Consider the following 111936-nt stretch of genomic DNA (forward strand, 5'->3'; position numbering starts at 1 on the left):
TTGCCCCACTGTCTGTGGGCGGGGGCGGGGGGAGACAGTTTGCCCCACTGTCTGTGGGCGGGGGCGGGGGAGACAGTTTGCCCCACTGTCTGTGTTGAAGTGTTGATTCCGAATTCCAGTCACACATTCAGTTATCGGAGCCTGCCGGCAACGGTTTCAGGAGATTACCAAGTCAGGGCCTGGGGCCTGGGCCCAGTCAACTGACCCAGGGCAGCCAGTGACCCTTGCACCCCAGCCCAGCCCAGCCCACACTGTCCCCCCCTCCGGACCCAGCCTGCTTCTACGTGACGCCGTCCCACAGGCCGCTGAGCAGCTCCGTCACTGTCCAATTGCAACCTCCCCAGCGATCGGTCCCTCAACCCAATCAAGGGCCCATCCCCATCTACAGACTTCCCCAGATACGCTCCGCCCAAGAAACCAGCCATTCTGTGGTGGACCACTTGAAATCTTCTCCCGGTTGAGAACCCCCTGACATAGGAAACACGGCAGCCAATTTACGCACAGCAAGGTCCCACAAAGAGCAATGTAATAATCTGTTTTTACTGATGTTGGTTAAGGGATAAATATTGGCCCAGGACGCCAGGGAGAGCTCCCCTGCTCTTCTTCGAAACAGTAGCTGTGGGACCTTTTACGTCCACCTGAAAGAACAGATGGGGCCTCGGTTTAACGTCTCATCCGAAAGACGGCCCCTCCGACGCAGCAGCGCTCCCTCAGTACTGCCCCTCCGACTGTGCGGCGCTCCCTCAGTACATCTCCTCCGACAGTGCGGCGCTCCCTCAGTACTGCTCCTCCGACAGTGCGGCGCTCCCTCAGTACCGCCCCTCTGACAGTGCAGCGCTCCCTCAGTACTGCCCCTCCGACAGTGCGGCGCTCCCTCAGTACTGCTCCTCCGACAGTGCGGCGCTCCCTCAGTACTGCTCCTCCAACAGTGCGGCGCTCCCTCAGTACTGCCCCTCCGACAGTGCAGCGCTCCCTCAGTACCGCCCCTCTGACAGTGCAGCGCTCCCTCAGTACTGCCCCTCCGACAGTTCGGCACTCCCTCAGTACTGCCCCTCCGACAGTGCAGCGCTCCCTCAGTACTGACCCTCCGACAGTGCAGCGCTCCCTCAGTACTGCCCCTCCGACAGTGCAGCGCTCCCTCAGTACTGCCCCTCCGACAGTGCAGCCGTCCCCCAGTACTGCCCCACCGACAGTGCCGCACTCCCTCAGTATTGTTCCTGCAACAGTGCTGCACTCCCTCAGTACTGCCCCTCCGACAGTGCAGCGCTCCCTCAGTACTGCCCCTCCGACAGTGTGGCGCTCCCTCAGTACTGCCCCTCCGACAGCGCAGCGCTCCCTCAGTACTGACCCTCCGACAGTGCAGCGCTCCCTCAGTACTGACCCTCCGACAGTGCTGCACTCCCTCAGTACTGCCCCTCCGACAGTGCAGCGCTCCCTCAGTACTGACCCTCCGACAGTGCAGCGCTCCCTCAGTACTGCCCCTCCGACAGTGCAGCGGTCCCTCAGTACTGCCCCTCCGACAGTGCGGCGCTCCCTCAGTACTGCCCCTCCAACTGTATGGCGCTCCCTCAGTACTGGCACTGGGAGCGTCATCCTAGATTTTTGTGATCAAGTCTCTGGAGTGGGTCTCGAACCCATGACCTTCTGACTCAGAGGCAAGAGCGCTGCCCACTGAGTGACGGCTGGCATCCTGCACAGGTACGGTAGCCTGGTGGTTATGGTACGGGTTGCAGCATCCCAGCGGTTAGGAGTTCAAATTCCACCATGGTCTCAATCAACTAGAAACACTTACCAGCTACTCACCAATCAGCTCCTTCCCTTGTGCTGACGTCACTTTTTAATTCTGACGTCACTCTTTCCAATTCTGCCTTTGTTGAGTTGCTCCCGCTCAGGTCCGCTGCCTCCGCTCTCGGGCCTTCCTCTGCCGCGCTGTGTATTTGCTCCACCTCCGCGCTCGCTCCCGCTCAGGTCCCTGCTGCCCTGTGATGTCACTCCTTGATTTTTCTGTTTGAAGGCTTTGTCTCGCGGCTCTGCTCCCGCTCCTCTCGCCCCTCCTCTCGCGTTCTTTATAGCGCCACTGAGCCCGCTCCTCTCACCGCTGCTCCCACTCGGCTCGCCCCTCCTCTCGCGCTCTTTAAAGCGCCGCTGCTCCCTGACCTGCTGAGTGTTTCCAGCATTTTTTGTTTTTATTTCAGATTTCTAGCATCCACAGTATTTTGCTATTGTATTAGTGTTTGGTTCACTGTCACTTCTCGTCTAGGAATACCCACCTTGAAGAAGTTCTGCTCTTCTCTCCGACGGGACTTCCGTTTGTCTCTTCAACCTTATTCAGGCGGTTAAGAAGGCAAATGGTATGTTGGCCTTCATAGCAAGAGGATTCGAGTACAGGAACAAGGATGTCTTGCTGCAGTTGTACAGGGCCTTGGTGAGACCACACCTTGAGTATTGTGTGCAGTTTTGGTCGCCTTATCTGAGGAAGGATGTTCTTGCCATGGAGGGAGTGCAGCGAAGATTCACCAGACTGATGACTGGGATGGCAGGAATGACGTATGAGGAGAGATTGGGTCGATTGGGCTTATATTCGCTAGAGTTTAGAAGAATGAGAGGGGATCTCATTGAAACTTATAAAATTCTAACAGGACTAGACAGACTAGATGCAGGAAGGCTGTTCCCGATGGTGGGGGAGTCCAGAACCAGAGGTCACAGTCTAAGGATAAGGGGTAAGCCATTTAGGACTGAGATGAGGAGGAATTTCTTCACCCAGAGAGTGGTGAACCTGTGGAATTCTCTACCACAGAAGACAGTGGAGGCCAATTCATTAAATATATTCAAGAAGGAGTTGTATATATTTCTTAAGGCTAAGGGGATCAAGGGATATGGAGAGAAAGCAGGGACAGGGTACTGAATTTGGATGATCAGCCATGATCTCATTAAATGGCGGAGCAGGCTCGAGGGGCCGAATGGCCTACTCCTGCTCCTATCTTCTATGTTCATCCTCATTGCTTTCTGTTTCCCTTCTAGTGTTTGATCAGGTAACTGCCAAGACTCGTTTTCACAGCCACATCTCTTTCCTCAGCAACTGTCTCCGGTTCCGACTTATTCCGTGTGGATTCCAACTGACATTCCACCCTTCGTGTTTCGGATCCACCCAGGATTACAGATATCTCCAAGATATCCAGCGTTCCTCGAACCACTGCTCTCACCGCAGCCTGAGATCCACGCTCAACGCCATGCGCCGCCACATGAACACTCTCGACCTCTCTCTTCAGCAGCACCGACTCACTCTATCTCAAAGCTGTCCTGCTCCGCAGTTCAATTTCATCCTTCGCCTCATCTGACGCTTCAACAAAAAACTTTTTTTCTTCCTTTCAGATGTCAAGGATCGCAAGTTACAACAACTCTTGGACACCAACGCCCCGCCGGAACCTTCTTCCCCTTCACTTTCCTCTGACCCCATCCCTTCTTCCAATCTCACCCCCTGCCGTGTTTTCACTATCCCCTCTGACCTTCCCCTCCCTGACCCCAAATGACTGTATTGGTGCCATTTCCTGCTTTCACCCAGAACGAGAAAATTTCATTCACTTTGCTTCCAATTTCCACCCTTCCCTCACCTTCACATGGTCCATCTCCGACTCTTCCCTTCCCTTCCTCGACTTCTCCGTCTCCATTTCTGGGGATAGACTATCGACAAACATCCGCTACAAGCCCACTGACTCCCACAGCTACCTGGACTACACTTCCTCCCACCCCGCTCCCTGTAAGGACTATTCCATTCTCCCAGTTTTTCCGTCTCCGCCGCATCTGCACTGACGATGCCACCTTCCATACCAGTGCTTCCGATAGGTCTTCCTTTTTCCTCAACTGAGGATTCCCCTTCACCGTGGTTGACATGGCCCTTGACCATGTCCATTCCGTTTCCCGCACTTCTACTCTCATCCCTTCCCCTCCCTCCCGGAACCATGATAGGGTTCCCCTTGTCCTCACCTTTCACCTCACCAGCCTCCACATTCAACGGATCATCCTCCGCCATTTCTGCCACCTCCAGCGTGATCCCACCACCAAGCACATCTTCCCCTCACCTCCCCTTTCAGCATTCCGAAGGGACCACTCCCTCCGCGACACTCATTGGAGTTTAGAAGAATGAGAGGAGTTCTTATTGAAACATATAAGATTCTGAAGGGGCTTGACAGGATAGAGTGGATGTTTCCCCTCGTGGGGGAATCTAGAATTAGGGGTCATAATTTCAGAATAAGGGGGCACCTATTTAAAATGGAAATGAGGAGGAATTTCTTCTCTCAGAGGGTCGTGAACCTTTGGAATTCTCTTCCCCAGAGAGATGTGGGGGCTGGGTCATTGAATATATTTAAGGTGGAGATAGACAGATTTTTGAACGATAAGGGAGTCAAGGGTTATGGGGAGCGGGCAGGGAAGTGGAGTTGAGGCCAAGATCAGATCAGCCACGATCTTATTGAATGGCGGAGCAGGCTCGAGGGGCCAAATGACCGACTCCTGCTCCTACGTCTTATGTTCTTATGTTCTTCTTATGACCCCTTGGTCCACTGCTCTATCACCCCCAACACCCTGTCCCCTTCCCATAGTTCCTTCCCATGCAGGTGCAGGAGATGCAACACATGCCCTTTTATCCTCCTCCCTTCCCACTGTCCAGGGTCCCAAATACTCCTTCCAGGTGAAACAGCGATTTACTTGTACTTCTTGCAATCTAGTATACTGTATTCGCTGCTCACGATGCGGTCTCTACATTGGGGAAACCAAACGCAGATTGGGTGATCGCTTTGCGGAACACCTCCGTTCAGTCCGTAAGCGTGACCCCGAGCTTCCGGTCGCCTGTCACTTTAATTCTCCGCTCCACTCCCACTCTGACCTCTCCATCCTCAGCCTCTTGCACTGTCAATGGGAATCAGGGGGAAAACGCTCCACTGGCTGGAGTCATACCTAGCACAAAGGAAGATAGTTGTGGTGGTTGAAGGTCAATCATCACAGCCCCAGGACATCACTGCAGGAGTTCCTCAGGGCAGTGTCCTAGGCCCAACCATCTTCAGCTGCTTCATCAATGACCTTTCCTCCAACATAAGGTCAGAAATGGGGATGTTCGCTGATGACTGCAGTGTTCAGTGCCGTTCACAACTCCTCAGATAATGAAGCAGTCCATGCCCGCATGCAACAAGACCTGGACGACGTTCAGGCTTGGACTGATAAGTGGCATGTAACATTCGCGCCACAAAAGTGGCAGGCAATGACTATCTCCAACAAGCGAGAGTAATATACTGTATTCACTGCTCACGATGCGGTCTCCTCTACATTGGGGAGACCAAACGCAGATTGGGTGACCACTTTGCGGAACACCTCCGTTCAGTCCGTAAGCGTGACCCTGAGCTTCCGGTCGCCTGTCACTTTAATTCTCCGCTCCACTCCCACTCTGATTTCTCTGTCCTCGGCCTCTTACATTGTTCCAATGAAGCTCAACGTAAGCTCGAGGAACAGCACCTCATCTTTCGATTAGGCACTTTACAGCCTTCTCCCGGACTCAACATCGAGTTCAACAATTTCAGACTATAACCTCGGCCCTATGTTTTCTCTCTCACACATGGCAGCTGTTGATGATTCTGCCATTGCCATTTACACTTCATCTAGAGCCAGCTTTTGTTTCTTAACTTGTCCCATTACCATCTCCTTTTGCCTTGCACCATCATCCCTTTTGTCTTTTAATCTCTCCTGCCTTCCAGCCTATCACAGGCCTTCCCTTTGTTCTTTCCTCCCCTCCTCCCTGTTCCTGCCCCAGGCTTGCTTAAAAATCTGTTACTTTTCCAACTTTGTCCCGTTCTGACGAAGGCTCATCGACCTGAAACGATAAACTCTGTTTCTCTCTCCACCTGCTGAGTGTTTCCAGCATTTTCCGCTGTTGTGCAATATATCCAAGTTTGCTGATGATACAAAGCTGGGTGGGAATGTAAGTTGTGAGGAGGGTGCAAGGAGGCTTCAAGGGGATATAGACAGGCTAAGTGAGTGGGCAACAACCTGGCAAATGGAATATAATGTGGAGAAATGTGAAGTTATCCACTTTGGTAGGAAAAACAGAAAAGCAGAGTATTTTTTAAATGGTGAGAGATTGGGAAATGTTGGTGTTCAGAGGGACCTGGGTGTCCTTGTACACGAATCACTGAAAGTTAACATGCAGGTACAGCAAGCAATTAGGAAAGCAAATGGTACATTGGCCTTTATTACAAGAGGATTTGAGTATCAGAGTAAAGACGTCTTACTGCGATTCTATAGGGCCCTGATGAGACCACACCTGGAGTATTGTGTACAGTTTTGGTCTCCTTACCTAAGGAAGGATATACTAGCTATAGAGGGAGTGCAACAAAGGTTCACCAGATTGGTTCCTGGGATGGGGGGATTGTCCTATGAGGACAGATTGAGTAGACTAGGCCTATATTCTCTAGAGTTTAGAAGAAAGAGAGGTGATCTCATTGAAACATACAAAATTATTACAGGGTAGATGCAGGGAGGATGTTTCCCCTGGCTGGAGAGTCTAGAACCAGGGGTCACAGTCTCAGAATAAGGGGTCGGCCATTTAGGACTGAGATGAGGAGAAATTTCTTCACTCAGAGGGTGGTGAATCTTTGGAATTCTCTACCCCAGAGGGCTGTGGAGGCTCAGTCGTTGAGTATATTCAAGACAGAGATCCATAATTTTTTTAATATTAAAGGAATCAAGGAATATTGGGATAGTGCAGGAAAGTGGAGATGAGGTAGAAGATCAGCCGTGATCTTATTGAATGGCGGAGCAGGCTCGAAGGGCCGAATCCTGCTCCTATTTCTTATGCTGTAATTTCTCCATCACGCTTTGGATAACAAAGTTACAGCTAAGTTTCCTTCCCACCGCACCATCACCACCGACCCCCCCGCCACCCCCCACCCTGCCAATTTTATTTTAGCAGGCTGTGGGCCCCTCCCTGGTCCGTTGTGTTTCACGTTTTAATGCGTAGTTGACGGGAGCACCAAGAACATAAGGAATGAGAAAAGCCATTTGGCCCATCAAGCCCACCCTTCTCCCCAACCATTGCATGGCTGCCTCAGTCATGGACTCTTTCTACTTCGCAAGGTGGTAGTTCATCCAGTTAGAATGGCCCTAATGACCCACGCAATGCAGTGTCTGATTGTCTCCACCACTCTATCGGGAGGTCCATTCCATATATTGATCCCCCCGTGAATCAGATCAGGGTTTTGATGGAGTAAATAAGGAAAAACTTTGCAGTGGCCGGATGGTCGACAACCAGAGGACGCAGATTTACGGTAATTGGCAAAAGAGCCAGGGTGGGGATGGGGGGAAATGAGGAAAATAATTTTTACGCAACAAGTTGTGATCTGGGATGCCCTGCCTGAAAGGGCGGTGGGAGCAGATTCAATGGTAACTTTCAAAAGAGAATTGGACAAATACTTAGAATCTTACAGTAGAGGAGGCCATTCGGCCCATTGTGCCTGCGCCAGCTCTGTGAAAGAGCTCTCCAATTAGTCCCACTCCCCCTGCTCTTTCCCCACAGCCCTGCAAATTAGTCCTCTTGAAGTTAATGTCCCATTGCCTTTTGGAAGTTACTATAGAATCTGATTCCACCACCCTACCAGGTAGTGCGTTCCAGACCTTACCAACCCTCTGTGAAGAAATTTCTCCTCATTTCCCCTCTAGCTCCTTCGGCAATTATTTTTAAATCTGTGACCTCTGGTTACCGACCCACTTGCCAGAGGAAACAGTTTCTCTACTTGCTCTACCAAAACTCCTCATAATTTTTAAAACCTCTATTAAATCTCCCCTTAACCATCTCTGCTCTAAGGAGAACAATCCCGGCTTCTCCAGAGTCTCCACATAACTGAAGTCCCTCATCCTCCTGGTAAACCACCTCTGCACCCTCTCCGAGGCATTGCCATCCTTCCTAAAGTGGTGTCTAGAAATGTACACAATACTCCAGCTGAGGCCTAACCAGAGATTTGTAAAGGTTTAGCATGACTTCCTTGTTTTTGTAGTCAATGCCCATATTTACAAGGCCAAATATCCCATACACTTACTTAACTGCCTTATAGTGTCAGCTGTGGCTCAGTTGGTAGCGCTCTCGCCTCTGAGGCAGAAGGTTGTGTACAAAACTCCAGGCTGACACTCCCAGTGCAGCACCGAGGGAGTGCTGCACTGTCAGAGGTGCCGTCTTTCGGATGAGATGTTAAACCGAGGCCCCGTCTGCTCTCTTGGGTGGACGTAAAAGGTCCCACGGCACTATTTCAAAGCTGAGCAGGGGGAGTTCTCACCGGTGTCCTGGGGCCAATATTTATCCCTCAACCAACATCGCTAAAACAGATTATCTGGTCATTATCACATTGCTGTTTGTGGGAGCTTGCTGTGCGCAAATTGGCTGCTGCGTTTCCTACATTAAAGCAGTGACTACACTTCAAAAAAAGTGCTTCATTGGGACGTCCTGAGATCGTGAAAGGCGCTATAGAAATGTAAGTCTTTCTTTATCTATAGGCTGGCTCAGGGATGCAGGGCTTGATGGCATCCATGTCTTTAACATGAAACTTCAGTTAGAACCTGAAATGGTTAAATATTTAGTTACTTTAACATACTTAAACTTTCTTTAAGTAGTTAGCTATTTCAGCTTAGGTTTTTATTTTTGGTGTGGAAGGATAATGGCTGCATAGAAACATAGAAGATAGGAGCAGGAGTAGGCCATTCGGCCCCTCGAGCCTGCTCCGCCATTTAATGAGATCATGGCTGATCATCCAATTTCAGTACCCTGTCCCTGCTTTCTCCCCATATCCCTTGATCCCTTTAGCCTTAAGAAATATATCTAACTCCTTCTTGAATATATTTAATGAATTGACCTCAACTGCCTTCTGTGGTAGAGAATTCCACAGGTTCACCACTCTCTGGGTGAAGAAATTCCTCCTCATCTCAGTCCTAAATGGCTTACCCCTTATCCTTAGACTGTGACCCCTGGTTCTGGACTCCCCCGCCATCGGGAACATCCTCCCTGCATCTAGTCTGTCTAGTCCTGTTAGAATTTTATAAGTTTCAATGAGATTGAAAATTCGGCCTTCTGAATTTTTTTTGGAATGGGCTTGTCAGATCCTTCTGGTGTCATGATTGATGTCATGTGTTTAGCATAGGGAGTAAACTTGCAAGTGTACGGGGGAAAGAGCGGGGGGGGGGGGAGTGGGACTAATTGGAGAGCTCTTTCAAAAGAGCTGGCACAGGTACGATGGGCCGAATAGCCTCCTCCCGTGCTTTATCATTTTATGATTCCACCAACATCTCCATAATCCTCACTATCCTGTGGGTACAGACGGTACAACATTACATTCCTACGTTACAAGGGTGACTACGCTTCAAAAAAGCCCTTCATTGGCTGTGAAGCGCTTTGGGGCATCCTGAGCCGTGAAAGGTGCTGGAGAAATGAAAGTTCTTTCTTTTTTGCAAGTGGGTAAAGACGAGTGGTGGAATATGCGAGGCCCCAGGGGTCAGAAACAGCAGGAAACAAACCGTACACCAGGCTAAGTTTGAAAGCGCAACAAATCATCGGCCGCGCCTCGTTTAATTTCCCTACAAAAAAGTACAAAAAACAGTAAAAGACACTAAATACATGGGACATAAACAAGTTTGTAGAACACTATGAGCTCACCGCTGGCAGTCAAGAGGTTGCCTCCCCGAGTGCAATATTGGCTAAGTACGAGATTCCCATCAAGAGCCTCCGACTCCAGCCAATAGCAATTCCTCTTCCAAAAACAGAATTGGGCACGGGAGGCAGGCAAAATAAAAACTATGAAATGAAAGACCAAAAGTCAAGAATCTGGCTTCAAATGTAATGGACTTAAAAACACTCACAACACAAATAAAAACAGAACCCAGCCAGAGAGACTTGAGCACACTTTCTCATGTCCCAATGGAAACCATTTCACCCACACAATAACCCTCACAATAACTAGAACTAATACAGCAAACATCTACACCCATTTATCTAAAATAATTTTTTTTAAAACAGAGAGAGTAAAACACAAGCTAATCTTTGGTTCATGTTCCTTACAAAGCGAGGTGAAATCAATGAGCATTAAATGAAATCTCAGCTCTGAAGACCAGAGCTTTGCACCAATGAGCCATTTTGCCACCGGCTGCCCGCGACCCTTGTACTGGCACTGTGCCTGTGGCGTCTTTCGACTCCAAACCTCCCGCCAGTTGTGGCACTGCCTCCCTGCTCAGAAACAGGAGAGAGCTTTGGATGAATGGTATGCTGGCCTTCATAGTGAGAGGATTCGAGTACAGGAACAAGGATGTCTTGCTGCAGTTGTACAGGGCCTTGGTGAGGCCACATCTTGAGTATTGTGTGCAGTTTTGGTCGCCTTATCTGAGGAAGGATGTTTTTGCCATGGAGGGGGTGCAGTGAAGATTCACCAGACTGATACCTGGGATGGCAGGAATGACGTATGAAGAGAGATTGGGTCAATTAGGCTTATATTCACTAGAGTTTAGAAGAATGAGAGGGGATCTCATTGAAACTTATAAAATTCTAACAGGACTAGACAGACTAGATGCAGGAAGGATGTTCCCGATGGCGGGGGAGTGTCCAGAACCAGGGGTCACAGTCTAAGGATAAGGGGTAAGCCATTTAGGACTGAGATGAGGAGGAATTTCTTCACTCAGAGAGTGGTGAACTTGTGGAATTCTCTATCACAGAAGACAGTTGAGGCCAATTCATTAAATATATTCAAGAAGGAGTTAGATATATTTCTTAAGGCTAAGGGGATCAAGAGAGATGGGGAGAAAGCAGGGACAGGGTACTGAATTTGGATGATCAGCCATGATCTCATTGAATGGCGGAGCGGGCTCGGGGGCCGAATGGCCTATTCCTGCTCCTATCTTCTATGTTTCTATGATGATCCGCCAGAGCAGGAACGGACTTGGAATTGGCTTCCCGTGCCAAAAGAAAAATATAATTCCACCGTCAACCCATTGACCGTAGAGAGTTTCCTGACCTCCCTAATGCTGATAGGTGGGGAGGGGAGGGGGGGGGGGGGGCGCGGGAGTTGGGGTGGAACCTTGGGTTGCCAACTCTCTGGAGTTTAGAAGAATGAGAGGTGATCTCATATAAGGGCTGATATAACATAAGATTCTGAGAGGGCTTGACAGGGTAGATGCAGGGAGGATGTTTCCCCCTGGCTGGAGAGTCTAGAACCAGGGGTCACAGTCTCAGGATAAGGGGTCGGCCATTCAGGATTGAGGTGAGGAGAAATTTCTTCACTCGGAGGGTGGTGAATCTTTGGAATTCTCTGCCCCAGAGGGCTGTGGAGGCTCAGTCATTGAGTATATTCAAGGCTGAGATCGATAGATTCTTGGATATTAAGGGAATCAAGGGATATGGGGATCGGGCGGGAAAGTGGAGTTGAGGTCGATGATCAGCCATGATCTGATTGAATGGCGGAGTAGGCTCGAGGGGCCGAATGGCCGACTCCTGCTCCTGATTCTTATGTTCTTAACCCACCAAGATTGCCCTGGAGTCTCCAGGAATTGAAGAATAATCTCCAGGGCACAGCTGCGAGCAAAAGAATCATTGAGGCATTAAGAAAAATTGTGTGCACTTTTCCAATTTCTTTGAACACTATTGGAGATTGCGGGGGGGGCAAGGTCTTTGAGTCAAGAATCATCCAATTGGGTACCGAAGAGTCTTTATTTTCCAATTGGCCGAGGAAGGCGGTGCGCTGCGAGGGGAGGATAGACGTGTCGGGCATTTGGAAAGACATTTAATTCACATCAAGTCTGTTAAACTGAGCTGTGCAATTTGTGTGTGGTTGTTTTTTTCTTTCGTTTTGCAGATATTTAATAAATCGACCTCTATTGTACAGGACAACATCTATAGGGTTACTGTAACCTCGATGGCGGGAGAATGTGGGCGGGTCATTTGGAAACGGGGAGTGGGGGGGTGGGTCCGAAATAACAACAGAAAATGCTGGAAAAACTCAGCAGGCCAGGCAACATCCGTGGAGAGAAAATAGAGTCAACGTTTCAGGTCAAAACCCTTCTTCAGGACTGAAAAAGCACAGGAAATGAAACAGATTAAAAGGCCAGTTTGGGGGCCGGGAGAGAACATAAGAGAAGTGAAGAGACATTACGAGGTATTCAAAACGAGACGAGATGGTGATAGGACTAGTGGAGACAAAAGACGGCTCTAGATTAGGTGTGAAATGCGCTGGCAGAATGAGAGACAGCTGCCATGTGGGAGAGAAAAAAAAGGGGAGGAAGGGCCAAAACAAAGGTGTGGATAAAAAATAAGTAAAAATGTAATAGGGGCCGAGGTAATGATCTGAAATTGTTGAACTCGATATTGAATCCAGAAGGCTGTAAAGTGCCTAATCGGAAGATGAAGTGGTGGGGCGGGTCATTTGGAAGCGGGGAGGGGGGGGTCATTTGGAAGCGGGGAGGGTCATTTGGAAGCAGGGAGTGGGGGTGTCATTTGGAAGCGGGGAGAGTGGGGGGGGTCATTTGGAAGCGGGGAAAGTGGGGGGGGGGTCATTTGGAAGCAGGGAGTGGGGGGGTCATTTGGAAGCGGGGAGAGTGGGGGGGGGGTCATTTGGAAGCAGGGAGTGGGGGGGTCATTTGGAAGCGGGGAGAGTGGGGGGGCGGGGTCATGGAATGAAACCTCCAGGAGTAAATACACAGAGTTGGTAACCCGAGGAGATCCCCACCCCCCCCCCACCCTCTCTGCTAGATCGATGGAGACAGTCGGCAGAAACCAACATCACTGGACAAGGAGAGAGAATCGAGAGTTAAGGGGTGATCGAATCGAGATATTTAAGCGATTCGATAGGGTAGATACAGGAAAACTATTCCCTCTGGTGCCAGGACAAGGGAGGCATAGCCTTTAAAATTAGAGCCAGGTCATTAAGGATTGAAATCAGGAAGTATTTCTTCACACAAAGGTTTGTGGAAATCTGGAACTCTCTCCCTCTAAAAGGCTGTGGATGCCGGGGGTCAATTGGAACTTTCAAGACTGAGATCGAAGGGTTTGACCCGAAACCTTGACTCTGTTTCTCTCTCCTCGATGCTGCCTGGCCTGCTGAGTGTTTCCAGCACCTTCTGTTGTTATTTCGAGAGATTTTTTGGTTGGGTGAGGGTATCGAGGGATAGGGAGCAAAGGCGGGTAAATGGCGTTGAGGTGCAGATCAGCCAGGAGCTGATTGAACGACGGCGGAACAGGCTCGAGGGGCTGAACGGCCTCCTCCTGGTCCTATGAATCACGGGAGATTTGAAGCGTTGAGCTGAAATGATACGACACTCCTGGCCTGGCCAGCATCCCCGCCCCCCCCACCCCAATGAGGATCCTGCTCCCCGGAGCGCGAATGTGTTTATTACAACAGGAGCACAATTATCCAGCGGCATACTGGAGCGTGGCGTGGATTTGAACCAGGTTTGGGAAGGGAGGGAGGGAGTCACGCTGTGTGGTTGCTGCTGGATTGTGAGAGAGACACAACAACAGTGCACAATTCAGGCCAGGTTCTGACACTTAAGTATTTGCAACTGTTCCGTATGAGAGGGAGTCTCCAGAAAAAAAACTAGCTGAAAAACACACACACACTCACACGTAAGAGTTGGAGGCACAGAACACTGCCTACTCCTCACGCCCACACGCTGCAACAAGACTCCCAGCTGGAACCCAGTGAGGATCTGACGGCGGTCTCGCTGAACACTGTTGGCCATTCTTTTGGAAATGAGAGTAGCTTTTTTTTGCTCTCCCCGGGGGAGAGAGAGGGTCAGGAGGATGTTGAAAGCAGGAAATGTTTTGGGAACAGACACGTGTGTAGTGTGGATTTAACCCTGAGCCACGCTAAATGGGATCCAAACTTTTTAAAGAGGAGTGCAACCAGATAGAAGGGTCTTCTCCCCAGGAGTTGCCCACCCGCCCCGAATGGACAGAAGCCTTGTTGAGGTAAATCTTCCTTCGTTCCCCCTAACCCTCACAGATAAAACAAAAAGTTGGTCGAAAACTCTGTTCCCTCAGCCGTGTTGCACAGCGAGGGATGTTCAACGAATATTGGCGCCTGACATGAATCAGTCATTCATGAAAGAAAGACTTATGAAATAATACTGAGCGGCCTACGGGTGGCGCTGTCCAGGGAGAATATAAATACTCGGGCACGGGCCCAGCTTGCGCAGGACATTCTTAACAGGAACTAGTGAAGGACACAACTAGACCTCCATGTTGTAAAACAGTTGATTAAAGCTTTGTTTAATGCTTAGACCAAGTGCCTAGTATTTTTCTTACGTCACCGCCCAAGCAATGTTCCCCATAATTTTTTGGGGGGCCGCGTGGCCCCTTTAACGGGCCATGCGGCCCAGTCAAAAGTCCATGCACGCAGCAGTTATTTCAAGTTAAAAGCCGGCTCACCAGCTGCGCGGGACCCCCGGAGCGCTGCCCCGCCGCGCAGCTCAAAGGGAACATTGCGCCCAAGTTAACTCCTCGATCCCAAATGGTCACCCAATTAATCTCAGTCTCTCCTCGCTCTCTCTCTCTCTCTCTCTCTCTCCCTCCTTCCAGCACCCGCAAAGAGTGCCGAGGCCCCAACCCCTTCCGGCTGACGTCACTCTTCCTCGCGGAGCGGAGTGTAACTCGCTCTCAAGCTTTGCCCGCCCGAGTTCTAGGCTTCCCTGCACACTGCCCTCGGCAAGGAGCAAGTCTGCGTCTCCCTCCCGCTAGACCCTACTGAACACCGGCTCATTCACACACAGCTGCCGCCCATCGCGTGGGGCGTGAGGCCAGCCTGAGATGTATTTGCGTTGGGGCACTTAATGTGCATGTTAGCAAACCAGCTGGAGTGTTGCGGCCAATTCTGGGCACCGCACTTTAGGAAGGAGGTCAGCGCTCTGGGGAGGGTGCAGAGATTTACCAGAATGGTATCAAGGATGAGGGACTTCAGTTACGTGGAGAGACTGGAGAAGCTGGGATTGTTCTCCTTAGAGCAGAGAAGGTTAAGGGGAGATTTAATAGAGGTGTTCAAAATCATGAAGAGTTTTGATAGAGTAAATAAGGAGAAACTCTTTCCAGTGGCAGGAGGGTCGGTAACCAGAGGACACAGATTTAAGGTAATCGGCAAAAGAACCAGAGGGGAGATGAGGAGAATTGTTTTTACGCAGCCAGTTGCTGTGATCTGGAATGCGCTGCCTGAAGGGGCGGTGGAAGCAGATTCAATAGTAACTTTCAAAAGGGAATTGGACAAATACTTAAATGGGAAAAATTTGCAGGGCTCTGGGGAAAGAGCAGGGGGGAGAGTGGATCTAATTGGAGAGCTCTTTCAAAGAGCCGGCACAGGCACGATGGGCCGAATGGCCTCCTTCTGTGCGGTGAGATTCTATGATTCTAAGTGGTTAACATACGTTAAAAGGCTAATAACTGACAAAGAAGATTCACATGAACGTGCTAGGCCGCTTATCCTTAAACGGTAAGTGTAGTGCTTATGTTACTGGGCTAGCAATCCAGAGAATGCGAGTTCAAATCCCACCATGGCAGGTTGTAGACCTTGAAGTCAGTCAGAAAAATAAATAAATAAAGCAGGAAATAAAATACTATCAGCAAAAGTGACTATGATTGTCATAAAATCCCAACTTCTGCCTTGGGGACGGCAGTGTAATGCTTATGTTACTGGACTAGTAATCCACAGAACGTGATTTCAAATCCCGCCGTGAGAATTTTTCAATTCATTTTTTAATTAATCTGGAAATAAAAATCTGGTGTCGGGAGAAGTGACCGTGAAGCTGTCGGATTGTCATAAAAACCCAATGGGTTCACGAATGTGCCTTTAGGGAAGGAAACCTGCCGTCCTTACCCGGTCTGGGGGGACTCCAGTCCTCACACACCAATTGCTTTTTAATGTGATTGAGGCATCAGGCCAGTGGCTGGATTAGTTCAGGGAGCCCCAGGGTCCCCTAAAGAACAGAACAGCCCCGATGTTTAGTAGAAGGGAGCTTGGCTCCCCCGCCCTTGGCTACTTTTTGAGGACATCGGGATACCTCTCCCCCGTTAATGGAATGGCCGTCCCAGACTACAATGTAAACAAGGACCTCCTCGACACTCAAAAGACCGGAGAAGACATGATATGAAGCACAGCGTGGAACCCGGAGAGAGAGAGAGGGAGACAGAGAGAGAGAGAGAGAGAGAGAGGGAGACAGAGCGAGAAAGAGAGAGCGAGAAACTGAGGAGGGTCTACAGCAGAACCTGGATCTGTTACAGTCGTTCTGTCAGACCTGGGCCCTAACAATAAACCCCCAAAAAACCAAAGTTCTGGTGTTCCGGCAAAGATCCAGACATCAGGGGCACAGAACAAATTTCACACTAGGAACAACTAAAATTGAACAAACTACAAATACTTAGGCTTAAAAATCAGTTCTACGGGAAATTTTCATCTGGCTGCGAATGAACTGAAAGAGAAAGCAAGAAGGGCTTTCTATGCCATTAAAAAGTCAATCCAAATAGAAATCCCAATTGGCATTTGGCTCAAAATTTTTAAATCAGTAATTGAACCAATTGCACTTTATGGCAGTGAGGCTAACACAACAAGAATTTGTAAAATGGGACAAATACCCAATTGAGATCCTACATGCAGAATTCTGTAAAAGTATCCTCCATACTCAGAGGAAAACCGCAAACAATGCATGCAGGGCAGAACTAGGCCAATATCCACTACTAATTAATATCCAAAAAAGAGCCATCAAATTTTGGAAACACCTAAAAATGAGCAACCCCCACTGCTATCATTACGAAGCCCTGAAATGCCAAGAGAGGATCATAAAGAAGAGTCCCCTCAGTCAACTAGTCCTGGGACTCAGTGAAGTAACTACTAACACTACTAATAATAACCAGCTCCAGGACAGTGACATCGTAGCACAGAGAATTCGACCCAACACAATTGTCACTAAACAAAAGGAAAAATATCTGACCTATTGGACAGAAACAACAAAAACTCAAAACAAACTCGATTGCTACTTGGCCCTAAACAGACAATACACCATGGCCGAATACCTGACCACGGTAAAAGATAGCAAATTAAGAAAAACCGTGACTATGTACAGACTTAGTGAGCATAGCCTCGCCATCGAAAAAGGCAGACACAAACAGACCTGTCTACCAAGAGAGGACAGGATATGCTCTCGCTGCAGTCAGGGAGTGGTGGAGACAGAGATGCACTTCCTCACAGCTTGTGGAAACTATCAGGACATAAGGGGGAATTTCTACCCAAAATTCATAAAAATATGCCCTGAATTCAAAAATTTGAATGAAGACCAAAAACTCCCATACCTATTAGGGGAACAGAGAAATTGCGTAACCTTAGCAGCAAACTATGTTACAGCTTTCCATAAGCAGAGGGACAACCACTAAACCTAAGAAAAGATTCTATGCAAATTATATGAGTGTATATTTATACACTCAGGGATATATCTGTTTATACACTGTATGGATAGATCTGCGTTTATGTGTTCAACCATAAATGTTTTTTCGGTGCTTTGGCAACATAAGATGTACCTTGTCATGCCAATAAAGCAATTTGAATTGAATTGAATTGAATTGAGAGAGAGAGAGGAGATGGAGGGAGAAGCCAAGGCCCATCTGTCCTTCACAACCAGCTGGATCACCGGCCTTGGAGTCTCTGGGTGGGACGACCTCAAGCAGTTGACCTCAACAGACTAGATGCAGGAAGGCTGTTGCCGATGGCGGGGGAGTCCAGAACCAGGGGTCACAGTCTAAGGATAATGGGTAGGCCATTTAGGACAGAGATGAGGAGGAATTTCTTCACCCAGAGAGTGGTGAACCTGTGGAATTCTCTACCACAGAAGGCAGTAGAGGCCAATTCATTAAATATATTCCAGAAGGAGTTAGATATATTTCTTGAGGCTAAAGGGATCAAGGGATATGGGGAGAAAGCAGGGACAGGGTACTGAATTTGGATGATCAGCCATGATCTCATTAAATGGCGGAACAGGCTCGAGGGGCCGAATGGCCTACTCCTGCTCCTATCTTCTATGTTTGCAATGCTCAGGGCCCTGCTCCGAGGAGGATGGCGTGGCCAGAAGCAGGTGCCTTTGTAGCTCTCTTGAAAATAAACAGCGCCACACACACACAAAAAAAAAATTCAAGCTCGCTTTAGCGGTTTCACCAATGTCAGAGGTTAGGCCTGTGTTACCTGCATAGATAATTCAGATGAATAAGGTTTTTTTTTTGTATTTTATTTTACCAAGAGATTCGATGAAGGCTTTTCGGGGACGGAAGGGAAAAAGCGAGAGTAAACATGCACACAACCCCCAAGAAATAAAGCGTAATCATCCGGCAGCATGGCAACTGGGTGGTGGGGTGGTGTGGGGGCGGGCAGGGGGAACCCGGAGGTAGTGTTTTGGGTGCGGGGGGAAGAACCAGTAGGCCCAAACCAAATTGAGTGAAACGGTCAGGAATGAAGCACAACAACTCATCGAAAGTACCAACAAAATAATTAAAATCATCAAACTCGCAGAAGAAAAAAAAAATCATTTGATCGTCGCTCTCTCTCGCAATGTACAAAGTTCTGGAATGTTCTAAGGCTGTAAACAATTGTAATTAAACAAACAATTCGTAATCAAAAGTCCTAGCGCTACACAATTTTTTATATATATATAAAAAACCCAGAAAAGAAAAAGCAAAGCTTTTGTCAATAAAGATAGTGACCCCTGAGACCAAGAACATGGAATGAATGATCAGTTGAAAGAGAAACCAATACAACACAATGCTAATCTGCCGAGCCAGTTCTGTTGGTTTCTACCCGGTTGTATTGCAGCAGGAGATCACCCACCCCCCCCAACCCTTTCCCCAATCTACAGATAGAGGGGGGGTCCCCCCTTTAAAAGCCGAACACTAGCTCCGTGCTAAAAGAGAGGCAAGATTGGTACCAGGTTCCAGAGGGGCCCCCAAGAGTCATTGGACCTGACTTAGCAGGTTGCGTGTGGAATGTTCCAGAATACAAAAAAAAAAGCACCAAAATGTACAAGCCAACAACTATCGCCAGGTTAGTTTTAACTGCTCATCATTTGTCAAGTTGGTCCATCCCTCCGACCCCCACCCTAACCCACCGCTGCCCTACCCCCCCCCTCGCCACCCTCCCAACTCAGCTTTTCCCAGTGGTTTTTAAAAAAAAACTGGCAACATTAATGCCGAGGAAGTGAAAATCAATTGCAAGTCTTTCCAGTCGCGGTCCCTTTATTGCTTCAAGCGTCGACTCCTTCCGATCCTCACGGTCGAAGAGCCGGTCCCATCGGAATCACGCCCTCAGACCTGCAAGGGAAAGGAAGAAATGGTTACCCAGGAGGGGCGGACATAGATTGAGTGAATTACCCAATGAGACGTTGGAAGGAACATAGGAACAGGAGGAGGCCATTCAGCCCCTCGAGCCTGTTACACAGAAACAGGAGGAGGCCATTCAGCCCCTCGGGCCTGTTACACAGGAACAGGAGGAGACCATTCAGCCCCTCGAGACTGTTACACAGAAACAGGAGGAGGCCATTCAGCCCCTCGAGCCTGTTACACAGGAACAGGAGGAGGCCATTCAATCCCTCGAGCCTGTTACACAGGAACAGGAGGAGGCCATTCAGCCCCTTGGGCCTGTTACACAGGAACAGGAGGAGGCCATTCAGCCCCTCGAGCCTGTTACATAGGAACAGGAGGAGGACGATTCAGTCCCTAGAGCCTGTTACATAGGAACAGGAGGAGGCCATTCAGCCCCTCGAGCCTGTTACATAGGAACAGGAGGAGGCCCATTCAGTCCCTAGAGCCTGTTACATAGGAACAGGAGGAGGCCATTCAGCCCCTCGAGCCTGTTACATAGGAACAGGAGGAGGACGATTCAGCCCCTCGAGCCTGTTACACAGGAACAGGAGGAGGCCATTCAGCCCCTCGAGCCTGTTACATAGGAACAGGAGGAGGCCCATTCAGTCCCTAGAGCCTGTTACATAGGAACAGGAGGAGGCCATTCAGCTCCTCGAGCCTGTTACACAGGAACAGGAGAAGGCCATTCAGCCCCTCGAGCCTCTTACACAGGAACAGGAGGAGGCCATTCAGCCCCTCGAGCCTCTTACACAGGAACAGGAGGAGGCCATTCAGCCCCTCGAGCCTGTTGCACAGGAACAGGAGGAGGCCATTCAGCCCCTCGAGCCTGTTACACAGGAACAGGAGGAGGCCGTTCAGCCCCTCGAGACTGTTACACAGGAACAGGAGGAGGCCATTCAGCCCCTCCAGCTTGTTCCGCCATTCAATGAGATCACGGCTGATCTGTACCATAACTCCATCCACCCACCTTGGAGACATTGAGCATCCTTACCTCATTTTGCAAGTACCTCAGGAGATTCTGCCTATTTTCTCTACCTCCTATGTTATCCTGACAACGGGCCTCTGTTGCTCTTTAAAAAATTCATCCAGGGGATGTGGGCATTGCTGGCAAGGCGGCATTTATTGCCCATCTCTAGTTACCCTGAGATGGTGGTGGTGAGCCGCCTTCTTGAACCGCTGGCAGCGACTTGATACAAACTGAGTGACTCGCTCGGTCACTTCAGAGGACAGTTAAAGAAAGTCTTGCATTTCTATAGCGCCTTTCACGACCACCGGACGTCCCAAAGCGCTTTACAGCCAATGAAGTACTTTTGAAGTGTAGTCACTGTTGTAATGTGGGAAACGCGGCAGCCAATTTGCGCACAGCAAGCTCCCACAAACAGCAATGTGACAATGACCAGATCATCTGTTTTTAGTGATGTTGCAGAAGGTCGTGGGTTCCAGTCCCACACCTGGGACCTGAGCACAAAAGCTAGGCTGACACTCCCAGTGCCAGCGCTGAGGGAGTGCGGCACTGTCGGAGGCGCCGTCTTTCGGATGAGACGTTAAACTGAGGCCCCGTCTGCCCTCTCAGGAGGACGTAAAAGATCCCGTGGTACAATTTCGAAGAAGAGCAGGGGAGTTATCCCCGGTGTCCTGGCCAATATTTATCCCTCAACTGACCTCACTTGAATGGCCTACTCCTGCTCCTATCTTCTATGTTTCTATAGGGACAGGGTACTGAGTTTGGATGATCAGCCATGATCTCATTAAATGGTAAACAGATTATCTGATCATCATCACATTGCTGTTTGTGGGAGCTTGCTGTGCGCAAATTGGTTGCCGCGTTTCCTACATTACAACAGTGACTCCACTTCAAAAAAAGCATTTCATTGGCTGTAAAGCGTTTGGGACGTCCTGTGGTTGTGAAAGGCGCTATAGAAATGCAAGTCTTTCTTCTTACTGCATCAGTAAACCATTTCCATTTCACTTACTGCCCTTCCGTGTGCCCTCTGAGGCAGAAGGGCAACGTTAGTGTCAATTAGTGCCAGGACTAGGGCAGTTTTGTGCTGATGGAACATTCCCAGCAGAAACTAGGAACCTTGGAAACGGCTGGACAAAAACAGACCGAGGTCCATCTAGTTCGCCTTCTACCTTCCTGGTCGTCTCATGATACACTACTGGGAGATGTGGACTCATCACAGCGATCAATCACCATCAATGAGTCTACAACAGAGCCAGACATGAGGCGAGAAAACCCCCCAGCGGTGGAGAGCTTTGGGAACCACAGTCACCTGTTCCTCCCGAGTTCCAATGGGCTGGATATTTACTGGGGCGGGTTATGTAGTGGGGGTGGGGGGTTTCGGAAGGGGATCCCGGAAGTCTGTGTTTCCCCCGGGTTTTAACTCCGCAGCGTGCGCCTTTCATCAGGGACAGGTTCCCTGCCCCGAAGTCAGCCCGATTGACGAGCTTGGCTTCCAGTCGGGCGGGGAACGCTCCAGAGGAGGCCGCAGGACCAGGTGGGTCCGAGCCTCGACCCCGGTGTGGGGTTTATATGGGGGATGGGGGGGGGGGTGCGGTCTGATGGTGGGGCAGCTCGGGGGGCTGGGAGGAGCAGGAGTGCTGCGAAGGGACTTGCCTTCTCTCCTCGCCTCGCTGCAGTTGCTGGGTGACCCCTGCGGGCCACACTGAAACCTCCTGGGAGCGGGTTGGCTGCCCGCCCCCCCTCAGTAAAACCCGGAAGTCGGCGGGTTGGAGCCGGCTTCCCGACTTGCTCAGAATTTTTGCCCATTTAACCCCCCACCCGCTCACCCATGTTAAAATTCCTCCCAACGTTTCCAGATTAGTTTTGAATTTTCCCCTCTTCAAGCACAGACCGTGTCCTCTGGTTCTACTTGGCTGGACAAGGTGAGACATCGTGTCATGGTCTACTCTATCTAGTCCCATGAGAATCCTAAAAACAGCAATTATATCACCACTCAACCGTCTCTTTTCCAGTGAGAACCTGCCCAATTTACATCATCCCTATTTAGAGAGAGTCTGGCCAATTTACAGCCAGCAATTAGGAGATTTACAATCCAGACTTGTTTTCTGCCCCTTGGTATTTCAATCATTAATAGGAGTTGTATACAGACCCCCAAACAGTAGTGGTGAGGTTGGGGATGGCATTAAACAGGAAATTAGAGATGCGTGCAATAAGGGCACAGCAGTTATCATGTGTGACTTTACTCTACATATAGATTGGGCTAACCAAATTAGTAACAATACTGTGGAGGAGGAATTCCTAGAGTGTATACGGGATGGTTTCCTGGACCAATATGTCGAGGAACCAACTAGAGATCAGGCCATCTTAGACTGCGCATTATGTAATGAGAAAGGATTAATTAGCAATCTTGTTGTGCGAGGACCCTTGGGGCGGAGCGATCATAATATGATATAATTCTTCATTAAGATGGAGAGTGACGTAGTTGGCTCAGAGACTAGGGTCCTGAATTTAAATAAAGGAAACTACAATGGTATGAGGCGCGCGTTGGGTAAGATGGATGAGGGAACGTTACTTAAAAGGTTGACGGTGGATAGGCAATGGCAAACATTTAAAAATCACATGGATGAACTGCAGAATTTGTTCATCCCTGTCTGGCATAAAAATAAAACAGGAAAGGTGGCTCAACCGTGGCGAACAAGGGAAATTAGGGATAGCATAAGATCCAAGGAGAGGACATATAAATTGGCCAGAAAAAGCAGCAAACCTGAAGATTGGGAGCAGTTTAGGATTCAACAAAGGAGGACAAAGGGATTAATTAAGAGGGGGAAATTAGAGTATGAGAGTAAGCAAGCAGGGAACATAAAAACTGACTGTAAAAGCTTCTATAGATATGTGAAGAGAAAAAGATTGGTGAAGTCAAGCGTAGGTCCCTTGCCGTCAGAATCGAGGGAATTTATAATGGGGAACAAAGAAATGGCTGACCAATTAAATACATACTTTGGTTCTGTCTTCATAAAGGAGGGCACAAATAACCTCCCAGAGAGGTCGGGGAACATAGGGTCTAATGAGAGGGAGGAACTGAATGAAATCAGTATTTGTAGGGAAACGGTGTTAGGGAAATTGACGGGATAGAAGGCCAATAAATCCCCAGGGCCTGATCATCTACATTCCAGGGTACTTAAGGAAGAGGCCCTAGAAATAGTAGATGCATTGCTGGTCATCTTCCAAAATTCTATAGACTCTGGAACAGTTCCCATGGATTGGAGGGTAGCTAATGTAACCCCACTATTTAAAAAAGGTGGTAGAGAGAAAACGGGGAATTATAGGCCGGTAAGCCTGACATTGGTAGCGGGGAAAATGCTAGAGTCAATTATAAAAGATGTAATAGCAGAGCACTTGGAAAACAGTGACAGGATCGGACAAAGTCAGCATGGATTTACAAAAGGTAAATCATGCTCGACAAATCTACTAGAATTTTTTGAGGATGTACTGTAACTGGTAGAATTGATAAGGGAGAACCAGTGGATGTGGTTTATTTGGACTTTCAGAAGGCTTTCGACAAGGTCCCGCATAAGAGATTAGCATGCAAAATTAAAGCACATGGGATTGGGGGTAAGGTATTGACTTGGATAGAGAACTGGTTGGCAGACAGGAAGCAAAGAGTTGGAATAAACGGATCTTTTTCCGAGTGGCAGGCAGTGACTAGTGGGGTACCACAGGGATCGGTGCTAGGACCCCAGCTATTCACAATATATATTAATGATTTAGACGAGGGAACTAGATGTAATATCTCCAAGTTTGCAGACAACACAAAGCTGGGTGGGCGAGTGTGCTGTGAGGAGGATGCCGAGAAACTCCAGTATGATTTGGACAGGTTGGGTGAGTGGGCAAATGCATGGCAGAGGCAGTATAGTGTGGATAAATGTGAGGTTATCCACTTTGGTGGCAAAAACAGGAAGACAGATTATTATCTGAACGGCAATAGATTGGGAGAAGGGGAAGTGCAACGAGACCTGGGTGTCCTTGTGCACCAGTCGCTGAAGGTAAGCATGCAGGTGCAGCAGGCGGTTAAGAAGGCAAATGGTATGTTGGCCTTCATGGCAAGAGGATTCGAGTACAGGAGCAAGGATGTCTTGCTGCAGTTGTACAAGGCCTTGGTGAGACCACACTTTGAGTATTGTGTGCAGTTTTGGTCGCCTTATCTGAGGAAGGATGTTCTTGCCATGGAGGGAGTGCAGCGTAGATTCACCAGACTGATACCTGGGATGGCAGGAATGACGTATGAAGAGAGATTGGGTTGATTAGGTTTATATTCGCTAGAGTTTAGAAGAATGAGAGGGGATCTCATTGAAACATAAAATTCTAACAGGACTAGACAGACTAGATGCAGGAAGGGTGTTCCTGATGGCGGGGGAGTCCAGAACCAGAGGTCACAGTCTAAGGATAAGGGGTAAGCCATTTAGGACTGAGATGAGGAGGAATTTCTTCACCCAGAGAGTGGTGAACCTGTGGAATTCTCTGCCACACAAGGCAGTTGAGGCCAACTCATTAAATATATTCAAGAAGGAGTTAAATATATTTCTTGAGGCTAAAGAGATCAAGGGATATGGGGAGAAAGCAGGGACAGGGTACTGAATTTGGATGATCAGCCATGATCTCATTGAATGGCGGAGCAGGCTCGAGGGGCCGAATGGCCTACTCCTGCTCCTATCTTCTATGTTTCTATGTTTCCAACAAAAATCAATCAATCTCAATTTCTATAGCGCCTTTCAGGACCTCAGCGCTTTACAGCCAATGAAGTACTTTTTTTGAAGTGTAGTCACTGTTGTAATGTGGGAAATGCGGCAGCCAATTTTCGTACAGCAAGATCCCACCAACAACAATGCGATAATGACCTACATAATCTGTATTTTTAGTGTTGTTGGTTGAGGGATAAATATTGGCCCCAGGACACCCGGGGAGAACCCCCCTGCTCTTCTTTCGAAATAACCTGAGAGGGCAGACGTTTAAGGTCTTGTCCGAAAGGCATACGGCACCTCCGACAGTGCAGCGCTCCCTCAGTGCTGCCCCTCCGACAGTGCAGCGCTCCCTCAGTACTGCCCCTCCGACAGTGCAGCGCTCCTTCAGTACTGCCACTCCGACAGTGCAGCGCTCCCTCAGTACTGCCACTCCGACAGTGCAGCGCTCCCTCAGTACTGATCCTCCGACAGTGCAGCGCTCCCTCAGTACTGCCCCTCCGACAGTGCAGCACTCCCTCAGTACTGCCCCTTTGACAGTGCGGCGCTCCCTCAGTACTGCCCCTCCGACAGTGCAGCACTCCCTCAGTACTGCCCCTTTGACAGTGCGGCGCTCCCTCAGTACTGTCCCTCTGACAGTGCAGCACTCCCTCAGTACTGTCCCTCTGACAGTGCAGCGCTCCCTCAGTACTGCACTGGGAGTGTCAGCCTGGATTATGCGCTCAAGTTTCTGGAGTGGGCACTCGAACCCACCACAGCTGACACCAATAACTGATTTAACAACTGATGATCTAATTTTACCTGCTTTCTCGGAACAGGCGCCTTCCTTCTCCTGAGCAAAGTTCAGCCGGTTCTGTTCGACGGCCGTGCCGTTGGACTCGGGGCTGCTGCTGCGGGGAAGGTGGGGGACCTCTCCGGACGCCCGGTAAGCCATGTTCAGCTGCTCCTGGGCGAGCTTCAGGTGCCGGTGGACCACGTCAGACATCTCGAAGTCCCCCGGCCCCAGGCCGTTGAGGTTGTCGCGGTACGCCATGTTCCCGTTGCTCAGCTTGGGCTTCTCCTTGCGCAGCACGGTGTGGTAGCCCGGAGGGGCGTAGGCGCTGCACTTGGGTCGGCGCGAGGCCAGCCGCCTGCCCTGCAAGCCGTCCCTGATGCCGCCGCAGCCCAGGTGAAAGAGCTCGCAGATGTTGAGCAACAAGCAGAGGCCGCTGACCACGTACATGACCAGCAGGAAGATGGTCTTCTCGGTGGGGCGGGACACAAAGCAGTCGATCTTGTACGGGCACGGGTGCTTTTCGCAGAGGAAGCCGGGGAGGACTTTAAACCCGTACAGGAAGTACTGGCCGGCCAGGAAGCCGATCTCAAAGAGCGTTCTCATCAGGAGCTGGAGGACGTACATCTTCATGAGGCCGTCTTCTTTGATGCGCCTCCTCCCGTCGTGCTGCTTCTTCTCGGGAGTTTTCTTGTCAGCCTTGGGCTCCGGCTCGTGCTCAATCTCCTCGCAGACCATGGGGTCCTCTTCATTGTCGCCGTCCGCCTCCTCGTAGTCCCGGGCGGCTCCCCGGTGAACGATGGGCATCTTCTTCTTGGGCTTCACCTGACCACCCTCCGTCCGCGCTATCCGGTGCATGGCAAAGCCCAGGTACATGACGGACGGCACCGAGATCATGATGATTTGGAAGACCCAGAAGCGCACGTGGGACAGGGGCGCGAAGGAGTCGTAGCACACGTTCTCGCAGCCGGGCTGCAGCGTGTTGCACACGAATTTGCTCTGTTCATCGTGGTAGATGGACTCGCCGCCCACTGCCGTCAGCACGATGCGAAAGACGATGAGGACCGTCAGCCAGATCTTGCCGACGAACGTCGAGTGATTGTGGATCTCCTCGAGGAGCCGTGTCAGGAAGCTCCAGCTCATCTTGGCAGAGCGAGCCCGCCAACAGAAACACGCTGGAAGGAACCAAGAAGAAAACAAAGATGAAACATCCCACTGCTGAACCCAGCTTCTGCACATCACATAAACATGGAAGAGGAGGAGACCATTCAGCCCCTTGAACCTGGTCCACCATTCCAAGAGATTACGGCTGTCCAAGATCTTAACTCCATCCACCCGCCTTGGCTCCATATCCTTTCATACCCTTGGCTAGCAACAATCTATCAGATGTCAGATTTAGAATTATTAATTGAGCTTTTTGTGGGTGAGAGTTCCACACGTCTACCACCCTTTGCGTGATGAAGTGTTTCCTAACTTCTCTCTGGAATGGCCTGGCTCGGATTTTACGGTTATGTCTTAGATTCCCCCCACCAGTGGAAAATATTTCTCTCTATCCACCCTCTCAATTCCTTTCAAAATCCTAATAAAACCTCAATCAAATCACCCTTTAACCTTCTATATTCCAGGGAATACAAGCCTAGTTTATGTAAAATAACAACAGAAAATGCTGGAATAACTCAGCAGGCCAGGCAACATCCGTTGAGAGAAAATAGAGTCAACGTTTCGGGTCAAACCCTTTGTCAAGACTGAAGAAGCACAGAAAATGAAATAGATTAAGAGGCCAGGCTGGGAGAGAACAAAAGAGAAGTGAAGAGACATTAAGAGATATTCAAAACGAGACGAGATGGTGATAGGACTAGTGGAGACAAAAGACGGCTCTAGATTAGGTGTGAAATGCGCCGGCAGAATGGGAGACAGCTGCCATGTGGGAGAGAGAAAAAAAAAGAAAAGGGGGGGAAAGGGCCAAAACAAAGGGGTGGATAAAAAATATAAGTAAAAATGTAATAGGGGCCGAGGTTATGATCTGAAATTGTTGAACTCGATATTGAGTCCGGAAGGCTGCAAAGTGCCTAATCGGAAGATGAGGTGCTGTTCCTCGAGTTTACGGTGAGCTTCCGTGGAACAATGCAAGAGGCCGAGGGCGGTGAGGTCCGAGTGGGAATGGGGCGGTGAATTAAAATGACAGGCGACCGGAAGCTCGGGGTCACCCTTACGGACTGAGTAATCTCTCCTCATAATCTAACCCTTGGAGCCCCGGTAACACTCTGGAGAATCTGCACTGCGCTCCTTTCAAGGCCAATATATCCTTCCTGAGTGAGTTCTATCGAAGGGTCATCGACCTGAAACGTTAACTCTGTTTCTTGCACCACAGATGCTGCCTGACCCGCTGAGTATTTCCAGCATTTTCTATTTTTCTGCCCTTTCTAAGGCGCGGTGTCCGGAACGGTACACAGTGCTCCAGTTATGGCCTAACCAGGGCTTTGTATAGCTGTAGCAAAACTTCCTCCCCTTAATATTCTAGCCCTCCAGATATAAAGGCTAACGTTCCACTGGTCTTTTAGGTAAAAGAAAGGTCTTGCACTTGTTTGCTTTTTGACGGCCTTATTAACTTTTAATGGTTTGTGTATCAGTACCACCGGATCCCTCTGCTCCTCTACTCCATTTAGACACTTATTTTACAAGCAGTATGCAGCCTTTTATGGGATGTGGGCGTCGCTGGCAAGGCCGGCATTTATTGCCCATCCCTAGTTGCCCTTGAGAAGGTCCACAGAGAACCTGTGGAATTCTCTACAGAAGGCAGTTGAGGCCAATTCATTAAATATATTCAAGAAGGAGTTAGATATATTTCTTAAGGCTAAAGGGATCAAGGGATATGGGGAGAAGGCAGGGACAGGGTACTGAATTTGGATGATCAGCCATGATCTCATTGAATGGCGGAGCAGGCTCGAGGGGCCGAATGGCCTACTCCTGCTCCTGTCTTCTATGTTTCTAAGGTGGTGGTGAGCTGCCTTCTTGAACCGCTGCAGTCCGTCTGGTGAAGGTTCTCCCACAGTGCTGTTAGGGAGGGAATTCCAGGATTTTGACCCAGCGACGATGAAGGATTGGCAATATATTTCCAAGTCAGGATGGTGTGTGACTTGGAGGGGAACTTGGAGGTGGTGGTGTTCCCATGCGCCTGCTGCCCTTGTCCTTCTAGGTGGAAGGGGTCACGGGTTTGGGAGATGCTGCCAAAGAAGGCTTGGCGAGTTGCTGCAGTGCATCTTGTAGATGGTACACACTGCAGCCACGGTACGCCGGTGGTGGAGGGAGTGAATGTTTAAGGTGGTGGATGGGGTGCCAATCAAGCGGGCTGCTTTGTCCTGGATGGTGTCGAGCTTCTTGAGTGTAATTTGCCAATTACACGCCCATTCTGGCAAATTTATTAGCCAAAATTGGGAGTCAGTCCACTTATTTATGAAGATGAACCAGAGCCCAGACCCAAGGCGCCAGGTGCTTTAACAGAACATTTTAATAGGAGTGCTGGCATGTCTCAACAGCAACGGGCAAAGCCACGACAAGTTGGAAGAAGCAAACACGGGTTGGGTTGTACCAGTCAACAGCTGCTCTGGGAAGATGCTAGGTTGTAGAATCTTACTCGCAGCGCAGCAGGAGGCCGTTCGGCCCATCGTGCCTGTACTGGCTCTTTGAAAGAGCTATCCAATTAGCCCCACTCCCCAGATCTTTTCCCCATAACCCTGTCCAATTGCCTTTTGACATTTCCTGTGGAATCTGATTCCGCCGCCCTTTCAGGTCGTGCGTTCCAGATCTTAACAACCCTCTGAAGAAATTTCTCCTTATTTCCCCTCTGGTTCTTTTACCAATTAGTTTTAAATCTGTGACCTCTGGTTACCAACCCACTTGCCAGAGGAAAGTTTCTCCTTATTTACTCTATCAAAGCCCCTCATAATTTTGAACACCTCTATCAAATCTCCTCTTAACCTTCTCTGCTCTAAGGAGAACAACCCCAGCTTCTCCAGTCTCTCCACATAACTGAACTCCCTCATTCCTGGTACCATCCTGGTAAAAACCCCTCTGTACTCCCTCCAGGGTCTGGACATCCTTCCTAAAGTGTGGTGCCCTGAATTGGATGCAATACTCCAGCCGAGGGCTAACCAGTGATTTGTAAAGTTTCAGCATAATTGCCTCGGTTTTTCTACTCAATGCCCCTCTTTTTTTTGGAAAGGTGAGATAAGGATAATCGTGACCATTTATAAAATAGTTGTTCTCGGGATCTGAGCAAGGCCGGCATTTATTGTCCTCGTTGCGATGAGAAGATGGTGGTTGGGCCTTCTTCTTGAACCACTGGTTTTGGTACAACTGTCTTGCTCGGCCACTTCAGAGGGCAGTTAGGGGTCAACCACGTTGATTTTTAAAAATTCATTCACAGGATGTTGCCTATCCCCAGCCCGAGCTCTTAATCTATTTCATTCCCTGTGCCTCTTTAGTCTTGATAAATGGTTTTGACCCGAAACGTTGACTCTAATTTCTCTCCACGGATGTTGCCTGGCCTGCTGAGTTTTTCCAGCATTTTCTATTGCCCATCCCTAATTGCCCCTCGAGAAGGTGGTGGTGAGCTGCCTTCTTGAACCGCTGCAGTCCATGTGGTGAAGGTACTCCCACAGTGACTTTGTCATTGCTGCAACTGAATGGCTTGTTAGGCCATTTCAGAGTCAACCACATTGCTGTGGGTCTGGAGTCACATATCGGCCAGACCGGGTAAGGATGGCAGATTTCCTTCCCTAAAGGACATGAGGGAACCAGATGGGTTTTTACGACAATCCGATAGTTTCATTGTCATCATTACTGACACTAGTTTTTTATTTAAATTCCAGATTTATTTAACTGAATTTAAATGGGATTTGAATTCACGTCTCCAGATCATTAGTCCAGGCCTCTGGATTACAAGTCCAGTAACATAACCACTATGCTACTGGTCCCCTGTGGGACTGGAGTTACAAGTTGACCAGACCGGGTAAGGACGGCAGGTTTCCTTCCCTAAAGGGTCATTACCAAACCAGTTGGCCCTGGTGGGAGTTCCCAGGATTATTAGTCCATCTTCTGGATAACTTAACCACTACACTAACGTACCCGCACTTGCCCCGCGATGGTGGACCTTCTCCTTGAACGGCGGCAGTCCTTGTGTTGGTGTTGGGCAAGGGAATTTCAGGATCGGCCGAATGGCCTCCTTTTGTGTCATAAATTTCTATGATTCTATGATTTTGACCCTATGACGATGAATGAATGAATGGAAGGATATGTTCATCTCCGAGTGGAGTGTGACTTGGAGGTGATGGCGGTCCGACGACATTCTGTTCTTGTCCTGAAGTAACCGTGGTTGAGTTACTGCAGTGCATCCTATAGACAGCACACGCTGCAGCAATAGTGTGCTGGTGATGGGGGAGACCGGCCGGGGGGGGGGTTAATGACTCCAGTGGCAGGGGGCCTCAATCAAGCAAACGAATTTGCCCCGGACCATGTCCGAGTCTTTTTGAGTGTGGTTGTGGTTGTGGCTGCACTGAACCAGGTGAGCAGTAAGCATTCCGTCACACTCCTGACTTCTGAAGATGGTGGAGGGGCTTTGAGGGATCAGGAGGTGAGCAGAGCTACCCAGTCTCTGCCCTGCTCTTTTGGACAATGTTGTTGCGTCTGGGCGTCTGGTCTGGTTGAGCTTCTGGTCAATGGTGTCAGCCGTGGCTCAGTGGGCAGCACCCTCGCCTCTGAGTCAGAAGGTTGTGGGTTCAAGCCCTACTCCAGAGACTTGAGCACAAAATTCTAAGCTGACACTCCCAGTGCAGTACTGAGGGAGTGCTGCACTGTCGCAGGCGCCGTCTTTCGGATGTTCAACCGAGGCTCCATCTGCTCTCTCAGGTGGACATAAAAGATCCCGCAGCACTGTATCAAAGAAAGGGGGAGTTATCCCCGGTGTCCTGGCCAATATTTATCCCTCCAAAACAGGTGATCTGGTCATTATCACATTGCTGTTTGTGGGAGCTTGCTGTGCATAAATTGTCTGCCGTGTTTCCCACATTACAACAGTGACTACGCTTCAAAAAAACAAGTACTGCATTGTCTGTGAAGCGCTTTGGGACGTCCCGAGGTTGTGAAAGGTGCTGTAGAGATTCAAGGCTTTCTAATGGTGACCCCCCCCACCCCAAGAAGTTGATGGTGGGGGACACGGTCATGGTGATGCCATTGGGAGATGGAGGGTTGGCATTTCCCTTGTATGAACTGGTCATTGCCTGGCACGAATGTTACCTGCCACTTGTCAGCCAAAGCCTAAATATTACCGAGGTCCTGCTGTTGGGGGTGCATGGACCATCAGTTGGAATGGTGCTGAACCAGTGGGGAAAATCGCCCCACTCCCAACCTGGTAACGGAAGGAAGGTCATTTACACAGCAGCTGAAGATGGTTGGACCCAGGATACTGCCGAGGAACTTGGCCAGGACACCGGGGAGAACTCCCCTGCTCTCTTTCGAAATAGTGGCTGTGGAATCTTTTACGTCGCCCGAGGAGGCAGGCGGGGCCTCGGTTTAACATCTCATCTGAAAGACGGCACCTACGGCAGTGCAGCACTCCCTCAGTACTGCCCCTCCAACAGTGCAGCGCTCCCTCAGTACTGCCCTTCCGGTAGTGCAGCACTCCCTCAGTACTGCACTGGGAGTGTCGGCTTGGATTATGTGCTCAAGTCTCTGGAGTGAGACTTGAACCCACAACCTTCTGACTCAGAGGTGAGAGTGACACCCACTGAGCCACTGGCTGACACCATCATGAAGTGGCTGAGTGCACAGAACACTGCAAAGTCTTTGGGCCCAGATAACATCCCGGCTGTAGTGCCGTTGAAGACCTGTGCACCAATCGTTGCTAACCAGAGACTTACATTACACTTCGAATCATACATTAGTACAGCACAGGAGGCCATTCGGCCCATCGAGTCTGTGCCGGCTCTTTCGAAGCGCAATCCAGTTAGTCCCACTCCCCCGCTCTTTCCCCATATCCCTGCTATTTTTTCTCCTTCAAGTATTTATCCAATTCCCTTTTGAAGGCTACTATTGAATCTGCCTCCACCGCCCCATCAGGCAGTGCATCCCAAATCCTAACCACTCGATGCGTAAAAATGTATCCCTCATGTCGCCCCTGGTTCTTTTGCCAATCACCTTGATTCTGTGCCCTCTGGTTATCGACCCTTCAGCCATTGGAAACAGTTTCTCTTTATTTACTCTATCTATACCCTTCTTGATTTTGACCACCTCTAGCAAATCTCCTCTTAGCCTTCTCTGCTCTAAGGAGAACAATCCCAGCTTCTCCAGTCTCTCCACGTAACTGAAGCCCCTCATCCCTGGGACCATTCTAGTAAATCTCCTCCGCACCCTCTCCAAGGCCTTGACATCCTTCCTAAAGTGTGGGGCCCAGAATTGAACACAATACTCCAGCTGGGGCCGAACCAGTGATTTATATGAAAGGAAAATACTGCGGATGCTGGAAATCTGAAATAAAAACAGAAAATGCTGGAAACGCTCAGCAGGTCAGGCAACATCTGTGGAGAGAGAAACAGAGTTAACGTTTCAGGTCGATGACCTTTCGTCAGAACTGGAAAAAGCTGGAGATGGAACAGGTTTTTAAGCAAGTGTGGGGCAGGGAAAGGGAGGAAAGAACAAAAGGGTCTGTGATAGGATGGAAGGGGAGAGATTAAGAGACATTAAGAGAGATTAAGAGATGGTGCAAGGCAAAAGGAGATGGAATGGTAATTGTCCCATTACCATCTCCTTTTGCCTTGCACCATCTCTTAATCTCTCTTAATTTCTCTTAATCTCTCCCCTTCCATCCTATCACAGACTTTCCCTTTTGTTCTTTCCCCCCTCTCCCTTTCCCTGTCCCTGTCCCTGCACTTGCTAAAAACCTGTTCCATCTCCAGCTTTTTCCAGTTCTGACGAAGGGCCATCGACCTGAAACGTTAACTCTGTTTCTCTCTCCACAGATGCTGCCTGACCTGCTGAGTATTTCCAGCATTTTCAGTGTTTTATATGGGTGTACTTGGGAGAAAACAGGAGATAAACAAGCTGAACATTTCTTGTGTTGGCACCAGGTACTAACCTACAGGTATGCTCACAATGCAGGGCGGTAGGAGGTTGGTTGAGGTGATGTACACAAGTTGGCAATGGGTTGGGAGACATCTACGACAGTGATGAGCTGAGAGGTTGATTAGCAAGGCCAGTGAAGAGCATTATCTCATTGAAACATATAAAATTCTTACAGGGCTTGGCAGGGTAGATGCAGGGAGGATGTTTCCCCTGGCTGGGGAGTCTAGAACCAGGGATCACAGTCTCAGAATAAGGGGTCGGCTATTTAGGACTGAGATGAGGAGAAATTTCTTCACTCAGAGGGTGGTGAATCTTTGGAATTCTCTACCGCAGAGGGCTGTGGAGGCTCAGTCGTTGAGTATATTCAAGACAGAGAGCGATAGATTTTTGAATATTAAGGGAATCAAGGAATATGGGGATAGTGCAGGAAAGTGGAGTTGAGGTCGAAGATCAGCCATGATCTTAATGAATGGCAGACTCCTGCTCCTAATTCTTTTGTTCTTAAAAGTTCGCAGGGTATTTTTTCTCTGAACTCCAACATTCACTGACCCCTTACTCCATCTGACTGGAAACCTGTCTTCACTGCTACACCTTGGATGAGTTTATACCCCATTTACTCTAGTGGCAAAAGATTTTGATGGGCGTTTTGGTAAGGATAGATTTCCTTCCGATTTGCTCCCTCCCAGTGATATTTTTCCACTTACTCCTTCAGTGAGGCATCCACTCTTGCTGCATTCCAGCTGCACAGCGATCAGCCTCGCCTCTGGTGCACGGGAAAGCCCAATGAGTACTGGCAGGGTATTCGACTGTGGTGGGCCTCGCACCCAAGTCCGACCCTATCCTCATCAAACATGGGCCAACTTCTCAGACTCAACCTCGGAGTCAGAAGATTGTGGGTTCAAGTCCCACTCCAGAGACTTGAGCACATAATCCAGCCCGACACTCCCAGTGCAGTACTGAGGGAGTGCAGCACTGTCGGGAGTTGCCGTCTTTTGGATGAGACGTTAAACCGAGGGCCCGTCTGCCCCCTCAGGTGGACGTGAAATATCCCACGGCACTATTTCGAAGAAGAGCAGGGGAGTTTTCCCCGGTGTCCTGGTTCCATAACCCTTAATACCCTTACCCAACAAAAATCTATCGATCTCAGTCTTGACATTTTTAATTGACCCCAGCCTCAAAAGCTTCATGAATAGAGGTATAGAGTACAAAAGCGTGGAAATTAAATGAACCTTTATAAAACATTGGTTCGGCCTCAACTGGAGTATTGTGTCCAATTCTGGGCACCACACTTTAGGAAGGATGTGAAGGCCTTAGAGAGGGCGCAGAAAAGATTTACAAGAATGATTCCAGGGATGAGGGACTTCAGTTACGTGGATAGACTGGAGAAGCTGGGGTTGTTCTCCTTGGAGCAGAGAAGGTTGAGAGGAGATTTAATAGAGGTGTTCAAAATCATGAAGGGTTTTACGCAGCGAGTGGTTCTGATCTGGAATGCACGGCCTGATAGGGTGGTGGAGGCAGATTCAATCGTGGCTTTCAAATGGGAGTTGGATAAGTATCTGAAGGAAAAAAAATTGCTGGGCTACGGGGAAAGGGCGGGGAGTGGGACCAGCTGAAGTGCTCTTGCAGAGAGCCGGCACGGGCTTGACAGGCCGAATGGCCTTGTCTGTGCTGTAACCATTCTATGATTCTATGGGGACGAGAGTTCCAGATTTCCACTACCCTTTGTGTGAAGAAGTGCTTCCTGACACCGCCCCTGAACGGCCTGGCTCTAATTCTAATTTGCCCCCTTGTTACAGACTCTCCCGCCAGAGCAAATAAGTTTCTCTTTATTACCCTTTCAAATCCTGACAGTGATGGTGGAGCAACATCCCAGTGCACTTTCTGAGCTTGTCTGCGAGGAGGATATTTGGATGAGGGAGAGGGGTACGGAACTGTACCTTAACCAGCGTCAATGGCCCCCGGCCAGAGTCATTACCTTTCGGGGTGTGGGGAGGAAGAAATAGAATCCATAAATTTCAAACTAGGTTTGAAAACAAGGTTATGCAAGATAAGCCTTGTTAAAAATATCCAATCAGCTTCAGTAGATCTGCAAACTAGTTGGTGGGAAGCTGAACCGACAAGACAGCTGAGATAATTAAGAGTTGCAACACAGGGCTTTGAAAGTTGGACAAGTTTTATTTTTGAACTTTAAGCGAGCTGCTTAACACTAAAACCTAATAACCAGTGGAGGTTCAAAGAGACTTGGGGGGTCCAGGTACATTCATCATTAAAATGTCATGAACAGGTACAGAAAATAATTTAAAAGGCTAATGGAATGCTGATCTTTATATCTAGAGGACTAGAATACAAGGGTATGGGCAATAAATGCTGGCCTTGCCAGTGATGCCCAGATCCCATAAGAGAATTTTTTTTTAATATAAGGGGGGTAGAAATTATGCTGCAGCTGTACAAAGCCCTGGTTAGACCACACCTGGAGTACTGTGAGCAGTTGGAAGGATATATTGGCCTTGGAGGGAGTGCAGCGCAGGTTTACCAGAATGATACCTGGACTCCAAGGGTTAAATTACGAGGAACGATTACACAAATTAGGGTTGTGTTCCCTGGAATTTAGAAGGTTAAGGGGTGATTTGCTTGAAGTTTTCAGGATATTAAGGGAACTGATAGGGGAGATAGAGAGAAACTATTTCCGCTGGTTGGGGAGTCTAGGACTAGGGGGCAGAGTCTAAAAATTAGAGCCAGACCTTTCAGAAGTGAAGTTAGGAAACATTTCTACACACAAAGGGTGGTAGAGGTTTGGAACTCTCTTTTGCAAATGACAATTGATGCTAGATCAATTGCTAATTTAAATCTGAGATTGACTCAGAGACTCAGTGACATTCCTGAATTTAAATAAAGGAAACTACGATGGTATGAGGCACGAGTTGGGTAGGATTGATTGGGGAATGTCACTTAAAGGGTTGACGGTGGATAGGCAATGGCAAACATTCAAAGACCGCATGGATGAACTACAGAATTTGTTCATCCCAGTTTGGCAAAAAATAAAACAAAAAAGGTGACTCAACCGTGGCTAACAAGGGAAATTAGGGATAGCATAAGATCCAAGGAGAGGACATACAGATTGGCCAGAAAAACCAGTAAACCTGAGGATTGGGAGCAGTTTAGGATTCAACAAAGGAGGACAAAGGGATTAATTAAGAAGGGGAAAATAGAGTATCAGAGTAAGCTTGCAGAGAACATAAAAACTGACTGTAAAAGCTTTTATAGATATGTGAAGAGAAAAGGATTGGTGAAGTCCAGCGTAGGTCCCTTGCAGTCAGAATCAGGGGAATTTATAATGGGGAACAAAGAAATGGCAGACCAATTAAATACATATTTTAGTTTTGTCTTCACAAAGGAGGACACAAATACCCTCCCAGAGATGTTGGGGAACATAGGGTCTGATGAAAGGGAGGAACTGAAAGAAATCAATATTTGTAGGGAAATGGTGTTAGGGAAATTGATGGGATTGAAGGCCGATAAATCCCCAGGGCCTGATAATCTACATCCTAGGGTACTTAAGGAAGTGGTCCTAGAAATAGTAGATGCATTGCTGATCATCTTCCAACATTCGATGGAATCTGGAACAGTGCCCATGGATTGGAGGGTAGCTAATGTTACCCCACTATTCAAAAAAGGTGGTAGAGAGAAAACGGGGAATTATAGACCGGTAAGCCTGACATCGGTAGTGGGGAAAATGCTAGAGTCCATTATAAAAGATGTAATAGCAGAGCACTTGGAAAACAGTGACAGGATCGGACAAAGTCAACATGGATTTACAAAAGGTAAATCGTGCTTGACTTATCCACTGGAATTTTTTGAGGATGTAACTGGTAAAATGGATAATGGAGAACCAGTGGATGTGGTGTATTTGGAATTTCTAAAGGCTTTCGATAAGGTCCCGCATAAGAGATTAGCGTGTAAAGTTAAGGCACATGGGATTGGGGGCAAGGCATTGACTTGGATAGAGAACTGGTTGGCAGACAGAAAGCAAAGAGTTGGAATAAACGGGTCTTTTTCCAAGTGGCAGGCAGTGACTAGTGGGGTACCGCAGGGATCGGTCCTTGGACCCCAGCTATTCATAATATATATTAATGATCTAGACAAGGGAACTAGATGTAATATCTCCAAGTTTGCAGATAACACAAAGCTGGGTGGGCATGTATGCTGTGAGGAGGATGCTGAGAAACTCCAGGATGATTTGGACAGGTTGGGTGATTGGGCAGAAGCATGGCAGATGCAATATAACATGGATAAATACGAGGTTATCCACTTTGGTGTCAAAAACAGGAAGGCAGATTATTATCTGAATGGCAATAGATTGGGAGAAGGGGAAGTGCAACGAGACCTGGGTGTCCTTGTGCACCAGTCGCTGAAGGTAAGCATGCAGGTGCAGCAGGCGGTTAAGAAGGCAAATGGTATGTTGGCCTTCGTAGCGAGAGGGTTTGAGTACAGGAACAAGGATGTCTTGCTGCAGTTGTACAGGGCCTTGGTGAGACCACACCTGGAGTATTGTGTGCAGTTTTGGTCGCCTTATCTGAGGAAGGATGTTCTTGCCATGGAGGGAGTTCAGCGAAGATTCACCAGGCTGATACCTGGGATGGCAGGAATGACGTATGAGGAGAGATTGGGTTGGTTGGGCTTATACTCACTGGAGTTTAGAAGAATGAGAGGGGATCTCATTGAAACTTATAAAATCCTGACAGGACTGGACAGACTAGATGCAGGATGTTCCCGATGGTCGGGGAGTCCAGAACCAGGGGTCACAGTCTAAGGATAAGGGATAAGCCATTTAGGACCGAAATGAGGAGGGATTTCTTCACCCAGTGGAACCTGTGGAATTCTCTACCACAGAAGGCAGTAGAGGCCAATTCATTAAATATATTCAAGAAGGAGTTGGATATATTTCTTAAGGCTAAAGGAATCAAGGGATATGGGGAGATGGCAGGGACAGGGTACTGAATTTGGATGATCAGCCATGATCACATTGAATGGGGGAGCAGGCTCGAGGGGCCGAATGGCCTACTCCTGCTCCTATTTTCTATGTTTTCTAAGATAGCTTTCTGTTAACCAGAGGTATTAAGGGATATGGGCAACGCAGATATATGGAGTTAGATCGCAGATCAGCCATGATCTCATTAAATGGTGGAACAGACTCAAGGGGCTGAATGGCCCCTCCTGTTCCTAAGAACTTGCACCATACTATTACAAGATGTGCAATTATATTCAGCCTTTGATTAACACTTCCTTCCTTCAAAAAGCAGGATTTTACAACCCAAAGATCCAGCAATTTCACAAAGCCCATCCCTCTGGTACATTAACTCTCCATCGAAGCCCATCCCTCTGGTACATTAACTCCCCCATCGAAGCCCATCCCTCTAGTACATTAACTCCCCCATCGAAGCCCATCCCTCTGGTACATTAACTCCCCCATCGAAGCCCATCCCTCTGGTACATTAACTCTCCATCGAAGCCCATCCCTCTGGTACATTAACTCTCCATCGAAGCCCATCCCTCTGGTACATTAACTCTCCATCGAAGCCCATCCCTCTGGTACATTAACTCTCCATCGAAGCCCATCCCTCTGGTACATTAACTCTCCCATCGAAGCCCATCCCTCTGGTACATTAACTCTCCCATCGAAGCTCATCCCTCTGGTACATTAACTCCCCCATCGAAGCCCATCCCTCTGGTACATTAACTCTCCCATCGAAGCCCATCCCTCTGGTACATTAACTCCCCCATCGAAGCCCATCCCTCTAGTACATTAACTCTCCCATCAAAGCCCATCCCTCTGGTACATTAACTCTCCCATCGAAGCCCATCCCTCTGGTACATTAACTCCCCCATCGAAGCCCATCCCTCTGGTACATTAGCTCTCCATCGAAGCCCATCCTCTGGTACATTAACGCTCCCATCGAAGCCCGTCCCTCTAGTACATTAACTCCCCCATCGAAGCCCATCCCTCTGGTACATTAACTCTCCCATCGAAGCCCATCCCTCTGGTACATTAACTCCCCCATCGAAGCCCATCCCTCTAGTACATTAACTCCCCCATCGAAGCCCATCCCTCTGGTACATTAACTCTCCATCGAAGCCCATCCCTCTGGTACATTAACTCTCCCATCGAAGCCCATCCCTCTAGTACATTAACTCTCCCATCGAAGCCCATCCCTCTAGTACATTAACTCCCCCATCGAAGCCCATCCCTCTAGTACATTAACTCTCCCATCGAAGCCCATCCCTCTAGTACATTAACTCCCCCATCGAAGCCCATCCCTCTAGTACATTAACTCTCCCATCGAAGCCCATCCCTCTAGTACATTAACTCTCCATCGAAGCCCATCCTCTAGTACATTAACTCTCCCATCGAAGCCCATCCCTCTAGTACATTAACTCTCCATCGAAGCCCATCCCTCTGGTACATTAACTCTCCCATCGAAGCCCATCCCTCTAGTACATTAACTCTCCCATCGAAGGCCATCCCTCTGGTACATTAACTCTCCCATCGAAGCCCATCCCTCTGGTACATTAACTCTCCATCGAAGCCCATCCCTCTGGTACATTAACTTTCCCATCGAAGCCCATCCCTCTGGTACATTAACTCTCCCATCGAAGCCCATCCCTCTGGTACATTAACTCTCCCATCGAAGCCCATCCCTCTGGTACATTAACTCTCCATCGAAGCCCATCCCTCTGGTACATTAACTCTCCATCGAAGCCCATCCCTCTGGTGCATTAACTCTCCATCGAAGCCCATCCCTCTAGTACATTAACTCTCCCATCGAAGCCCATCCCTCTGGTACATTAACTCTCCCATCGAAGCCCATCCCTCTGGTACATTAACTCTCCATCGAAGCCCATCCCTCTGGTACATTAACTCTCCCATCGAAGCCCATCCCTCTGGTACATTAACTCTCCATCGAAGCCCATCCCTCTGGTACATTAACTCCCCCATCGAAGCCCATCCCTCTGGTACATTAACTCTCCATCGAAGCCCATCCCTCTGGTACATTAACTCTCCCATCGAAGCCCATCCCTGTAGTACATTAACTCTCCCATCGAAGCCCATCCCTCTAGTACATTAACTCTCCATCGAAGCCCATCCCTCTGGTACATTAACTCCCCCATCGAAGCCCATCCCTCTGGTACATTAACTCTCCCATCGAAGCCCATCCCTCTGGTACATTAACTCTCCATCGAAGCCCATCCCTCTAGTACATTAACTCTCCCATCGAAGCCCATCCCTCTGGTACATTAACTCTCCCATCGAAGCCCATCCCTCTGGTACATTAACTCTCCATCGAAGCCCATCCCTCTGGTACATTAACTCTCCATCGAAGCCCATCCCTCTGGTACATTAACTCTCCATCGAAGGCCATCCCTCTAGTACATTAACTCTCCATTGAAGGCCATCCCTCTAGTACATTAACTCTCCCATCGAAGCCCATCCCTCTGGTACATTAACTCTCCATCGAAGCCCATCCCTCTGGTACATTAACTCTCCATCGAAGCCCATCCCTCTGGTACATTAACTCCCCCATCAAAGCCCATCCCTCCAGTACATTAACTCTCCCATCGAAGCCCATCCCTCTGGTACATTAACTCTCCCATCGAAGTCCATCCCTCTGGTACATTAACTCTCCCATCAAAGCCCATCCTGTTGTGTATGTAATATGTATGTTACTTTAAACCTATGGCCAGGGCGGCACTACTTTGTAGGGCGTAGTGATACCATAGTACCACTCCTGGCTATAGGGGTATAAATAGTACTGTGGGTACTGATCTCCCCTCAGTTCCCGCCTGTTGGTATTAAGTAAAGACCTACGTTGAATCTTCCAAGCTGTCTCTTCATTATTGGATTAAGTATAGACACATACTTTACACTGGCGACGAGTAAGGTTCGAACTCACAAGTACACGGTGCAACAAAGGAACGGTAGCAGTACGGAGAGAGAAGGAGAGAGGCTTCTTACCAGCCAGCCTGCAGAGTCCAGCGTCGACCGAAGGAGGCCGCCCAGCACTTCGGGTTCGGGAGGAGCGGCAGCAACGGAGCGAGAGAGGGTTCCAGCGGAGGCTGCAGCAGCTGAGAGAAGAGGCTGAACGGGCGCTCCAGCCATGGGGCAAAAGTCCACCCAGGGCCAGGTAAACTGAAATCCTTCCCGGGGAACGGGAGCTGCAAGGGCCAGAACGGGCAGGCGATCTGGGGAACAAACGGAGCCACGAGGACTAGCAAGCCGCGAGAGGGGAAGGTCGTTGTTAATAGCGGCGGTGGCAATAACGGGAGCTGCAAGGGCCAAAAATAACGAAGCTGGAGAGAGGTCGTTAGCAGCAGCAGGAGAAATGGCGGGGAAAAACGCCATCTAGTGGACAAAAGGGGAAAAGTTTTTTCTCTTCAGTTTAAAATAAATTTTTAAAACGCCATCTAGTGGACAAAGGTGGGAAAAGCTCTTCAGCAGTTTAAAATGTCTAAAGAAGGTTGGTTGTCAGAATTTGTTGAGGACACAGAAAAGTGGGATGCCTATGTCGAAAGGCATGAACTTTATTGCATAGTAAACAAGGTGAAAGATGACGAAAAGGCAGCAACCTTATTAAATTTTATGGGGGCAAAAACATATGGTCTGCTGAGGAATCTTCTTACTCCAGAAAAGCCAGCAGACAAAACGTATGCCCAAATTGTTGATACGTTAAGGGAACATTTAAACCCTAAGCCACCATTTATAGCGGAATGGTACCGCTTCTACAGACGCGACCAAAGGAATGATGAGTCGCAGGCAGCCTATTTGGCTGAGCTCAGAAGGTTGTCCAAACATTGCCAGTTTGGAGCCTTTTTGGCGGACGCGATCAGAGACAGATTTGTCTGTGGCATGTTAAATGAGAGTACACGAAAACGGTTGCTAGCCAAGAAACAGCTCAGCCTAGATCAGGCGATTGAAATAGCATCGTCCCATGAAGCAGCAGCACAGGGTGCTGCTCAAATGCGACAAACCACAACCTGCTATGACACCCATGAGGTGACATTTCACAAAGGTAAATGCTACCGTTGTGGCAAAACCACCCACGACCAAAGTAATTGTTGGTTTCGTGATAAAATATGCCGGCAGTGTGGGAAAAAGGGGCATATAGCGAAAGTTTGTCGGTCGGGTACGAAACCCAATAGTGGGGGCAGTCCGAGCAGTACCAAGGCAAGGACAAAAATACATAAGATGTCTGACAGTAGCTCAGACGAGTCACAGGAAGGCACAAAAGCAGAGCCTAAAGGTCTGGGATGTCTCAAGTTATATGGTGTAGACAAAATGGAGGACCACAGCACAATGTGGGTTAAAATGAAGGTAGCAGGCATTGAAGTTAATATGGAGCTGGACACGGGTTCAGCCCTATCAGTAATTAATGAACAAGATTATAACAGGCTGTTCAAACGCATTCCCTTAAAGGATACGGAAATTAAATTAAAAACATATACGGGACAAAAAGTTTACCCGAAGGGAAAAATGCAAGTAACAGTTAAATACAACGGCAGAAAAGTGCCAGGACTTTATTTATACGTCCTACCAAACGGTGGACCACCACTTTTGGGTAGGGAATGGATAAGAAAAATCCATTTCGACTGGAAGTCGATACACGAGTTAAAACTAGAGACCACCAAGGATGATACAACCATTACAAGCAGGCTGTCGAAAATATTGGCAAAAACGCCAGAGGTGTTCCAACAAGGGCTGGGGACCTTAAAGGACATTAGAGCAAAAATAACTATTGCTCAAGACGCAAACCCCAAGTTTTGTAAGGCCAGACCGGTGCCTTACGCCATTTGGCCAGCAGAACTGGATGCCTTAGAGAGTGCAGGTGTCCTTACAAAGATTGAGTGGAGCGAGTGGGCCACGCCCATCGTCCCAGTTATAAAGAAATCTGCAAATAACACACCGGGGGAACCAAAGAAGGTTCGCATTTGCGGGGATTTTAAGATAACTATTAACCCAGTCCTGCACACGGTACAGTATCCGCTGCCGCGGATAGAGGACATATTCGCATCGTTAGCTGGGGGTAGACACTTTACGAAGATTGACCTTTGTCAAGCTTATTTACAGATGGAGGTAGAACAGGACTCGAAAAAGCTCCTAACGATTAACACACACAAGGGATTGTACCAGTACAATCGCCTGGTATTTGGTGTGGCGTCCGCCCCGGCAATATGGCAGAGGACCATGGAACAGGTCTTACAGGGCATTCCAGGAACGCAATGCTACCTGGATGACATCCTGGTGACAGGACAAATGGATAACGACCACCTCGCGAACCTGGAGCGAGTACTTCTGCGGTTACAACAATACGGACTCAGGGCGAACAAGCAGAAATGTGAGTTTTTCCAGGAACGTATCTCATACTGTGGTCACATTATAGACAAGGAAGGCCTGCATAAGTCCCCGGAAAAGATCGAGACAGTAGTGAAGGCCCCGCCCCCTGAGAATGTATCTCAGTTACGATCATTCTTAGGCCTTATAAACTATTACCATAAGTTCCTCCCGAACTTATCGTCCATTTTACATCCACTAAATTCATTGCTGCAAAGGGGAGTCTCCTGGAATTGGGACGAAGCGTGTGAGGCTGCTTTTAAAAAGGGTAAACAACTCATTACATCAAAGGAAGTGCTCGCACACTTTGACCCAAAAATGCCAATGAGGTTGGCATGTGACGCCTCCCCGTATGGTATAGGGGCAGTGTTGTCACACAAATTTCCCAATGGGACGGAGAGGCCAATAGCATTTGCCTCAAGGTCGTTAACTACAGCCGAAAGAAACTATGCGCAAATCGACAGGGGGGCCCTCAGTCTGGTGTGGGGTGTAAAAAAATTCCACCACTACCTACATGGGCAACGTTTCACACTACTGACGGATCATCAACCGTTGGTGTCGATATTTAATACAACAAAAGGGGTGCCCCTGATGACGGCCCAAAGGCTAGAGATGGTCACTGTTCTTAGGCGCACACCAGTACCTTATCGAATATAAGGGTACCAAACAGCATGGCAATGCGGATGGCCTGTCGAGATCGAAGAGATAGTACAGGACCCCGTGGAAATATATCATACGGCTGTTATGGAACACTTGCCCATCACCAGCCAATGTATCGAGCGGGAAACACAGAACGACCCGACATTGGCAAGGGTTTACGAATTGACCGTGAAAGGCTGGCCGGCGCAGGGTGACGCATCATTGCCGGCGTTTTCGGCAAGGAAGGACCAGTTGTCCGTCTGCCGGGGCACATTGATGTGCAGAGCCAGGGTGGTGGTCCCTCAAAAATTACAACATAAAGTGTTGCGGGACTTACACGAAGGTCATCTGGGGGGTGTCAAAATGAAAAGCTTCGCCAGAGCCTACGTCTGGTGGCCCGGCATTGACAGGGACATCGAGGAAGTAGCAAAAGCGTGCCAAGGGTGCCAGATGGTACAGAACATACCACCCCAAGCCCCACTACATCCGTGGGAGTGGCCCTCAATGCCGTGGCAAAGGATCCACGTGGACTTCGCTGGGCCCTTCCTGGATGCGATGTTCCTTATTGTAGTGGACGCCCACTCAAAATGGCCGGAGGTCATAAAGATGTCATCAACGACAGCCGAAAAGACGGTCGCAGTCTTAAGGACCATTTTTGCCCGAAACGGGGTGCCCGAGCAAGTCTGTTCGGACAATGGGCCACAATTTGTGGCAGAAGAATTTCAAGCATTCCTAAAAAGGAATGGAGTGCGACATTATACGTCCGCACCATATCATCCGTCTACAAATGGGCTGGCAGAGCGCTTTGTACAGACTTTTAAAAAGGCCATCAAGGCGATGGGGGAGGAAAGGTTGCCACTACAACACAAGGTGGACAATTTCCTATTCGCGTACCGTAATGCTGCACATACGGTGACCAACCAGGCCCCCGCCGTCATGTTCTTTAATAGAAGGTTAAGGTCTCGCCTTGAATTGCTCAGACCAAACATCCGGAGAGATGTGGAAAACCGAGTATTTCATAGGGCTCCAGACAGGCAGACACGGAGCTTCGAGGTGGGGCAGCAAGTGTTGGCCCGTGATTATAGAAATGAAAAGTGGCGGTCTGGTACGATAAAGGCCCGCCAGGGACCTTTGATGTACACAGTGGATACAGGGGACGGCATAATCAGACGACATGCTGATCAACTTGTGGAGTCCAGAAACCCAACTGATTCACTACCTCAAACGTCTCAGCACATTGCTACAGCGGAATCACGGCCCAGCTCGTCGTTACAGAGGTCTCAGGATTGCGAGGAGTTCAGCACTCCAGTGATCTCCATGGCACAGGATGTGCCATCAGACACCGACGACTCCAGCGATGAAGTGGTGACGGAAGTACCGCCGCCTACACCGAGACCGACTAGGGAAAGACGTTATCCTAGTCGAGACAGGAGGCCTCCTCAGAGACTGAATCTATAACATGTTTCTTTTTATATATATATATATATAGGTAGACAACTCTGATGTAAATATGTTATGTATATTGTGTTACCAAATGTTATTAGCCCTAGTTATGGTGCATCTGTTGACTTAATTGCACGGGTACGTTTTAATTAAAAGGGGAGGAATGTTGTGTATGTAATATGCATGTTACTTTAAACCTATGGCCAGGGCGGCACTACTTTGTAGGGCGTAGTGATACCATAGTACCACTCCTGGCCATAGGGGTATAAATAGTACTGTGGGTACTGATCTCCCCTCAGTTCCCGCCTGTTGGTATTAAGTAAAGACCTACGTTGAATCTTCCAAGCTGTCTCTTCATTATTGGATTAAGTATAGACACATACTTTACACATCCCTCTGGTGCATTAACTCTCCCATCGAAGCCCATCCCTCTGGTACATTAACTCTCCCATCGAAGCCCATCCCTCTGGTACATTAACTCTCCATCGAAGCCCATCCTCTGGTACATTAAATCTCCATCGAAGCCCATCCCTCTGGTACATTAACTCCCCCATCAGGGCACCTCAATATCTTGACCTCTTTTCCATGCTTTGGAGATTATACCAAACATTTCTCAATCTAAGTGAAGATGTTTTATCTCATCTCTGTTCTAACTCTATCTTCTAGCCAACAAGTTAATTATGGGTTGCAATGGAAGGAGGGAGAGAGAGAGAGAGAGAGAGAGAGAGGCTGTTGCAAAATTTCCTAAATCCAACTCAAAGCAGTGTCACAGAAAAAGTGTTAAAAATTGGGAGTCTTCAACATTTCCAAAGGTACAGCACAGAAACAGGCCATTCAGCCCAACTGGTCCGTGCTGGTGTTTATGCTCCACACGAGCCGCCTCCCACCCCTCTTCCTCTCACCCTCATCAACATCTCCTTCGATTCCTTTCTCCCTCATGTGTTTATCCAGCTTCTCCTTAAATGCATCTCTGCTCTTCGCCTCAACCACTCCCTGTGGTAGCGAGTTCCACATTAAAGACCGACAGTAGTTTAACATTTTGAGATTATGTCGTGAATTCATGGCCACTCAGTTCACCAAAGTGAATGAGGTCTTTCCAGACCATACACTATCCCAAAAGGGTCGCCCTTTTAGAACTGAGATGAGGAGGAACTTCTTCTCTCAGAGGGTTGTAAATCTGTGTAATTTTCTGCCCCAGAGAGCCATGGAGGCTGGGTCATTAAATACATTTAAAGTGGAGATAGACAGATTTTTGCAAGATAGGGGAGCGGGCTGGGAAGTGGCTTTGAGCCCAAGATCAGCCATGATCTTATTGAATGGCGGAGCAGGCTCGAGGAGCCAAGTGGCCTATTCCTGCTCCTAATTCATATGTTCTTATTCGCACCACTCTCTGGGTAAAGAAGTTTCTCCTGAATTCCCTATTGGATTTATTAGTGACTATCTTATATTGATGGCCCCTAGTTCTGGTCTCCCCCACAAATGGAAACATCTTCTCTACATCCACCCTATCGAACCTGTTAATTAATTCTTTGAAAGACCTCCATCGGGTCACCAATTTAATCCCAGTGGGAATCTGCTGATTGCATACGTGTGGTGTTGGGAAAAATGCCGCAAAGGGGGCCCTGAACTTTGGTAGTAAACAGTCCTGGGTGTCAGCTGCACTCCAAGGCTTCAGTCCCACGGCGGACTGGCTCCCCTCCAATAAACAAACCGCTCTAGCACAAAGAGAAGGGCTCGGACAGGAGCAAGGCGGTCACCCAGCTTACCTTAAAATGTGAACAATAAAAAGGCCTCTTGGTCCAAACTCTTCAAAAAAAAAAAAACAGCTCCTTTTTGCACGAGAGAGAGAAAACAAAAAACAACATTTAAAATATTGCAAAGACCAGCTGCTGCCGGGACACTCAGCAAGACTGAGCAAACCGAGCAGACGCCCAACTATTTAAAAATTATGCCCCTCCCCTCGAGCAACCTTTCCTTAAGCAAAATCGAGAAAAAAAAAATCCATTTCAAAAACAATAAAGTCACTCACGTGGCAGGTCTGCGATAATCCTTTGGCCCAACATTTCACAAACTTGTCTGTGCATGCACTGAAAAAGCTTCCATTTCAACACCTCCTGGGCTCCGCTGCTGACTAACATTTGAGGGCCCTATGCTGCTTAATATCGCTTCCCACTTCCGAGTTTGCAGTGTCAGTCGGGGCTCAGTGGTAGCATGCTCGTCTGCGAGCCAGAAGAACTTGCATTGCTAGAGCCCCTTTCACAAGAACACAAGAAATAGGAGCAGGAGTTGGTCGCACGGCCCCTCAAGCCTGCTCCGCCATTCGGCCCCTCGAGCCTGCTCCGCCATTCAATAAGATCATGGCTGATCATCAACCTCATCTCCACTTTCCCGCCCGATCTCCATATCCCTTGATTCCCCTAGAGTCCAAAAATCTATCGATCTCTGTCTTGAATATTCTCATCGACTGAGCGTCCACAGATCTCTGGGGTAGAGAATTCCAAAGATTCTCCACACTCTCAAGGTGAAGAAATTCCTCCTCATCTCAGTCCTAAATGGCCGAGCCCTTATTCTGAGACTATGAACCCTAGTTCTGGACTCTCCAGTCAGGGGAAACCGCCTCCCAGCATCTACCCTGTCAAGCCCTCTAAGAATTTTCACAACCTCAGGATATCCCAAAGAGCTTTACAGCTAATTAAGTACTTTTCTTTTGAAGTGTAGTCACTTGTAATGTAGGAAACGTGGCAGCCAATTTGCACACAGCAAGGTCCCACAGACAGCAATGTGATAAATGACCAGATATTCCCTTCAAAATGATGTTGGTTGAGGGATAAATATTGGTCCAGGACACCGGGGAGAACTTCCCTTGTTCTTCTTTGAAATAATGGCGAGGGATCTTTTACGTCCACCTGAGAGAGCAGACGGGGCCTCGGTTTAATGTCTCATCCGAAAGACGGCACCTCCGACAGTGCGGCACTCCTGCAATACTGGTGCTGGGAGTGTCGGCCTAGATTATGTGCTCAAATCTCTGGAGTGGGACTTGAACCCACAGCCATCGGACTGAGAGGCGAGAGCGCTCCCCTACTGAGCCAAGGCTGGTAGCTCAGGTAGGTATTACGCAATCAAGTGTACACGTTGTAGGACTTGGTAGGTTGGCTGGTCAGAGGCACATGGGAGCCAACCCGTGCCGACCGTGCGGCCAAACACCGCCTCACTCGTTACCGTGCAGTCAACCAAAGCCTTTGCGCTAGCCTGGAGGAACACCAGCGTCGGGAGCTCAGTGTCCATCTCATTCCATTGCCTCCCTTCGACTTTCACTTGGCCTCCACATTCAGGGATTCTTTGCCCAAGATGGTTTGAGAGTGACGGGATAGACAGATTGCACATTACTCTACCCCACCCCACCCGAGTTTTGCTTCATCCTCTGCCCCGTTTTTCCAGCCAATATCCTTCCCCTCTGACATGAATCAGTCATTCATGAAAGAAAGACTTATGAAATAATACTGAGCGGCCTACGGGTGGCGCTGTCCAGGGAGAGTATAAATACTCGGGCACGGGCCCAGCTTGCGCAGGACATTCTTAACAGGAACTAGTGAAGGACACAACTAGACCTCCATGTTGTAAAACAGTTGGTTAAAGCTTTGTTTAATGCCTAGTAGTTTTCTTACGTCACCCTCTTCTCCTGAAAGTAGGAACGGGTCACCTTCCGGTCCCTGGGCCAAGTGCTGGCCTTGAAGGCAAATGTTGCAAGGCTATTTGGCCACTGGGTGCATCACAGCTGAACCTTGCACACTCCCAGAAGCAGCTGCTCGAAGGCAACCAGGAGCAAGAACCCTGGTCAATTCTTCCTTCCTTGACCCAAGTTCGGACACGGAGGCTAATTGTAGCACCACCCACCCCGCACCCCCCCACAATGCAATCACTGATTAGCCACAGGCATGGCTACAGTGACACTGTTTTAGTCGCATGCACTCATTTTAGTAAAATACGCCTTGCATACAATACAGGTAAATGTACCTCACACATTTAGAGAAGCAAAGGGATCTGGGGAGGGGGCGGCAGGGTCCAGATGCACAAATCACTAAAAGTAGCGACACAGCTAAACAAGGCCATAAACAAGCAAACCAAGCACTGGGGGTTCATTTCTAAAGGGATCGAATTGAAAAGCAGGGAAGTTATGTTAAACTTGTATCGAACCTTGGTTAGACCACACTTGGAGTTACTGTGCACAGTTCTGGTCTCCATATTATAAAAAGGATATAGAGGCACTGGAGAAGGTGCAAAAAAGATTGACAAGGATGATACCAGAACTGAAGGTTATAACTATCAGGAAAGACTGAACAGGCTGGGGCTCTTTTCTCTAGAAAAGAGAAGACTGAGGGGAGACCTGATCGAGGTCTATAAGATTAGGAAAGGGTTTGATAGGATAGACGTAGAGAAGATGTTTCCAATTGTGGGCGAGACCAAAACTAGAGGCCATAAATATAAGATAGTCACTAATAAATCCAATAGGGAATTCAGGAGAAACTTCTTTACCCAGAGAGTGGTGAGAATGTGGAACTCGCTACCACAGGGAGTGGTTGAGGCGAATAGCAGAGATGCATTTAAGGGGAAGCTAGATAAGCATGAAGTGGGGCTTTAGAGCTCTATGATTAAAGGGTTAAGAATAAGTCTTTTTGCAGAAATAAGCTGTCTTAAGTTGCTGAACTGACAGTTGAGATAATGCTAAGAATGACATGTTGATTTCGCAGTAGTGTTAGAATGATTAACTGCGGCAAGCTGTGTAACTTGGAGATAATTGCAACTAGTCTATTGAACCACAAGAAGCCTAGAGGGGCAGTTAAGCAGAGCAATGACTCAGGAGTCGTCTTCTTAGAAGAATGTACAATGTTGGTGAAACCCCACCTGGCATAAGCACAATGTCATAGCTGCAGCAGCAGCTTGCGGTGATAACGGTCATATGCTTTTCCGGTAATGAAGGCGGTATCTTGATGTCACGCGTTGGTAGGCGGCGTTAATGTAAGCTCTGCTTTATTTTAATATAACCAATCAGTAAATGTGCACCGGGGCGAAACCCAATCAAATTGCTAAGATGGATCGTGCACGAGGCTAATCACGTACCTATATATTTTGTATAAAAGACTGCTTAAAACTTTGTATCATCGGAGAGAAGCTTGGCTAGACCGATAGCAGGTTGTCTCCCCACCGGAGTGATTAAAGACTGCTTGAATCTTCAAATGCAGACCTGGTGTTGAGTGTTTATTTCAAATACTCCACTTCAAGCACGAGGGAGAAGGGAATAAAAGCTTATGTTGATGGGGTGAGATGAAGAGGGGTGGGAGGAGGCTGGTGTGGAGCATAAACACCGGCACGGACCGGTTGGGCCGAATGGCCTGTTTCTGTGCTGTAAATTCTATGTAAATAATGAACAAATATCTATCACCATTCAGTAACCAAGGCAGCAAAGCAGACACAACGATCAAAAACCAAGAGTACACTCTAGATTTCCTCTTACCATGTTACCAACAAACACACAAAGAGGTTAAAGTTCGCACGCACGTGGCGTGCGTATACGGGTATTGAGATCACATGACCAACGACAGGGCTGTTGCTCACGCTCTAATTTACTGATCAGTAATGCAATTTGCCACATCTAGATTCCCAATTCGCCACACGTGGCTAGTGGCTCATGCATTGGGGTAACACGGACATAGACTATCTGTAGCAGTGATGGGACCTCAGTTGTTCCATGATAGAGTTCACTAAAGACCATGCAGGAAAATATTGCAACAAAGGCACGGGGCTTAAACCGGAGAGAAATGCGGGATATCAAAAGTGAACTGCAAGGTTGTTGCCAACTAAAAGCTTAATTTGGGCCAAGGACAGAACATTTGGCCAAAGACAACAACAATGTGCATTTATATAGCGCCTTTAACATAGTAAAACATCCCAAAGCACTTCACAGGAGCGATTATCAGACAAAATTTGACACCGAGCCACATAAGGAGATATTAGGTCAGTTGACCAAAAGCTTGGTGAAAGAGGTTGGTTTTAAGGAGCGTCTTAAAAGAGGAGAGAGAGGCGGAGAGGTTTAGGGAGGGAATTCCAGAGCTTAGGGCCCAGGCAGCTGAAGGCACGGCCGCCAGTGGTGGAGCGATGGAAATCGAGGAGTTGGAGGCGTGCAGATATTGTGGAGGGTTGTGGGGCTGGAGGAGGCTGCAGAGAGATAGGGAAGGGTGAGGCCATGGAGGGATTTGAAAACAAGGATGAGAATTTTAAATTTGAGGTGTTGCCGGACCGGGAGCCAATGTAGGTCAGCGAGCACAGGGGGTGATGGGTGAACTGGACTCGGTGCAAGTTAGGACATAGGGCGGCAGAGTTTGGGATGAGCTGAAGTTTACGGAGGGCGGAAGGGGAGAGGCCGACCTGGAGAGCGTTGGAATAGTCGAATCCAGAAGACGACAACAAATTCAAAGCATGGAGCGATGAAGAATCCATCCTCAGATTAAACACATCCCTGTACCCCCAACATTAATGTCTTGGTTTAAAGATTTCCCCTTTCGCCCCATATCCTGACACCGCTAAATCTCTTTCCCGTGGAGCTGAGGTGCGCCTATCTAAACTGTCACGCACAAAGCTTTGACTTCTCGTCAGAAAGATGATAAGTGGTCTGCTTCCGTCAATATATAAACACCCAGGTTAACACATGTCTGAAATGAGTAATGTTGTATCCAACCCAAGGCTGTTGAAAGGTGAAGCCATTACCCAACATGGCAAAAGGCCCTCTTGACCAGGGTGTAGTGTCAGTAAGAAAGAACTTGCATTTCTACAGCACCTTTCACAATCTCAGGACGTCCCAAAGCACTTTACAGCCAATGAAGTGCTTTTGCAGTGTAGTCACTGTTGTAATGTAGATAACGCGGCAGCCAATTTGCCCCGTCTGCCCTCTCGGTTGGATGTAAAAGATCCCATGGCACTATTTGGAAGAAAAGCAGTGGAGTTCTCCCCAGTGTCCTGGGCCAATATTTATCCCTCAAACAGATGATCTGGTCATTATCACATTGGTGTTTGTGGGAGCTTGCTGTGCGCAAATTGGCTGTCGTGTTTTCCTACATTACAACAGTGACTACACTTCAAAAAAGTACTTCATTGGCTGCTAGGCGCTTTGGGACATTTCAAGGTTGTGAAAGGCACGATATGAATGGGAGTTCTTTCTCTCAGCAAAGGCAAACGTGGTCCCCATCATCATCTGAAGTCCAGGATCATTGGAGAGCGATGAGGACCGGGGGTGGCCCTGGGTGACCTTTCCCTCTCCTAGATTTGGGGAGACGACTAGACCAGGTGCAATGAACCCCCTGTCGCCCCCTGGGACATCAGCTTAAAGAAAAATGTTGGGGAGATCTGAAATAAGAATGCTTAGCCAGGTCAGTCAGCAGGTGGGGACAGAGAGACAGCAGGCAGGTCAGTGTTTCACGGACTAGCCTCTTCTACAGAACTGGGAGAAGCTGAACAAGAACTTGAATCCAAAAGCAAAATACTGCGGGTGCTGGAAATCTGAAATAAAAACACAAAATGCAGGAAATACTCAGCAGGTCAGGCAGCATCTGTGGAGAGAGAAACAGAGTTAACGTTTCGGGTCGATGACCTTTCGTCAGAACTGGAAAAAGCTGGAGATGGAACAGGTTTTTAAGCAAGTGTAGGGGCAGGGAAAGGAGGGAGGGGAGGAAAGAACAAAAGGGAAGGTCTGTGATAGGCTGGAAGGCAGGAGAGATTAAATGACGAAAGGGATGTTGGTGCAAGGCAAAAAGGAGATGGTAATGGGACAAGTTAAGAAACAAAAGCTGGCTCTAGATGAAGTGTGAATGGCGACGGCAGAATGATCGACAGCTGCCTTGTGGGAGAGAGAGAGAAATAAATAAATGGGAAAAAATGATAGGGGCCGAGGTTATGGTCTGAAATTGTTGGACTCGATGTTGAGCCCAGAAGGCTGTAAAGTGCCTAATCGAAAGATGAGGTGCTGTTCCTCGAGCTTACGCTGAGCGTCATTGGAACTGTGTAAGAGGCCGAGGGCGGTGAGGTCTGAGTGGGAGTGGAGCGGGGAATTAAAGTGACAGGCGACCGGAAGCTCGGGGTCACCCTTACGGACTGAACGGAGAACTTGAATCCCATGAGCAGAAACAGGTATTATTTAAACTATACTGAATGAATAGAGTTGTTTTGTGTTTCCGGACATGTAGGAGATAATTAGTAGGAAAAGTAGAACTACATACTGTAATAGTTACTGCACGTGGCAGATGGGCAAGGATGGTTCCAGAAATGAGGGAATACAGTCATCTGGATAGACTGGAGAAGCTGAGGTTTTTCTCCTTGGAGCAGGGAAGGCTAAGAGGAGATTTGATAGAGGTGTTTAAAATCATGAAGGGTTTAGATAGAGTGAATAAAGAGAAACTGTTTCCAATCACTGAAGGGTCGATAACCAGAGGGCACAGATTTAAGGTGATTGGCAAAAGAACCAGAGGCGACCTGAGCGAAACCCTTTTTACGCAGCGAGTTATGATCTGGAATGCACTGCCTGATAGGGCGGTGGATACAGAGTCAATAGGAGCCTTCAAAAGGAAATTGGATAAATACGTGAAGGAGAAAAAACGGCAGGGATATGGGGAAAGCGCGGGGGAGTGGGACTGACTGGATCGCTCTTCGAAAGAGCCGGCGCAGACTTGATGGGCCGAATGGCCCCCTTCTGTGCTGTGCTATTCTGTGATTCTATAAATGGGAGGAAAACGAGAGGGTGAGAAAGAGGGAAAAATATCAGTGAAATGATCTGCAAGGAGCTGGTTACATTGGCCTTGGAGGGGAAGCAGTGCCGATTCACCAGAACGAGACCGGCACTAAAAGGGTTCAATTATAAGGCCAGGTTGCACAGACTGGGCTTGTATTCTCTCGAGTTTATAAGATTAAGGGGTTATCTAATCGAGGTGTTTAAGGTGATTAAAGGATTTGTTAGGGTAGAGAGAGAAACTATTCACTCTGGTGGGGGGGGGGGGGGGGGGGCGGGGGGGAGTCCAGAACAAGGGGGGGGCGCCACCTTAAAATTAGAGCCAGGCCGTTCAGGGGTGATGTCAGGAAGCACTTCTTCACACAAAGGGGAGTGGAAATCTGGAACTCTCGCCCCCAAAAAAGCTGTTGAGGCTGAGGGGATCAATAGAAAATTTCAAAATTTCAATTTTTGTTGGGTAAGGTTCATTAAGGGTTACGGTGCCAAGGCGGGTAGGGTAAATGGGAAACAACAACAGAAAGTGCTGGAAAAACTCAGCAGGCCAGGCAACATCCGTGGAGAGAGAAATAGAGTCAACGTTTCAGGTCGAAGACCCTTCATCAGAACACTGGGTAAATGGGAGTTGGGGCACAGATCAGCCATGATCTAATTGAATGGCGTTACAGGCTTGAGGGGCCGAATGGCCTCCACCTGTTCCTATGGTTAGATCGCTGGAGTGGGACTTGAACCCACAACCATCTGACCACTGAGCCACAGCTCCTTAATGCTCAAAAATCATTGTCTAGATTCGCACATGAACATCCTCTTGGATGGGTTACCAGGAAGTGACTAATAACTGTGGCAGCTAACACTTCCCCAGAAGTCCGCCACGTTCGTGGGAAGAAGGGAGAGAGAGAGAAAAAAAATGGGAAGGTAAAATGGGCTGTTTGGTGTTCCTGAATTTATACCAGGAGTCACTTGCACAGTTGGCACATCTGGAATCGTCAACCGGATTCTCCTAACACAAACACCTCCTAACACAATAGACTGAGGGTGAGACACGAACTCAGCACATCTGCAATGGGAGTGTCTTGCAAGCACAGCTCCATTTCATTTCTACAAGAGACTGAAGAATGAGGTGTCGCTGATAATTGTAGACTGATTCAGATCTTTCTCTGCCCAGATGCAAATCTCCTTCTCCAACAGGCTCGGGCACGAACACGCTGTGTCAGAACACCTTACTCAATCACAAATAAAACTGTCTATGCTGGAGCTTTTATTGAGAAAACATTACAACATTCCACAGCTGGATATGGCTCATTTCATCTCCCCTCTTCCCCACTACATTTTGCATTCAGAATTAGCTTCGTAAATAACTGAGGTACAGCACGGGTTAGATACAGAGTAAAGCTACCTTACACTGTCCCATCAAACACTCCCAGGGCAGGTATAGCACGGGTTCGATACAGAGTAAAGCTCCCTCTACACTGTCCCATCAAACACTCCCGGGGCAGGTACAGCACGGGTTAGATACAGAGTAAAGCTCCCTCTACACTGTCCCATCAAACACTGAGGTGAGACTCCTTGCCTGTGCATCATGAGCAGAGCTATTAAACGTGATCATAATTAAAATAATGAGGCAGTGGTTCTAGGTTGGTTTCAATGAGCCATTTCCTGTATTCGATTCACCAATACTCTGCACAGACATGGGACCAGGGAGACAGATAAACACATCTACGTGCCCGAGGCACCAGCAGCCCACCAGGATCTCGCTCCACTGGCTGTTCATGGATGGCTCGGTGTTGGCAGGTTATTGAACCATGGGAGCATCACAGCGGAAGCTAGAACTGTTCTCAGCACATGTCCAGGCACCCGCTCTTGCACGCACACTCATATATTATATATATATATATATATACACACGCATATTTACATAGAAAGAAGACTTGCATTTCTATAGCGCCTTTCATGACCACCGGACGTCCCAAAGTGCTTTACAGCCAATGAAATACTTTAAGTGGAGTCGCTGTTGTAATGTGGGAAACGCGGCAGCCAATTTGCGCACAGCAAGCTCCCACAAACAGCAATGTGACAATGACCAGGTAATCTGTTTTTAGTGATGTTGGTTGAGGAATAAATATTGACCAGGACACCGGGGAGAACTCCCCTGCTCTTCTTCGAAATAGTGCCGTGGGTTCTTTTACATCCACCTGAGAGTGCAGACGGGGCCTCGGTTTAACGTCTCATCCAAAAGACGACCCCTCCGACAGTGCCGCACTCCCTCAGCGCTGCACTGGTAGTGTCAGCCTGGATTTTGTGCTCAAGTCTCTGGAGTGGGACTTGAACCCACGACCTTCTGACTCAGAGGAGAGAGAGTGCTACCCACTGAGTCACAGCTGACACGTACACACTCTCATTCATACTCACACGTACACATTTACAAGTACACACACTCATACGTACACCTGCAGACGCTCACATACACAGACACTCTCGTGTACACACACTCACATACACGCGTGCACACACACTTTCCTGCAGCAGTCATGGGTAACGGTAATGACACAAAGCTGGGTGGGCGTGCGTGCTGTGAGGAGGATGCCGAGAAACTCCAGTATGATTTGGACAGGTTGGGTGATTGGGCAGAAGCATGGCAGATGCAATATAACGTGGATAAATGCGAGGTTATCCACTTTGGTGGCAAAAACAGGAAGGCAGATTATTATCTGAACGGCAATAGATTGGGAGAAGGGGAAGTGCAACGAGACCTGGGTGTCCTTGTGCACCAGTCGCTGAAGGTAAGCATGCAGGTGCAGCAGGCGGTTAAGAAGGCAAATGGTATGTTGGTCTTCATAGCGAGAGGATTCGAGTACAGGAACAAGGATGTCTTGCTGCAGTTGTACAGGGCCTTGGTGAGACCACACCTTGAGTATTGGGTGCAGTTTTGTTTGCCTTATCTGAGGAAGGATGTTCTTGCCATGGAAGGAGTTCAGCGAAGATTCACCAGGCTGATACCTGGGATGGCAGGAATGACGTACGAGGAGAGATTGGGTCGATTGGGCTTATATTCGCTAGAGTTTAGAAGAATGAGAGGGGATCTCATTGAAACTTATAAAATTCTAACAGGACTAGACAGACTAGAGGCAGGAAGGATGTTCCCGATGGCGGGGGAGTCCAGAACCAGGGGTCACAGTGTAAAGATAAGAGGTAAGCCATTTAAGACAGAGATGAGGAGGAATTTCTTCACCCAGAGAGTGGTAAACCTGTGGAATTCTCTACCACCGAAGGCAGTTGAGGCCAATTCATTAAATATATTCAAGAAGGAGTTGGATATATTTCTTAAGGCTAAAGGGATCAAGGGATATGGGGAGAAAGCAGGGACAGGGTACTGAATTTGGATGATCAGCCATGATCGCATTGAATGGCGAAGCAGGCTCGAGGGGCCGAATGGCCTACCCCTGCTCCTATCTTCTATGTTTCTATGTAACCATCAGAAGCAGGAAGCCTGGCCTGATTTTGTCCTCTCCCTAACTGGAGGGTACACCGAGGCCGATTTGTAGTGTCTCTCCCACCACCGAATGGAATGTTGGCCTTTAACTGAAGGGGACAGGTTGTACCCACTTTTTTAGTGATGTTGATTGAGGGATAAATATCGGGCAGGACACCGGGGACAACTCACCATCTCTTCTTCGAAATAGTGGGATCTTTTACGTGCACCTGACAGAGCAGACGGGGCCTCGGTTTAACGTCTCATCCAAAAGACGGCACCTCCGACAATGCAGCGTTCCCTCAGCACTGCGCCGGGAGTGTCAGTCTGGATTTTTGTGCTCAAGTCTCTGGGGTGGGACTTGAGCCCACGACCTCCTGACTCAGAGGCGAGCACGCGCTGCCCACTGAGCCACGGCTGACACTGTTGGAAGAGTCAACTCAACAAGGAACCAGCCTGCACTGCCTCTGTAAAGAGATCACAGTACGCCCACGTCGCTCAGTATCATTGCACAGCCCATCACTCAATCCACCCCGAGAGTGAGGGAGTGTAAAAGCAAATAAAGCAAAAACAGTCTGGGTCTAATTTCATGACAAGGCGGAGGAGACCAGCCAGGAAGCTGCCACCTGGGAAGGTAGGTCACAGCGCTGGCAGTGCCAAGTCTCAGCACGATAGTGTTTAACTGAGTCACACACTCACGGGCACACAATATGTTCAGCAGTGAGGTGAATAGGATCGGCCTGCAAAGACCGACACACTCCCGGAGACCCCAGTAAATACTGACACACACCCGGGAACCCCCTGTAAATACTGACACACTCCCGGGGACCCCCTGTAAATACTGACACACTCCCGGGGACCCCCTGTAAATACTGACACACTCCCAAGGACCCCCAGTAAATACTGACACACTCCCGGTGACCCCCTGTAAATACTGACACACTCCCGGGGACCCCCTGTAAATACTGACACACTCCCGGGGACCCCCTGTAAATACTGACACACTCCCGGGGACCCCCTGTAAATACTGACACACTCCCAAGGACCCCCTGTAAATACTGACACGGGGACCCCCTGTAAATACTGACACACTCCCAAGGACCCCCAGTAAATACTGACACACTCCCGGGGATCCCTTGTAAATACTGACACACTCCCAGGAACCCCCTGTAAATACTGACACACTCCCGGAGACCCCAGTAAATACTGACACACTCCCGAGGACCCCCTGTAAATACTGACACACTCCCGGGGATCCCTTGTAAATACTGACACACTCCCAGGAACCCCCTGTAAATACTGACACACTCCCGAGGACCCCCTGTAAATACTGACACACTCCCGGGGGCCCCCTGTAAATACTGACGCACTCCCGGGGACCCCCTGTAAATACTGACACACTCCCGGGGGCCCCCTGTAAATACTGACGCACTCCCGGGGACCCCCTGTAAATGCTGACACATTCCCGGGGACCCCCTGTAAATACTGACACACTCCCAGGGACCCCCTGTAAATATTGACACACTCCCGGGGACCCACTGTAAATACTGACACACTCCACGGGACCCCCACCAATTTTTGTGTCATCTGCCAACTTACTGATCATACCTCCTACATTCATTTCTAAATCATTAAGGTACACTACAAACAGCAAAGGTCCCAGCACCGATCCCTACGGTACAACACTGGACATCGGCTTCCAGTCACAAAAACAACCTTCGACCAGCACCCTCTGCCTCCTGCCACTAAGCCAATTTTGGATCCAATGTGCCAAATTGCCCTGGATCCCATGGGCTCTTACCTCCTTGACCAGTCTCCCATGTGGGACTTTGTCAAAAGCCTTACTGAAGTCCATGTAGACTACATCAACTGCACTACCCTCATCCACACACCTAGTCACCCCCTCGAAAAATTCAATCAAATTGGTCAGACATGATCTCCCCCTGACAAAGCCATGCTGACTATCCTTGATTAATCCTTGCCTCTCCAAGTGGAGACTAATTCTGTCCCTCAGAATTTTTTCCAATAATTTCCCTACCACTGATGTTAGGCTCACTGGCCTGTAATTCCCTGGTTTATCCCTACTACCCTTCTTGAACAATGGTACTACGTTAGCTGTCCTCCAGTCCTCTGGCACCTCCCCTGTGGCCAGGGAGGTTCTGAAAATTTGTGTCAGAGCCCCTGCAATCTCCTCCCTTGTCTCACACAGCAGCCTGGGATACATCCCGTCAGGGCCTGGGGATTTATTCACTTTTATGCACGCTAAAACCGCTAGTACCTCCTCCCTCTCAATACTAATTTGTTCAAGTATATCACAATCCCCCTGCCTGATTTCTATGCCTACATCGTCCTTCTCCATAGTGAACACAGATGCAAAATATTCATTTAAAACCTCACCCACATCTTCTGGCTCTACACACAGATTGCCACTTTGGTCCCTAATGGACCCTACTCTTTCCCTGGTTATCCTCTTGCCCTTAATATACTTAAAACACCTTGGGATTTTCCTTTATTTTGTCCGCCAGTGTTTTTTCATGCCCCCTCTTCGCTCTCCTAATTTCTTTTTTAAGTAACCACCCTGCACTTTCTATACTCCTCTAGGGCTTCCACTGTTTTTAGTCCTTTGTATCTGCCAAAAGCCTCCCTTTTTTTCCTAATCCATTCTTGTATATCCCTTGACATCCAGGGTTCCCTGGGTTTGTTGGTCCCACCCTTGACCTTTACAGGAACATGTTGGCATTGTACTCTCTCTATTTCCTTTCTGAATGACTCCCACTGCTCTGATGTGGATTTTCCTACAAGTAGCTGATCCCAGTCCACTTTGGCCAGATCCTGCCTTATCATATTAAAATCGGCCTTCCCCCAATTTAGAACCTTTATTTCCAGTCCATCTTTGTCCTTTTCCATGACTATCTCAAATCTCACCGAATTATGGTCACTGTCACCAAAATGCTCTCCTACTAACACTTCTACCACTTGCCCGGCTACATTCCCTAGAATTAGGTGCAGTACCACCCCCTCTCTTGTAGGACTTTCTACATGCTGGCTCAAACAGCTCTCCTGGATGCACTTTCAGAATTCCGCAACCTCTAAGCCTTTCACATTCTGACTATCCCGGTTAATATTGGGGAAGTTAAAATCCCCTACTATTATTACCCTATTATTTCTACACTTCTCTGAGATTTGCCTACATATCTGTTCCTCTATCTCCCACTGACTGTTTGGGGGCCTATAGTACACTCCCAGCAAAGTGCTTGCCCCCTTTTTGTTTTTAAGTTCTACCCATATGGCCTCATTAGAGGAACCTGCCAAGATATCATCCCTCCTTACAGCAGTAATTGACTCCTTGATGAATATTGTGACACCCCCTCCTCTTTTCCCAAGCGACAGAAAGATCACGATAACAAACTGGGGCACAGTGCCGAGACTCGAGGCTGCTTGCTTGCTGTGTGTGAAATATGCCCAGAGACACGCGCTCTCTCTCTCTCTGTCCCCACCCCTCCCCCCAGTACTGAGGAGGCCGACTGAGACAGCAGGAAACAGGAAAAGTTATATTCACTCCAGTCATTCAAACAGCAACTTGTTGGCCTTGTGCACCCTCCAGATTTACTGCCAGTGACACAAACTGAAAAGTTCAAATGTCCTGCACCAACTCATAGAAACATAGAAGATAGGAGCAGGAGTAGGCCATTCAGCCCCTCGAGCCTGCTCCGCCATTCAATGAGATTATGGCTGATCATCCAAATTCAGTACCCTGTCCCTGCTTTCTCCCCATATCCCTTGATCCCTTTAGCCTTAAGAAATATATCTAACTCCTTCTTGAATATATTTAATGATTTGGCCTCAACTGCCTTCTGTGGTAGAGAATTCCACAGGGTCACCACTCTCTGGGTGAAGAAATTCCTCCTCGTCTGTCCTAAATGGCTTACCCCTTATCCTTAGACTGTGACCCCTGGTTCTGGACTCCCCCGCCATCGGGAACATCCTTCCTATCTAGTCTGTCTAGCCCTGTTAAGTTTCAATGAGATCCCCTCTCATTCTTCTAAACTCCAGCGAGTATAAGCCTAATCGACCCAATCTCTCCTCATACGTCATTCTTGCCAACTCAAACTGCATGAGCACGCATGTCGAGGCCGCTGGCCCATGGCTCCTGTGGGTAGGCAAACAGCAAAGTGATAATTACCAGATAATCTGTTTTTAATGATAAAAATAATAACAGAAAATGCTGGAAAAACTCAGCAGGCCAGGCAACATCGGTGGAGAGAGAAATAGAGTCAACGTTTCGAGTCGAAATCCTTCTACAGAGTCCTGACGAAGGGTTTCGACCCGAAACGTTGCTGAGTTTTTCCAGCATTTTCTGTTGTTATTTCGGATTTCCAGCATCCGCAGTATTTTGCTATCGCCTGTTTTTAATGATGCTGGTTGAGGTATAAATATTGGCCCTGAAATTCGGGTCTCCACGGGTGAGTACACATGGGGTACTCACCCGTAAGCCCAATGGAAGTGCCGGTTTTGTGCATGCACTGCACATGCGTGGGAAACCGGCACTTCCGTTCCCCTGAAAGAAGGGGTTCACAGGTCAAACGCGTGCGCAGGAGAGGCTGCGCGTGCGCATCGAACTTACATTTTTTTTTTTGCAGGTTTTCCCGGGAGGGTAAGTCTCCAGGAGTTACACTTTTAAAAAGCAGGCGCAAGGCCTGCTTTTTACAAGGTAAGTGGTGAATTAATTCAAATTAAAACATTTTTTCCACAGGTTTATTATTTTTAAATACTTTAAAGAAAGGTAAGTTTATTTTTAGCCCCGTTAGAAAATGTAATTAATTTTTTCAAAAATTTAAATTATTGTTTAAAATTGTTATTTCATGTAATTTATAGTTTATTTTAAAAATGTGATTTTTTACAAAATTTAATTGAAGATTTAGTGATGTTTTGGGGCTTATAGTATTTATAGGTTTGACAGGTCTTCCTGTCAAACTTATGAATGAAGCATTCCCTGCTACCATTGGCTCTCCGTGGCCCACGTGATCCCAGGGGACGCATCGAACTAACTGCGCCCCTGGGATACGCAAGCACTGCGCGCCGGCAGTTGGAGGAGGCCCAGGACCGGAATCCCACGCGGGCCCACAGCTCAACGGCTGGCGCGCAAGGTAAGTGCGGGTCGGGGGCTTGCACCCGTGGGAAGCCCCCGACCCGAATTTCTGGCCCATTGACCCAGGACACCAGGGAGGACTCCCCTGCTCTTCTTCGAGAAGTAGAAATGCATCTCGCGAAATTCGAACTTTGCGAGACGCGAAGAAACGTTTTCCTCCCCGGGGCAACACGTTGCTATTTATTTTTTTTTGTTGAAACGGTTTCTTCTCTTTCCTTCTGTCCGGCCGTCGCCAGTCGCCGGGGAAACAGTGCCTGAAAGGGGAATGAAGTCCCCCAGCATAGTGTTGGCAAGGAATGTATGTGTACTTGGGCTCATTAAACAGAGTCTGGAAGTCTGGTTAACCTGAATGCTCAGTCGCTCACGGGCGGTGATTATTCAGCCCACCGCCCCCCCCTCTTCTCCTCCAGGAGGCCCCAAATTCCTTCACTCCACCAGGAAAGGACTGGCAAAGACGGCAGGAATCCTTCCCTAAAGGGCATTAGTGAACCAGTTGGGGGGGGGGGGTAAAACGACAATCCCGACAGCTTCCTGGTCGCCTTTACTGAGACCAGCTTCTTTTATTTCTAAATTATTATTATTTTTAAACTGAATGTAAATTCTCAAACTGCCACGGTGGGATTCGCACTCACATTCTCAGGATTACTAATCAGCCGTGGCACAGTAGGCAGCGCTCTCGCCTCTGAGTCAGAAGGTTGTGCGTTCCCAGTCCCCACTCCAGAGACTTGAGCACATAATCTAGGCTGACACTCCCCAGTGCAGTACTGAGGGAGCGCCGCACTGTCAGAGGAGCAGTACTGAGGGAGCGCCGCACTGTCAGAGGAGCAGTACTGAGGAAGCGCCGCACTGTCGGAGGAGCAGTACTGAGGGAGCGCTGCACTGTCGGAGGGGCAGTACTGAGGGAGTGCTGCACTGGCGGAGGGGCAGTACTGAGGGAGCGCCGCACTGTCAGAGGGGCAGCACTGAGGGAGCGCCGCACTGACGGAGGGGCAGTACTGAAGGAGCGCTGCACTGTCGGAGGGGCAGTACTGAGGGAATGCTGCACTGTCGGAGGGGCAGTACTGAGGGAATGCTGCACTGTCGGAGGGGCAGTACTGAGGGAGCGCCACACTGTCGGAGGGGCAGTACTGAGGGAGTGCTGTACTGTCGGAGGGGCAGTACTGAGGGAGCGCTGCACTGTCGGAGGGGCAGTACTGAGGGAGCGCTGCACTGTCGGAGGGGCAGTACTGAGGGAGTGCTGTACTGTCGGAGGGGCAGTACTGAGGGAGCGCCGCACTGTCGGAGGGGCAGTACTGAGGGAGCGCTGCACTGTCGGAGGGGCAGTGCTGAGGGAGCGCTGCACTGTCAGAGGGGCAGTACTGAGGGAGTGTTGTACTGTCGGAGGGGCAGTACTGAGGGAGTGCTGTACTGTCGGAGGGGCAGTACTAAGGGAGCACTGCACTGTCGGGGGGGTGCTACAGAGGGAGCGCCACTCTGTCAGAGGGGCAGTACTGAGGGAGTGCTGCACTGACGGAGGGGCAGTACTGAAGGAGCGCTGCACTGTCGGAGGGGCAGTACTGAGGGAATGCTGCACTGTCGGAGGGTCAGTACTGAGGGAGCGCCGCACTGTCGGAGGGGCAGTACTGAGGGAGCGCCGCACTGTCGGAGGGGCAGTACTGAGGGAGCGCCGCACTGTCGGAGGGGCAGTACTGAGGGAGCGCTGCACTGTCAGAGGGGCAGTACTGAGGGAGCGCTGCACTGTCGGAGGGGCAGTACTGAGGGAGCGCTGCACTGTCAGTGGGGCAGTACTGAGGGAGCGCCGCACTGTTGGAGGGGCAGTACTGAGGGAGCGCCGCACTGTCGGAGGGGCAGTACTGAGGGAGCGCCACACTGTCGGAGGGGCAGTACTGAGGGAGCGCCACACTGTCGGAGGGGCAGTACTGAGGGAGCGCTGTACTGTCGGAGGGGCAGTACTGAGGGAGCGCTGCACTGTCGGAGGGGCAGTACTGAGGGAGCGCTGCACTGTCGGAGGGGCAGTACTGAGGGAGCGCTGCACTGTCGGAGGGGCAGTACTGAGGGAGCGCTGCACTGTCAGAGGGGCAGTACTGAGGGAGTGTTGTACTGTCGGAGGGGCAGTACTGAGGGAGTGCTGTACTGTTGGAGGGGCAGTACTGAGGGAGCGCCGCACTGTCGGAGGTGCCGTCTTTCGGATGAGATGTTAAACCGAGGCCCCGTCTGCCCTCTTAGGTGGATGTAAAAGATCCCACGGCCACTATTTGGAAGAAGAGCAGGGGAGTTCTCCCCGGTGTCCTGGGCCAATATTTATCCCTCAACCAACATCACTAAAAACAGATTATCTGGTAATTATCACATTGCTGTTTGTGGGCGCTTGACGCAAATTGGCTGCCGCGTTTCCTACATTACAACAGTGACTACACTTCAAAAAAGTACTTCATTGGCTGTAAAGTGCTTTGGGACGTCCTGAGATTGTGCAAGGCACTGCAGAAATGCAAGTCTATTTGTCATTAGTTCAGGCCTCCAGTCCAGTAAGATAACCACTACACTGAAGGATAAACAGTGGCTTTCTCCTGTGTGCGCACAAGCCCCAGGCATGCAGGGCGGAGGCAACTCGTTTCACGTTAGGGAGAGAGAATGAGCGCGAGGCGGACACACCGGGGTAGACCTGGGATAGCGAGACCGACAGGCCTTTTCACTTCTCTCCCTATTTTAATTTCTATTATAAGTCAGTGGAAATAAGAACGGGGAAGAGGTGTAAAATGGGCCGCCAACTCGCAATCACCCTGTTGTACTCGATCGCACCAAGTCACCATCTCCCCCAGTGTTTTAGGAGTACATGAATGTGTGTTGTCAGGTCTAAGCTGGGTGCCAACACTGCCCTTTCATTCAGTGACCTCCCAACAACAGCTACTTGCCTTTATCTAGCACCTTTAACACAGTAAAACATCCCAAGGCACTTCACAGGAGCGATTATCAAACAGAATTTGACACCGAGCCGCTTAAGGAGATATTAGGGCAGGTGACCAATAGCTTGGTCAAAGAGGTAGGTTTTAAGGAGCATCTTAAAGTGTAATGATCAATAACATGTCATTCTATAGTGGACACTAGGTGGAGCCGTAGAGCTGTATATAGCTGTATGTATAAGACTACACTACCCAGCTGTAGGTATATTAAGACTACATTACCCATGAGGCACTAGGCTACCCACAAGGCAGCAGAAAAGATGGAAGCCTCTACAGATACTGTACCTAGTCCACATGTGCTCAATAAAAGTGTCTAGCAAAAGCTAGCTGTGTTCATAATAAGAATGTCTATTTATTAATGAACATAAGAGGAGGAAAGAGAGAGACGGAGAGGTTTAGGGAGGGAATTCCAGAGCTCAGGGCCCAGGCAGCTGAAGGCACGGCCGCCAGTGGTGGAGCGATGAAAACCGGGGTTCTACAAGAGGCCAGAATTGGAGGAGCGCAGAAATCTCGGGGTGGGGGGCGCTGTGGGGCTGGAGGAGGTTACAGAGATAGGGAAGGAGGGAGGGTGGGAGGCCATGGAGGGATTTGAAAGCAAGGAGGAGAATTTTAAGATTGAGGCATTGCCGGACTGGGAGCCATGCGTCATGGCTTTGTTTCACGAACAAAAGTCACACACATTCCCTGCCTGTCCAATGCTGCCGCTCTCCAGATTGTCTTCAGTTCTCTGCATGGCATTACATTTGGAACTCTGTGCCATTTCACTCCACTTGCTGCCTCACTTTGTGGACTTGGGGATTTTTAGAATTTGGATCCTCCCCACCACCTTACCCACCTACACTGCCGCTGCCCTTTCACAAAGGACTCTTCTACGATAGGCACTGTGCACACAGCAAGATCCCACTAAAACAGCAACGAGGTGAATGATGAGTTAATTGATCGGCAATTAGTTATTCATATCAGCAATACCCATGGGGACTTGGTTGGCACGAATTAGCGTCAATCTCTAAGGAAAGAACGAATGTGCACTGATATTTCGCACCTTTCACCACCTCAGGACGTCCCAAAGCGCTTTACAGCCACTGAAGCACATTTTTTGAAGTGTAGTCGCTGTTGTAATGTGGGAAACGCAGCAGCCAATTTGTGCACAGCAAGCTCCCACAAACAGCGACGTGATGATGACCAGATCATCTGTTTTGTTAGTGATGCTAGTCGAAGGATAAATATTGGTCCCAGGACACGGGGGAGAACGCCCCCCGCTCTTCTTCGAAATAGTGGCCGTGGGATCTTTTACATCCACCCGAGAGAGCAGAGGTGGTTTAGCGTCTCATCCGAAAGAAGTCACCTCCGACAGTGCAGCGCTCCCTCAGCACTGGCACTGGGAGTGTCGGCCCGGATTATGTGGCCAAGTCTCTGGAATGGGGACTCGAACCCGCCACCTTCTGACTCAGGAGGTGAGGGAGCGCTGAGCCACGGCGGACAATTAACACACCGCCGCAGGATCCGAGCCGCGGGAAGGGCCCGTGTAAATGGCAAATGTAATTCCCGGATTTACAGAGAACAGCAGAGGCACACAAATTCCTCCAGCTCGGCCGTACAGGCGCTGCACACAGTTGTGTTGGCCAGGGGGGTAATGAGAGAGCCGCAAGGGACGAGGAGGAGCCAGCACGATGAATAAAGCTCTTTCAACACGGAAGGAAATTGCTGGAAAATGCTTCTGCCAGCAGCCAGGACCTTTCCACCTCTTCAAAAGCAACTTGGTCAAAGTCACAATTGTTGGATTATTTTATGCACAATAAGCCCGCAGGTCAAGCCACAGTTACTCCGGTGTCATGTTACAGGAGTGCAGTAACACGAGAAGCTAAGCATCCATAATGGAGGGACATGTTACGCAGGCCAGGGCTCCCCACAGCTCTGGAGCCCCACAATCCAGGCCGACACTCCCGGTGTAGTGCCGAGGGAGCGCTGCACTGTCGGAGGTGCCGTCTTTCGGATGAGATGTTAAACCGAGGACCCCGTCTGCCCTCTCGGGTGGGTGTAAAAGATCCCCACAGCACTATTTTGAAGAAGAGCAGGGGAGTTCTCCCCGACGTCCTGTCCCTCAACCAACATCACTAAGAAACAGATTATCACGTTGCCGGTTGTGGGCTCTTGCTGGGCGCAAATTGACTGCCGCATTTCTGACATTACAACCAATGTTCCCCCTAATAATTTTTTCTGTGCGCGGTTCCCTTTAACTGGCTGCTCGGCCCATTCAAATTTTCGCGCAGTTTCTTCCACGTGAAAGCGGGTGAGCGGCCTGCGCGGGACCTCCGGACCGCCTGCGCGGGACCTCCAGACACGGCTTAGCGGGAACGTTGATCACAACAGTGGCGACACTTCAAAAAGTACTTCATTGGCTGCAAACTGCTTTGGGACGTCCTGAGGTCATGAAAGGTGTTATAGAAATGCAAGTCTTTCATTAATAAACGTTGTCGCCAATCCGCACCAGTACAGTCCCCCGGGGTGTTGAGATGAATAACTAACTGATATAGGTTGGCGGTAGCTGCTGGCAGCTGCAACTCAAATGTAGAACACTTCCCTGGTAGGGAATAAAACCTTAAAAGTCGCCTCAAACCAGCTTACTGACTGCAAATCCACAGCACAAAACCACCCATCGCTGACGGACAATTGCCATTTTAAGGGCAAATGGAGACAATTCAATGGGTGTTCATTCTGACACAGTAGGGATTGCCCTCTGCTGAGGCTGTACTCTATCTAACCCGTGCTGTACCTGCCCTGGGAGTGTTGGATGGGCCAGTGTAGAGGGAGCTTTACTCTGTATCTAACCCGTGCTGTACCTGCCCTGGGAGTGTTTGATGGGACAGTGTAGAGGGAGCTTTACTCTGTATCTAACCCGTGCTGTACCTGCCCTGGGAGTGTTGGATGGGGCAGTGTAGAGGGAGCTTTACTCTGTATCTAACCCGTGCTGCACCTGCCCTGGGAGTGTTGGATGGGCCAGTGTAGAGGGAGCTTTACTCTGTATCTAACCCGTGCTGTACCTGCCCTGGGAGTGTTTGATGGGACAGTGTAGAGGGAGCTTTACTCTGTATCTAACCCGTGCTGTACCTGCCCTGGGAGTGTTTGATGGGACAGTGTAGAGGGAGCTTTACTCTGTATCTAACCCGTGCTGTACCTGCCCTGGGAGTGTTTGATGGGACAGTGTAGAGGGAGCTTTACTCTGTATCTAACCTGTGCTGTACCTGCCCTGGGAGTGTTTGATGGGACAGTGTAGAGGGAGCTTTACTCTGTATCTAACCCGTGCTGTACCTGCCCTGGGAGTGTTTGATGGGACAGTGTAGAGGGAGCTTTACTCTGTATCTAACCCGTGCTGTACCTGCCCTGGGAATGTTTGATGGGACAGTGTAGAGGGAGCTTTACCCTGTATCTAACCCGTGCTGTACCTGCCCTGGGAATGTTTGATGGGACAGTGTAGAGGGAGCTTTACTCTGTATCTAACCCGTGCTGTACCTGCCCTGGGAGTGTTTGATGGGGCAGTGTAGAGGGAGCTTTACTCTGTATCTAACCCGTGCTGTACCTGCCCTGGGAATGTTTGATGGGACAGTGTAGAGGGAGCTTTACTCTGTATCTAACCCGTGCTGTACCTGCCCTGGGAGTGTTTGATGGGGCAGTGTAGAGGGAGCTTTACTCTGTATCTAACCCGTGCTGTACCTGCCCTGGGAGTGTTTGATGGGACAGTGTAGAGGGAGCTTTACTCTGTATCTAATCCGTGCTGTACCTGCCCTGGGAGTGTTTGATGGGACAGTGTAGAGGGAGCTTTACTCTGTATCTAACCCGTGCTGTACCTGCCCTGGGAATGTTTGATGGGACAGTGTAGAGGGAGCTTTACTCTGTATCTAATCCGTGCTGTACCTGCCCAGGGCGTGTTTGATGGGACAGTGTAGAGGGAGCTTTACTCTGTATCTAGCCCGTGCTGTACCTGCCCTGGGAGTGTTTGATGGGACAGTGTAGAGGGAGCTTTACTCTGTATCTAACCCGTGCTGTACCTGCCCTGGGAGTGTTTGATGGGGCAGTGTAGAGGGAGCTTTACTCTGTATCTAACCCGTGCTGTACCTGCCCTGGGAGTGTTTGATGGGACAGTGTAGAGGGAGCTTTACTCTGTATCTAACCCGTGCTGTACCTGCCCTGGGAATGTTTGATGGGACAGTGTAGAGGGAGCTTTACTCTGTATCTAATCCGTGCTGTACCTGCCCAGGGCGTGTTTGATGGGACAGTGTAGAGGGAGCTTTACTCTGTATCTAGCCCGTGCTGTACCTGCCCTGGGAGTGTTTGATGGGACAGTGTAGAGGGAGCTTTACTCTGTATCTAACCCGTGCTGTACCTGCCCTGGGAGTGTTTGATGGGGCAGTGTAGAGGGAGCTTTACTCTGTATCTAACCCGTGCTGTACCTGCCCTGGGAGTGTTTGATGGGGCAGTGTAGAGGGAGCTTTACTCTGTATCTAACCCGTGCTGTACCTGCCCTGGGAGTGTTTGATGGGGCAGGGTAGAGGGAGCTTTACTCTGTATCTAACCCGTGCTGTACCTGCTCTGGGAGTGTTTGGTTCTGACATTAATATTCAAATGTGGGGGGGAAATGCTCTATTCCTAAACCGACATGAGATAGATATTCACCAGAGAAGCGGTTCCAATCCAGCAGGAGATTTTAACATAGATGGGATGATCTGAATCATTTAACACAAGCGGCTTCTATGGGGCTTGCTGGTCATCCTGTGCCAGGCGTGTGATGGGACACAGGTGGGAACAGCCATCTGCCAGCTCGAGGACCCGGCCCCAGTCCAATGGGGCGCCCTCCGCACAGTCCAAGCAAAGGGTTAGACGGCAAGAGGGTCAAACGCATGGTCGTTCAAACCCCAGAGAACAACAGGGGGAGGGGGAGGCAGAGTGCCCCGTAAAAAGACCCATATAACAATCTCCACCACTGCACGAGCTGCTTCAGACTGTGGCATACAACATCACCTTGTCCAGCACTGGAGAACCAGAGGACACGGCCTGTGCTTGGGAGGGGGTCAAAAGCCCTGGCTCAGTGGGCAGCACCCACGCCTCCGAGTCAGAAGGTTGTGGGTTCAAGTCCCACTCCAGGGACTTGAGCACAAAAATCCAGGCCAACACTCCCAATGCTGTACTGAGGGAGTGCTGCACTGTCGGAGGTGCCATCTTTCGAATGAGACATTAAACCGAAGCCCCGTCTGCCCTCTCCGGTGGATGTAAAAGATCCAATGACACTATTTCGAAGAAGAGCAAGGGGGAGTTCTCCCCGGTGTCCTGCGGCCGATATTTATCCCTCAACCAACATCACTAAAACAGATTACCTGGTGCTTATTACATTGCTGTTTGTGGGAGCTTGCTGTGCGCAAATTGGCTTCCGTGTTTCTTACATTCCAACAGTGACTACACTTAAAGTCCTTCATTGGCTGTAAAACGCTTTGGGACGTCCTGAGGTTATGAAAGGTGCTATAGAAATGCAAGTTCTTCATTTTCTTTTTAATACAGTTGTTTCCAGTGGCAGGAAGGTCAGTAACCAGAGGACACAGATTTAATACCATTAGCAAAAGAACCAGAGGCGACATTGGGAAATATTTTTTTTACGCAGCGAGTTGTTGTGATCTGGAACGCGCTGCCTGAAAGGGCGGTGGAAACAGGTTCAATAGTAACTTTCAAAAGGGAAATTGGATAAATACTTGAAGGGAAAAATTTGCAGGGCTATTGGGAAAGAGCAGGGGGGGCAGGAGCGGGTCTAATTGCAGAGCTCTGTCAAAGAACCGGCACAGGCACAATGGGCCGAATGGCCTCCTCCTGTGCTGTGTGATTCTGCCTGGCCCACTGTAGAAGGAAGGGCTGCTCATTGGCCCAGTGAATGCCAACCCAGTGTGATACTGAGGCACTGAAGACATTTGCCAGGCCTACACACCCACCTCCCCATGGAGTCTCAACTCCCTTCCCCCTTTTATTATTCACTTAATTTAACTGCAGGAAGAGGCCCATCAACAAAGGTTCTGAAAAGCACAGACAACTAGGTGCAGATGAGCGAGTCAGAGGAGGGAGGGAGGGAGGGAGGTGCAGCAGGGCACAAAGGTTCAGGAGCAAGACAAAAGTGACAGGAGATGGAGGGGATTAACTCACAGATGGTACAAGGCAGTGAGCGGCTTTGTTGTGAAGTGTGAAACACCACCTCCCCCCCCCGACACCCACACCCACTTCCCCTCAAGCTCCAAAGGCCAATTAGCAAGTGGAACCGTCCCTTGCTAACACTCCTTCACCATTGCACGGCTACCCAGTAAGCTCGCACACACTCGAATGCTGCAAGTCACTTTTGCGCTAATTTTGCTCCCTTCTCCGCTCCAGAGACGGCGGACTCTCGCTGGAGTCTCTGCGCCAGGTGGCAGCACCTCCTCCACCTCACCCAATTCTTTTGGAAATGCCGAGGCTATTCGACCATGTGGGGTGGGGGGGGGGTGGTGGAGCACGGGTATCGCTGCTGAAGCCCTGTCCTGGCTCGTTAGCCGTTGAATCTCGCTGGAGTCTCCGCGCCAGGTAGCAGCACCTCCTCCACCTCGTCCAGTTCTTCCAATATGCAGAGGCTATTCGACCAAGGGGGGGATTCCCAGCCGAGCCTTACCTTGGCTTGTTCCTCACACCGATTTTCCCTAACCAGGCTCGGACTGGGGGAAATCCGACGCTACTCCTGTACAACACCAACCTGAGCCTTTTTTCACATACGAATAGCAGGTGAAAATTTAACAGCAAAATTGTTTCATCTGCTTTGCCACCAGCACGAACGGCCTCAACAAGAAGGAAGAATTAGTTCATATTACATAGAAATTACATCCCAGAAAGAGGCCATTCGGCCCAACTGGTCCACGCAGTGTTGATGCTCCACACGAGCCTCCTCCCACCCCTCTTCATCTCACTCGCAGAACGGGCGTGTAATTTCAATATTGATAAGTGTGAGGTGGGACATTTTGGCAGGAAGAATAAGGAGGCCACATACTGCTTGGATAATAAGAGTCTAAATGGGGTAGAGGAGCAGGGGGATCTGGGGGGACAGAGACACAGATCACTAAAAGTAGTGACGCAGGTTAATAAGACCATTTAAAAAACCAAGCACTGGGGTTCATTTCTAGAGGGATAGAATTGAAAAGCAGGGAAGTTATGTTGAACTTGTATCGAACCTTGGTTAGACCACACTTGGAGTTACTGTGCACAGTTCTGGTCTCCGTATTATAAAAAGGATATAGAGACACTGGAGAAGGTGCAAAAAAGATTTACTAGAATTATACCAGAAGTGAGAGGTTCTAACTATCAGGAAAGACTGAACAGGCTGGGGCTCTTTTTTCCTCGAGGAAAGAGAAGGCTGAGAGGTGACCTGATCGAGGTCTTTAAGATTATGAAAGGGTTCGACAGGGTAGACAGAGAGAGAGAGAGAGAGAGAGAGAGTGTTTCCACTTGTGAGAGACCAGAACTAGGGCGTCATAAATATAAGATGGTCACTAATAAATCTAATCGGGAATTCAGGAGAAACTTCTTTACCCAGAGAGTGGTGAGAATGTGGCACTCGTTACCACAGGGAGTGGTTGAGGCGAATAGCAGAGATGTATTTAAGGGGAAGCTCGATAAACACATGAGGGAGAAAGGAATAGAAGGCTATGTTGATGAGGTGAGATGAAGAGGGGTGGGAGGAGGCTCGTGTGGAGCATAAACACCGGCACAGACCAGTTGGGCCGAATGGCCTGTTTCTGGGCTGTAAATATTTTGTAATACTTTGTATCTTATATTTATGGTCCCCAATTCTGATCTCGTCCGCAAGTGGAAACATCTTCTCTACGTCGACCCCATCAAACCTGTTCATAATCTTAAAGACCTCGATCAGGTCACCCCTCAGCCTTCTTGTTTCTAGAGAAAAGAGCCCCAGCCTGTTCAATCTTTCCTGATAAGTATATCCTCTCAATTCTGCGATCAGCTTTGTGAATCTTTTTTGCACCTTTGCCAGTGCCTCTATATCCTTTATATAATACGGAGACTGGAACGGTGCACAGTAACTCCAAGTGTGGTCTAACCAGGGTTCTATATATATAGTGATTTGTGTATCTGTACCCACTAGATACTTTTGCTCCTCTACCCCATTTAGACTCTCTCATGACCTCAGGATGTTCCAAAGCACTTCGTATAAAAAATGACAGACACAGAATGAATTACTGGTCCATCCAGCCTGTCCCATATCATTGTGATTCGCCATGCATCACCATGCAGGCTCGCTACCTGCCTGAAGCCATGGAATCTCCTGGGAGAGGCGATAAAACAGATAAAAACCCAGGCCAATTAGAGGGGGAAAAAAACAGGAACCTTCCTCTCCAGCCCCCTTGGGCGATCAAAACTAGGGCCAGGACATCACAACAACTTGCATTTATATAGCGCCTTGAACGTAGTAAAACGTCCCAAGGCGCTTCACAGGAGCGTGATCAAATAAAAATTGGAGCCACATAAAGAGATATTAGGACAGGCTTCATCAAAGTAGGTGGTTTCAAGGAGCATCTTAAAAGGAGAAGGAACGAGACGGAGAGGTTTAGGGAGGGAATTCCAGAGCTCGGGGCCCAGGCACCTGAAGGCACGGCCACCAATGGTGGAGCGAAGGAAATCGGGGATGCTCAAGAGACCAGAACTGGAGGAGCGCAGAGATCTCGGAGGGTTGTGGGGCTGGAGAAGGTTACAGAGATAGGGAGGAGGCGAGGGCCATGCAGGGATTTGAACACTAGGATGAGAATTTTAAATTCAGGACGTTCCTGGACAGGAAGCCAATGTTGGTCAGTGAGCAGAGAGATGATGGGTGAACGGGATTTGAGCGATTTAGGACATGGGCAGCAGAGTTTTGGAAGGTGGACAATGGGAGGCCTACCAGGAGAGAGTTGGAATAGTCGAGTCTGGAGGTAACAGAGGCATTAAACTGTTTAAGTTAATTAGGCCAATTGAACTGTTTTAGTGCTGTTGGTTGAGGGTAAATATTGGCCAGGGCACCGGGGAGAACTCCCCTGCTCTTCTTCAAAATAGTGGCCGTGGGACCTTTTACATCCACCGGAGAGGGCAGACATCAGTTTAACGTCTCAACTGTAAAACGGATTTACAGGGACGCATAGAGTCACTATTGTCCCTACAAGGACCACTCCCCCGATTATTAAAATCACAGCCATCAAAGCAGGCTAGTCGAATGGTGTGTTGTGTTCAATTCTGGGCATCCCACTTTAGGAAAGATGTCAAGTCCTTGGAGAGGGTGCAGAGGAGATTTACCAGAACGGTCCCAGGAATGAGGGACTCCAGTTATGTGGAGAGACTGGAGAAGCTGGGGTTGTTCTCCTTAGAGCAGAGAAGGTTAAGAGAAGATATAATAGGTGTTCAAAATCATAAAGGGTTTTGATAGAGTAAATGAGGAGGAACGGTTTCCAGTGGCAGGAGGGTCAGTAACCAGAGGACACAGATTGAAGATAATCGGCAAAAGAACCAGTGGGGAGATGAGGAAACATTTTTTTACTCAGCAAGTTGTTGTGATCTGGAATGCGCTGCCTGAAAGGGCGGTGGAAGCAGATTCAATAGTAACTTTCAAAGGGAATTGGATACATATTTAAAAAGGAAAAATTTGCAGGGCTCTGGGGAAAGAGCAGGGGGAGTGGGATTAATTGGAGAGCTCTTTCAAAGAGCCGGCACAGGCACAATGGCATCCTTTTGTGCTGTATCATTCTATGACTGGCTGAGTGGGTAAACGTACACGGTGTGGTTCTTAGCAACACAGACCAGGTTGCCCACCCCACCCCAGGTCAATTCCCGAACAAGCTGATCGCCACTGAGACAGTGGTCGGGGTGGGGTGGGTGTGGAGGGTTGGGGGGGGTGAAGGGGTGGTTACTACAAGGGGCCTCTGTGTTCCTGGGTTAGGGAGTAGGCTTCTGCCCCTGACCCCTGCTGGAATGTGAGCGAGGACAGGATCGGGGATGGGGGCTCTGATGTGATGCCTCCTGTAGTCAAATGGCCAACACTTCACACCTAGGCTCACACATGAAGAAAGACCATATGTATGAGGTACCAAAGGGCATTCGATCTCACCCCACCCCCGTAGTTCCGTACCCAGCTAGAGTCAGCGCCTTTGGAAGGAATTGGGGGAGGGGGGGGAGAGATCGGAATGGGGGGAGAAAGGAAATTCAGAATGGGGGAGAAAGGAAATTCGGAATGGGGTGAAAGGAATTTCGGAATGGGGAGGGAAAGGAAATTTGGAATGGGGAGGGAAAGGAAATTCGGAATGGGGGAGAAAGGAAATTCGGAATGGGGAGAAAGGAAATTCGGAATGGGGAGAAAGGAAATTCGGAATGGGGAGAAAGGAAATTCGGAATGGGGAGAAAGGAAATTCGGAATGGGGAGAAAGGAAATCCGGAATGGGGAGAAAGGAAATCCGGAATGGGGAGGGAAAGGAAATTCGGAATGGGGAGCAAGGAAATTCGGAATGGGGGAGAAAGGAAATTCGGAATGGGGGAGAAAGGAAATTCGGAATGGGGAGAAAGGAAATTCGGAATGGGGAGGGAAAGGAAATTCGGAATGGGGAGCAAGGAAATTCGGAATGGGGAGCAAGGAAATTCGGAATGGGGGAGAAAGGAAATTCGGAATGGGGAGAAAGGAAATTCGGAATGGGGAGAAAGGAAATCCAGAATGGGGGAGAAAAGATATCCGGAATGGGGGAGCAAGGAAATTCGGAATGGGGAGGGAAAAGAAATTCGGAATGGGGAGAAAGGAAATTCGGAATGGGGAGGGAAAGGAAATTCGGAATGGGAAGGGAAAGGAAATTCGGAATGGGGAGAAAGGAAATTCGGAATGGGGAGAAAGGAAATTCGGAATGGGGAGAAAGGAAATTCGGAATGGGGAGGGAAAAGGAATTCGGAATGGGGAGAAAGGAAATTCGGAATGGGGAGAAAGGAAATTCGGAATGGGGAGGGAAAGGAAATTCGGAATGGGGAGGGAAAGGAAATTCGGAATGGGGAGGGAAAGGAAATTCGGAATGGGGAGAAAGGAAATTCGGAATGCGGAGAAAGGAAATTCGGAATGCGGAGAAAGGAAATTCGGAATGGGGAGGGAAAGGAAATTTGGAATGGGGAGGGAAAGGAAATTCGGAATGGGGGGAAAGGAAATTCGGAATGGGGGAAAGGAAATTCGGAATGGGGGGGGAAAGGAAATTCGGAATGGGGAGAAAGGAAATTCGGAATGGGGAGAAAGGAAATCCAGAATGGGGGAGAAAAGATATCCGGAATGGGGGAGCAAGGAAATTCGGAATGGGGAGGGAAAAGAAATTCGGAATGGGGAGAAAGGAAATTCGGAATGGGGAGGGAAAGGAAATTCGGAATGGGGAGGGAAAGGAAATTCGGAATGGGGAGAAAGGAAATTCGGAATGGGGAGAAAGGAAATTCGGAATGGGGAGAAAGGAAATTCGGAATGGGGAGGGAAAAGGAATTCGGAATGGGGAGAAAGGAAATTCGGAATGGGGAGAAAGGAAATTCGGAATGGGGAGGGAAAGGAAATTCGGAATGGGGAGGGAAAGGAAATTCGGAATGGGGAGAAAGGAAATTCGGAATGCGGAGAAAGGAAATTCGGAATGCGGAGAAAGGAAATTTCAGAATGGGGAGGGAAAGGAAATTTGGAATGGGGAGGGAAAGGAAATTCGGAATGGGGGGAAAGGAAATTCGGAATGGGGGAAAGGAAATTCGGAATGGGGGGGAAAGGAAATTCGGAATGGGGGGAAAGGAAATTCGGAATGGGGAGAAAGGAAATTCGGGATGGGGGGAAAGGAAATTCGGGATGGGGGAGAAAGGACATTCGGAATGGGGGAGAAAGGACATTTGGGATGGGGGAGAAAGGAAATTCGGGATGGGGGAGAAAGGACATTCGGGATGGGGGAGAAAGGAAATTGGAATCAGGCTCTCCTCTCTCTCTCTCTCTCCCTGCCCCCACACCTGTGCTAGAAGCCGAGCCACATCACAAGTCTCTGCAAACCCAGTGAGAGGATCAAATAGCACAAAAAACAAAAGGGCTGGAAGCAGGGAATGAGCAGAGACAGAGTGTGTTTGGGGAGGGGAGGACGGAGAGGCCTGGGGGGTGGGGGGGGGGGGGAAGAAAGAGATTGAATCCCAATTCCTGAATTCAAATTCCTGATTCTTTCTCTATTTCGCCTGGTTTTGCAAATTAATTTTTTTGTCCAACTCCCAGAAAAAAAACCCAAGCACATTTCGAACAGGTTTTCCATCTCAGGGAATCCTCCTCCTCCTCCACATTGCCCCTCCACCCCCCTCTCTCTCTCTCTCCCGCCAGCGCCCAGTAACCCAGCAATAACACAGAAATCTACAATTCTCCACAACTCCAAGGCCAGGGTGAGCAGGAGAGGGGTGGAGGGAATTCACAAAAACGGGAGTAGATGAGAAAGAAAGAAAATGCAAGACAAGCGATTGAGAGAGAAAGAGGCGAAGGCGAGAGAGAGGGGGAAAAAGAAAGAGGCAGAGAGAAGGACGTCAAAGTTTGTAAAACTTTTGCTGAAAGTTTGTAAAACTTTTGCTGAAAGTTTTTCTCCCCGCCAACTAAGTTCGGATTTTGCTCTGAAATTGACCCGAATCACTGAAACTGACCAGGAACAGAGAGCCCGGGAACATCAGCGACTCTGGCTGGATCCCGGTTCTTTTTTTTTTAATTTGCAGGATTTCTGCCCTGAGAAAGTTCATTCCCCCACCGGGCTCCCTTTCTCTCACCTCGGTTTTGCGAGTCCCGGGGAAGCAGGTAGACAGTGAGTACTCACCGGCGTGTTGCACCCTCCTGTGCAGTGCTGTCCCAGCTCAGAGATGCACAGGACACACACACGCTGGACTATCCTGAGAGTCCCTCCGATTCGCAAACAAAGAGAAGGCAACAATAACTCAAATCTGGCAGAGAGGGGGGCACGTGATTCCTGGACCCTCCTAAAATCCTCCCCCAACTCCTCCTCTCCTCCCCACCCACCCCCACACACACACCTACCCTCTCATCTGTGGCCCCCGACTCAAATTCAATAAGGGAGAGCGCCTGGGGAGAATCAGATCTCTGACACATGGCAGCTTGCCCGCAGAAAACAGGCAGGGATGGGGCCACGTTGTCCTGTGCAGGCAGGGCTTTAATCTTGACCCTCTCACTCGTCTATTTTATCAATAACCATGATTGCAGCGAGATTACATTATTAGTTAGCGCCCCAATTATGAGCTGTTAAGATTATTTATTGCCACAGCAAGGGGGCTAAGTCCAGGGTATTTGGGAACTGTGGGATTTTTGCAAATAAAAGACATTTGCATTTCTATAGCGCCTTTCACGACCACCGGACATCCCAAAGCGTTTTACAGCCAATGAAATACTTTTGAACTGTTGTAATGTGGGAAACGCGGCAGCCAATTTGCGCACAGCAAGCTCCCACAAACAGCAACGCGATCACGACCAGATAATCTGTTTGAGTGATGTTGATTGAGGGATAAAAAATTGGCCAGGGAGATCTCCCCCTGCTCTTCTTCGAAATAGTGCCGTGGGATCTTTTACGTCCGCCCAAGGGGGCAGACGGGGCCCCGGTTTAACGTCTCATCCCAAAGTCGGCGCCTCCGACAGTGCAGCACTCCCTCAGTACTGCACTGGGAGTGTCAGCCTGGATTTTGTGCTCAAGTCTCTGGAGCAGGACTTGAACCCACGACCTTCTGACTCAGAGGCAAGAACGCTGCCCACTGAGTCACAACTGACACTACCATCAGTATAGTAGAAACAAATACTGCAAAAATCCAGCCTCTCACCCCCCACACAATCCCCCTCCTGTCCTGGAGATGTTGTCGTCTTGGTTTGCAGAAGCATCTGTTACCCTAATCCATTATATCCCCACCCAGCACCTCCCCATCCCCCACCCAACACCTCCCCATCCCCCATATCCCACCCCAGCACCTCCCCATCCCCCATATCCCACCCAGCACCTCCCCATCCCCCATATCGCACCCCAGCACCTCCCCATCCCCCATATCCAACCCCAGCACCTCCCCATCCCCCATATCCCACCCCATCCCCTCCCCATCCCCCATATCCCACCCCATCCCCTCCCCATCCCCCATATCCCACCCCATCCCCCATATCCCACCCCATATCCCACCCCAGCACTTCCCATACCCCCATATTGCGAGTTAGGAGGTTAGGGAACGGGTTCGGGAGCGGGACCTTGTGGGTGGGAATCTTCCGATTCAAGGGAGTGGCGTCGGGAAGAAGGGTTTCCATTTGATGGGGACATTGGCGCCAGTTCTGGGGAATATGGGAGCTATTCCACAAGGATGGGCTACATCTGAAGAGGGAAGGGAGCCAAGGAGCTGGGAAATAGGGAAAGTGAGGAGTCAAACTAGGAAGGAAAGTGGGACAGGGGAAAGTAAAAGGAATCAGAAAGCGCAAGTAGATGAGGGAAACAAACAAATACTGGATAAAGACTGAGATAAAGGAGCGAGCTATGAGCTGGGACAGAGGATCAAAGGAAAAAGGGAGAGTGTGAAGTACCAACAAAATCAGATAAAGCGCCTCTATTACAAGGCTCAGAGATTGTGGGAAATAAACTGCGTGAATTAGAGGTAATGACATCAGAGGCAGATCGAGATCTCCCAGCACCAAAAACAACTTGGCTGAACACTGAGCAGGACTGGACAACAAATAAATAATATTTTGCGTAGGGACGGAATAGATAAGAAAGGAGGAGGGGTAGTGGCAATATTGGTGAAGTAGGGACTATGTTATATTACAGGAGAGTTTCAGACAGAGTCCAGCTGGGTGGGACTGCACTCGCCTGGTTCCATTCTTATCTATCTAATCGGAGCCAGAGAATCACCGGCTTCTCTTCCCGCTCCCGCATCGTTACCTCTGGTGTCCCTCAAGGATCTATCCTTGGTCCCCTCCTACTTCTCATCTACATGCTGCCCCTTGGTGACATCATCCGAAAACACAGCGTCAGTTTCCACATGTACGCTGACATCACCCAGCTCTGCCTCACCACCACTTCTCTCGATCCCTCCACGGTCTCTAAATTGTCAGACTGCTTATCCGACATCCAGTTCTGGATGAGCAAAAATTTTCTCCAATTAAATATTGGGAAGACCAAAGCCATTGTTTTCGGTCCCTGCCACAAACTCCGTTTCCTAACCAATGGCTCCATCCCTCTCCCTAACATCTGTCTGAGGCTGAACCACACTGTTCATAACCTTGGTGTCATATTTGACCCTGAAATGAGCTTCTGACCACATATCGGCAGCATAACAAAGACCGCTTATTTCCACCTCCGTAACATCAGCCGTCTCTGCCCCTGCCTCAGCCCATCCGCTGCTGAAACCCTCATCCATGCCTTTGTTACCTCTTGACTTGACTATTCCAACGCACACCTGGCTGGCCTCCCACATTCTACCCTATGTAAACTTGAGGTCATCCAAACTCGTGTCCTAACTCGCACCAAGTCCCGTTCACCCATCACCCCTGTGCTCGCTGACCTATATTGGCTCCTGGTTAAGCAGCGCCTCGATTTCAAAATTCTCATCCTTGTTTTCAAATCCCTCCATGGCCTCGCCCCTCTCTATCTCTGTAATCTCCTCCAGCCCCACAACTCCCCGAGATCTCTGCGCTCCTCTAATTCTGCCCTCTTGAGCATCCCTGATTAGAATCGCTCAACCTTTGATGTCCGTGCCTTCTGTTGCCTCGGCCCTAAGCTCTGGAATTCCCTCCCTAAACCTCTCCGCCTCTTTCCCCTCCTTTAAGACGCTCCTTAAAACCCACCTCTTTGACCAAACTTTTGGTCACCTGTTCTAGTATCTCTATGAGGCTCAGTGTCAAATTTTGTCTGATAATCGCTCCTGTGAAACACCTTGGGGCATTTTTACAAAGTTAAAGGTGCTATATAAATGCAAGATGTTGTTGTTGTTGAAGAGGACGTATGGAGCCTCATCCACTGCTGGAAAGTGGTTGCTCCGAGTTGAGCGCTGGTGATGCACACCATGAAGGAATAGCACACATATTCTCACAGCTAATGCCGGAATTCCTGAATTAAAAGCAGGAACAATTCTAGGATACACGGAGCAGGCCCATCTGCCCCCCCCCCAGGGGGTTGGGGGGAGGGGCGGTGCGGTTTGAGGCCAGTTAGCCTCAGCTGTGGCTCAGTGGGCAGCACTCCTGCCTCCGAGTCAGAGGGTTGTGGGTTCAAGTCCCACTCCAGGGACTTGAGCACAAAAATCCAGGCCGACACTCCCAGTGCGGTGCTGAGGGAGTGCTGCACTGTTGGAGGTGCCGTCTTTCAGATGAGACGTTAAACCCAGACCCCGTCCACTCTCTCAGGTGGACGTAAAAGATCCCATAGCCACTATTTTGAAGAAGAGCAGGGGAGTTCTCCCTGGTGTCCTGGGTCAATATTTATCCCTCAATCAACATCACTAAAACAGATTATCTGGTCATTATCACATTGCTGTTTGTGGGAGCTTGCTGTGTGCAAATTGGCAGCCGCGTTTCCTACATTACAACAGAGTGACCACACTTCAAAAAGTACTTCATGTGCTGTAAAGCGCTTTGGGACGTCTGGAGGTGGTGCAAGGCGCTATAGAAATGCAAGTCTTTCTTTTTTCTGTTCAGTGCGAGTCTGGCCGTAAAGAAACAGGAGGAGGAAATGCCCCTCTCGAATTCTGGGACAATCTGGGAGATTTTGGCAACAACAACAACTTGCATTTATATAGCGCCTTTAAAGTAGTAAAAATGTCTGACGGCGCTTCAGAGGAGCGATTATCAAACAAAACTTGACACCGAGCCACATAAGGAGCTATTAGGAGAGGTGACCCAAAGCTCGGTCAAAGAGGTCGGTTTTAAGGAGCGTCTTAAAGGAGAGAGAGAGAGGCGGAGAGGTTTATGGAGGGAATCCCAGAGCTGAGGGCCCCAGGCAACAGAAGGCACGGCTGCCAACGGTGGAGCGATGGAAATCGGGGATACGCAAGAGGCCAGAGTTAGTGGAGCGCGGAGATCTCGGGGGGGGTGCTATCAGGCTACGAGAGCCCCTGAGCTTAGTGCCCTCCAATCCCTGCTGCCTGCTTTGCCTCATCTTCCCTTTCCAAACTAGGTGGCGGTCCTGCACTGAAGGGTCGTGATTCTTCGCTGGGGATTTTCGATTTAAAACAGAAAACAGCACCTAATGCGGTTTCCTTCTGCCAATATACTGTGTGTCTGGAATGTTCCGCCCGCTCACCATATGCTTCCCGAGCCTGCAGTCCACGGGGAGATGGGGCCTTGGGCTAACAGCTGGTAACTGCTCGACAGATTTCATCATCATGAAACATTCATGAGGGACCCCAGCCTGTCCATGAATCTACTCAGATACCTCAATGTTAATTGTAGTTATATGACTGGACCACTAACCCAGAAAACGAGGGTTCAAGTCCCTCCGCGGGCAGTTTGGGGAATTTGAATTCAGTTCAAAGGGGAAATGTTAAAAATAAATTCAGTAAAAGTGACCATGAAGCTGTGGGATTGTCATTAAAAACCCAACGGGTTCACTAATGTCCCTTTGGGGAAAGGAAACCAACCGTCCTCACCCGGTCTGAGCCGATATGTGACTCCAGTCCCCACACCAACGGAACTGATTTTTATCTGGCCTGTGATGTGATTCTACCGCCAATGTTCAACCGGAGATATGAACAATTACTGACAGGTTCCATAACGTTCCAGCCAGCCTATCCCACACTATTGCGATACCTTGTGTATCACAATATATACACTCTCCATCCCACCCGAAACCATGCGATCTCCTGGGAGAGGCGAAAAACCAGATTTAAAAAAAAACCAGGCCAATTTGGGAAAGAAAATCTGGGAAATTCCTCTCCAATTCATCTAGGCGATCGAAACTGGCCCTGAATTCCCTGCAGTGCCTACCTTCTGTAAGAGGTGACCTCCTCCGTCTCAGCCAGAAACAGGGCCAGTTGGGAGTTGGAAACTCCAGAGGTTACATCGAGTCCACAGCACAGAAACAGGCCATTCGGCCCAACCGGTCCGTGCCGGTGTTTATGCTCCACACCAGCCTCCTCCCACCCCTCTTCATCTCACCCCATCACCATATCCTTCTATTCCTTTCTCCCTCATGTGTTTATCTAGCCTCCCCTTAAATGCATCTCTGGAGGGAGTGCAGCGAGCGAAGATTCACCAGACTGATACCTGGGATGGCAGGAATGACGTATGAGGAGAGATTGGGTCGATTAGGCTTATATTCGCTGGAGTTTAGAAGAATGAGAGGGGACCTCATTGAAACTTATAAAATTCTAACAGGACTAGACAGACTAGATGCAGGAAGGATATTCCCGATGGCGGGGGAGTCCAGAACCAGGGGTCACAGTCTAAGGATAAGAGGTAAGCCATTTAGGACTGAGATGAAGAGGAATTTCTTCACCCAGAGAGTGGTGAACCTGTGGAATTCTCTACCACACAAGGCAGTTGAGGCCAATTCATTAAATATATTCAAGAAGGAGTTAGATATATTTCTTAAGGCTAAAGGGATCAAGGGATATGGGGAGAAAGCAGGGACAGGGTACTGAATTTGGATGATCAGCCATGATCTCATTAAATGGCGGAGCAGGCTCGAGGGGCTGAATGGCCTACTCCTGCTCCTATCATCTATGTTTCTATGTTTCTAAAGCACCTTCTCCTGAATTTCCTAGCAAAATACTGCAGATGCTGGAAATCTGAAACAACAGAAAATGTTGGAAATGCTCAGCAGGTCAGGCAGCATCTGTGGAGAGAGAAACAGAGTTAACATTTCAGGTCAATGAACCTTCGTCAGAACTGGAAAAAGTTGGAGAAGCAACAGATTTTTAAGCAAGTGTGGGGCAGGGAAATGGGAGAGGGGAGGAAAGAACAAAGGGGATGGTCGTGATAGGATGGAAGGCAGGAGAGGTTAAGGGGGAAGAATTTGGTTGCTTTGCGCCTCCCGTTAGCTAACAGGGCGCAAAGCAACTAGCGCCCGGGCGCGGCACCGCCTCCCGCGAAATTCAGCAGGTTAGCGGTGGCGGTAACCGGTAGCGCCCCACCGGCAATGACGCCATCGCCGTGCGCAGTGCCCCACTCGCGCCCCGGCCGCGATCTTCGGGAGCGCCCCCTGACATAACGCCGGACGCTATGTCCGACGAGGTCAGGGGGGCCCACCTGCGGCCAGGGCGGTGCTAATTAAAGGCGAGGTGCCGGGCAGCCATTTTCGTTGCTGGCTGCCTGCCAGCGCCTGCCTCCGCTCCCGTCCCCGGCCTCCTTACCACCTGCGCTCCATGAACCTGGCACTTCTCGAGTGCCGGGCTCTTTTGTCGGTACTCTGATCCCCAGTGGCCTAGCTGGGCCCCGGGTCGCACTGCGCAAGGCCCCTCCCCTTTAAGAAGGGGAGGAAGGCCTACAGTACCGTGGCACGTAGTGCCGCGATATTCCTTCACAGCGCCCCAAGAGGGAGGCAGGGCGCTTCCAGTAGCACCCCGCTTCCCCCTTGGGGCGCAACCACCGAATTACGGCCGCGGGGGCGTTAATTTTTTTGGGGCGCTGAAAGTAGCGAAGTTCGCGCCCCACTCAATTTTTCCCCCATGAAACAAAAGGGATGATGGTGCAAGGCAAAGGGAGATGGTAATGGGACAAGTTAAGAAACAAGATGGCTCTAGAGGAGCTGTGAATGGCGATGGAAGAATCAACAGCTGCCATGTGAAAAGATAGGGGCCGAGGTTATGGTCTGAAATTGTTGAACTCTATGTTGAGTCCAGAAGGCTGTAAAGTGTCTAATAGAAAGATGAGGTGCTGTTCCTCGAGCTTACGTTGAGCTTCACTGGAACAGTGTAAGAGGCCGAGGACAGAGAGGTCAGAGTGGGACTGGAGCAGAGATTTAAAGTGACAGGCGACCGGAAGCTCGGGGTCACCCTTACATTCTGAACCATAGAGGTCACCCAATCTGCGTTTGGTCTCCCCAATGTAGAGGAGACCACACCGTGAGCAGCGAATACAGTATACTAGATTACAAGAAGTACAAGTAAATCGCTGTTTCACCTGGAAGGAGTGTTTGGGGCCCTGGACAGTGGGCAGGGAGGAGGTATAAGGGCATGTATTGCATCTCCTGCGCTTGCACGGAAAGGAACCATGGGAAGGGGAGGGGTTGTTGGTTAATCCTCCAAATTAAAGGTGTTGCTATGGGAACCCGCGTGGGTCCTAGCTATGCCTGCCTTTTCATGGGATATATTTGTTCCAGTCCTACTCAGGTCCCCTCCCTCACCTCTTTTTCCGGTACACTGATGACTATATTGGTGCCGTTTCCTGCTCTCAGCTTGAACTAGAAAATTTCATTCAATTTGCTTCCAATTTCCACCCTTCGCTCACCTTCACATGGTCCATCTCCGATTCTTCCCTTCCCTTCCTCGACTTCTCTGTCTCCATTTCTGGGGATAGGCTATCGACAAACACCCACTATAAGCCCACTGACTCCCACAGCTACCTGGACTACACTTCCTCCCACCCCGCTTCCTGCAATGACTCTATTCCATTCTCCCAGTTTCTCTGTCTCCGCTGCATCTGTTTGGACGATGCCACCTTCCATACCAGTGCTTCTGATAGGTCTTCCTTTTTCCTCAACCGAGGATTCCCCTCTACTGTGGTTGACACGGCCCTCGACCGTGTCCGTTCTGACGTAAGAAAACTACTAGGCACTTGGTCTGAGTATTAAACAAAGCTTTAATCAACTGTTTTTCAACATGGAGATCTAGTTGTGTCCTTCACTAGTTCCTGTTAAAGAATGTCCTGAGCAAGCTGGGCCCATGCCCGAGTACTTATACTCTCCCTGGACAGCGCCACCAGCAGGCCACCCAGTATCATTTCATAAGTCTTTCCACATGAATGACAAGATTCATGTCACATTCCATTTCCCGCACTTCTGCCCTCACCCCTGCCCCTCCCTCCCGGAACCACGATAGGGTTCCCCTTGTCCTCACCTTTCACCCCACCAGCCTCCACATTCAACAGATCATCCTCCGCCATTTCTGCCACCTGTAGCGTGATCCCACCACCAAACGCATCTTTTCCTTCCCTCCCCTTTCAGCATTCCGAAGGGACCACTCCCTCCGCGACACCCTAGTCAACTCCTCAATCACCCCCAACAGCCCTTCCCCTTCGCCTGGCACCTTCCCGTGCAAGCACAGGAGGTGCAACACGTGCCCTTTTACCTCCCCCCTTCCCACTGTCCAGGGCCCCAAACACCCCTTCCAGGTGAAACAGCGATTTACTTGTACCTCTTGCAATTTACTATACAGTATTCGCTGTTCACGCTGCAGTCTCCTCTACACTAGTCTGGGGAGACCAAATGCAGATTGGGTGACCGCTTTGCGGAACACCTCAATTCAGTCCGTAAGGGTGACGCCGAGCTTCCGGTCATCTGTCACTTTAATTCTCCCCTCCACTCCCACAAGATCAACATGTGTCCCCTCCCCACCCTTAGTTGGAAAATGGCCGGCTGAAAGAGATGGGTGGAATCTTGGTGGAACCTAGTAGTGGTCTTTAAAATTATGAAGGGGTTTGATAGGATAGATGTAGCGAACATATTTCCACTTGTGGGGAGACCAAAACTCGGGGCCATAAATATAAGTTCTCCCCGGTGTCCTGGGCCAATATTTATCCTTCAACCAACATCACTACAAAAAACATGATCTGGTTATGATCACATTGTGTTTGTGGGAGCTTGCTGTGCGCAAATTGGCTGCTGCATTTCCCACATTACAACAGTGACTCCACTTCAAAAGTGCATAATTGGCTGTAAATTGCTTTGGGACGTCCGATGGATATGAAAGGCGCTATAGAAATGCAAGTTCTTGCTTTCTTTTATGGCTGAGCTGTATCTTAACTCCATTTACCCGCTGACATAAGAAAATTACTAGGCACTTGGTCAGAGTATTAACCAAGGCTTTAATCGACTGTTTCACAACATGGAAGTCTAGTTATCCTTCACTAGTTCCTGTTTACAAAATGTCCCTGAGCAAGCTGGGCCCGTGCCCGAGTATTTATACTCTCCCTGGACAGTGCCACCAGCAGGCCGCCCAGTATATTTCATAAGTCCTTTCTACATAAATGGCACGATTTATGTCACCCGCCTTCGCTCCATGTCCCCTCGTTACCCTTACCCAACAAGTATCGATCGATCTGCATCTTGAAAACGAAGTGTGATTCGGTCTGCACCTGTCGGTCACTGCTACAGAACGGGCAATGGGTTGCATTCTGTATCGGTCAGTCTCGGGCACTCTACGCGAGTGCGACGATCATTCTGCATCTGAGCATCACTGCATCAACCACAACCACCATCCACTTCACTTAGGAACGTAGGAGCGGGAGGAGGCCATTCAGCCCCTCGAGTCTGCTCTGCCATTCAGTGAGATCATGGCTCATGATCTGTATCTTAACTTCATTTACCCGTCTTTACCCAGAGAGTGGTTAGAATGTGGAACCTGCTACCACAAGGAATAGTTAAGGGAATGGTAGCATAGTGGTTATGTTACTGGACTAGCAGTCCAGTGGTTTGGACTTATAATCCGGAGACAAGCCACGGCAGCTGGGGAATTTAAATTCAGTTAAATAAATCTGGAATAAAAAGCTAGTGTCAGTAATGGTGACCATGAAACTACCGGATTGTCGTAAAAACCCATCTGGTTCACTAATTGTCCTTTAGGGAAGGAAACCTGCCGTCCTTACCCGGTCTGGCCGATATGTGACTCCAGACTCACAGCAATGTGGTTGACTCTTAACCGCCCTCTGAAATGGCCTAGCAAGACACCCAAGGGCAATTAGGGATGGGCAATAAATGCTGGCCTTGCCAGCGACGCCCACATCCCGTGAATTAATTTTTTTTAAAACAGTTGAGGGGAATAGCATCGATGCATTTAAGGGGAAGCTCGATAAGTACACGAGGGAGAAAGGAATCGAAGGATATGTTGATGGGGTGAGATGAAGAGGGGTGGGAGGAGGCTGGTGTGGTGCATAAACACCGGCACGGACCAGTTGGGCCGAATGGCCTGTTTCTGTGCTGTACATTCTATAATATCCCCACCTTTTCTCCCGATCCCTCGATGTCCTTACCTAACAAAAATCTATCGATCTCAGTCTTGAAAGACCCTCTTTGTGATTCTCTTCGCTTTGCATGATTGAGGCCTTGATGCCAGGCCGGTTGACTGAACACAGGTTTATAAAAATAATAAGGGGGTTTTGTTTTCTGCGGAGTGAGGGGTGTGTTGGAGAGGGTTGTGGGTGGAGCCGGAGCTACTGCCTGGAGAGCGTTACAGAGCTTACCGACATCTGAAGGAAGGTAATGAAGGTTTGTTCCCCTTTGATGTGCCGCTGGACAGGTGAACGGGCATCTCTAACCATGCTCAGTGTTTGCACTGAAGGCTTTCTGCAAAGGCTTAGGCCCGTTTCCATAGAGACAGCAGATTACAGATCTCTCTCTCTTGTGGCGACTTTATTAGTGCAAGGTGGGTGGCCTTCCAGTCCCCCACAGTCCCTGCCCCTTTACATTCTAGCATGAACACAACTCGGTATCCTGTTAGGCAGTCCCTCGGAACCGAGGATGACTTGCTTCCACATTAAAAATGAGTTCTCAGGTGACCGATGAGTCCAATGCGGGACCTACAGTCTCGGTCACAGGTGGGGCAGACGGTGATTGGGAGCAGTACGGCGTTCCGGTCTGTCGCTGTTGGGGTTGTCCATGAGGGTCCTGACGTTCCAGGTCCCGAACTTCATTTTAAAGGGTGGAAGATGCCTGTGCATGAATTCTTTTAACGTGGGGTGGCCGTTGCACACCAGCTACCACACGGGCTTGACAGAGCGAGGTCTTGGTCCAATGGCAAGGGGATCCAAGACGATTGGAGACCAGGCTCTGCTACATGGGCCTAGCACAGACACACATACTGCTACTGTCCTCCTCCCTCCTTCCCGCAGGTCCTCTCTGCCTGGGTTTCGTACTTTTGAAGCATCCCACAAACAGCAAGACTCAGCCATGGCTCAACTCTCCATTATGCACGCAGCAAAGATCTCACAAAAAAAGCAAGGAGGCGAATGATTAGTTATTCATATCATCAATGCCGGGCTGGGGGGGCAGGTAGGACAGGTAGGAGTAAATTTGATGGCATGAATTGGAATCAAACTCTTTAAGGAAAGAAAGTGCTTGCATTCCTGTAGCACCTTTTACAACCTCAGGACATCCCAAAGCCATGTCCTAACTCGCACCAAATCCCATTCACCCATCACCCTCTGTGCTCACTGACCTACATTGGCTCCCAACACCTCGATTTTAAATTTCTCATCCTCAATTTCAAATCCCTCCATGGCCTCACCCCTCTCTATCTCTGTAATCTCCTCCAGCCTTCTGCCCCCCACCACCCCACCCCCGGCCACCCAGAGATTTCTGCACTCCTCCAATTCTGGCCTCTTGAACATCCTCTTGAGCAGCACGGTGGCATAGTGGTTAGCACTGTTGCCTCACAGCGCCAGGGACCTGGGTTCGAATCCGGCCTCGGGTGACTGTCTGTGTGGAGTTTGCACATTCTCCCTGTGTTTGCGTGGGTTTCCTCCGGGTGCTCCGGTTTCCTCCCACAGTCCAAAGATGTGCGGGTTAGGTTGATTGGCTATGATAAATTGACCCTTAGTGTTAGGGGGATTAAATACGTGGGGTTACGGGGATCGGGTGGGATATGTGTCGGTGCAGGCTCAATGGGCTGAAATGGCCTCTATCTGCACTGTGGGGTTTCTGTGATCCCCGATTTTTAATCGCTCCACCATTGGTGGCCGTGCTTTCAGCTGCCGAGGCCCTCAGCTCTGGAATTCCCTCCCTAAACCTCTCCACCTCTCTTTCCTCCTTTAAGATGCTCCTTAAAACCTCCCTCTTTGGCCAAGCTTTTGTTCGCCTGTCCTAATATCTCCTTATGTGGCTCGGTGTCAAATTTTGTTTGATAATTGCTCGTGAAGCGCCTTGGGATGTTTTACTACATTAAAGGCGCTGTATAAATACAAGTTGTTGTTGTATTACTGCCAATGAAGTACTTTTTTTTTTGAAGTGTAGTCACTGTTGTAATTTAGGAAACGCGGCAGCCAATTTGTGCACAGCAAGATTCCACAAACAGCAATGTGATAATGACCAGATCATCAAGTTTTAGGAGTTGGTTGAGGGATAAATATTGGCCAGGGAGAACACCCCTGCTCTTCTTCAAAATAGTGCCGAAGGATCTTTTATGCCCACCCGAGAGGGCAGACTTATATCCAATTGCCTTTTGAAAGTTACTATTGAATCTGCTTCCACCGTCCTGTCAGGCAGCGCATTCCAGATCACAAGAACTCGTTGCGTAAAAAACATTTCTCCTCATCTCCCCTCTGGTTCTTTTGCCAATCATCTTCAATCTGTGTCCTCTGGTCACCGACCATCCCGCCAGTGGAAACAGTTTCGCCTTATTTACTCTATCAAAAGCCTTGATAATTCTGAACACCTCTATTAAATCTCCCCTTAACCTTGCCTGCTCCAAGGAGAACAACCCCAGCTTCTCTAGTTTCTTCACATTGACTCAGAGAACAAGGCGTGGGACTCGGCCGAAGCTGCAATCAGCCGTCACATCACGTCACACGCCTGAAGGAAATTCTCCGGAGGGATTTTGCCAGCATTTCCTGTGCAGCTGACGTGATTGAACGCATGAATCAGGCCTGGTAGTGAGGTGTCGGTGAGTGGCCTCCGAGTCTCACGGGGAGAATGTTTGAAGGGAGGAAGATCACTGAACATATTGAGCGTGCGCACGGCTGGTGATCGACAGCTGGACGGCAGAGCAACAACAACAACTTGCATTTATATAGCACCTTTAGCAAGCCTGCTCCTAAACTCATGAAAGACTTCACCCCTCTCCTTATCTATATCGTCAGCTCTCATATCGATCATGAACACTTGACTACTGACCCTTCCCTTCCATAGTCTTTTCCAGTATTCCCACAACAACTTGCATTTATATAGCGACTTTAATGTAGTAAAACATCCCAAGGTGCTTCACAGGAATGTAATCAGAAAGAATTTGACACCGAACCACATAAGAAGATATTAGGGCAGATGACCAAAAGCTTGGTCAAAGAGATAGGTTTTAAAGGAGCGTCTTAGAAGACCGGGAGGCAGAGAGATTTAGGAAGGGAATTCCACAGCTTCGGGCCTCGGCAGCTGAAGACAAGGCCTGCTGATCTGAGGTCATATCCACTCCATCACCAAGGCCGCCTACTCCCACCTCGGTAACAGCGCCCGTCTCCACCCCCGCCTCAGCTCATCTGCTGCTGAAACCTTTAACCATGCCTTTGTTACCTCCAGACTTGACTATTCCAAGCATTCCTGGCCGGCCCCCCACATTCCACACTCCATAAACATCAGCTCATCCAAAACTCTGCTGCCTGTATTCTTTTTTTAAAATTCGTTTATGGGATCTGGGCATCGCTGGCAAAGCCAGCATTTATTGCCCATCCCTAATTGCCCTCGAGAAGGTGGTGGTTGTTTTGATTTCTTTTTGGGTTCAATAAAGACTCATTTCTGGAAGAGAATGTTGTTTAATCTAAAGTCTTGTTCAAGACTTTCTACAGCTTTTTACAGAACACACTATGCTGTGATGCATCTAGAATGAAACTGAAAGTAAAACTCCTCTGGACTGCTCGTCTCTCACATGACCTCTGCTGGTCAGGCACAAGTAATCAAAAACACAGACAAATATGCTGTAAGGCATAAGTAATCAAACACAGACAAATATCATCACTATTTGCTGATATCATTACATCTCCCTTTCTTAAAACAAAAGTATTTTACTTTTAACTAACAACATTTAATGAACTTACATTATCATTATCATGATCAAGGTTTTTTACCCTTGCTTTGTGTGTTCACATGAAATATGTCAATACACTAGAACTTGAAGAAAGAATAAGATAACATTACTTCCTTCTTTAACAATAGTCCTTAAATTTGCTCAATGAGTCTCTCAGGAGGCTTCACGTGTCTTGAGGATTTTCTGATTGATTGTCCTTGAATCTGAGTTGTTGCCTCAGATGATTGGTTCTCAGCTGTGTGATCAGGTTGTTCACCAGTATCAGTCTCTTGACCTGCTGTGGCTGGTCCCATGAGAAGATCGCGACGATTTCTTCTCAGAACAGCACCCTCATCTGTCTGAATGGTGTATGATCTTGGTTGAACTTCACTCAGGACAGTTCCCTTCTGAGTCCATGTGTTTGTTTTGTCTTTCAACCTTACTTGGTCACCAGTGTGGAGTTCAGGTAGGTTTTGTGTTCCTCTGTCATAGTAGTACTTTTGCTTTTCTTTCTGTTGCTCTTTGAACTTCCTCACTTTCTCCCCCTCTTTTGTTTTCAGGAGGTTCTCCGGGATGGGTAGGTTTGACCTTAACCGACGTCCCATCAGGAGTTGGGCTGGTGACATACCACACTCGAGCGGCGTTGTGCGGTATACAAGCATGCTTTGGTAGAAGTCAGTTCCACTGTCTTTTGCCTTGTACATCAGTCATAGAGTCATAGTCATAGAGTAATACAGCACGGATAGAGGCCCTTCGGCCCATCGTGTCCGCGCCGGCCATCAAGCCCTGTCTAATCTAATCCCATATTCCAGCATTTGGCCCGTAGCCTTGTATGCTATGGCATTTCAAGTGCTCATCCAAATGCTTCTTAAATGTTGTGAGGGTTTCTGCCTCCACAACCCTTTCAGGCAGTGAGTTCCAGACTCCAACCACCCTCTGGGTGAAAAAGTTCTTTCTCAAATCCCCTCTAAACCTCCCGCCCTTTACCTTGAATCTATGCCCCCTAGTTATTGACCCCTCTACTAAGGGGAAAAAGCTCCTCAGCATCCATCCTATCTATGCCCCTCATAATTTTGTACACCTCAATCATGTCCCCCCTCAGCCTCCTCTGCTCCAAGGAAAACAAACCCAATCTGCCCAGTCTCTCTTCATAGCTGAAGCGCTCCAGCCCTGGTAACATCCTGGTGAACCTCCTCTGCACCCTCTCTAACGCGATCACATCCTTCCTGCAGTGTGGCGACCAGAACTGCACACAGTATTCCAGCTGTGGCCTAACCAGTGTTTTATACAGCTCCATCATAACCTCCTTGCTCTTATATTCAATGCCTCGGCTAATGAAGGCAAGTATCCCATATGCCTTTTTTACCACCTTATCCACCTGTTCCGCCGCCTTCAGGGATCTGTGTACTTGCACACCCAGATCCCTCTGACCCTCCGTCTTGCCTAGGGTCTTTCCATTCATTGTGTATTCCCTTGCCTTGTTAGTCCCCCCAAAGTGCATCACCTCGCACTTTTCCGGGTTAAATTCCATTTGCCACTGTTCCGCCCATCTGACCAACCCATCTATATCGTCCTGCAGACTGAGGCTACCCTCCTCGCTATTTACCACCCTACCAATTTTTGTATCATCCGCGAACTTACTGATCATACCTTTTACATTCATATCCAAGTCATTAATGTAGACCACAAATAGCAAGGGACCCAGCACTGATCCCTGTGGTACCCCACTGGCCACAGGCTTCCAGTCACAAAAACAACCTTCGACCATCACCCTCTGCCTTCTGCCACTAAGCCAGTTTTGTATCCAATGTGCCAAGGCACCCTGGATTCCATGGGCTCTTACCTTCTTGACCAGTCTCCTGTGCGGGACTTTATCGAAGGCCTTACTGAAATCCATGTATACCACATCCACTGCGTTACCCTCATCCACACACCTAGTCATCCCCTCAAAAAATTCAATCAAATTAGTCAGACATGATCTTCCCTTGACAAAGCCATGTTGACTATCCCTGATTAATCCTTGCCTCTCCAAGTGGAGACAAATTTTGTCCCTCAGAATTTTTTCCAATAATTTTCCTACCACTGATGTTAGGCTCACTGGCCTGTAGTTCCCCGGTTTTTCCTTACTACCCTTCTTGAATAATGGTACTACATTAGCGGTTCTCCAGTCCTCTGGCACATCCCCTGTGGCCAGAGGGGTCCTGAATATATGTGTTAGAGCCCCCGCAATCTCTTCCTTTGCCTCACACAGCAGCCTGGGATACATTTCATCCGGGCCTGGGGATTTATCCATTTTTAGGCCAGCTAAAACCACCAATACTTCCTCCCTCTCGATGTTAATATGTTCGAGCATATCACAGTCCCCCCCGCCCTATTTCTATGTCTACATCGTCCTTCTCCATAGTGAAAACAGATGCAAAAAATTCATTTAGAACCCCTCCTACATCTTCCGGCTCCACACACAGATTGCCACTTTTGTCCCTAATGGGCCCTATTTTTTCCCTAGTTATCCTCTTACCCTTAATATACTTATAAAACATCTTCGGATTTTCCTTTATTTTGCTCGCCAGTGTTATTTCATGGCCCCTCCTTGATCTCCTAATTTCTTTTTTAAGTATCCCCCTGCACTTTTTGTACTCCTCTAGGGCTTCCTCCGTCTTTAGCCTTTTGTATCTACCAAAAGCCCTCCTTTTTTTCCTAATCCATTCTCGTATATCCCCTGACATCCAAGGTTCCCTGTGGTTTTTGGAACCACCCTTGACCTTTACGGGAACATGTTGCCATTGTATGATCTCAATCTCCCTTCTGAAAGCCTCCCATTGCTCCGATGCGGATTTTCCTACAAGTAGCTGATCCCAGTCCATTTTGGCCAGATCCTGCCTTATCCTATTAAAATCGGCCTTCCCCCAATTTAGAACCTTTATTTCCGGCCCATCCCTGTCCTTTTCCATGACCACCTTAAATCTTACCATATTATGGTCACTATCACCAAAGTGCTCACCTACTAGCACTTTTTCCACTTGGCCGGCCACATTCCCTAGAATTAGGTCCAGTACCGCCCCCTCTCTTGTAGGACTTTCTACATGCTGGCTCAAAAAGCTCTCCTGGATGCACTTTAAGAATTCTACACCCTCTGAGCCTTTCACACTCTGACTATCCCAGTTAATATTGGGGAAGTTGAAATCCCCCATTATTATTACCCTATTATTTGCACATTTCTCTGAGATTTGCCTACATATCTGTTCCTCTATCACCCCCTGACTGTTTGGAGGCCTATAGTACACAGTCTTTTCACTGTCTGGACCGATTTTTCCACTAGTCCATTGGACTGTGGATAGTGAGGACTTGACGTTGTGTGGACAAAGTCCCACTCTTTGGCAAAGTGTCGGAAATTTGCATTGTTAAACTGGGGTCCGTTGTCTGTGAAGACCTCGCTTGCCACGCCATGTCTGGAGAATATGGCATTCATACTTCTTATCACAGCTTCTGCAGTGGTGGTGTACAGTCTACAAACCTCTGGATACAGGGAGTAATAGTCTGTGATGACAAGATAGTCCTTCCCTTGACATACGAACAGGTCAGCGCCTACCTTCTGGTAAGGTCTGTCTGGTGCTGGGTGTGGCTTTAGTGGTTCTACCGGATTGCTTGCTCGATATTTCAGGCATATTGTGCAGTTTGACACCTCATTTGTCACATCTTGGTTGATTCGTGGCCAGTACATCACCTCTCGTGCTCTTTTCTTACACTTTGATTCCCAGATGTCCTCCATGGATCTTTTTTAGCATCTCTCTTCTCAGACTCTTTGGGATAACTATTTTACTTCCTTTGTAGATGATGTCTTTGACCACTGATAGTTCCGCCCTGCAGTTCCAGTACTCTGCTATATCAGGTGAGCAGTCTTGCTTCATGTTGGGCCATCCATCCAAGATGCTTTTTCTCAGTCATCTCATTGTTTCATCTTTGTTTGTCTCAGTCTTTATGAGCTCCATTTTTGCATCTGCTATGGGCAGTGCACTTGTGATCATGTCCACGTAGGCGTTCACTTTTTCATCCATTGTGGTGTTTGCGGGCTCACTTGGGTCAACAGCTCTGGACAACGTGTCTGCTGTATACATCAGCTTACCCGGTGTGTACGCAACATTCAGTGTATAGCGTTGCAGCCTGATCATCATTCTTTGTATTCTAAGCGGACAGCTATTCAGTGGCTTTTGGAACAATGCAATCAAGGGCTTATGGTCAGTCTCTACACTGATTGCTTGTCCTGCCACAAACTGGTGAAATCTTTCACAGGCGTATGTGATGCTGAGCAGCTCCTTTTCTATTTGAGCATATCGCGTCTCCGCGTCTGTCATTGAGCACGATGCATATGCAATAGGTTGCCAGTAGTCATATTGTTGCAGAAGAACGGCACCGAGCCCACTCTGTGATGCATCTGGTGATATCTTGATGGGTCTCGCTGGGTCATAAAACCTCAGAACTGGTTCCTCTGTGAGCAGTTTCTTTAGATCGCTCCATGACTTCTCATGCTCATGATTCCATTCCCATTCTATGTTCTTTTCAGTTAGTCTTCTCAGTGGCGCTATTTTTTCCTGAGAGGTTGGATATGAATTTACCCATGTAGTTGATCATTCCATTAAACCTCTGCACGTCCTTTTTGCATTGTGGCCTTGGCATATTCTCAATGGCAGACACCTTTCTGGGATCTGGTCTGATGCCCTCACTGCTAAGGATATCTCCCATGAATGTCAGTTCTGTCACCCCGAGCTGGCATTTCTCTCTATTCAGCTTCAGGTTTGTTTTCCTTGTTGCTTCCAGCACTTTTTTCAGTCTCTCGTCATGCTCAGTTCTCGTGGTTCCCCATACTATGATGTCATCCATTGATGTATCAACTCCCTCCAGGTGCTCATAGATCATATGGATAGTCTTGTGATACACTTCAGGAGCTGAGGCAATGCCAAATGGTAACCTTAGGAATCTGTATCTGCCAAATGGAGTGTTGAACGTGCACAGTCTTGAACTTGCTTCGTCCAGCTTCATCTGCCAAAATCCTGAGGACGCATCTAACTTGCTGAAATATTTTGCATTTGCAAACTGTGCCATGATTTCCTCACGTGTAGGAAGCTTGAAGTGCTCTCTCTTTATTGCTCTGTTTAGATCTCTTGGATCCAGGCAAATTCTGAGCTTTCCATTCTTTTTGCCCACTACGACGAGGGAACTCACCCACTCAGTTGGCTCATCTATCTTCTGAATCACGTTCAGGCTTTCCATCCTGTCCAACTCTGCCTTCAGTTGCTTTTGAAGAGCAAACGGAACTTTTCTGCATGGATGTATGACCGGTGTCATACTTTTATCTACTCTGATCATGTGTTCTCCTGGAATGCAGCCTAGACCCTTAAATAGGTCTTTGTACTCTTTCATGAGTTCATCATAGACTGTCTCTCCTTCGCTTTCCACAACGAGGACTCTCTTTACCAGGTTCAGTCTCTCACAGGCTTTTAACCCTAGTATGGCTTGCACATCCTTTGGCACCACGATTAATGCTAGCGTGTGCGCTCTGTCCTTGTGTGTTACTTTGACAATGCATTTTCCTTTCACTGGTATATCAGTACCCGAGTATCCGGTCACTTTCACTTGTATTCCATGTAACTTTGGTCTGGGTCTAATTCTCTTAAAATCGGTCTCTGATATCACATTAACTTGTGCTCCAGTATCCAATTTAAATGGAATGTGCATGTCATTCACTTTTAGTGTCAACATCCAGTCTCTTTCTTTTTTTGTTTTCAGACACAACATCTACATTGAATTCCTCTATCTCGCTTTCATCTACTGTATGGACCTTGCTTTGTTGCGCTTGGTTCTTACAGCAACGGGCATAATGGTTGTTTTTGTTGCATCTATTGCATGTTTTACCATATGCTGGACACTTTCTTGGTGGGTGCTGTGTACCGCATCGACTACATGACTTCCGATTGTCTCTTTCATTTTCGTTTGCTGGCCACGTCTCTTTTTTCACATTGGCGCTCTCTTTGTTAAACGGTTCGTATCCGTTCTTTCTCACTGCATCCACGTTGCAGCTACTGTCACTGAACAGCTCCTTTGCCTGCAACTTCACAGTCTCTGTAGCCCTACACAATGCTATGGCTTTTCCCAGGTCTAGATCTTGCTCTCTTAGCAGCCTTTCCCTTAGACCATTATCTGGAATACCACACACCAGTCTGTCTTTTATCAGCGAGTCTGTGAGTCCCCCAAATTCACACGATTTGCTCCGGTTTCTCAGTTCAGTCACATACTGATCAATAGTCTCGGCGATTTTCTGTACACGTGAAAAATTTGTGCCTCTCAAAGGTCACGTTGCGTTTAGGTATGCAGTAGGCCTCAAACTGTTCCATTATTTTATCTAGCTTCATTTTGTCTCCATCAACAGCAAATATGAAATTATTATATACCTCCAGCGCTGCATCACCCACGACATGGAAGAACACGGACGATTTTTGTTTATCACTTTTCTCGTCAGCTCCGATTGCCGCTAAATACAACTCTAAACGTTGTTTGAACCTTCTCCAATTTTCAGCCACATTACCTGTCAATTGAAGCGTCGCCGGTGGGAGTAAACCTTCCATTTTTTCACTTCGTTAGCTATTCTCTAATGGTAAGCAACGATGTTCTCTTCTGGCTTGCTAATATGTGGAGAGCTGATTTCGCTTACTTGCCACAACTGCTTTCACTGTCCCATCAAGTTGCTAACTTCAGATTTTTTCTCTTTCAGCCACTTCTGACATCATGTTTTGATTTCTTTTTGGGTTCAATAAAGACTCATTTCTGAAAGAGAATGTTGTTTAATCTAAAGTCTTGTTCAAGACTTTCTACAGCTTTTTACAGAACACACTATGCTGTGATGCATCTAGAATGAAACTGAAAGTAAAACTCCTCTGGACTGCTTGTCTCTCACATGACCTCTGGTCAGGCACAAGTAATCAAAAACACAGACAAATATGCTGTAAGGCATAAGTAATCAAACACAGACAAATATCATCACTATTTGCTGATATCATTACAGTGGTGAGCTGCCTTCTTGAACTGCTGCAGTCCGTGTGGTGAAGGTGCTCCCACAGTGCTGTTAGGGAGGGAGTTCCAGGATTTTGACCCAGCGACGATGAAGGATCGGCGATATATTTCTAAGTCAGGATGGTGTGTGACTTGGAGGGGAACTTGGAGGTGGTGGTGTTCCCATGCGCCTGCTGGCCATGTCCTTCTAGGTGGAAGAGGTCGCTGGTTTGGGAGGTGCTGCCGAAGAAGCCTTGGTGAGTTGCTGCAGTGCATCTTATAGATGGTACACACTGCAGCCACGGTACGCCGGTGGGGGAGGGAGTGAATGTTTAAGGTGGTGGATGGGGTGCCAATCAAGCGGGCTGCTTTGTCCTGGATGGTGTTGAGCTTCGAGTGTGTTGTGTATGTACCTTTAAGAGAAGAACTGATTCTATACTGCAGTACCGGCAGTGACCACCCCTGTATATAAAGCCATAGCAGGCTTCTGTACTTCAGTCTTAAGTTACCTGTTATTATTGTTCTCCTGCAGTCCGTGTATTATTAAGGCGTGGACACCACAGTGACGACGAACAGGTTCGAACTCACCTGCAGTACTGCATCACCTCACGGGGATCTTTCCCTGAGAAGAAGCTTCTTGGAGGTCGAAGTCAGAGCAACGGGCATCGACCGCGGGCAACCGCCCAAGGATCCCTCGGAGTTCGGAAAGTTGCAGGAGAGGCTGTGGAGAGCTGGGCTTGGCTCCCCAGTCAAGGTGTTCCAGCAAATCGTGCTGGTAGCAGGTAGTGTGCTGACCCTTCCGGACTACGGCGGGCTTGAGCTCGATCGAGCGGCTCTGAAAAGGGGCCGCGCAGCGTCGTCGGGAGGAAAAGAGAGAGAGGGTGGAGTGCACAGGGCGCGGTCGGTGCTCAAGAACCGGGCAGCGTAGCGAAAATAAAACAAAGTGTGACGCGCCGAAGCCGCGGGTCACCGCCATTACCCTGCAGAACACTAGGAGCAGCGTGGCAGCAAGGGGAAGAAGGAAAAGCGCGGGAGGCGCCATTTTATTCCATTGGGGAAGAAGGAAAAGCGCGGGAGGCGCCATTTTAATCCATTGGTGAAGAAGAAAAAGCGCGGGAGGCGACATTTTAAATCACCCAAGATGCCGAAAAGTGGCAGTATCGCTGCTTTCGACAACGAAGTAGAAGACTGGACCACGTATGTGGAAAGAATTGAAGTGTACTGCAAGGCAAATGAGGTGGCCGATGGAAAGAAGGTGTCGGTATTATTAAATTTGATGGGCGCGAGAACGTACGGCCTATTGTGGAATTTAATTACCCCAGCTAAACCAATGGAGAAAAATTTTGAACAGATTGTTAATATCTTACAGGAACACCTAAACCCTAAACCTTTCTGCCGATAGCAGAAAGATTCAAGTTCCATAAAAGAAACCAGCACAAAGATGAGAGCAATGCTGACTATCTTACGGAACTACGCAAGTTATCGAAGCACTGCCAGTTCGGAGCAGGACTGGCAGACACCTTATGGGATAAGTTTGTCTGCGGGCTCCAGAGTGAAGGAACCCAGAAACGACTACTTTCGGAAAAGGACCTGACGCTAGAACAGGCTTTCAGCATGGCAGTATCCTACGGAGCAGCAGCACGGGGAGCTGCGGAAATACAACAGAAACCACAAGAATACAGCGCTAACGAAATGGCGTATAGAGCAGAAAAGTGCTATCGCTGCGGCAGAACAACCCATGATCAGAAGGACTGCTGGTTTAAGGACAAAGTATGCAGGCAATGTAGGAAAATGGGACACATAGCAAGAGTCTGCAGGTCGGGAAAGAAAACCAACACTACAAGAACTACTAAGGAAAAGTACAAGAAAGTAAAGAAATTGACAGACAGTAGTTCGGAAGATCAGGAGAGTGATAAGGACTCCGGGAGCAGGAGACTAAGTTGTCTAAAGTTACACAACGTGATCGCAAAGGAGGATCACTGAACCATTTGGGTCACCCTCATGATAGCAGGGTCCCCAGTAAAGATGGAATTGGACACAGGATGAGCCCTGTCATGAATTGACGAGACTATGAGCGGCTATTCTCACACATACCCTTGAAGGACACATCCATTGTATTGAAGACATACACGGGGCAAAAAGTCTACCCCAGAGGAAAAATAAGGGTGCCAGTTGAATACAACGGCAAGGAAACGCAGAAACTGTATCTATATATACTACAAGATGTAGGACCACCATTATTGGGACGTGAATGGATCCGAAAATACAATTGGATTGGCATTCCATTCAGGCGCTAACTGTGACTGACAAAAAGGATGATGACGTCACACCTGGACGACTGTCAAAAATTCTAACTGACGCGAAAGAGGTGTTCCAACAAGGACTTGGGACTCTAAAAGGAGTAACGGCAACGATAAAAATCGAAGATAACGCAAACCCAAAATTTTTTAAGGCCAGACCGGTACCTTACGCGATCCGCCCAGCCATTGAAGCAGAGCTGGAGAGTCTGGAGCATTCGGGTGTGCTGTCCAAGGTGGACTGGAGCGAGTGGGCCACACCCATCGTTCCTGTAATGAAGAAATCATTGAGCAGCACGCCTGGGGAGCCGAAGAAGGTTCGCATCTGTGGGGACTTCAAGGTAACTGTGAACCCAGTCCTGCACACAGTACAATATCCACTTCCACGGATAGAAGATATTTTCACCTCACTATCTGGAGGGAAACGCTTTACAAAGATTGATCTGGCCCAAGCGTATCTACAAATGGAGGTGGAAGAAGCATCTAGGAAATACCTCACGATAAACACTCACAAAGGCCTTTACCAGTACAATTGACTGGTATTCGGGGTAGCATCAGCCCCGGATATTTGGCAGAGGGCGATGGAACAAGTCCTGCAAGGGATCCCGGGGATCCAGTGTTATTTGGACGACATCCTGGTTACGGGCGAAAATGACAGTGAACACCTTGCCAACCAGGAGCAGGTGCTCACTAGATTACAGGAATATGGGCTACGAGCCAACCGCCCCAAATGCGAGTTCTTCAGGAGACAAATCTTGTATTGTGGCCACATGATTGATGAGGAAGGGTTGCATAAGTCGCCGGGCAAGATTAAGGCTGTAGTCAAGGCTCCAGCACCGGAAAATGTGTCGCAACTGAGGTCGTTCCTTGGGTTGGTGAACTACTACCATAAGTTCTTGCCGAATTTATCTACAATTCTGCACCCACTGAATGCCCTGCTGCAAACTGGAGTAACATGGAAATGGGGTGATGAGTGTAAGCGTGCCTTTCAGAAATGTAAATGCCTAATCACTTCAAAAGAAGTATTGGCCCACTACAATCCAACACTACCGATTCGGTTAGCATGTGATGCGTCTCCCTACGGCATCGGAGCGGTGCTGTCACACAAATTCCTTGATGGTTCAGAGGCCAATAGCCTTTGCGTCGCGCTCGTTAACCTCAGCCGAGCATAACTACGCCCAAATTGACAGGGAGGCCCTCAGCCTGGTGTGGGGGGTGAAGAAGTTCAATCACTATCTGCACAGGCAGAAATTCACCCTACTGACTGATCATCAGCCCCTGGTCTCCATTTTTAACCCGAAGAAGGGTGTTCCGGTGATGACGGCGCAACGGCTGCAAAGATGGTCACTTTTTCTAGGGGCACATCAGTACGACATAGAGTACAAGGGTACGAAACAGCATGGAAACGCTGATGGGCTGTCGCGCCTACCGTTGCCTACGGTAGAGGAAGCACCTGCAGTGGACCCTGTTGAGATATTCCATGCGACCATAGTTGAATGTCTACCTGTTACAAACTCAAGTATAGAGAAGGAAACCCGAAATGACCCGACACTCTCTCGGGTCTATGATTTGACGGTGAAGGGATGGCCAGCACATGGCGACTCACTGTTGCCAGCATTCTTGCCAAGGAGAGAACAGCTGTCAGTGTGCCAGGGGACCTTGATGTGTGGATCCCGAGTGGCAATTCCACCCAAGTTGAGAGATAGAGTGCTCAATGAGCTTCATGAGGGTCATCTGGGAGGGGTAAAAATGAAGAGCCTAGCCAGGGCGTTTGTCTGGTGGCCGGGAATCGATAAAGAAATCAAGGATATGACCAAGCGATGCACAGGATGCCAGAAGGTCCAAAACGCTCCACCACAGGCCCCGCTACATCCATGGGAGTGGCCCTCATCTCCATGGTAACGGGTACACATTGATTTTGCTGGTCCATTTATGGACTCAATGTTCCTAATCGCTGTGGACGCCCATTCGAAATGGCCAGAGGTCATCAAAATGTCCTCCACCACCACGGAGAAAACTATTGCAGTCCTACGGACCATCTTCGCCAGGAATGGCTTGCCAGAACAGATTTGCTCCGAAAATGGGCCACAGTTTGTGTCCGAGGATTTCCGGAGGTTTCTGAGGAATAATGGGGTGAAACATTACACATCTGCCCCATATCATCCAGCCACAAATGGATTGGCTGAGAGGTTTGTTCAGACCTTTAAAAAGGCAATAAAGGCAATGTATAACGACGACATACCACTACAACACAAGGTGGATAATTTCTTGTTTGCTTACCGGAATGCGACACATGCAGTCACCAACCAAGCTCCAGCCATAATGTTCTTCAACCGAAGGCTAAGATGTCGCCTGGATTTGCTCAAACCAAACATAAGACGAGATGTTGAGGATAAGCAATTCCAGCACATAAATGAGAAGCCAACCAGGAGCTTCAAGATAGGGCAACCAGTCTTGGCCCGCGACTACCGAACAGAAAAATGGCGGCCAGGAACGATATGCACACAGCAGGGACCACTAATGTACACAGTGGACGTTGGAGAGAGCATCGTGAGACACCATGCTGACCAGATTCTAGAGTCACAGGAACAAGCCAAACCCATACCATGAGCAGGTGCACCTGGTAATCAACCCGAAGTACAGATTGCGTCTAACTCAGAAGCAGTGGTATTGGAAGCTGACGAACCAACCAATGACAATGAGCCAGAATCAACTCCGCCGCAAGAACAGGATACTCGAGAAAGGCGCTATCCAGTCAGGATCAGGAAGCCTCCTCAAAGACTGAGCTTATAAATGATTATTTTAGTTGATGTATATAGTACAGAGAAAATTGTAATTGTAATTAGTTATTATTTAGTTGTTAAATGAATGTTATGTACTGTTTATCTAAAAGGGGAGGAATTGTTGTGTATGTACCTTTAAGAGTTGTTGTGTATGTACCTTTAAGAGAAGAACCGATTCTATACTGCAGTACCGGCAGTGACCACCCCTGTATATAAAGCCATAGCAGGCTTCTGTACTTCCGTCTTAAGTTACCCTCTGTTCAGCTGCAAGCACGAGCAGAGGGAGCAGCCAGACTTTGGAGAGTGGATTAAAGTGGTGGTCCCCTGACCAGGAAGAGGAGGAGAACGTTGGACCACCACCACCACCTCCACCATCATTACATCAACTGAGGTGCCTGGAGAGAGAGGACAGAGGAGGAGAAGGAGAAAGGAGGCCTACATCAACATCAACCAGGGGAGAGGCCTTTTCTATCACTGCCTCCCCAAATTGGCCTCCACTTCAGGAGAGGGAGAGAGGGGAGAGAAACCAACTGCTTGAAAGGAGGGAAGAAAACTTCATCCGGAACATCTACAGGTGGGTGTTATTTGGGGCACTCTCCCAAGACTTTGTATTTTAGGTGGGGGGAGAAAAGAAGCAGCAAGGCCGGATCATCAAGGGGTGTAGTGTGTGTGTGTGTGTGGCTCTTGTTAAAAGCTAGGCCACACACACCACTAATTAGCATCCCTTCTATTGCCTGCCCTGGGAGAGCTTGGAGCTGCCCAAGGTGAAGTCCTTAATTTAGTTTAATTACATCGTTAAGACCTGTTGCAGGACTGAGCCTGGGCTTCTCCAGCTTTTCCAGGTGAAGACGTCTTCTCCCCCTGCCAGAAGACCACCACCACCAAAGACTTTTTCCATCGGAGAGTGCAACCCTGCCAGCACCCACCCACCATCCTGAGTGGCAACACTGCCCTTTGCGGCCTCCCTCCTTCCCACCCCCCCACCTCTCTCTCTCTCTTTGTCTCTCTCTGCCTGTCTTTCTAAGGCACCTTAGTTTCATCTATTTTTATTAATTGCCAATTGAGCAGAGGGGAGAGGGCCCCTCTCCCAATTTAAATCAATGAGAGAGGTGTGTCCTCATTTTAATCAGCTCCCTCTGCTCAATAGAGGACAAAAAATATATATATACACCGAGGCCATTAACACCTTCAGGCCTGTGACTTGGGGTGAGTGTAGCCCTTAAAAAAAAGCACCCCAGAATGGCGACTGCGTCTTCGCCGGTGGCGGGGCCAGCCGGGACCTATGCGAGAGTGGTAGCCACAGCCACAGCTGCTCCCGCTGTTCCTGCTGCCCCGTCACTTTTTTGATTAATAACAAAAAAGCTTGGGGTGAAGAGCTACACTCACCCCACTATGACCATCGAGGCCTGCGTCAAGGCCATGGCTGGGGTTGTCGGCCCCTCAGCCATCGTCGCGGCCTCGAAAATGTATGGGAAGGCTGTGTTCTTCCTGGGGTCGGAGCGGGCGGTGTCCCTGGCTGTCGCCAAGGGGCTCACCATGGGCGGGACCTTCCTGCCGGTGGATCCTCTCGAGGCCACCGCGCAGAGGATCATTATTTCCAACGTCCCGCCCTATGTTCCTGGTGAGCTCCTCCTTCCCCATTTGCGACAACTTGGGGAGGTGAGGTCGGGAATCACACCCATCCCGCTCGGCTTCCGGGAGGCCAGCCTTCGCCACGTCTTCTCCTTCCGGCGCCAGCTGTTTATCCAGCTGGCGCGGGAGGAGGACACTGACGGGGCGTTCGTCGTCCTCCACGAGGGGACCGCCTACCGCGCCTTTTGGACGTCGGACGGTGTGAGGTGCCATGCCTGCAGGGAGGTGGGGCACATCAGGAGGAACTGCCCTGCATCCAAGGCCGCCGGATCATCTCGTGCGGCCGAGGCTGGCGCCGCCGCCGCCCTTCCCCCCGGGTCTGCCCGCGCGTCAAGTACGTCTGATGCGCGGTTGATGTCGGGGGCCGATGCCACCAAGGCCTCCGGCGGGGGGGAGGGAGCGTGTCCGGCCGGAAAGAAGGCGCGGGGAAAAAAGAAGCACCTTAGGGCGGGTACCCCCGTGGATGGCGAGCCCTTGCCCCTTGAGCCCCTTACACCCGCGCTCCTCGCAGAGTTGATCAGGGCAGATGTGAGCGGGAGGGGCCTCGTGCCCGAGCCTGTGGCCGCAACCGCCGCAGCGGTAATGCCAATACCTGCGGCCGGGCTCGGGCCCGAGGAACCCGACAAACCTGCTCCGCCGGAGGGAGTCGAGGAGGAGGCCTTTGCAGACATGGAGGTCTCCCTCGCTCCCTCCGTGCTAAAAAGGCACGACCCCCTGGATGAGGAGGAGGACCGGGAGGAGGAAGGTCCCTCCGAGCAGGGGGAGTCGTCGCCCGCCGCGGGTACTGCGCCCCCCCCCCCTGTCGTCATCACCAGCGATCGGCAGGGGTCGCCTGTCCCTCGGGAGGCTGAGGCAGATGTGTCTGTCCAGCACGTGCCTCCCGGGGATGGGGATGAGACCCTGCCCGTGGGGGGGGTTGCGGAACAACCCGCGGCAGTAATTGAAATTGACCTTTTATCGGTGCCGTTACCCCTCGCCGGGTCGGGCGAGCTCGAGGATAATGAGCTCGCCCAATGTGACCCGGACGTCTCCCAGGGGATGCTCGTCCTGGTAGAGCTTTTAATTCAAAACCCCCCGTCCGCTGGGTCGGAGGTTGGTGGCGGGGAGGAGGATGGCCCCCTGGCTGCGTCTCTGGTGCCGGACGTACTGGAGGAGCTGGAAATTGTTCTCTCCCCGGTTTCTCCGGTCGTTCCGGCGTCTGAGGCGGAGGGGAGCTCTGAACCGCCGCCGTCTTCTGGCCCGGCACCCCTAGAGGAGCCCAGGGAGAAATCCTCTGCCGCCGATCCTGGGGGTGGGATCCGGGCGGAGGCGGGGCTGGCTGGCGCGGCCGAGTCGTTCGCTTCGCACTGCGCGGCGGACGGGTCGGCCGCTGGTGACGACCCCCTGGAGGAGGATGGGGACTCGGTGATGGGCACGGAGGACGATTCGGACTCCAGCGCCGACGTGGCGATGGATGACCTCGTGCCCCTTGCCGAGTCTCCCCTCATTTCCGTAAGGGAACTCCGGGATTTTATGGCCACGTGCCTGGGTCAGCGCAATAAGGTCCGGCTGGCCCTCGACAGGTGGTCGGAGCTGGCGCTGCTCATCGATTCCGTCCGCGCCGCCGTTTAGATCATGGGCGCGGACGAGGGTGTGAACCCGCTCGAGCTGCGTCGGCTCAACGTTTCTCACTGGGCTGCTGAGGAAGTGGCGGCTGACCAGCGGCTGCGCTTCCTCCCCCCGTTAGGTGTAGGTAGAGGTTGCACTATGCTTCTGACATGAAGATAACCATAGCCAGCCTCAACATCAACGGCAGCAGGGAGGCGCGCCGCAGATTCAATAACTTCTCGGTCCTTCGGGACGGGAAGTATGCGGTGTGCTTCCTGCAAGAAACCCACACCGTTCCGGGAGACGAAGCCACATGGCTCCTGGAGTGGCAAGGAGGGGTCAGCATGAGTCACCTCTCCAACAATTCCAGCGGGGTGGCTATCTTGCTGGCCCCGCATTTTCAGCCGGAGATCTTGGGGGTCAAGGAGCACGTGCCGGGCCGCTTGCTCCAGGTCACTGTTCGCCTGGGGGGCGTGCCGCTCCATCTAGTGAACGTGTACGCCCCTCAGACCAGTGCGCAGCAAGTGCGCTTCTTCGAAGAAGTGTCCGCTCTCTTGGGCTCCATCGACGTGGGCGAGTGCGTCATCCTCGGGGGGGATTTTAACTGCACCCTCGAGGCGAGGGACCGTTTGGGTCCCCCGCGAAGCCCGGCGGCGATGGAGAAGTTGAGGGACCTGGTTGGGTCCTTCGACTTGGTGGACGTCTGGCGAAATCTCCACCCCGACTCCAGCGCCTTCACTAGCGTGAGGTCTGGGGGAGGAAGGTCCAGAATCGACCGCCTCTACATTTCCCGGGCGTACGTCTCCTGCGTTCCGGCAGCTTCCATGCGGCCGGTGCCGTGCACGGACCACCACCTGGTGTGGGCGGAGCTCGCTCCGCTGCACGCGCGGGGGGGGGGGGGGGGGGTCCGTGTACTGGCATTTTAACAACCTGCTGCTGGAGGACGCACGGTTCCGGGATTCGTTTCGTCGATTCTGGGCCGACTGGAGAAGGAAGCAGGGGGGCTTCCCCTCCTTGAGGCTATGGTGGGATGTGGGCAAGGCTCACATCCGTCTCTTCTGTCAGGAGTACGCGAAGGGGTCGACCAAGAGGCTGGAGGCCCGGGTCGGGCGGTTGGAGAAGGAGGTGCTCGACCTGGAGTCCCGTCTCGGTCAGGTCGTCGAGGACCCGGCCCTGCGGAAGGTGTACGAAGAGAAGAAGGACCTGCAGCTCGTCGGGTCCCGAGGCGCGTACGTGAGGTCGCGGATCCAGCTCCTGCGGGACCTGGACCGCGGCTCCCCCTTCTTCTACTCGCTGGAAAAAAGACGGGGGGGTCTGTAAGCAGTTCTTGGGGCTGCTGGCCGACGACGGATCTCTGGTCTCGGATCCGGAGGGAATCAGCGCGGAGACCCGCGCCTATTACGGGGCTCTGTTCTCTCCGGATCCGTCCAGCGAGGATGCGCGCAGAGTTTTGTGGGAGGACCTGACGAAGGTTGGCCCGGAGGGCGCCGAAAAATTGGACGCTCCGCTAAGTCTGGCGGAGCTGACCGGCACCCTCCGCCAGCTCTCTAGGGGAAAGTCCCCGGGGCTGGACGGGCTGACCGTGGAGTTCCACAGGGCGTTCTGGGACGTCTTGGGGGGCGACTACGCGCGGGTCCTGGGGGAAAGTTTGGCGACCGGGGAGATGCCCCTCTCTTGGCGCAGGGCGGTCATTGTCCTGCTGCCTAAGAAGGGCGATCTCCGCCTCCTTAAGAACTGGCGCCCGGTCTCCCTCCTCAGCACGGACTATAAAATCTTTGCCAGGGCCATGTCTGCTCGCCTTGGCACCGTGCTGGCCCACATGATCCACCCCGACCAGTCCTACACGGTCCCGGGCCGGACCATCCACGATAACATCCATCTGGTCCGGGACCTGGTCCACCACTCCCAGAGGGCTGGTCTGTCGGTCGCCTTCCTTTCCCTGGATCAGGAGAAGGCGTTCGACAGGGTGGATCACGAGTATCTCTTCGGGACTCTGCGCGCATTCGGGTTCGGGACGCATTTCGTCGCCCGGATCCAACTTCTGTACGCCGCCGCGGAGTGTCTGATTAAAGTTAACGGGTCCTTGACGGCGCCCCTTCGCTTCGGGAGGGGGGTGCGTCAGGGATGCCCCATGTCCGGTCAGTTATATGCCATTTGCGTGGAGCCTTTCCTGCGCCTCTTGCGGAAGAGGTTGACAGGACTGGCTCTGCAAGGGCCGGGCGTGGAGGTGGTCCTCTCGGCTTACGCCGATGACGTGCTCCTCATGGTCACGGATCCCACTGACTTGCGGAGGATGCGGGAATGCCAGCAGATTTACTCGGACGCATCCTCCGCCAAGATCAACTGGGAGAAATGTTCCGGACTCCTGGTGGGTCAGTGGCGGGTGGACTCCCTGCCGGAGGAGTTCAGGCCTTTCGCCTGGAGCACCACGCACCTCCTCTATTTGGGAGTCTACCTTAGCCCTGCCGAGGACGCTTGGCCGGCGAACTGGCAAGAGCTGGAGGCCAAAGTCACCGCTCGCCTAGGATGCTGGACAGGACTGCTCCGAGTGTTGTCCTACAGGGGTCGAGCGCTGGTCATAAACCAGCTGGTGGCCACCATGTTGTGGTACCGGTTGGTCACTTTGATCCCTCCCCCTGCGTTTGTCGCCAAGATTCAGAAGAAGCTCATCGACTTCTTCTGGGACAAAAGGAAGCACTGGGTCTCTGCCGCGGTTCTGTGTCTCCCGCTTAGGGAGGGCGGTTAGGCGCTGGTGTGCCTTCGCACCCAGGCTGCGACTTTCCGTCTTCAGATGCTGCAGAGATACCTGTACGTCGAGAATCCTCCGAGATGGTGTGCGCT

The 111936-nt window shown here is 49.5% G+C and overlaps 1 protein-coding gene across 1 annotated transcript; it reads right to left on the reverse strand.

The window, feature by feature from the left end:
- Window positions 1–19176: 19176 nt before the first annotated feature.
- On the reverse strand, window positions 19177–79778 carry LOC147120618 (gap junction gamma-1 protein-like). Its single transcript, XM_085983866.1, has 3 exons — window positions 79673–79778; window positions 25898–27043; window positions 19177–19345 (listed from the first exon to the last, which is right to left on the reverse strand). The coding sequence occupies exons 2-3, from the start codon at window positions 27009–27011 to the stop codon at window positions 19332–19334; spliced, it is 1128 nt and encodes a 375-aa protein (XP_085839992.1). The 5' UTR covers window positions 27012–27043; window positions 79673–79778; the 3' UTR covers window positions 19177–19331.
- Window positions 79779–111936: the final 32158 nt, after the last annotated feature.

This window comes from Somniosus microcephalus, chromosome 4 (genome assembly GCF_052327205.1).
Source record: "Somniosus microcephalus isolate GS21.2 chromosome 4, FLI_Smic_1.0, whole genome shotgun sequence".
NCBI classification, from domain to species: domain Eukaryota; kingdom Metazoa; phylum Chordata; class Chondrichthyes; order Squaliformes; family Somniosidae; genus Somniosus; species Somniosus microcephalus.

Excerpts from the sequence above, each read along its gene's own strand:
- LOC147120618 (XM_085983866.1), bottom strand. The coding sequence starts at position 27,011 with ATGAGCTGGAGCTTCCTGACACGGCTCCTCGAGGAGATCCACAATCAC.